Raw genomic sequence first — 144,179 nt, forward strand, 5'->3', positions numbered from 1 at the left:
CACAAAGAAAAAAGGGGGGAAAAAAAACCCTCTAGTATCAGGGAAACTTAAAATTACATAATTTATTTTTAATCACAAAAGTCTTACTTGTTAGATATAATATTTTTGAACTACACATAGTATGCAACACAATCTATATATGTGTAAGATATAGTCCCCCCCCCCCAAAAAAGAAAAGAAAATGAAAAGGTTTACTTACAAATACTGTTTGTAAAAATAAAACTTCATATTTAACTATAGATAAGAAAATGATCAAAATTTAAGTTACATGTAGTCGAGTTACGACCACTTGTTCAGCAATTGTTCAAAATTACGACAGCACTGAACAAGGGGGACTTATGACCAGTCTGCGAAGTTGCAGCTGTTGCAGCATTCCTATGGTCACATGATTGCAATCCAGGCGCTTGGGTGTTCAGCTCAAGATTACGACATAGCAGCAAGCCACAGTCAAGTGATCGTCATTTGCAACAAGCAAAGTCAATGGGGAAGCCAGCAGGGAAGGTCGCAAGGTTCTCCCATAAGTTGCTCCCATCACTTTTTCTACTAAAGAGCCCCACTAAGTAGTACAAGATCCCAAGGATCTCATACTCTCAAGCATCCCCCTGCCCACCCACAGTCCAGCTCCTACCAGCTTACCCATGCTCTGTGGCACCTGCCCGTGGCCCCAGCTGGCTTGCTCACACTCCATAGTGCCTGTCTGTGGCAGTTCCCCACAGCACTTGCACACTGCCCCATGCTCCTTGCCTGGGACTCCCATCTCTTCCCGCTTAATGACCCGTGCAGTCCTGGGGTTACAACAGAAACCAGGACTGGTGGGATTGCTATCACTAAGTGATGTGGTCATGTGACATCACACTTTTGACTGTATCATTTAGCTACAAAAGTTCTGGTCCCAACTGTCATTGTAACCCAAGGACTACCTGTAACTCTCTAAGTAGAAAATATTGATAAGTAAAAGGTAACCCTCCCCTTGAATTATAATATTTCCAAAGCTTCATTATTAGACTACCAGCATAATTATGTTTTGGAAACTCTTCTACCTTAAAACTACTACCTGTCACAGCATAGAACAAATATTCGGGTTCAAGCTTCTTTTCTGATATCCATAGGTTCCATATTGTTCACTGCTGAAGAAGGAGGAACAACATAAATTACTCTGCCAAATACCATTTTGTTACACCATCTTTCCATACCAACTCATCCCATCTTTAAAGTATTCTCAATGCACATTTTTCTTTATTTTATCTCCACAAGTTCCTCGCTCAGAAAGCATGGTGTGTAGCCATACCTCTGCTTGGAGAATAAAAGATAGGAGAAACATGCAAGCATATTGTTGCACGTTGCTGCGAGGAGGACAGAGAGACAAGGAACGCGATTCTCTGAGCAGGCCAGAACCTGACGTTTTCTTCAATCTGTGATGCATTTGTGTTCCTTGACAGCCAGTGCCATACAAGTAGCACAGGTTTTTCCATGAAAAGATGCAAGAGTTTGCCTGCATCTGGTAGGACTCAGTGATACATTACAATATGGCTTATTTATGTTACTCCATCAGTTATGGCTTAACTTTATGAATGAACTAGGCTACTGTATTAGTCAACAAAGCATGGTTTAAAACTCCAGATTTAGTGTTCTATGTAAACTAAGGCAAGAATTAAGATGGCTGGGTTCAATTTGCCAGCAGAATTACCATTCAAATTAGCTACACAGTAGTATGTAATGTAGCATAATGTTTTCCTTTTGTATTCTTGAATAGTTTATCCATATGCTCTGAATATAAAGGACACTCTCCATCACACAGCATGGGACTCTATCTAGCATGACTTATCTTGTGGATATATCATACAGAGTGTTGTGTTCTGTTGGCAGGTCATTCCCTTTATCAGTACAAGAGATGGGATTCAGGAGATGGTTTACTACACTTTCATTTTTTAAATGTTGGCCCAGGGTACACTGTTATTATCTTAAGGCTTAACTTCTATTTATTAGGTTAACAGAAAACATTAGAAATATTTAGAAATTAATTTTCTATAGTATAAATCAACCTGCAAAATGAGCGCTTTTCCACTCTATGGCCAGCTAGAAAAGTGCACCCACTTTAAAGAGAGAAAAAAGTAAACACTCAAACTCCTGGTCAAATTCAACTCCTGGTGACTGCAAGGACACAGCCATTAATTTTCTTGGCAAAAGTAGATAAATTGTTTGCCAGTCTCTTCTTCTGGAATGTTTTTCAACTTTCCAATCTACCATTCAGCCTTTGTGTCCCATCCAAGTACTAACTAGGCCTGACTAGCTTAGTTTCCAGACCAAACATAAATGTTGAATTCTTTGCTAATATGTTGCATGTCATATATGCAAATTACATGGTTTGGGTTCTGCTTGCATACTTGAGGACACTGAAATGGAAAGCTACAAAACACAAAACCACATCTTGATATTAGGAATAGATGGCAAGCCTAAAGTCAAAAGAAAAAGAAATGTGAACAGCAAGGAAGTATTAAGCCTTGAGCAAAAAGGATTCAAGTATTGAAGAGCTGGGCTGGAGGCTCAGACTTGTGAAATCTACCTAAAACAGTAATCATAATTCTTGCTCTGTCAAGACTTATTGTCATTGGGCTCAGGAAGATTGCATGGGGACAATTTTTATTATTGCTGGATGAGTGGTTCCCTATGATATTACAGGGGAGCAGCAGTTGAATTTACACTCCTTTTGAAAAATTAATTTCACTATTGCAAAATGTGATCCTAAAACTGATGACAAATTGACAAAATTTGGCAGTTAGCTGCTAAGTGTGATAGGGGCAGGAGGGCCAGAAAGAAGACATAAGGACTCAACACAATCTATTGGACCAGCGCTTCCCAGTTCCAGCTGATTCAATTCATATCATCACTACCCTTATTTACTTGAGTTAGTTTGAAGAATATACCTCCATACTTGCCCCATTAATTTTACCTAACCCAACTTGGTCAAATAATATTTTAAGTATCTATATTCAAGTAGTAGCAGACAACTTCCACTGCAGGAATGAGGTCAAAAAAGTCAAGACAGGAGCTGCAATGGTGCAATCAAAGTTCTGCATGTTTTGTTTACGTCATGACGCACCAGTCCAGCCCCATCATGACTTTTTTTACCATGCTCTGTGGGCACCCCTGTATGTAGGGGAGTAGAAAAGAGTAGGAAAGATAGGTTGACAGTAAGGAGATGCAACCTGAGTAAGGGAAGAATGGTTATCACTTCTATTACAGCATCTTTGATATGGAATATACTGTAGTTCCTCAATATAGCTTTTTAAAATGATACTTCTACACTAAAATAATAAAATGCAGAATGTTAAACTGGAATTAAGGACACTCAAATCTTTGTTCGTCTTTATCAACTAACTATCACAGCCTAGCTTTCCTTGTAGAAAGATTACGAAGATAAAATGGTAAGAATGTATAAGGGAAGGTCAGGATACAAGCATCATAAATAAATAATATACAAAGCCACAATTAATCCCTTTCTATTTCTATTGGAAAGATTTAACCATGTGCTTAACAATTTCATGGAACTCAGTGTGTCTTAAAAGTGCTGGATCATGCCCACAATATTGAAGCCATTAAAGTATGAAAAAAAAATCTTACACAATATATGGACTTGTCTAATAGATTTCAATTGCCATTGAAACAAAGCAATAAATTATCCTGCATTTGCTCACACAAACAGAGTTCATCTGTCAACAATATTTCTAGAAATCAGCAAATCCATAGTTTTCAGTTTGAATACTGCTTTTTTTCCATTGCCTGTCTTGATTTTCCTGAAAGAAGAAAAAAAAAATCCTAAATATAAATAGAGCATTTGCTGTTGTCTTTTTACTAAAGCTTTTAAATTTAAGAAATAATAGATGCCTGTCTAGACAACCCTAAAATTGTTTTAGTTACTGATGTATGGATGACTGATAAATGTCATCTTTTTCTGCCTGCAGTGCATTTTGCATCCAGTCTACTGACATTCGTGTATAGCTGACCTGATTCTGCATTTTTTGTTTGCATGAAGCATTTAGAATTTTACTATGATGAAACTTCAAGATCCAGTGTGCAAAAGAAATGCTTTAAGTCTTCTTTGCTTTTCTCTTTTGTTTTGTTTTTTTCCTTGCTTTCTTTGACTATTACATGAAAAGACTCCAGTAAGAAAAAAAAAGGTTGCATAACATTCCAGGTGGAATAACAATTAATTCCTCAGATTTATGTTCTTCTGCCTATGCCCAGATAAAAGGAAATGGAAAAGCATGGAATTAATGAACTACTTTCATTGAAACAGGTTTGCTTTTGAATGCAGTCCAAATGTGCCTATTGTTTGCTACTTAGTACTATCTGTGCTAAAAAGCTGTAAAAGAAGTCATATTTCTATCATGAGCTTCACCGTGGTGTTCAGGAAGAAGATTATGACTGTGGTTCTGAATTCATAGCTAGAGTTGGAGCTCTTGTTGCCAGCATGTCTGACTCGGCAAACACATGGTAACCTATTCCTGATTCTACACTCTGCAAAAGAAAATCCCATTTGGGATATAGATTTACCAATCAACTGTAGCAAAAAGAGAAAACAAAAACCCATATCACTATGTAGGGTTTTTTTTCCCCTTTCTGGAGCCATGACATAAATAGTAATGAGATCGTATCAACACCAAAAGGGAAACAATATAATTTTAGAGCTGGAAGAAAGACACTATCTATTTTTGATCAGGTTAAAAAACTATTTCTATAGTGCTTATTATTAAAATAATCCCTAAGTGGCATAAATGACCCTAGGACAAATCAATAAAGCAACTGTATGTCAACCTTATATTTGGAATAAGTGTGTTATCACAAATATAAGGTTATATAAGCAATGCATTTACTCCGACATAGATTATGAACATATCTGAATGTGTGTCAATAAGCTGTATATACCTCTACATTCTTAGGTTGTGAACAATAATATGTAGATTTGAAAAAGGGGCAGATAATTATTTTGGAAGTATTAAAATCTGATCTTGGAAGAAAAAAATGGGCATGAAAGAAAGGAAAGAAATAAAGGAAACAAAGGTGAAAGAACAATTGAAGAGAAAGTGTAAGTACCTTATGAAAAGTATAAGACAGATTAATTTCTCAACGGAACAACTGGAAAGTGGATGCAGTGAAAGAGAATGTGAAAGCTGATTGGAACAAAGTGAAAAAATGTTACAAAGTATAGTAGAAGTATGTGTAGCTATCCTAATAGGAAGTAAGAAAAAGGATGCTTGGTAGAATGATGAAGTGAAAGGCGCCATGGATGCAACATATATAATTCAATGATATAAGAAAATTATTGCTGCCAAAAATGAGGAAGTATATGTATATACAGAAAAGGATAATTGCAAAGAGTCCAAATCAAAAGAGCAAGGAATGGTTAACATCAAAAGAGGAATGGAAAATGCAGATCAAATTTGATGGAGATTTTTTTTAAAAAACACAAGTGTTGAAAAGGTGTTGAAGAGAACTAAGGACCTCAAACAAATTGAATAAAACAAATTGAATAACCTCAAACAAATTGAATAAAATTAAAAATGAAAGTGATGAAAATATTTGGGATGAAACTAAGCTGAGGGAATGGTAAAATGAGTATTTTAGAGATTTGAATGGGAATGAGAGTAATGTTGTATGTTGAGGAATGAAATTAAAAATAATGTTATAAATGTTAATGTACAAAAATATTAAAAATAAGTCATAAATGCCATGAAAATGTTTAAAAATGGTAGAGCTGCAGGCATAGATAGTGTTACTAGAGACATGTTAAAATATGGAAGTGGCTTGCTTATGGTGTAGCTTGAAATTTGTTTAATGTGTATGTGAAGGCCACATCTGTGTCTGATGACTGGAAGAAGACTGTTTATTGTATGTTTACAATACGGTATAGCATATAATAACATGAATAGGCTTGAATCATATGCTGATAAGAGCTTTATATGACAGAAGTAAAACATGAGTGATAATAAAAAATTGTTCAACTTTGAGCAGGGAATAAGACAAAGATTATGATCTTTTATTAGTTTAATGTATTTGTGGATAAATGTATAAAGAATGCTTGTGTTGATTTTAGAGGTGTAAAACTCTGGTAAAATTGGTTCAGAACCTGAATGTAGGGGACATGCAGATGATGCCATATTGTCTGAGAATATAAATTATTTGCAGTGATTGTATAATGCAATAAGGATTGTGGATCTGAAAATGAACACAACAAAGACCAAGATAGTTGTGTCCGACAGGGAACATGGAGTGAATGATTGCAAGTTATATATAATTGGCAAAAAACCTAGAGCAAGTAGATAAATAAGTACCTTTCTGGGAAGTTTGCTAAAAATAGGTAAATGGGGAAACTTTAAAATGTGCAAATGGTTGTAGAAAGGTAGCAGGTAATATATGTTCTATTGTGAGGAGCACTTTAGCCCAGTTTGTGAGAGTTGGGTGTGACGGTCAAGTGAGCTGGATTCAGTAGGAATGAATGCCAAGCAAAAATGGCTGTATATAAAATAATGCTTTTGTCAACTTTGTTATATAGAAGAGTTGGGTGTGCCAGAGGAATGTAGACATTAAATTTAGCAGGAATGGAATATTTAAGTGTGTGTCCTCAACAAGAAAAGAGAGGGCCAAAGTGCTGTTTGAATGCAGATGGAATAAATAAAATGAGTGACCACGATGCAGATGATTTGGTCATACAGAGAAAGTGAAGGCAGTTGAAATTGCAAAACATATTTTAAAGGGAAGAGTAAATGGGGTCAAGAGAAGGGGAAGATCAATAAAATCTTGGTTGGATGGAGTTGATGAGAAGTTTATAGAACAAAAGACAATTTATAGAGCAGTGTATTGTTGAGATGGAAGTCAAGATGATTTGCACAGATAGAAAAGTATGAAAATGTTTAGTGAATGGTGTTGGTAGTTTTAATTACATTTCCTTTTGCCTTCTTTTGTCTTTTGTTTTTTTCTCTTTGGCTTACTAATTTTCACTCCTTTTTGTACTCTGCATAACACTGCCAGCTATGAAAGAGAAGAGCATGATAGCTATGTATGTACTGTATGTCACGTTTGAACAACAGGCTGCAAATTACACTTTTCTTAAGGTTCTCTTGACATGACCTAATGCATATCCATAATGCAACTTTTTCATTTGGGTATCTGCCTGCAAAGCTCGAGAAATGAACAAGGCAACATAGTTTCTGCATTTGGCTAGCTGCTTGAAAAGGAAAAGACAATGCACATAAAACACACAAGGATAATAGTGTTGCATTGCAGTCTTAAACTTTAATGTAGGGATGATGGACAGGCATTGGGGAAGGGGGGCTTTAGAGGTTCTAATCCACTCTTAGCCCTAAAAGCTCACTGGATTCTTAAAATTGGAATAGATTGCAGATTACAAGAATTTTGTGATGGATTAACATATATCAAAATTATGGGGAAAGAAGGATATGACTAGAGTGTTAGTTAACAAGCTACAGAAGAATTCCAAATAAGCTGTTCTGGCATTGCAGTACAGACACACAACAGACTTCTTGAGGATATTTTCTGGTATAACTAATAAAAGCAATATTAAATACATTGTACATTTACATTTTCCAAAGAGACTTGAAAAAGATTTGTTTTGAAAATAAAGACCTATGCGATATACTGGAATGAAAAAGTGAATTAAAATGAGGAAAAATGAAAGTGGGGGGAAGGGGTAATAAATATGATACATATCTTTAATGATGGAGTTATTCTCTTGAGAAACCCACAAAAGCATTAAAGATAACTCTGCTGCACCAATCTAGCGCGTCAGTGTCTTCGAAATACAATATTACAAAAACATTCTCATTCAGAATAAAAATGTTTAGTTAGAATGCAAAATATTCTGCTTTATGGATTTTTTGAATTAAACCTCCTTCTTTAGGCTGGAGAGAAAGAAGACTGAGTAGATATACATCTGAATAACTCTACATTGACATCAGATCTGAAATTATGTTCTGCTTTTTAATGCCATCTGGGATATTTTTGTACAAAATGGTCCAGATATGTGCTTTCATTGGGTAACAGTGACCTATTGATAAAAGTGACTTTTTCCTGTAGCAATAAGGATCAGTGATGGAGCAGAAGATAATATTAATTGATTTGTGAGTGGCCTGTTCCTCATTCTTCAATACATAATAACCCTCTGAAATGTCCTAACTTTAAAACTGTATTGTTTCTGTTTGTTTGTTTGTTTGTTTGTGTTTTTATGCCTGCTCTGTGTAGTCTGCCTGGGTGCAGGGAAAAGACATTTTAGTAAACATTTAGTAATAAAAGGTGATCCAAAAGCTTTTAAACAATCTCTTTCTTGAAATAAAAATCCTTACAAATACATGAGAGGCCAGAAAATGTAGCTCCAGAGAAACTACGCTGATAAAGTAGATTGAGAATGGTCCCTAGAAATGACACTCAATGAATATGTTAATTTTGTGTCCATGAGATGTATAACAAAGAAGAAAATATGGCTTCCCCTATGGGCCATCCTTCTTTTCTTCATGCTGTTCCTCCTCACGTTGCTCCATTTATAGCAACCATTCCAGACACATTTTGAAAGTATGCAGTGGGAGCAGCACTTACAAGCTTCTCAGAAAGGCTTTTACTTTTAAAGAGATGAAAGAAAATAAAAAAGAACATGGTGCAAAAGCTCTCAGACTACCTTGTATTATTGGTTAAGTTTAAATTCATAATTGCTCTGAGATATATCACAGAGCACTTTAATACACATTTAAAGTGTTAGATTTATAGCTTGGTAACTCATGACGACTTTGCCCATCATTAAGGAGAATATAAAAACTGCTGCATTAATTTATCTAGGAAAAGGAGCTGTCCGGATCTGTCCATTTCAGCAAGAGGAAATAAATTGTAAATAGATTTTAGGCCTTTGGGCAAGATCTGCAGCGGAAGCATGCCAGTGATCTCAGGGCTCAAAAGGAATCACTGCTCTCATTTGATTCCACCCTGCCTCCTTCCCCAGATCTGTTCCTTGCTGATGCCATCTGCAGACTCTCAGCGTTAGCAAGCCTGTTTGGCTCCACGGTAAAAGCTTGATCTTAATATCTCAGACACATTGGGCTACACCTACATGTAGTGAACCAAATATGTATTCTGTGCCCAGTGAGGAGGTGGCTGTGGCATCACCACATAAGACAGAATACAGAATACTTTAATGGCCAAGTATAAAATATATACAAGGAATTTGTCTTCAGTGATGAACGGCAAAATCAACAGTGCGTTTGGATAGCAGCAGAAAAGGAATGATAATAAACAATAACACTACACAGTAAAATAACTTTTTCAAAGGGAGAAGCCACTGTCCAGCACATATTAAGTAGTGTTTAACAGAGCAATGGCACAAGGGAAAAAACTATTCCGGTTTCTAGATGTTTTAACATATGGTGCTCTAACATAAGTTTCTAGATCAACATCATCTGCATACCATGAGCGCAGGATCGTCATTAGTGGACTAATGGGTGCATTTATGGTCACCATAGATCTACCTTGCAATTTTAGCTATAAGTTTTTCATAAGAAGGGATTTCATTTAGTGAAAATGCTATAGTAAAGGTAGCTTCCAAAAACACGATCAAACAAAATAATGTGTATGGGAACAGAATATGGTCACTGTCCAGATATTGTGATTAGACTGTCTCTCCAATCTACATTCCCAAGCAAGTAAGTAGATTTATTGCAGAAAATATTTTTTTTAAAAGATATACATTTTCTAACAGACAACACCCAGATATCTTATGCTTTATATATATTAGTCCCAAGGTTTGATCCTGGGTGTCAAGTCTCTAACAGCATAGTGCAACCCAGGAAAAGAAATTCACTGTGAGTCAATAACTAGGGTTATTGTCAAGGCTGTAAAAAGTTAATATGCAGAATTTTGGAAGCTGAATAAGCCAAAACTCTACCACACATTTATTAGTGAATTCATTGAGGCAAGGTCTCTGAAAGCTATTTGAACTTTTTTTCTCAGAATGCAAGATTAAAGGGCTAAACATACTTTTTCCAGATAATCCTGAAATTTGATCCTGAAATATTCGATCCTGAAATATCCATCTTCTTGTCATGAATGTTTTGAGAGATTCCTATTTCTTACCTAGCTTCAGATTTAGCTGAAGATCGCTAGTACGCTGGGTCTCTTCCTCCCACATTTTCATACCAGCAGTTGTGTGGCTACCCATTTCCTGTATACTAGTTTCTGCCCTGGGGTGTCCACAGGGAGCAGGTGAAAAAAGTCAAGAAGGTGGCCACAATCACCCAGTAAACCATGGCCTTGCCCATGTAAATCATGGCTTACTGTAAACACTGACATATTTCCAAGTCCAAAGCTACTTTATTGAAGATTTTTAGTAGTGTAGTTCTATAGCTTAAAAGAGAATTCTTGGTATAACATTACACTGGAGACTTTTGATTTCTAATTCCCTCTGGTCAGCTGTTTAAGAATTAGGTAGGTTGGAAGCTGCAATTTGGGTATGTGCTAGATCCAGGTTCAAAAAGGATCATATACCTATGTTATGTGAATGCTGCTCAGCCAGGTTTTTTTTTTTTTTTTCCCTACCCTAAGTTGCCATAGGACTCTTATTTTCCATACATTTGGCAGGAGCAAAAATGACTATAAAACATTTCATAAGAAGCCAGGGAAAATATTAAATGGAGAAAGAAAATTTGACTCCAACTCTAATAGAAATCTATGTGTACTGAATCTACTTAGCCTTCTCTATAGAAACTTTATGTCACTTTTGATACAGGGGTAATTTTCAGGTGCTATATTTATGCACTTGCTTGACATCAGTGTTATTTTTAAATTCCCAGAGATTTTGAATCTGTTTTTCTCTTTCTTGAATATGTAAATGTATTCCTCAAACTTAAAAGTTGAAGCTGCAACCACTAGCTATGAAAAATCAGTTCCTTCCTTCCTTCTTTCCTTCCTTCCCAGTTATCTAGAGTTCTCTGTGGTCACCATATTAATGTTCCTCCTTATCTTATTTCTATTCAGGTGCGTAAGCAAAGTGTAACATCCTTAGATAGCCACAGATAATGTGACTAATTAAACTATAAAAGCCAAATAAATATTAGGAGATGTCTTCTCATTTTAATATATACTTTTCATAATAAAAAAGATTGTCCATTGGTATCAAGCCCTGAAATAAAGTTTATTGGAAGGTAAGGTTACCCAACTTATAACTTAGATCAGTTTACTCCCAATGTTGTGTCCTCCTACCATGTTGTACTAGAACTCCCACAGTATTAACAAGCATATTAGGCTAAAGATGGAGTTGAAACTTGTATACCTGGAAGGCACCAAGAAAGATTGGCTTAGAATAATTTATAATATTTAAAGTACTAAAAAAGAACATGCAGTAGTTGTAACAATGTTCTCTCGCTTTCCTTACTACAGTTCTGTAAAGCTATTCAGGAAATCCTGAGATTTATTTTTTTTTTCCAGTCTTCCAGCTGAAAAAGCTTCACATAATTAATAGCAAAACAAAAATATATCAGTCAAACATCCAAGTCCCAAAATAAGCCCAATAGCAGCAAACCTGATTTACAGGGAAGTATCAAAAGACCATCATGTGACATGAAGCAACTCTTTTCCTGTTAAATATAATAATAAAGTGCACCAGCTATTATTTTAAGTAAACCTACCCCAATCAAGTTCCCCCCAGATGTTTTAGATCACAATTAGGTTTTTTTTTTTCCTTCATACAGTTAGAAACCTTTCACAACCCTAAGGAATTGGGGGGAAAGTGTTTCCCAAATCCTATTGTGCTCCCTCATAATATCATTACAGCAACGCGCCTCCCTTAATTGGTATTTCTCAATTAAGGACACCAACTTTCCATAGAATGAAAACCATCACCCAGAGTGGTGTCTTTAGAGCAGTGGAAGCAAGGTCCACTAATGTCCCTCTTGCATCTCCAATGTTCTAATTGCTAACAGGGAAGGGAGAACATGTAGCATGTTGCTAGTGAAATTCTTTCCATACGTTCTAACTGCAGTGGCAATTTTTTTTCTGTGTGATGTGTTGCATCTATGTGTGTTTGCATTTCTGCTCTCTCCCTGTATTACATCTCTGTGTCCTTGTGTGTACTGGGTCATGTGACTCAGATGTACAATAGAGGGTTGCTCGGAAAAGAGCCCACAATATTGCCCAACTGTCTCTCTGAAAGGGATGAATTGGAGGGATTTTTTCTGGAATGTGTTTTTCCACAGTCCCCAGCTGAATCTGATCAATTTTCAAACTTCCTTCAGCCAAGTTTCTCTCCCCACATCAAATGTGGTCCTGTTCAGAGCATTATCATGCTGATGAACAAAATCCTGAATTCCTTTACTTAATCTCTTCCCCACATTCTGTTGTGATGAAAAGAATTCCCACCTGAGCTGCACTGAGGGAGCAGTATTTAGCACTGAATATTCCATGAAATCTCCTCCCTAATTTCAGCTCATTTGGATTACTCTGTCAATCACAAATTCTTTTCTGATCTGAAAATAACAGCTATCCTTCTCAAAGACCACTTTTGCTTCTTAGAAATTTCAGAGATGGGGGTGCAATGAACAGAGTACAGAATAGGGAAGAATCTTGTCTAATTAAAAGCTCTTCTGATTTCTTTACAATCATTACATGGTTTTTCATCTGATTTCAATACGTTTTAACTTTTCCTGCTTACAGCTATGACAGCCAACTTAAAAAAATCATTGTTTACATTATGCAAAGGAGAAAAAGTTACTTCAAGGCCCATTTCACATTCATATGTTTTCAATATCTGTTTATTGAGCATTGATGAAAAACAGTCAGTCTAGAAACATTTGCGGTAACCATTTCATGGCTACTCAAGTCTATATTTTTACACTACATCATAGTTCAAACAACTTAACACAATGCCATTTAAAACAAAGCTAGTCATTTTGATGTTATACAATTAGGCATACAAAAATAATTCTACGTTTAGAAAATAAATCATTTCTCAATAAATTACAATTTACTTTTTTTAAAAAAAAGTTCACGTAAAATAGAAAACAATACGAAAAAGTTCTAAAACAGCAAGGTTTTCATTCCTGAATTATGGAAAACCTTTTGGCATCCTAGGAAATTATTCGGTTTCAGATAGACCAATATTTTTATAATGGTCATTGACCAGGATTCCACAAAGCATAAAAGAATTGGCAATCGTATGTATGTATGTATATAAAATGATCAATACGTGGCTGATGTTGGCTGGGCTTGGAAGCTAAATTGGATGAGTTCAGATTAGTACATGGAATGAAACCACCAGGGAAATGCAGCACTTGGACTTCCCAGAAGAACACAAGGCAAACAGTTACTAAGGCTTGTTTCCAAACAGCTTGCAAGCCTCTGCACATTTGCTTAGGAATGAGTGCTCCCTGGATCCACTGGTTGGCAAGTAGCAACAGTCACAGCCTTTTCTGTAGTAATACCTCACACCTGAGTTATCATATTCAAAGCATCACTACATACGTCACACCAATCCTTGGAGGAACCATTTTGGCAGTCAAACTCTGTTCTGCATTCAAGAAAATTGAATAACTGTTTTGATTAACTGTTAAAGCTTCTTGCTTTGCTTTTTCATTATTTCTATATTTCAGCTAGTAATTTTATTGAAATCAGTTTTGCATTCTGCTACACATTTTTAACAGTTAAGACGACACATCATATGAAGGAGTGATATATTAATACTCTTCAATGATTATTCAAAGGCATTGCAGACAAGGCACAGCTTTCAACTATTAACATCCACAAATTACATCTGAATTCAGGCATTTAATATTGTGAGCAAAAATTATAACAAAAACAACAAAACCAAAGCCCTTTTCATGGATTCTTTACTACTGGATTGAAGTTCTCTGCCCTGAGTTTTCCAGTGTCATCATTGTTACTGCAGTGCTTATAGTATAAAAGAACCATTGATCAATATCACAACATTTTTTGTTTTGGAAGAGATTGCTGTGAAATAACTGTAACTTGGTTTGGAGATATCTTGTATTCCTGGCCAGAGCCTTGTGGAGGTGAAGGTAGTGGAGTTTCTGGAGTTGCTGGAAAAGAATTTGAAAAGAAATTATCAATAATCAAATCAAGGCTGTGCTAGCAGTGTGAAGTGGGAGTGGAAGCAATAACCAGCATTGACTGAACTGAATTACAAATGGCCACAACTTTTATTTGTTACACTCACACGGTTTAGCGTAGCATAGAACTAGGATCCAATAATTAAGTGACCTAACTGTTCCACCAGGCCAGCTGCAATAACATTGCAAGAATCTTAGTTCCACCCTAGGGCAAATTGCTAAGCAAAAGGCTATCCCGCAATCTGGATGTTTGCAAATGGCACAGTCACAGCAGGAGCCCAGAACGTAAAGCACAGATGGAAAAGAGGTGATTCTGGGACCAACAGGGGATTCCTATGCAATAAACTTGTTCACATTTCTTCTGTATGCACGAGAGAGAGGGAGAGAATTTTAGAAACAGAAGGGCCATGGGGAAGGGGCAAGACAGAAGGGCTGTTTCTGCCCGTTTTTGGCTCAGGCCCTATCATGCGTTAGCTTCTCATGGCCCTTAACAGATTAGCCCTGAGGAAATACACTCTCAGCCTAAAAAAGATTGCCCATCCTGACATTAAGTAGCACTCCAAGATATCTTAGTGGGATCCTCAACTCATAATCACCCAGCGTTTCAGCATCTGTTGTAATACTGTGTGGATATGATGATGAGCCAGATGAAACGATCCAAATGAATATCACTGTCTAACTGACTAGATGTTGATTCTAATGACTCTAATGATTCAGGACCTAGCCAAGGACCTAAGAGTAACAGAAGTATCACTGTAAAATGTATGCTGTTCCAAGTAGGATTGTCTTTTGCAAAATTAGTGGTATCAAATCCAGTAATCTTAAAATTTCTAAATATTTTGTGAATTCTATGGTATTGCACCAAGAGCTCCAATTACACTTGGCACGACAGCTGATGGTTATATTTCATCCATCTGTTTTTCATCAATTCAACCATCACTGAATATGGCCACAAGAACGAACCACATTTTCTTTTCTTTAACAGGAATGCCTAATCTATTATGTTCTGTGTTTGTATCAATTTGAATATTGAAATCCAACAACATTTTGAATTTGAAATCACACAAAATAATAAGATGAAGATGATGACCTGATGAATCCTGGAACACTATGCAAAAACAATAGTCTTTTATAAAAATGGAAAAAAATAAAACCCTATTAAAATCGGACAATAAAACAATGGGAGTACAATTTAAATCAGAATTTGGTAGACTAAAATACTGCCATATTGCTATTGTTGAAAGCAATTATTAATCAAATAAAAATTCTCTATTCATACAAGATAATGAACTTGGAAGGTAGCTGGAGATGATAACATTACAATGACATCTATTTGGCATTTTTCCCCCTGATTAAGAAATAGAGATCTGTTTCTAAATAATTTCTGGACCAACTGGCATAAAAAGATTCCTTCCTCCTACATGACATGACACAAGTACATGTAGAATTATGGAATACGAATTCCTTGAGATTACTGACAAAAATAAGAGCGTTAATTAATTAAATGAAGTTATTTAGTTAATTATTTAATAATTAATTAACTAACTACATTGATAGCCAAATGATCCATTGTTAATCAACTTACCTATCTGTTCTGTATGAACTGGAGCAGTTACTGAACTTATAAGCAGGGTTTGCCCAGTAACTGGATCCTGAGCTAGATGAGGATGGATTGGGTGGAGATTAGTAGCATCATTAAATGTACCTGCAACAGGGTCACCAAACAAGTATCAGTTCAAGTGAATGGGTTGATACAATCCAAAATATGCTTCTCTAATCGAAAAGAAATTCAGCATCCCATTTTTTGGCACACAGGTAAAGATAAAAATCAATGTATGTTAGCTGTAGCATTAGCTAAACATGAAAGCACGGTTACTCAGATGATCAGTGTTGTTCATGAAAAGCAGTTTTCAGCAGGCAAGTTGTTGTCAAAAGTCTGATTGGTCTCACTTTTCAATGTTTGGCTGGGAAAATATTCCTGTGATTTTACACTAATCATGTTGTAGTTTGCAAAAAGAATACAATTAATAAAATAGCCTGTAAAATTCCTTGATATGGAAGTTCATAAACTTATCAGCTTGGAGGAGTTTTAACCCTATGTACTGACATCAAAATGAAGTTGTGTCCCATGTTTAAACACAACTTGGATCCAAATATTAGAACCCATCATATTATACACATGAACTATGTTGCATCATATTATACGTATGAACTATGTTGCACTGATTCCAACCATTGGCCCATCTAGAACAATACTATTTACTACAGAATCAGTCACTCCATTATGATTTCTGTCCAATCATAATAAATGTGAGCATAATTAAATCAATATACCCACCTCCAAGCAACATTTCCTGAAGTAAACTGTCAATTTTAACCATACCAAACAATTTTACAAATTGTATTTGCTCAATCATTTGCCAGGTGATACTCTGGACTGTAGGCAGAAGCAACAGGAGTTCTCCAAAGCGACCCCTGGAGTCATACTGGCGGTCATTGATGTAATCTTCCAAACTGATTTGAACTTGAAATCTCATGTTCCTGATCATCATTGGATTACTCAGTCCTTTTGCATCTTCAGATAACACAGAAAAGTTACATAAATATGCAACACATAACTGGGGAAATTAGTTGAATCATAATTATCCTACTGACTCTCCTGTAATTAATCTATTGGCTCAAAGAAGTTAAGAGTAAGGAAGTGTTATAGACAGAACACAGCAATCCTTTCACCATAATAAATGGGAATTTATTATTTACCATAATAAATCATCCCAACTAGATGGGAGTTAGCATGCCATGCAAACCTGCTAAGATAGTTAACTAACCTTCACAATTAATCAGATGGGGATAGTTTTAGCCCTGAACAACCCTGGGGCAGTTTGGAGCTAAACTAGTTCCTTCCAGTGATCCATGTCATACAAGCTATTTATTAATATATTTAACGTGTATTGCACAATATATTTAATGTGTTCTGAATAAAAAAAAAATGAAGTCTCAAAGAGACCTGGAAAAAACTAGGATCTAGGACTCTGTTACCTGCTTTTGTTTTTAATTTTTTGGCCCTCTCATTCTGGGGGTGCTAAAAAAGAGACAGAAAGGGGTAGGGGGAAAAGACCTCCCGATCCTGACTTCATGATGGTACCAGCCCTGATGGTTTCACCATGGATTTTTCATTAATTTGTTTCTATTTTTTAAAGAAGACAGAAAATGACAGTTTCCCAACCCCCTTTATAGTAAGTAGGGAGGACTGAAAAAAATAGTCAACACATAAAGGATCCAGTTATCCTAGTCTATGTGATGACATCACATAGAGTCTGTTAATTAAAGAAACTAGATCAGCTATGTTGTACAAACTCAGCAATGTTTGTGTCTGGAAAGAAATCCTTTCATCTTGACAGCATAATGTGATTATGCATGGCAAAGAAAATGAACCTTGCACATGCTTAGAAGCACTTTCCTAATTTAAGATTTTCAGTATTATTTCTATCACAGAAAATATTCCAAGTTTAAACCATGTTGTTGTTGCAAATTAAGCCCTGACTCTTTCTGGAATAAAATAGCAGAAAGTAGGAGACAATTGAGATCATCTGCACTTGCCTAGGATACCAGTAGGATGAACACTGAATCTGGAGAATTGGTCTTGAACAACCCAGGGCTAGAGGCAATAACTATGTTACTCAGATAAAATCTGTAGAGAGGCAACAGATCAGCTCCCAAATCCAGCCAAGAGAGGGAACCTTAAGGTCTTACCCACAGGCATATAAGGGCAAATTATGTTGCTTGCTCTCCGCCAATTTCAAGAGGTGCCTTGTATTTTGGTTAGACTTTTCTTTAGGACTTGGTGACACACCTAAAGCAGGGTTGTCACAAAAGCTTTTCATTTCTCAGCTGGCACAAGGATTAAAGTTTCATTGAAAAGCCAAAATATCCATTCTAAATCTGGTGTTGTCCTGGTATGTTGAATTCATAATTCCCAGTCAGTATGTGATGTTTCAAAATAAGTTAAAATAAAATCCTTTGAGACCCAACCATACAAATACCTAGAAGACAAACCCTGGTCGCACAAAGTCCTGTAACATCTCTGCTATCTTTAGAAAGAACCATTTTTATTACATTTGGAAAGGAAATTCTGAAATATACCTGGATCAAAAAAAACAATTGCTTTTAGACATGCGTATTCATTATCATCGATCTGAATTTCCTGAAATGGTCGTATTAGCTCATCCAGGATCCGGTTTGCTACTTTGCTAATCTCAGTTTCAGAACTGTTGCGATGGATAACAAAATCATTACCTTCAGAAATAAAATCAGGTCAAAATTATTAATGATATCTGTAGCCTAAAACTACAAAGCTGGGTTCTATTTTTTTTTCCTGCAGTGCATTTCTGCAGATGAATAATCATTTTTCAATACACATCACTGTTTTTTCCACATGTTATATGCCAGCAATAATCTGCTTCACTATATAAACATGCAATTGTACATATATTATTTCACTTCATAATTGTGTACTTATCTAAATATTTATATTTGTGAAAGCAAATCTGGGTAAAGTAGATTTCCTATATATAGAACAACTGAAAGGCCAAACACTGTGCAAACTCACGTCCTGTTGCAGACTTCCCAAAAGCATCTGGCTAGCCACTCTGAAGAACAAACTCCTACATGTTGCATTTGCCTGTGGTCAGTTGCTGAAGGTTGTGATTATAAGTTTAGGGCTGGGCATAAGATGTTACCTACTGATGGTAGAAACCCTTTCACCTTTCAGTTAAGTACAGGGGGCGGGGAGGGGAGGGGAGGGGAGCAGAGCTCTTGTCTGAACCAGTTCCAGAAGGGCCATTTGAACATTTTATCCCCAAGGAGTATCTCCAAAAGCAGAGAAAAGGAATAAGGCAGAGGTTATGCAAACCATATGCAATGGATTGGGAAATGAGCCAAAATGTTTTCTTCTGCCAATCATGAGGAGAAATAAATCCCTCATTTCAAGGGTCATGCTTGTGGGAAAAGCGAACAGGTCCAGAAGCAACAATATTTTGGGTGGTTTTCTCTAAGTAAAATCTCCCTTCAAGTAATCACAAGAAGAAGAGTGAATCAACCACCTCATCTGCAAAATAAAATTTATAAGGTATGGTAACAATAGGAGATTCTGCTTTACTTTTAAAAGTAAGGACAATTCTTCTTTAATGCAAGAGAACAGTCCTGCCTCAGGAAGATTTAGTGAAAAACCCTCTTGTGTTATGTACACCTAATTCTGGATCCAAATTAATGCACTGAAAGCTGAAGTCCTATGTATACTTCTCAGTAAATATAGTTAGGGTTGTGTTAATAAAAAACCAAAATAAATATAACCTAACCTAAAAGAATGGTGTCTTTGTAAGCCATAGACCTTTTTGCTGCTCCAAGTAAAAGATGTTCTCCAGCATGTGCTCTTAACAGGGCAACCTTGGATATAAAAATGCACATAAAACTTCAGCACAAAATGTACATAAAATGTTAAAACAGAATATTAAAGGAAATCAAAACTGAATTAAAATAATCTGAATTATAGCTGTTCCTACTATGTTTAAGGCCTTCTCCTTTCCCTGACCTCCAGAAAAAGCAGTGAAGACATGAGGCTTCTGCTTCAGAATTATATTGAAAATTTACCTTTTCTTTTAAAAAATCCACTTTCCTGATAATTTGTTTCCCACTCCTGAACATGTTTGATACCTAAAGATCTCATGAAAAGCAGGCAATGACACTGGGTTCATATCACCTTAAGTGACAGCTTGCTTAATCATGGATGAAATAATGATAGCTAGATTCATACAACTTGCTAAGCTTCATGAAGCCCATAAAACCTTGGATGTGGCCCTCAGAGACTTCCCAAACTCACCACCAAATAGCCATTTTCTTCCTCTGTAATGAGTGAGGAAACAGTGGAGGGCATCCATACTGTATATATGCCTATTGAGATGTAAGCCCTATTCAATTCAACATGGTTTATTCATGGCTAAGTGAACACCAAATAACAGCCTGAATAGTCTTGGACCAGAAGAGGAAAATTATTAAAAATATTGAATACAGTCAGATTAACTTATCTTTTAGAAACAGGATACAGTCAATTAATTAATTAATGTTAAATTGAAATTAATTTAAATTTGGTCTTCTTTAATCTGCCCCACCATCAGTCAGTGCATCCCTGCCTTCATTTATGGTTTACAAATTGCAATGGCTGTGAACAATAGTTTGTTCACACCAACAAACAACCCACATTATGACATAGTGCACTATCTGAATTCAACTATTTTCCCCCTTGCTCTCCTGAGATTTAATGTAGTCAGTCCTCCTGTACACACTAGGTTCATGCTCCCAATTCTTCTTTGCAAAGGAAGTAATCTGGGGTTTTCTCCATAGAGTGAAAACTAGATGCCAGTTTGACACATAGCTTACAACTATGTGTATTTCCCCATAATTCTTTTTTCTCTGCATGGCAGAAAGAGGGCACGGGGGTCAAAGGGTCAAAAGGAACATCAGAAAAAGATGTTTCTAATTCTTAACATGCTTAAGAATTTCTTTTAACTTTTTCTTCAGGATATTTTGAAAGTACTTTTTTGTTGGGGGTTTGGACTGTTGGTCATACAGCTGTATTGTTTTTTCCAGCACTTTGAAGCCTTCCCAGTTGTCACATACCAATTTGAAAATAATAGGAATTCCATATGATTCCTTTCTTTGTGGTTTCACTGAAGCGTGGGAAGCCAGAAGGCTGCAGTCTATTAGATAATTATAGAATGAAAGATAGAACTTTCATAAACACTCTTTGGCCATCTTGTAATTGAGAATTTTACCTAAATTATATTCTCTTTTGAAAACAAGTTCAAAATCCAATTTCCTTTCATCAAATTCTTATCATAAAGTAAAATATTTTTTTTTCTGCAATGAAGCAGTAGACTTTCCAAAATCATGCTTTTTTCAGGAATCATACTTTGCCTTGAGTTCCTACTTGCTGACAATGTTTTTGCAAATATATTGGCTCCATCCTATGTAGCAGGGAATTCTGGAAACTGATCCTGCTTGACATTCCCCCAGGCTGAATGCTACCATACTTCTTTCTCAGATTATATAACCAGTTATCCATTCATCTAAGCTTAAGGATCCTAGGTTTGGTTTAAAAACATAGAATGATATTCTCTCCAAACTGAGAGGCTTACACCTTGCAACTATTAACAAGTGCTTTAATTATTTCGTACCTGATCATCCAGCTGTAGTTCACAGAAAGCTGGAATATATTTTGCCCATTCTACAAGAACCAAGAGCTGTTGCTTCATAGATTCACAGATATCACTAATGCCCGCAACTTTCTTAACACTGATGTCAGTAGTGCCAATGTTTAGACTTGAAAGAGGAATCTGGGTGACAGAAAGACTCAAACTGATTATAGATTCAAATAGCTATACCAGTCTTGATGATAGTTTATAATTTTAGATATGTTTTTCAAATGTTAATATCTTTGTTACTCAAGAATTCAACAGAAATAGAAAGAAAAATAAGCCATACATATACCCTAGAGAGAGTAATCATAGCTCATATATTTATTATTTATTTAATGTGCTTCCATACCATTCCCTATATATTGCACTTAAAGTACTTTATTGTTATTAAACACAATCATAAAAACAATAAATTAGAACAATATAAATAATTCATTAAAAAGATAAGGGGAAATAATATAAAAGAAAATAGAATGATTCCTCCAATACTTGTACTGATAAAGCTTGAGTGAAGTGATATCTATTTATTGATGAATTTATAAAGTGCTCCAGTCAACCAATTCTAAAGACGTACAAAAGCAATATCTGTGGCCAGTGTAACAATAAAACAGAAAAATACAGAAAAATAAAATAAGACAAATACAATAAATAATTCCAGTTAACAATTACTATTAATCATAGGAAAAACAATGACAATTTCTTGGCACTGGGAGCTCCACAACACTCAATGTGTATTCCAAGGCGCTGGTAATGACCTATAAAGCACCACATGGCATGGGACCAGGGTATTTGAGGGACTGCCTCTCCCCAGTTGCTGTATATCTACCTGTCCCATCAGATCTAGCAGGAAAGGCATGTTACAGATCCCATCTATTAAGGAATGCCATCTGACAGGATACAGGAAAAGAGGTGTATACTGTTGTGTTTATTTTTTACTGTTTCTGTTATTTTAACTGTTGTGAGCCACCCAGAATCACACTTGTAAGATGGGCAGCTATACAAATTCAATCAATCAATCAATCAATCAATCAATCAATCAGAAGTTGTCATAAGGATTTCCAGAATGGGAAAATATTCTAGAGTACAGACTCAATCACAGAGCAAGCCCACTCTATCAGTCTGGACACATACAGCAGCCAGTGCAGTTGCTCCAACAGAGGTACTAGGTTGCATGGCTAAGAGCATGTTCAGTTACTTGGCCACGGCATTCTTCACCAGCTGCAATTTTCAGGCCAGGTATAAAGCCAACCATCACAGGAGGAATTACAGTAATCTAAATGTGAGGTTAACAGCACATGAAAAATGTTAAGTATCCCTAATCAGGGGGATTAGGGGACGCAGTGGCGGAGCAGCTTCATGACGCTGAAAGTTGCCGGCCAGAAATGGTCAACACTTCAGCGGTTCGAGCCCAGCTCCGTGCAGCAGAGTGAGCTCCTACTTCCTCCCCAGCTCCTGCCAACCCAGCAGCTCGAAAACTTACGTGAGTAGATAAATGGGTACTCTCACCCCGGTGGGAGGAAAAATGCTGGTGGCGCTTGCATGGGAGATGGGACCAAGTTGCTGGTAACGCGGAAGCCGTGCACGCCCGAAAAAGGCGCGAAGCAACGGAAACCCCACCTCCTGCGCTCGCCAGCTGGGCTCTGCTCTAGGAAGGAGGCAATGGCAAACCACTTCCAAAACACCTTGCCTTGAAAACTGCAGGGACTCGTCCAGGCAGTCACCACAGAATCGGTAATGATTGAGTGCAGATAAAAAAAAGAAAAAAAATCAGGGAAGGCTGTAGTCACTGTACCAGCCAAAGTTGACAACAGACACTCCTGACTACAGAGGTCACTGAAGCCTCCCATGACAGTGATAACACTAGGAGAACACCCTAAAATTACAAACTTATTCTAAGGCAAGGTTAGCCCACAGATTCCCCAACTGCTGTATCCAGAACCCCATCACCCACAATACCAGCCCTTCAAAGTGCTGGACTTTTAGATCCAGATGCTAAATGGGACTTCTGCATGTGCATGGTACATATTCACAGAGCCCTTCCACCAGTTCAAAGCAGCCGTCCGAACCAAGTTGGCTTACTTCAACACTTTGATCCAGTGTATTGAGGCAACATGTATCAATTTTCAATCTCCCTCCCGTGGACTGAGATACTGCCTGCACAGGCCTACATATTAACTCTGTTTCCACAGTGGGTCATCCATTAGGGTGTTTTTTGAAGACAGAGGGCCTCCAAGAACATCTTCAGCTGCACAGGAGATACCTATCCCTGCAGTGTTTGTATGCAGTGCAATAGAGGCTTAGAACCAGCTAAAAAAAAGCTGTGGAAGATAAAAGACCTGATGACATTGGGAGTCAAAGCTAAAGCAATTTCAAAGGAAAAAAATTAGAAGAAAGACGTGATAAATGTCTGTTGGTTCAGACACAGAGAAAAAGAGCAAGGAAAAGAAACATACATAAAAGTATTTTGTCTCCTGAAATATATGAAGATTTTTTGTATATATATGGTATGGTTTTGTATATCATATCATACAACTTTCACGGTAATATAGTTTTCAACAATAGAGCAAAAGTAGGTCCTGCAGTCCTTGACATTCTTCTGACATCTCCAGGCATCCTCTGAGTGGTTGGAGAAACATTTAATAAGAACTCCTTACAGATTATACCTGATGGTGATAATGCTATCCTCCTTACCTGAATCATGCAGTTAACTATTTTGAATGTGAAAAGTGCATTGAGTATTATTACAAAATAAGCCAAATAAAATTAAAATTCTCTTCAGAGAGCCTTCCTGTCTTATTTTATTATTACAAATGCAAAAAGAATAGATATGGTTATAAATGATGGACTCAGAGAGTATTCAAGAGGTCGAGGTGACTCTTTAGGCACTGATAGTGGATTATTATACCTGACGAGAAAGTACTTCAGCCCGGGACAGTGTGCTAATAGAAGGAAGAGCACTGCCGTCAGAGATGCTTCGTCTGGTACTTATTCGGTCCCGTTCGTTTTGAACAGCTGGAGGACGAGAAGAAGCGGAAAAAGAAGAAAACACAAGCTATTCATATTTGGTTGCATGCACACAATTGCACTGAATTATGTTTCAAGTGGTATTGAGAAGTTATGTGAACTAAGGTGGTCTTATCCATATTTGGCCATTTTAACCTTTTATCATGGCAATTGTGATCTATATGTTGTTCCTAAACTACTAATTTCTGCTTAGAGCAACACTATCTTGACAAGAAACTGTGTTTTGTGTGTGTGTGCTTTGAAAAAATTGGGTGTGCATCTGTGTGTGTGTGTGCACGCCAAGAAAACTGCAGGGATTTGCCCATATAGTTGCCAGAAGCTAAGACTGACTCAGAGGCATATACATACACACACACACGCACACAAATGAAAGCTAGTTTGTCTTAGTGGCCGATGGATTCATACGACAGGATAAGCATGCTGACTCAGAAAACACTAAAGTAAACTGACAAATATGTTGATGAAGAAATGAAAGGCAGTGATTGTGCATTGCATTAGTGATAGAATTAGCAATTATGCTTTTTAATTAATCTATTGGTTATGGATTTGGGGGGAGTGATTTTTTAAAAAATATTTTTAAGGTAACTATGTCATACCAAAGGAGAGATTCAGAGGAATATTAGCACATAAGGAAACATTTTTCTACTAGTATTTGTTGGGAAGCAGTTAACAATGTCATGGCCTATGGGGAGAGACTTTAACTTCCCGTATTTGGGCACCAAAGTTGATCTTTTTCTCCTACAATAGGTTAAAATCTGCCCTATCCATACATTTCAAATTGGAGGACAATTTTTCCCCTCCACCCAATGCTCTTTCTGCCTTTTGTCTGTGCCCTTTGCATTCTTGGGGACAACCAAAGAAACCATCCTGCACTTAGAATGCAATTTTTTTAACACACACACACACACACACGCACACACACATTACCAACGCCAGGAGGCCCCAGGGAAACTAAGACACTGCCCAGGATTTTCTTTCATCTGTTTTCATGTTTCTAAGGGGTACCTTACTACCTGCCTGCAAACAGAAATATACTTGTTGGGACATGAGAGAATTTAGTTGTGGCACCTAATTATATTCCAATATTCCAATAAAAATTCACCTAGCTCTTTTTTTCAACATATAAGAGTATTTGATTCTGATGGATATTTCTTAAAGTTTTTAGTGACACATTTTTAAGCTGCTTTGGTATGGCTATCATAATGTGGATACTTTCACTCTGGTTCTTATTTATAACTATTATTTGAGTTTAATGTTGAAAATATACAAAAAAGTCTAATGGCTCATGTAAATATTTTTTTATTGTAGAACTCCAAAGATGTTTGCATTGTAATCATAGAACACTGAAACACAGACTGAAATATTAAGAAGCCAGTAAACAAGCTGCCATAGCATTTAAAAGCCTAGCCTGGGTTAACCAAACATGTTGAGCAAAAAATGTGGTTTTGTAGGTCATCAAATTGATACTGATTCTATGAATCCTGACCCTTGCATAATCAGTATAGAACTATCTGGTACAAGGCAAAAGAGGGCCGTTGCACCTTTAATAATGGCATAGAAGACAAAATTTCATGCAATGACAAATTGTGCTTGCTGAAACACATCTTCTACACGACAATCAGAGATGCAAGAACACTGTATCTGTATTTCTAGGCACACACACAAAAGAAAGGTATCAGCAGACATTCCAAAATTCTTCAGAGAAAAGAAATAGTAAAGAGCAAGAAAACTAAAATGCACCCCTTCTCCCTGCAAAAAACCCTGAGTATATCAAAAGAAAGCTGGCTACCTTTTTTGAAGCAGGGAGGGGGGAATGGATAACTGGAATAAATTATTGTGGAATCCTACATGATAATGGGTAGAACATGGTGTGTGGAAAAATGGAAGCATGCTGTCACCCAAGAGTTGAAAAAAGTCTGAGATACAGATTGTACACAGGGTAATCATTCCAATTTCACCATTTATAACAGGCAGATTTTTGTACCATTGCACAATCTAGCTTAACTAAACATGTGTATCCAAAGAAATGCATGGTGACACTACAGGAAATTACATTTTTCTCAAACTATTTTTAAAGCATTTGTTTAAATTGAGAGTCTACAACATAATGGAGGCTTCTCCCTAGGAGAAAGCTGGTAAGGTGGCAATTTCTTCCTCCCTTTACATTCCTCAAGGCCATCAGACTCCTTTCCCCAAAGAGATCCTAGACTCTTTACAGCAAAGAGGAGAAAGACTTGGCATAAGTTTCATTCACTCTTTTGCTACGGGATCATTTCATTTTGTGGACTTCAACTCTATGCACTTCATGAACTCCATGGACTTCACTTCTGTATTCCACTATAGCATTTCAGGAGACACAATCATATAAAAGTATACAGAAAGAGAATGGCACAGTAAAACAACCAATAGCAAGGGGTGTCCATTAAAAAGAATAAATAAGGCTAGCACTCAAGAAGTTTATGCATAAGGTCATATCAAGGACAGAAAAGCATAGTTCCAATCAACATATCTTTTTAGTGCACGCAGAACCTCATCACTTTCTGGACAAGCAGCGGTTGTATTTCCAGTTATCCATTTGTGATTTTTAGTGAAGCAATCTGCATCCATGAAGTTGCAAACAGCACCAATGCTTCAATAAAAAATGTGTTCAGCTTACTATATAGAGCTCGCAGTTTATATGAAGAATGAACACACTTTATGGTGAAGACACACTAGATTCTTAGCCAAGGACATTCTCTGATGGGCCTTTTATTAAGGTCATAATAAGAAATGTCATGCAGTGATAAACACTAAGTGATAAATGATCATGTAGACATGAATCAAGAATGATGTCCCAGCTTTTTTAAACTGGAGAAATGCTATCTTTTCCATTCCTTAACTCAGCACCTGAACAACAACATGCAGTTAAAAGCTTTAAATATAAAATTATACCAGAGAGATCATCACCTAACTGTTTTGATTTGCCAAGCTAACTATGGGGAGGAAAAAGTAATTTTAAAAAAGCTGAAAAGTTTCTCAGAAATACTTAGCTTGCACATAATTCATCTTGAAGGTGTTGCTCTGTGTGTGTGTGCATGTATGACAAAATTGTATTTGTAGCACAAAGTACTGATAAAATATGAAAACCTGGGAGGGATATAAAAGACAAACATAGACGTTCACTGGTGTAATTCTTCATGGCCAGGTAGGTTTTTCTTCCCTAAATTACTTCAGTTTTCTATGCTTCTTCATATCACAGCATGAGCAAGGTTCCAAATTAGCTTTCAGTCAGGAAGGATAGGTAAGACCATGATGGGCAAAGAGGGAAAAGATGAGGAACAGTACAGTCACAGGCAAGTCAAGAAACCACTAAGAGGATCCCACGCCTGAAGTTTTAGGAAGATTAGATCTGATACAGGCATAGTACAGCTGCCAGGAGAATCAGACCCTGATGATCAATAAATAAAGACTGCAAAGATGTGGTCAAGAGACAGTTTGGAAGACTGTCTTGATTATCTTCCATTATACAAACCTGCGAGTCCTCTTTAAGAAAACAATAATGTTGCAATCCTATACCTCAGCCTTTCCACCACGTGGTACTCCTCAGATGTCTAAGCAATGTATATTCTGGCTGGGGATGATGGAAGTGATGATCCGACACAACTGGATGGGATAGATTAGGCAAGGTGACTCTGCATATTTACTGGCAGAGTGGTAGTATGAGTCTTTTTGCTCAACAGAACTTATTTGCAAAGGATTCACTACACAAAATTAAACCATAAAGTATTGCTACCTTCGTTGGCTCTCATGAGCCATCTCAGAGGAAACTAAACTAGTCAACTAAACAGTTTTCTGTGAATCATCTGAAACTGAGCTGACAACATTTCTATTTTGAATATGTCAGCGACAATTGAAAAAGAAACTTAAATGTTATTCCTCTTATTCTACTAATGGTTTGGCATTGCTATGTCATTTGGATTTGAAAACAAACCACTATGTAACTTTTCCAAACAGAATTCAGAACAGATGGGATTTTTTTTTTGTTTGTTTATGATGTAAATGTATAAGCTTCCTCCTTATCCAAAATGTTCCTCAACTCAATTACTAATGGGGTTAAATTTTAGACTTGTATACAAAGAGCAGCTGGCATGTATAGTCATCCCTTTCCTCCCTCCCGCAAATTTTGTTTGTTTGTTTACTTAATGAAAAACAGGCTCTGTGGCTACAACTGCTGAACCAGTTTCCTCTAGCTTCTTTTGCTATTAAGAAAAAAAAAAAAAAGACAGAAGAGCCTCATAGCGTCGCTTTATGAGTTGGGTGGCCTTATGCGTTGAATGACTGAGTGAACTCTTTTCCCCATTGGCTGTAAAGCAGCGGAATTAACAATATGCTTCAGCCCGGTGGGAATGGGGGTGTCAGATGACGTTAAGTAGCCTTTCTGCCTGCCAGTCTTCCCAGTTGCAACTTCAGAGGCTCTTTTTAATTACTTTAAGGCAAGTCTATTGGAGAAAAGAGACATTCAGGATGCAGTTCACTGTCAAGCCTAGATTGTCCTTCAGTATCAAAAGTGACTATCAGTACAATAATACCTCAAGTGATTTTTCCGAGAATTAAAAAAAAAAAAATCCACAGAAATATTTAGCAAACTGGGTGAAAATAGAGAAGGAGTCATGGTTACTTTTCAAAACTTACAAGATGATCAAGGGATCATTTATAGATGTGCTTAATCTTTAAGGATCCTGGCACACTAACAGCAGCATCAGATTCTTGACAAAGAGATTTCTGCCATCCCCCAGTATTTTCTGGAATGACCGGGTGATGCTGTAATGTTGCATGGTCAGAAGGTGAGCCCCAGGGAGGAAAACTGTGATCTGTGAGCAGCCGTCTGAGGCTGCTATAAGAACACCAGTCTATGTAATATCTTGTTGTGTTCCTTTCCTCAACAGAATAAATTCAGCCATTCTTTTTTTTGAGAAAACGTTTAAGTAAATATTCAGAAATATTATTAGCCTGAGGACTAAGCCTCTGAGGCTCCAGTGATCCACTCTATGGCCATAGAGTGGATCTTGAACCTCATAGGCCTACTTTGAATTTACTTTCTTGTATGTACTAAAATAAAAAGAGAATCCAGTAAAACATATGTTTTACGTGTCTAAATAAAATATTTACTACTAGTAGTACTACTAAACTACATAGTTCTCTTCCATCTATAAGATTCTCAATCCACCATACAATATATTAGTTTTATTATTCACATCTTATTAATAATAAAATATCATAATTCATAACCATCACTGACAAATTATTATCATAACTGTTCGCAATTTACATGTGAAAAGCTGAGGCTAGAAGAACATGCCACACTAACATTCACCTGAAAAAGAGATTTGCTGAGCCTCTATTAATTCAAATCTTCTATCTGAATCCAGCATTTCATCTACAAAGCCACATTAGATGCCATCAGTATTACTTATTTTTACAAAGCTTGGGGAGATGCATTTTCTGCCTTATGGTACCACAGAAACATGTATGTTTAGATATGTTTGAAATTACACCACACCAATTTTTAGCATTTTTAGCAAAAATTGTATCAAAAGGCAATGTTTAAAAGATGTATTTCTATTTCTATTTTAAAAAGTCCTCTCAAGGTAGAATATATCTTACTTGCTTACATATTTTATTTTCTGCTAAATTATATAAATATTTTTCATTTTTTTAAAAATTACCTTCTTTTTTCATCCCAGCATGAAAGCATTTTTTTAAGCGACAGTATCTGCATTGATTTCTCTTGTCCTTATCAACAATACATTGCCGGCTAAATCTGTTGGACAGAATCAAGGGTAAATATATTAGAGCACAAGTACAGGAGGATCCCGATTAGCACAAGTGAAACAATTAATGGGCACTGTCAAAACAATGTCTTTGACTCTCAACCTTCACCAGTATTTTTTCTTTAATCAGACTTGAAACATTTCTCTTTGCCATTCTTCTAAGAGGAATAATTCCTTCTGATGGGCAAGTAAAATCCCATTAGGTTATTCATCATCTACTGAAAGCAAGGCATATAAATTCTGCTCTCGGTTTCACAAATGCTTAGGATAACTCTTTTGGCCTCCCTTTGATCCTCTCCTGCTGTTGAATAAGATCAGGAGCAAAAAAACAAAAGAAAGGAGTCCTGTTAGATCAGAATAAAGGCTTATCTACTTTAGCTGTTAGTTTCCAAGTGGTCAAAACAATGCTTCTATAAAGTAGTCACTCAAAACATTAAAGCATTGTCTCTCCATATTATGTGTCCCTCCATCTGGATCCAAGAGATATACTGCCTTTGTTCAGAAAGGATCCATTTATCTTTATTAATCGTGATTGATAAATATATCTTTTAAGCAAATTAATGAACTAACCCAGCAGTGAGACTCTTTCATCAGAATTAAGAAATATTTCCAGCCTGAGGTGCACCGAATGCTTCCTGTCCCTACATCATTATTTCATACCAGGACACTGTTCTAAAATTGGTCTAAAAACAACAGGGGAAAAGCAATGCAGTTTATTTAAACAGTAAAAGAGACAGGAAGATATCCTGATTAGAGAAAGAGCGGGATGATTCTTGTCTACATAATAGTATTAGAACATCATTTGAACAAGGAGTGGTGCAAAGAGATGAGCTAATGTCTTTTAAATGAGCCAGTAGGAATAGGCACATACATTGCTCTTGATTCACCATAACTGAAATCCAAGAACATGTGTGCAGAAAGCTCACCAATTTCAGCAGGAACACATACAGATTGTGATTAATTTGAGCCAGAATCTCAAGATAACATAATATCTTGAAAAGAAGACCTAAGTCTACAATAGTAATAGTGGGGGGAAAAGTACTTTTTAACCTCGGCAGCAATCCTAGGCAACCTTCTCAAAAAATGAGAAGGAGATAAAACAAAATGCCAGAGGGCACCTTGTAGCACAGATCTAGTCATACTTGAGGAAAAAGAAAAATAACAGAGATAGGAGAACTACAAAATAAAACAAGGGACTCACAGTAAGGCAACAAGAAGCAGTGAAAGCTGCTAGAGGAGCAATTTCTGAAGATCAAAATCTACATTTGGTGCTATTTAGAAATGAAATGGACTGGGTTTAGCATTGTAAATTGCTGCTAGGGAAGGCAATTCAAATTTCCTCTGCTAACCTCTACTCAGGTTGAATCTCTCCTGCATTAAAAAGAACAGAGTGTGGCAAAGATTAAAAGTCAGAAGTTAATGCTCCTTGAATGTGTCAGTGACTTTTTCAACGCTAACTAGTACACAGTCAAACACACAAAGTGTTTAAGGAAGCTTTCTCCATTGCAGGCCACTCCCACCCACTACCCCACTCCAATTTCTGGAATTCACTTCTCAGAATTCACTAGCTCAGAATAGCTATCATTGAGAATTGAGGATCACACATCTTTATGCCCCCAAACTGGGGAAAGCTGGTTTAAGGCATGTGTCTTGTAAGAATCTAGGATCTTTGTCTCCCTTCCTCCTGTTCTTAAATTTGGGGTGCCTGGCAGCCAAAAAAGTTCACATAACAAGTACCTTACTCAGAAGAGAGAAAAACCAGCATTTGCTAAGCATATTTCTGGTAGCCTGGCAGCCTTTCCCAATCTGTTTTTATCCATATGTGTTGACACTACAACTCTCCATTTCCAGCTAATATGGGTCCCAATATAGCTATAATGTGCCAAGTTAAAGACGGATGTTCTATGTCTCAGCTATGGGTACAAATCCATGGAAATCTTTAAAAATCTTTTTTTTTTTTTTTTTAGTTTAAGCACATTTTAAAGCCTTCAGTAAGCATCAAACAAAATCCATACAATGTATCTTGGACAGTGTTGTGGTTCCTCTAAATGAACTTGGAAGTGATCTTCAAGTCTGTACTTCTTTTGAATGTGTATGTGTTAGCAATGCCTTTTACCAGTTTTGACTACTGTTTCACTTATGGCTTTTTTGTCAAAATTAGACTTTGACATTTATGGCTTAGTTACCATGAGATAATTACTGAAACATGCTTTATGTGGGCTGCCCTTGAGCACTCTCTGCATTGGAAAAGGAGGAAATATATTTAATAAATTAATATTTATTATACCTATAGGTCAGACTTATTTGACAACCAGCACATTTCCAGGCTTAGTTCAAAGTGTTAGTTTGACTTTCAAAGACTCAACACTTTGGATCATATCATTGCCTTATTCATCTTTGCATGTTCTATGCAACGCTTGACTCTTGGCTCCAGATATTATCATCAAATGTCTCATGGCATATAGCAACTAGCTACAGGATTGTTTTTGTAGTGGCACCCACTTTGTAGAATTCTGCCAAGAGATGTCTGGAGAAGGCCAGAGCTGCTCCAGAAAGCTTCCTGAAGGGCTTTGAAGGGCTTCTCTTGGCTTTGCAATTTTAGTGGCAGAGGTTTAATTTAAGAATTTATGTTAGAATTTTATGTCCTTTTTATGTGTGTTCTTAACTCAAATCCTTTTAATTGTAGATGTCAAGGACTGAGACTAGCAGCTTTTATACAGAAAGCAAATGCTGCACAACTGTGTTATTGTCCCCTGACTTAAATATTATTTCTGTTTTCACCATATGCTCAATTCTAGGTTTGGGAGAAGGATAGGATAGAAATATGTCAAGTGTTCCTAACAGTAATATTGTTCCTACCTGCAGCTGTAAACATGGTTCTTTCGTATGCTGCGTCGGAAGAAACCTTTGCATCCATCACAACTAGAGGCACCATAATGCTTACCAGTTGCTCGGTCCCCACATATTGCACATATACCACCAACTGCACTGTCAGTACCGTTCATGTTGAATAGTTCTGCTGAACAACTGTCTGGGGAGGGGGAAGAACAAAGTGCATAATTAGAAGCTGAGCATTGCGTAGGGAAGAAACACAACACGAGGGCTAAATGTTACCATCCTGAAAATTTTAGAGGCCTTCTCTTTAATTAGCACTTGCCATTTAACGAACACAAAAAACAGAGCATGCCTAATTACTTCTTATTGTTATTCTAATGCTTGCTTTCAAATCTATCATGCCCACTTGTCAGAATTTATGATGTTCCTAACAATCAATGCTTTGGGGAGGGACCTCACTCCAAAACATACAATGGAAGCTATAGTGCTAACACAATTGTCCAACTCTGCCCATGCATCTAACTGAATAAATATCTTAATAATTGAAAGTTCTTGCCTTAAGGCAACATGTTTTAAGAGGCTGGTAAAAGCCACTGTGCATTAATTTTTGAATTACTTAAAAGTGGATGCCTAACAGTGCCGATTCTTGGAGAATAACTTAAAATAACAAGGTATTATCAATATAGAAAAGGAAACCCATTATTCCCAGTGGACATCATCAAGATGTGTCCAGGCTTCAATTCCTGAATTCTTCAAGCTGCAATTCCAAGACAACAGGGCATCTGACTGGGGAATGCTGGCTTGGACAATGTCAAGTATTAACCATTGGGATTTATGTCTGGATTCAAAGCCAGGTCTTATTCAAGTTGTGTTTGATTCCCAGTGATTTCATGGACACACCCATATTGTTCTCTTGACAGTAATAGAGAAATTTTGTTGTTGCTTATTTATTAAGATACAACAGAAAGGATGAAAAGTATATTATTATTATCATTAGTAGTAGTAGTAGTAGTTATGTACAATTAAAATCACAGTCTAAGACTAACCAAGAACCTAAGAATTATTAAGGTAGTGTCTAAGAATTTAGGCAGTTCCTATTATAGATGATGATGATGATGATGATGATGATGATGATGATGATGATGAACATGATTGTTGGTGGCACAGTCAGCCAGATGTTTAGACTGGATTTGGCATTACTATCCAGCTATAGACTCCTTCCCAAGGACCTGGGATAGACAGATGTTGTCATTTGATGGTGTTAAAGATATCATCGCGGGATATAAGCTGTTCAAGTAAACCTGCCTTTCACAATTGACTGATGGTGATTTTGTCAGTGCCAATGGTGTTCAAGTGGTGCTCCAGATGTTTTGGGATTGCACCTAAGGTGCCTATAACTACTGGTACTATCTTTGCTTTCTTTTGCCGTAGTTGTTCTACTTCTATTTGCAGGTCTCTATATTTTGTGATTTTCTCCAGTTCTTTCTCCTCTATTCTGCTGTCTCCAGGTATTGCACTGTCCACTATGCAGACTTTTTTGTCTTTCTTTTCAACAATTCTTAAGTCTGGGGTGTTGTGTGGCAGGTGCTTGTCTGTTTGAATTCTAAAGTCCCAGAGCACTTTAGCTTCTTCATTTTCAATTATGATTATGATTTTTGCAGGACCATCTTCTCTGCCCATCTACCTACTCTGATATGGAGATCACACTCTGGGTTCCTTCCTTGAAACAATGTCTGCCTTCTCAGGGCAGCTTCTGCTCTTAAAAATGAGCTTCCCCTCAATACATGGCTGGTCCTGACCCTGCAGGCCTTTAGGAAGGCAGTTAAGAACTGGCTCTTTTCCAGACCTGTGGGCCACAATGAGTAGAGTCCACATTAGTTATAACGAGTTATAATAGATTCAGTTGTGTTGGCCATTTACTGTTTATTTGTTTTAATGATATGTTTGCTTTGTATTGTTGGTTTGATTTTCCTTTTTCCTTTTGTACATCACAGAACCACATTGTTTGAATTGGGCAGTCATATAAATAAATATATGCCTTAAAGGAAGGAAGGAAGGAAGGAAGGAAGGAAGGAAGGAAGGAAGGAAGGAAGGAAGGAAGGAAGGAAGGAAGGAAGGAAGGAAGGAAGGAAGGAAGGAAGGGTTCAACATAATTTCACCATCCCACGAAGGGAAACTTAACTTCTGAAGTTTTCTCTACAAGAAAATAAGTCTTACAAGGAGACACTGAGGGAATTTGGAATTTTTAGTCTTTAAGAAGCAACTAATAAGAATAAACTTTGAGTACCTGAAAGGATGTTAAATAGAAACCCAAGTCCTGTTCTGTATCACCCCAAAGGACAAAGAATGATAGATTTAAATCAGAAGAGGGGAGATTCTATTTCAGTGTTGGGGAACAAATCCTAACAGAGAAGTTCAATAGCAGAATCAGTTATCCAGAGTGATAGTGGCCTCTCTATAGCTGAATGTCTTAGCTAGATAACTCTCTTCCAGAAAAGCTTTAATTTGGATTTTTGGATTAAGCAGGGCTCCAGAAAAGTGGAGGAAGCCTATGCTGAATGACAGGCTTCTAAGTGTCCTATGGGGGAATAAGAACATGGAAACAAAGAGGCTATGCCTGCCCTGGGTTGCTCCACATCTGAGAAGGTATCTTGTGCTTACCTTAGGTCAATGAGTTTTGAGAGCAGGCAGGGCTACCAGAGGCTAACACAGCTCTACTTTAACCAAGAGGTACATGAGGCTGACAGGATTCAGAGCAACATAAGCTAATGCAACAGGAAGATAGGACCAATGGGATTCTCAGGTGGAATTCTGTTAAAGGCTAGCACATGTTTACATTAACTGTAAATAGATTAGGCTGCGTGGATTTTTAGGGGGCCAGGTCCACTGTAGACAAAGTTCTGTATTGGCCAACAGGATTTACTGTCTGGTGAGTTTTATATCTCATAGATTTCTTCTAAATGCATCTTTAAGTTGTAGTTCAAGTGTGGGTTCCCATGTTGAATACATAATTTTAATATCTAATTTTGCAGGAAACCATCTGTAATATTAATATAAAGCTACGAGTGGCCTCCAAACTTTAAGGCACTTTCAATGGTCCCTTCCAATTCCATTTTTCTATGATTCTAAATCTTTTCTACGATTCACTGCTTTTTAGTAGTTTATACTTGTTTGTATGATTAAACCTCATTTCATGCCTCAGCATAGGGTCATCTGTGTGGGAGGAGGGGGTTGTAAAAAATAATAATAAAAAAGTTGGCCATGATCACATGATCAAGGTTTTGTCCCCTTTTTACATAAAAAAGCGCAGGCCTTCAATCATACAGTTGTCACCACCATCTTGACTTTTTTGACCTCCCCCCAATGGATGTTCCTGCCTAAGCAACCAAAAACTGTAGCAGTCATCAGAAATGACTGGTGGGTGAGCAGAGATGATGATGTTCATGTATGAGGTGGCATACTGCCAATGATCTCATCATCCATGACGGATGATGAGGTCATGTGGAGTGCACTGTGCACAGCACCAATATATCTCCTCCAATATAATACTAGGAAGGACATTAATAGCCAAGATTTGTTTTTCAACTAAAATTTGAACATATTGTCTGGATGTCTCTCGGCTATGAAATTTAATTTTTAATGGCCCAAAGGCCCATCAGCATAGAATTAATACTTACACTGGAATTATGTTGATCTTATACGAAATTTATTTTATAAATGATCAAGCTCTAATAATATAAGTAAATTGCTTGGGTTGCTTTTCTCCAAATCTCTGCCTAAATCTTAAAGCCTTCAGGACATCGAGTTGCTGATGTTGCCATATAGGAAAAGAAAATCCAAAGCTGCAAAGATAGAATTACAGTAGGAATATGGAATGTAAGAAACATGAATGCAGGAAAGCTCAACACAGTGAAAGATGAAATGAAACAACTACAAATTGATATCTTAGCCATCAGCAAACTGAGATGGACTGGGATCGGACACTTTCAGTCAGAAAATCACACCATTTATTACTCAGGACATGAAAATCAAAGAAGAAATGTTGTTGCTTTTATAGTTAGGAAAGGTATAGCAAGAATAGTACTTGGCTACAATGCAATCAATGACTGAATAATATTGATTAGACTTGTGGACACCCTTTAATATGACTATCATTCAAGTTTATGCTCCAAATGCTCCAACCACTGATGCAGAAAAAGAGGAGGTTAATGATCAAGTTCAGTTTTAAACTGACAGAACATCCAAACAAGTTGTGTTGCTTGTGATTGGAGACTGGAATGCCAAAGTTGGAAACATGAAAGAGGAAAATGTACTTGGATTGTATGGCTTAGGAAACCAAATGAACCAGGAGACCAACTTATAAATTTCCGCCACTCCAATGATTTCTTCATAGCTAACACTGTGTTCAAACAACCAAAATGATGCCTCTATACATGGATATCACCAGATGGAGTATACAGAAATCAAACTGACTATATTATTGCTAAAAGGAGGTGGAGGGGCTCAATTATAGTATCAAAGACATGGACATGGTGCTAACTGTAGAACAGATCATGAATTGCTCATGTGCAAGTTCCATGTTAAGCTAAAGAAGAAGAAAGCCAGTCAGTTTCCACAATATGACCTGAACATATATTTTCAAGGAGAACATGAAGAATTGCTTTGAAGTCCTGAACTTCATTAATAGAGAAACACAGAAATTATGGAATGAACTTAAAGAAATCATTAAGGATGAACATGAAAAGAGATTGCCAAAAATAAAGAAAGAGAAGAAACAAACTGGATATCAGAACAAACCATGAAGTTGCCAAGGGAAGAAGAGAAGCCATAGCCAAGAAAGACCAAAATCTCAGAAAGGAACAAAGAGTTTCAGAGAGCTGTTAGAAGAGACAAGATGCAGTATTTCAAAAACATGTTTAAAGACATTGAAGGTGGATAGACATGGAAAAACAAGGAAACTTTTTCAAAAGATCTCTGAAGTCAGAAGGAGGTTCCAACCACAAATTGGTATTCTAAAGGATGCCAATGGATAGATAGTAACCAATTCAAAGGAGATCAAAGGAAGATGGAAGGAGTATACTGAAACACTATACAGTAGAGATGTCAATATTCAAGATACCTTAGAAGATATTCCTCACTTACAAGAACCTCTAGTACTAGAAGATGAAGTTATATCAGCACTTTGGTCATTACCAGGTCAGAAGGCTACAGGAACTAATGGTATGGCAAGCCACAAAAGAAGAAACAGTCAAGGTTCTAACAAATCTATACCAGCAAAATCTGGAGAATGACATAGTGGCTATCTGATTGGCTAACACACCAATACCAAAAAAAGATGATTTAACAGATTATGCAAACTATCGTACAATATCCTTAATTTCACATGGTAGCAAAATAATGCTTAGTATCATCCAATGCAGATTAGAGTCCTACATGGAAAAAGAGATGCCAGATGTTGAAGCTCATTTTAGAAAAGGCTGAGGAACATGAGACATTATTGCTGATGTAGGCTGGATAATTGAGAAAGTCAAAGAATATAAAAAAGAAGTCACTATGTGCTTCATTGATTATAGAAAGGCCTTCAAGTGTGTCGATCATGTCAAGCTGTGGGATGTGCTCAGAAAAATGGGAATACCAGAACACCCCATTGTCTTCATGAGAAACTTATATACAGGTCAGAAAACCACAGTAAGGATAGAACTTGGTGAAAAAGATTTGCTCTAGGTTGCCAAAGGAATATGACAAGGCTGTCTACTCTCCCCTTAGTTGTTCAAACTATATGCTGAATATATATTAAGGGAAGCTAGATTGGAAGAAAATGAGCATTGTTTTAAAACTGGAGGAAGAAACATCAATAACCTGCACTATGCTAATAACACTATACTGATAGCTGAAAATGCAAAGTATCTACAAGCTCTACTAATAAAAGTTAAGGAGCAAAGTGAAAAAATGGGACTAAAATTAAATATAAAGAAGACCAAATTAATGACAACAGCCAGCCTTAGAACTGGCAATGAAGATATCAAAGCGGTGGATAGCTTCTGCCTTTTAGGATCAACCATCAACAGTAAAGGAACAAGCAGTCAACAAATCAGCCATAGATCAGCACTCAGTAAAGCAGCCATGAAGGCCCTGGAAAAGATATTCAAATGCCATGTTGTGTCTGCACCTACAAAGACCAGAATTGTGCAAGCCATGGCATTCCCTGTGACACTCTACAGAAGCAGAAGTTGGACTTTGAAGAAGCAGGAGAGTATTGATGCATTTGAATTTTGATGTTGGAGAAGAGTCTTGAGAATACCATGGACAGCCAAGAAAACAAATTGATGGATCATTGAACAAATCACCCCAAAGTTCTCACTCAAGGCACAAATGACCAGACTCAGATTATCCTACTTTAAACACTTTATGCAAAGACCTAAATCTCTGGAAAACGCTCTGATGCTGGGAAAGTTGGAAGGAAAGATAAGGATGACCAGCAGCAAGGTGGATGGACTCAGTTACAGTAGTGATAAGGGCACCATTGGAAGACCTGAAAGACCAGGTTAGGGACAGATCATCATGGAGACAATCTATCTATGTGATCCCTAGGAGTCGAAAACAATTTGATGTCACATAATCAATCAAAAGCCACTCATTTCCTCCCACTCGATATTTTTTATCTTAACTGTTGTAATTAGCACATAAAAAACAAAACCCAAACCTTTACATTTCTCTTATAATGGTAAAAATGAAGAAAAAAAATGCTTGCTTCTTTTGATTATTTGACTGATGACACTCTTGTACAGTTATTAAATTACTTGTACAGTATTTAAAATTGGCATTTTAATTTCTGCACAATAAAAATGTTAATGTTATTTTTAAACTGTTATTAACATTATATAGGGAAGTGTGTTCATGCAACCCAATGCAATCTCCAAAGACTATACCAATTAAAATACAATATTAATTAATATTACAATTAGTTAGATCAACCTATCCGTATTCCTCATACAGTGATTCAGACTTACCATTGCCATTGTACAACACCTGTATGGTTTCAAACTCTAAATTAGCATAACTTGGATCTAAGACTTCAGAGTAGTTTGCCATATCCGTGTCCAGAATTGAGTCTGAGATTCTCATTACTGTACGTGAATCTGGAAATGGTCTGTTTCTCCAGTACAGAAGATGCAATCCACACTTGTTTTCCCCTGGCCTCAGTGACTGATAATCAAAGTATTAAGTGTCATTGCATCACATAGCACAATGGGTGGAGCTAAGATAGCAATTCAGCATGTCTTAGTTTACTTCTATCTTTCCCCTTTTTTATGATATACTCTTACCAGTTCTTTGTGATAACTATAGAATATTTCACAGAAACTTTTACACACACACACATATGTGAAAGTTTGTAGGTTGGAAAAAACATGACAAATCATGGGCGTAAACCTTTGAGCAGTTTTCTTTCACAGCATGTAGAACTTATGCTATGCAGCAGCAACTTCACAACCGTGTTGTGAATGGCTTAAAGACAGGTGAATGGTTTAAATATTTGGGTCCAGGTTGCATGGAGATGTACTGTATATGCTTCCGTATTCATGGTTATTCTAAGTTTTACTCATAGCAAGGAAAGGAGTGTGAGCAGAAGTCTTGAGCAACAATTAATTTGCTCAAGCAGACTTAAGAGACAGAAGGTTCTTTTAGTATTTTCTTAAAAAGTAATGCATATGCTTCATTGTTGCTAGAGCATCCATTCTACAAATATGCACTTACAATGAATTATTTGCTAGATCCTGAAATCAGAATTCCAGTTTCATGTTCTGTGAGCCTTTACCAACAGGCTGCAACACCCAGAAAAGAATAAAGTAATTTATTACTTGGTAATGTTCTTTCAATATAATACATTCCCCTTAAAGAGCTGTAAAACAGTGACTTGTTGCATCTCATTAATAGTTAACATGGTATTCTGAACCTTGTTCAAAGGAGAAAAGAGTCTCAGATATCTGAAGTTGTTAGTCAAACACACATTAGCTATCCAATAGGCATAGAAATATTATTCAGTCTTTCATTTTTCCATGTATTCCCTCCATTGTAATGTTGAATGAGTTACCTGTTGAATAGGACAAGTGGAGTCTTCTTAACTTATGGATTAAAAAACTGTGAATATGAGCAAAAATCCCTGCCCAATTTTGAACTGGAATGTTTCTGTCCTGAACCAACCAACTCACCACGATGTTGCTCCATACAGGATAGGCAGATGGGATGCTTCTTAGCATAATCCTTAGCTGAGTAATGCTAGCATAATCCTCAATTTAACTTGGAGTTACTTGACCGTAAACTGGTCATAAACTGTCAAGTAAGGAAGCTTTCCAGATCCCTTTCCTACAGGAAAAGTTGCTGGGTGCTCTGTTCTTCTCAGATCAGCAAATTCCCTGTCTTCCTTCACTTTGGAAACGAAAAAAAGAGGGTTTTGGCAGCATTCATAAGAGATGGAAGAAGCTATACATTAACACCAGGAAATGATCACCAGAAATCTACTTGCAGGAATAGAATATGCTCCTCTAAGAATATTTTGAAACATGCCACCTAATATTCATTCATTCAATCAATCAATCAATCAATCAATCAATTTATGTGGCGGCCCATCACAAATACATGACTCTGGACAGGTAACAATACTTAAAGCAAGACAAAAACAGTATAACAAAATTATAAATAATATATATAGCACGGAGAAAAACCAACTAACAATAATTAACACAGACATGACATGAGCTCAGCTACACATGCAGACCTTAGGCTTGATGACAAAACCAGGTCTTCAAAGCCTTACAAAAGGCCAGCAGGGTCAGAACAAGTCTGATCTTCAAGGGAATTATGTTCCAGAGGGTGGGCACCATGATAGAAAACTGTTTCCTCCTGGGTCCCACCAGATGATGCTTCCTAACGGACAAAACCCAGAGAATGCCTCTCGTGCTGGATCTCACAGGATGGGTAGATACCACTGGGGAAAGATGGTCTCACAAATAATCCATCCCCAAGCCATTGGGGTAAAGGTAACCAGCATCTTGAACTGAACCCAGAAGCATACTGCATACCAATGCAGAAGGATACCATGATTGATGGTATCAAAAGCAGGTGAGAGGGCAAGAAGAGCAAGGATAGATGCATCACCCCCATTCTGCTTCCTCCAGAGGTCATCCAAGAGTGTGATCAATGCCATCTCAGTTCCATACCCAGGCCTGAATCCTGACTGAAACTGGTCCAAATAATCCAGTTCTTCCACAGTTCTCTGAAGCTGCTGTGGAACCAACTTCTACATAATTTGAGGGGAAGGTTAGAAACTGGATGAAAATTTTCCAGTGCAGTCAGGTCCCGTGATGGCCTCTTGAAGAAGGGGCAAACCTACCACCTGCTTAAAGGACAGCAGAACCATCACCTCTCTCTCAGAGGAATTCAGTACTGCCAAGACCCAACCACATGTCACCCCCCAAGAATCCTTAGCCAACTGGGAGGGGCATAGATCTAAAACAGAGGTGGCTGGGCTAGCAGCTGCAAGAACACTGTTCATTTCATCAGGCCAAAAAGGATCAAACTCCCTCCAGTTTAACTGAGCCAGACCAAGTCCCAGTCACCTCCACAGGACTGCTCCAAGGCTAGAGTCCAACATAGCATGATTCTGATCGACTATATCCATCAGATGCCTAGCATATTCCTTACAGTGACCTTGTAGGTAAACCTCTGAACCACTCCCTCCAGGGAGGGCTCATCACCTGAAAAAAGGCCACTGGACAGCTATCCAAGGACACAATAAGGGTGGGGGGAAAATGTCCTTACAGCCACAAGGTAGTCCCTACTAGTGGCTTGTGTTTGGTTGGATTCACTCCTTGTAGCTCTCCAGCAGTGCTCCAAGCATCTCTTCACCCACTTCATCTCCCTCCATAAGCCAAGGGGAATTCCAGGTTCCTGGGAGAGGAGAGCTGCAATCCCATCCAGAGCCCCAGCTTCAGTTGGACCATGCAGCAGACCCTCAGGAACAACCCTCAGTTCCCTCTGAAACCCAGTTGGGTCAATTACTTGCCTGGGGTGGACCGATAGAATAAGCCCAGCCTCTCTGCAGTGGAGAGCAGTGCCAGAGGACTGCAGGGCCACCAAAGAGGGATCTGACCATAATAGGGGAGAAATAGAGATCTCCCCCAATTTCACATCACACTGCACTGCTCTGACACGAAAACCAGATTAGGTGTGTGATCACTGTTATGCATTGGGTCCTGGACTGGCAATTTTAAGTCTATCATTTCAATAGCTAATGACATTTTTTGTAATTTTATGACTAATCACTTGAAACTTAGACACATTCCCTAACCCCATTCTTACGTTCAGTTTTTTTCTTTTAGTGTGTTTGTCTAAGAGTGTTTCTGTAAGAGAGATGTAAGAGAGAAAAATGGAATATGGAGATATAAATAAGCTTTAGCTCTTGTCCCAGGCAAAATAGTTATCACCAGGACTGTACACTATTTCAGGCTTGCAAGCAAAAACATAGAACAGCCATACCTGTGCCTCTGCAGATGCCACATGATCCTGGGAAAAGATGCTAACAGTTTAAGAATTTGCGGAGAAGTGCTACATTAGTGCTCTCACACTGAAGATAGATCCTTTCAAGTACTAACCCAAAACATCTGTAGAACAATGGTATTTTTCATAGAACATCAGCTTTTGTCTTCATAGAGAATTCATATTTATTTGTAAATAAAGCACCTGCTCCTAATATATGCTGTAAAACTAAATAAAAATAGGAAAGAATATGCTTTTCCTGGACAAGAGTCAGTCATATATCCTTGACAAACCAGGAATCAGGAAAGAGAAAAGTCTTAATGATCCCAGGACTCTTTAAGGCTTTAAGACCCTTCTCAAGTCTGGCAATTTCCCTATAAGTTGAGCATAACATCTCCCAGAATTATTAGTCAATATGGCTGAGGATTTGTTGTTGTTCAGTCGTTAAGTCGTGTCCGACTCTTCGTGACCCCATGAACCATATCGCGCCAGGCCTTCCTGTCCTTCACTGCCTCCCTGAGTTTGCTCAGTTTCATGCTCATTGCTTCCGTGATGCTATCTAACCATCTCATCCTCTGCTGTCCTCTTCTCCTTTTGCCTTCAATCTTTCCCAGCATCAGGGTCTTTTCCAAAGAGTCCTCTCTTCGCAGGCCGAGGATTATGGACTCAAAATATCTGGAGGACAGCAGACTGAAGGTTCTTGTAACATCTCAACTTGCTTGCTTGCTTGCTCGCTTGCTTTTTATTTATTTATTTATTTATTTATTTATTTATTTATTTAATCAACAGGAAAGCAATTCTTCACCTCAGAGCTGGTTGCCAAAGGGGCAAGTGTCCCTTAGACTTTCAATATGAAAGCAACATTCAACAAGAAGCCCATAAGAGAAGCAGAAGAGAAGCAATAAAATGAGCTTTCCAAATATTTATTTGTTGTTTGTTACAACTAACTGTTCTACTGTTCTGATTAAATTTTAAATTTAAAAAATGGTTTCATCTTCCATATCTAAAAGCCATGTCCAAACTAAGTATTCTACAATTATTAGAACATGAGAATACTGTATGCATGTGTGATAGTTGTCTCTAAAATCAATAAAGCTTGTGAAGAATTTTATTCATTATTTGGTTCTCAGTACCTCTCAGTTCTGGCACAATCAAAACCAGCTTAATCAATACCAGCCTTCACCAATCTGGCAACCTTGAAATATACTGGGTTGGCAATTCTCGGAAGTAGGACTTTTAGAAGTTTCAATTCCAAAACCTCTACACAGTATCAAATTAGAGAAGGCCAATTTACTCATTTTTCTAACACAATAGAAAATGGTATGGCTGTGTGGGTGTGTGGGTGTATGTACAAGTAATCCCCAGGTTAAGAGCACCCAGATTAAGGACGATCCATAGTTAAGAATGGAGCCTATTGTAGCAAATTCATTGCGTATTTAACTCAAATTCAATGATTTGAGTTAAATACACAATGGCTTGAGTTAATTACACAATACTACTTATACTACTTATTGTATAATACTGTTCTGGCTTTCCTACAAATTCGACTTAAGGACAGGCCTTGGAACAGAACGCGTACTTGGGGACTACCTGTACATATGTATGTACGTATGTACGTATGTACGTGTGTATATGTATATTTATATATACATATACACATACACACACATCAGTAGTAGTGTGTGTATGTGTATGTGTCATGAACTAATCACATTATGTGGTAACACTGCTTCATAGCCACCAAGGAAGGAATTGGGACCAGCTGAGAATAAACATGTACAGCATAACAATAACACAATATATGAAATTCTAATTACCACAGAGCAGAAACTGCAAGAGATGCTGCCATTTCTAGGAAAATTCCTGTATTATTCTTCCTTTAAAATGAAGAATGATTGTGCAGGTCACTGTCTTGTACTGAAAAAAGATTCCAAACAACTAGTTAGCTGATAAGAATGCTATCAGAAAGCATTACAACATTATCAGTCAAACTTCTTTGTGTGCTAATTGTCCTGTTTTCTTATTACATTTAATCAGGTACGCTAATCAAGATATAAAATTGAAAACAAGCTAATAAAAATCAAGGTTATTTCTCTATAAACTTTCTGAGAAAATCAAATTAAGCAGCAACAGAGAGTTCTTAGATTGGCATGTTACAACCTGGTCGTGAATCTCTCTTCAGAAAAGACATTTGCCACATTCTCACCAAAGAAGCACCTTCAAGTCAAATACCCCTACCATTTCTGATGCCTCTTGTATTCCATATGACTGAATGGGTCACAAGTCAGCTGCACTTTCAGTCACCATGTGAAGATGTCATTGTACAACTGGCTCCATGAGGTGATCTTGGCCAACACATGAGTGAACCTAAAGCTATGTATTTCCAGAAACAATTATGTAGGTCACGGCTGAACAATGGGTGGCCTCCAGCTATTGTTGATCTCCAGTTTCCATTGGGCAATAATGAGGGATGGGAGTTCCTGATGACATCTGGAGGGTAGGATGTTGTCCACCCTTCATGTAGGATCTGCCATCTGGGGAAGTGACTGAATATGTCAGGAACATGAGCTTCTTCATATGAATATGTGCTACCAGGTCAATTAAAAGAAATGCAAATATTAGATCATAAGTTCATCTGTTGGGTTATAAACTGGGCTAAGACTATTAACACCAGTTTCTTACAACCTGCCCTATATTTCCAAGGAATCATCTGAAAAGCAGCATGAATTGCTATGGTCTGAGAAAAAATGGGGGAAATTCAAGGAATTGTTCAGTAACACCATCCACAGCCTTTGGTTCTCAACCACTATTTTCCAGAGTAAATCAAAAGGAATGGCTAATTTCCACACTGTTCAATATTCCAGGATTTTCACAGCATTTATCAATCATAGGCTGAAACTGAACTGCTTATCTTTAAGAAACAAAACAAACTTGAAAAGGGCAGTTATCAATTATGCCTATACATTTATGTCCTCTAGAGGTATGTTGTGTTATATTCTAAATATAAAATCTCTTGTGGTCAAAAAATCCAGAGGGAAAAAAAAGAGGAAGTAAAGCTAATGAGAACTTAGGGTGTAAACTTAACCATCCTATCCTTTATCTTATTTTATTTATTTTGGTTGAGTGGGCAGATTTTTTTACAAAAAAATGTAAAAAGTCAGGTAGGGCAGGTTACCTGGCAAATAGAGAGTGAGGTATCTGCAGGCACTTGAGGTCATGTGCACACGTAAAAGTGTTAGAAGATGTATCAACACCAGAGAAGAACTCTTGCTGAACTTAATGTGTTATACTCTGAGTAGATATTATGTTCCTAGCACACATACAGCAGCAAACAATAACAGTTATTTATTTGTTTAAGGGAAAATATACAGCAATTTTCCCTTCAAAAAAAAAAAAAATCCACCGAAATCTGGTATATGGAACGTAAGATAAGTGTAATAAAAATATGTTAGCAAACTAAATAACCAAAATATATTAAGTTAAATTCAATACAAATGAAATTAAGCTGATTTTTTCACATGCCAGCAGGTCCCATAAAGTAGATGTGGGAAGTCTACATATGGGTGGTGCCACCAAGAAACAAGAACAGTTGGAGAGATGTATGCAGTTCTAAATGTAAATTAGTTTGATATGAAATTATTCAATTCCTTACTTCCAAGCTAGTATACAAACCTGAACACAGGCGCTCTTCAAAAAAACCCACTTTTCCAAATTTTATGACATACTTCTTAAAAACAACAAAAAATATAAAAATATGCATATTGGAAGAAAATGTTCATATTCATTAAAATAATTAGCACATATGCAGGACAGTAAATTGCTTGCAAAATGCTTATATAGGGAAAAGTGTAGTCAAAAAACGCATCTATGAGAATGCCCATAACACTACATTAAAACATCATGTAATGTTCTTCTAAGAGCAATTTTATTTTTTTTATTTTAAATATTTTTTTTATTTTATTTTTTAAAAAAAACTAAGATGATCCCATCTTAAAACTGAGAAGAATGAAAAAGTGAAATAGACAGTTTAATTTATGTCTTTAATTCCCATGAAGAGCAGTAGATAGAATGAACGTATTGGAAGGAACCTGAGAAGACATCTAGGTCAACCTAGGCTTAGTACAGGATTTATTACAGCATCTCTGACAGAGGACCCTTCAGCCTTGCTATGCAGAAGAAGAGGTTTATGATTAAATTAAATCTGAAATCAAAATATGTAAGTAAGATGTGCTGCTTGTGGTTGGAGATTGGAATACCAAAGTTTGAAATAGTACAAAGGAAAAATCAATTGGCTATATGGCTTAGGAAACTGAAATGAAACAGGGAAACAATTTATTAATTTCTGTCAATCCAACTTCTTCTCTGCGAACACAATCTTTATATATTGATATCACCAGATGACATCACAGAAATCAAATTATCTATATTATTGGTACAAGGAGGTGGAAGAGCTATAACAGCAGACATGGCCAGTTGCTGACTGGAACAAATCAAGAAGTGCTCATATGCAAATTCCAAATCAAGCTAAGGTGGAAGAAGAAAGCCAACTAATTTCCACAATAAGATTTTGAGCTTATATCCACCATTTTCAAGGAGAAACTCTTTGAAGGTATGAACTTGTCTAACAGGGAACCAGAGGAACTCTGCAATGAAATCAAAATCATTAAGGATTAATGTGAAAAGAGACTGTCAAAGACCAATAAACAAAAGAAAGTAAACTGGATGTCAGAACAGATGGTGGAAATTGCCAATAAGAGAAGAGAAACCAAAGCCAAGAAAAACCAAGATCCCAGGGAGGTATTTAACAAAGAATTTCAAAGAGCTGCTAGAACAGACAAGAAGCAGTATTAGAACAACATCTCTAAAGACACCAAAGATGGTGATAGACTCAGAAAAACAAAGACTTTCAAAAGTTCTGAAAACTCAGGAGATCCCAACCTCAAATTGGTACACTAAACAATGGCAATGGTCCAATAGTAACTGATTCAAAGATTAAAGAAAGTTGGAAGGTGTATACTGAAATTCTTTTATAGTAGAGATGACAATATTCTTACAGGATATTCCCTATTTATAAGAACCTTTAGTACTAGAAGATGAAGTGAGATCAGCACTCCAGTCATTACCAGTTCAAAAGGCTACAAGAATTGATGCAATATACAGTATACAGAAATATTGCAACCATCAGAAGAAGAATCTGTAAAGGTTCTGCCCAGACTATCCCAGCAAATCTGGAGAACAACATGGTGGCCAACAAGTTGAAAGAGGTCGGTCTACACACCAATACCAAAGAAAGGAGAGTGTGCAAATTATTTTACAATATCCTTTATTTCATATGCTAGCCAAATAATGCTTAGGATCATCCAATGCAGATTAGAGCCCTACATGGAAAGGAAGATGCTAGATGTTCAAGCTGACTTTTAAAAAGCCCAAGGAATATGGGACAATATTGCTAATGCAGGCTGGATAATTTAAAAAAAAAATACCAAAAGGAAATTAATATGTGCTTCATTGATTACAGAAAGGCCTTTGATTGTGTCAGCCATATCAAGCTTTGGAATGTATTTAGGAGAATGGGAATCCCAGAACATCTCCTTGTCCTCATGCAAAACTTATATACAGGTCAGGAAGCCACAGTCCAGACAGAACATGGCAAAACAGATTGACCCCAGATCAGCAAAGGAGTGATACAAGGCTATATATTCTTTCCTTATGTATTCAGCCTATAATGGGAATATATATTGAGGGAAGTAAGATTGGAAGAAAATGAGTATAGTTTTAAAATTGGAGGAACAAACTTAATAACATGTGTTATGCTGATAGTACTACTCTGATAACTGAAAATGCAAATGATCTGAAAGTTCTAGTAATAAAAGTCAAGTAGCACAGTGAAAAAAATGGGACTAAGATTAAATATAAAGAAGGCCAAAGGAATGAAAACAAGTAAGCAACCAGCTTTAGAACTGAAAATGATTATATTCATGTGGTGGATAGCTTCTGCCTTTTAGGACCAAGTAACAAAGACTAGTGCTTAGTAGAATAGTATTTAAGGCCTGGGGAAATATATATACAGATGCCCTGATGTGTCTACCACTACAAAGACCAGAATTGTAAAAGCAATGGTTTTCCCTGTGACATTCAACGGAAGCAAAATATGATTTTGAAGAAGCAGGATATACAGAGTATTGATGCTTTTGAACTTTGACGGTGAAGAACACTGCTGAGAATATCATGAATAGGCAAGGAAACAAACAAATAGTTCATAGAACAAAGCCAATCCAGAATTCCCACTTCCCAAGTGATCATATTCTGGACCCATTATGCAAAGATATAGCTCTTCGGAGAAGTCTATGGAAGAGGGTGAAAGATGGAAGAAGGGAAAAACAAGATGACCAGCAGCAAGGTGGATGGACTCAATTACAGCAGCAACAAATGCACCACTGGAAGATCTGCATACTAGGAGAAAAATAGATCACTTTTTCTTTTCTAAGAAACTGAGTAGTTGTGGATGTTAGGCCATCTAAGTCGGGGATATTCTATATTTAACCTTGGGTGGGGTAGCCCCTCCCCATTCAAAGGTGGCACACAACTTGGCAGACTTCCTGGACACACAGTCTCCCACTCAATAAGCAGGTGGCAACTGTGGGCCACAAAGGCCTTTGGCACAATTTTATCTGGAGTGCCGTTGCTCCCTTTCCTAGGTTGGGAGGCCCTTCCAGACTGTCATTCATGCCCTACTCACCTCATGGCTCAATTACTGCAACGTGCTCCACATGGATATGTTCCTGAAGACCACTCAGGTACAGAATTCAACAGCACCCGCAGTAATGGTCATATCTCAGCATCCCCATGTGACACTCTGCTTCACAAGCTGCACTGGTTGCCAATTTCTGGGTGTGATTCATGGTGCTGGTTACGACCTATAAAGCCCTATATATCATAGGGTCTGGTTAGTGAGGAACTGCCTATCTCCTATGGTGTTTGCTCAGCCAGTTCAATTTGACAGAGGCCACCTGGATCTCTGATGGCTTGCCAGAAGACCTTGAACACCTGGCTCTTCTTCTAAGTATTGGGCTAGGGTGGTTGGAGCCCCTTGTGAGTATATGACATGTTTATCTTGAAGACTAGTTCTGCCATCTTATTATTATCTTTATATGCTTTTTGTATATTTGTTGTTTGTTTGTATGCTGTGAGTCACCCAGAGATGATTGAAGGTGGGTTGTACCTAAGTGGAATTAGATAATTAAATAAACAATTGGCAATTTGCTGAGTTAAAGTTAAATGGTAGGTGATCAGAATTGATAGTTAAATATCATTTAAACAAAGCTACTTATTCTTTTCCAATTTGTTAAGAAAATACTTTAAGATGGGCAGAGAAGGAGAAACAGTTCAAATGCAAGTTATGTTTGACTTTCATGATTTAAAAAAAAAAACTGATTGAAGAATAGCTATGTAACTAGTTGTTCATTAATAATCAGTCATTCAAAACTCATGCTTGATTATAAACATTTTATGTAGATGATTAGATAAGTTTTACAAACATCTTATCCATGAGAAACATACCATTTCATAATAAAGTTTCACTAAGATAGATATGACACTTGTTACTATGGTGATTAGTTACGTGCGCTCCTAAATGGAGCACAATGCTAAAAATCCAGATTAGAATTGGAGTTATTAAAAACTGATTGAAATGATTCTGATGATTTTCTTAATCAAAGGTCAGTTCTTATATCACAAATAGTCTAAATTCATTGGCAGATCACTTGTACATATGTTCAGACTGAGTATTTTCCACTGCTAATTCTGAAACTTCTTTTCAACTTCAGTGTTTCAATTCCAGAAAGCCTCACTGAAAACAATAATTTATTTCTGAGTAGTCCTGTATCGTTCAACCTAGTAATTTCTAGATTACAGCTCCCAGAATTCCCAACATTTCTAAAGAATAGCAAGTTGGGGAGACTTGACATGCAGAATTACATTAGAAAGAAGTGATAACAGAAAATATATAGTTTGTCTGGATTATTCTTCTGTTCATTGAGTTGGGACTTGGAAAACCTGTTTGTAGTAGCTCTGGTCCTTCTTTGAGGGATAATTTCAGAAAGTAGTGGTGGGAGACTACAAGACCATGGCCTCTGTGTCCCCAGGATTCCAGCTAGTCCTTCAAAGTATTCAACACATGTTGGTACGGCTGAATTTGCTAGGTTTTTGAACCAAAGTCACATCTGATGTCAGTAGACAAATAGACAAAAGTGTAAGGGCCACTGGTTAATTCAAAGTCAGATGTAAGAATAGAAATTCAGCCTGTGTTGGATGGGGTCACACTCTCCTTGAACACAGAACCTTGAACGTCAAGGCTAAGGTTAGGTTGATGGCGAGATTGATTGATTGATTGATTGATTGATTGATTGATTGATTGATTGCAATCAAGTCAGTGTTGACTCCTGTCGACTGCCTGGACAAGTCTCTGCAGTTTTCTTGGCAAGATTTCAGGTTTGTCACTGCCTCCTTCCTAGGGCTGAGAGAGAGTGACTGGCCTAAGGTCATCCAGCTGGCTTCGCGCCCAAGATGGGACTAGAACTCTTGGTCTCCCAGTTTCTAGCCTGGTGCCTTAACTACTATACCAAGCTGGCTCTCTTGGACAGAAGTACATTTGCACAATAAAATTATTGTGCCTTCTGTGCACCTGTTCTGTTGTATTTGACCATAATGACACACTGGACTCCTGTGAAATGCTCAATAACAGAACAGACCTTGAAAAGAATTCTCAGATTCAGAATGTGAGACTGATAGCTGGATAGATTACTCTCCTGCAATTCCTTGTTAAAACAATTTGATTGCATGTTGTTTTATATATGAACACAATGCACAATGCTGATTATAATCTATAAATCTCTGTAGAACTGGGGACCAATATACCTGAGCTATCACATTTTCCCTTATGAACCTGCCTTTGAAGGTCTGTGGGAGATGCCCTTCTCTGAGTTTCTGCCAAATGTGGCAGAACTGAAAGAGATGGCATTCAGAAATCATGTAGCAAGGGGAAATGAGATAGAAAGCAAAGCCATTGTCATCAGCCCTGCTAAAAAATCAGGTTTATCAAGTTCCTTTTTCTCTGAATTATATCACAACTGGTCCTTATGAGCGCTACAATTTAACATTAAGAACTAGGGATCAAGCCTGCTTATTTGGTCTGTCTCCATCCTTTCCCCTTTGGTATTGTACATTTTTGTTTTACAACCTGTGGGTGGGATCTCTATTTCATTAATTTGATTAAAATTGCTCTGGGAGAATTTTTAGATGAAGGGTGGAATGAAAATGCCTTAAAGAAATAAACAATCAGATGGTATTAAATATTAGTAGCTGGTTTCCCCTCCCCTTCCAACATATACCTTCTCTTAATACTTTTTGACAGTCTGTCAATTTCTCTTTCTCTCAGTTTTTCAAATCCTTAGTGTGTATTCTTCTCGTTTTTGCATCCGTTTCTCATGTTATTTAACAGATGTCACAGAAATATTTGAATATTTGTTCATAAGCATTTCTCTTCATACCCATATATTTTGGTCTTTAACTTAATGGAAGCCTCTTATTTTTTTCACCAGTTCCTTTTTTTTAAAAAAAGTGGCTTTTAATACTCAGATTTTCTACCTGCTTGTCACTAATAGCCTATTTTGGATGCATTTGTCATTTGGAGAACTTCATCACAAGATATTGAAATATGTGAAGAACAAAAAGTGGCTGTACTCTACTGTAATCAATGTATGTATTCAGTAAATGTGGTTTTTACATCTAAATATGTACAGAATAAAATTCTTTTTCCCCCATTTTATCATTTTGCCAAGTCAATACTCACTCACTCCTTCTCTTTCTCTAAGAGTTTTATACTATTAAGTATAAAACTCACATGGTAAGCCCTTCATATCTATTCTCCACTGTTTCAGTCCCCAAAATTAAATGTTAAGGAATGGAAAATTCTACTCAGTAGTTATTCTATGACCAGTTGCTCTCAGTGATGGTGGAGCCCTGATATCCTGAGGTTCTTCAAATTCAGGATGGGAAGGTATCCCTTACAAGTGGATTTTGCTATACATTTTTAAGTATCAATCACTGGAAGAAGTAACACTTTGATTTCCTTCCAACCTGAGCCTCCTATGAGTCCACCATCACTTAGGTAGGTCCCCGCCCCCCTTAACAAAGAAGCTGATGCTTACCTTTGGAAATGTAACTGCCTCCACCAAATAGGCAATACAAGATTCAAAAGTTAGCAATTCCTTGGTTTAAAAACTGTCAGTCCTTCCCAATGAAATGTAAACTCTCTACATATACACATAAAGCATGTGCATAGTTTATTGTGAGATTACACTTTTACTGGCAGCTTGACTCATTATTGAGAGAAGGCACTTGTAATAACTGATGTCTTATTTTACATTCCTGTGGTTTAAAGAATCAATTTTGTTTCATAAGCAGAAGAAAACTACTGTGGTTGAAAAATATATTCCATATTAAAATATTCATTGATAAAACTTACCCCCAAATTTAAAAATACAAAAACAAAAACTGTTCAGTTTAATTCTAACATGAGCTCATTTTAAACTGTCCTGCAGCTTGCTGTAATTCTGTGTACCCCTCTCTTGGTCCAACAAGTACACAAAATATGGTGTTCCCCAAATATGATTGTTTCACAGTGATTAGGCAAATGTTCCTATTTTTACTTTGGTCACCCATCCATCTCTTTTGCACCTCTCCTAGGGTCTGTGATTCCTAACAGCTGAACACCAAAGAAAAAAAAAAGAAATGTAAAAATTCATATTATCTATCTTCCTGTTAGTAAAGGAGGGGTGGAAGTGGGGGTGGGACAGGAGTTTTACACCCTCCCCCCAACATTTAAAGGGAAGAAGAGACAAGAATCTGTTTTGGACTTCAACAACATGGATGACCAAGGAGAAATCCCATATTTTAAAATATTGTAATATGTATTAAATCCCAAAAACTATGATATAAGGCAGTATTTCTCAACCTCAGCAACTTTAAGATGGGTGGACTTCAACTCCCAAAATTCCCCAGCCAGCATAGGGAATATTTGAAATCCCCAGATGGATCAATAGTGTACATGAAAGGCAATAAAACTAATCTATGAAAATACAATCCCAACAGTTATAATACTATATTTTAATATATATAGTATTTTCGTTTGATTTCTGATTTCAGGGCTATTGATTTCAGAGAACAAAAAAATGGAGGGGGGGGAGTTCTCTGGGATGAAGTAAAAAGAAAGCAGGGGAGGCTCCAAAAGGTATGCTACCCCTGGGCCTCTCAAGGCCTGCTTCAGTGCGATGGGCTTTCTCCTATGAGCCCTCAGCCAAACTGGGCAACAAGACCAGAAGTTTCAAGATGTCTGCAGCTGAAGGACAATAGAAATCATAATGCACTGTATCCCAGATACTGTGGATGGACTCTCATCCTAGCCTCAAGTTGGAAATGCTTGGCTTACAGTAGTCCCCTGGCTTTCTGAAATGATGATCATCAGCAAAAGATTTTTCCATTCAGAAGTTTATTTAGGGCCTTGATGGCATTAGCTATAAATTTGTACTTTTAAATAGACAGCACATAACACTACAGTCAGGAGTGGACAGATGGAGAGGAGACAACAGCATGTTCCAGAGCAATGAAGGACTTGACCTCTTCTCTTCTGATCACTTATGCAGCCTTTTTAACCATCATAACATAGAAGAGATTTCTCACTTTGACCTTCTTGCAAATTTTCTCATTTTTACAATCCTGGAGCTTTCCCATAGACATCAGTTGTCAGGAAATGTGTACCACTAGCCTTCTTTGGATAATGTTGATTTTACTATATATCGTCCAGATTTTGCAGAATATCCTCCAAATCTAGGGTTGGAGTGATCAAACAATACCAAGAATGCAAACTGTAAATACCACAATGACTGTGATTTTCTCTACCTAACCTCTATGGGAATTGATTGGGATTACACAAGATTAACAGAAGAATTATGCAGCTGTGCAATATTGTTATAATTATGCAAGTATTATGTACAATTTCACACACGTTTTAGGGCTGTTGAATTGCTATGGCTGTAATTAGTTGATATAAGCCTGGTGTGAACCAGAGATTCAGAAAGTTCTTGATTCCATGAACCAGTTTTCCTTTTATCTGCAGCAATTTTAGGGAGTTGGTGCCTGAGTATTAATGTGTTCACAACTTTCTGATTCATCAAGTAATCATTTATTTCTTTATTAAAATATGAATACTGCTCTCCAAAAAAGAGTTCATTTATGGAGTTGTAATACATTAAAATCACAACAAAAATGTTTTTGAATGATTAAAATCTGTCACAAAATAAACAAAATTATTTAAATATTCAAATAAACAATAAAAGAAGTAACCAGAATAGCTTAAAAAGCCTTCGTATAACATATAAATTTTAAATTTACACATTAATATGTTTAACACTCTGAAGGGATTAAAAAGATCTTTGTTTGGCATCAAAAAGACAATAAAAAGATGGTGCCAGGAATACTTCAATTAAAATATTTCAAAGTCATGAGGCTACCACAGAACGTCCTGGTAGAGATCCACCAGATCTCAGTACTGAAGAGATCTGGAACAGGACCTCTGAAGATGATCTATGGATATAGATAGCCCACAAGGAAATAAGATTCCTTCATTACTTCTTCTTCTATGCAATCATGGGCATCATATATCTGAGGCAACTGTACAAGGAAATGTACCAGAATTGTTATAGCCTTTTAAAAATGTTATGTGGTCTGGAAGTAAAATGTTAATTTGACACACGTGCATACTGGCTACTTTATTTAACTTTCATCATATGACAAGCTAATCTTTTTTCTCCTTACATTTTTTGGGGGGTTTTTTGTTTTGTGTTGGTCCATTTGATCCAAAACCTTGTACATCTTAGTTATGTGGAAACCCAAAAGCAATTAAATAAGTCTAGAAACTATAATTTCGCTTATTTGTTTTACTGCTCTGAATGAAAAGTATTGACTCATCTAATTGTTCAAAGCATTAGTTCTTGGAGGGGTGCTGCATTTTTGTCTGCAGACCTCAAGCACTTGCCTTATTGTTCCCTGCCAAAAGCCCCAAATGTGTTAATATAAATAATGCTACTTTACATTTCATCCTGCTGTCAAACATTATGCTGTCATCTGAGAATCAAGTATATTACATCTGAGAATCAAGAATATTGCATGGTACTCTTGGCCACCTATTACCCTCATTCCCCCAGATTTGGAATCCCAAATATTGTTGAACAACTTCCAATCCTAGCAAGCATGACTGGAAGCTTTGGTGCCACATCTGGGGACCCTAAAGACAGGGATTATTCCCTTAGAAAAAAGTAACAATATGAAGAAAAAATATCAAAAAATAAATTGTCTTATGTAAACTTCTTCTCCATTAGACTGACACTTCTTGTATATGATCCTAGCTCTCCAGAATTTTAATGTTAGGACTGCAATTCACTGAACTGGGATCTATTAAACCAAAGTAATTCAACTAATTCAAATCAATCTGTTTCATATGACATTCCATCCTTCCGTACTCTAGTGGAAATTATTTCAGTGCCACATCTGCCCTAGACTAGATTGTATCCAAGGGATTTAGGATCAGAAGGGACATTGGCAGCTATAAATAATATATATTCTAATCTATATCATAATTATTATGTTAATAATCTGTGTTACATTTTTCAAACTCTGTTACATTTGCTGTCATAGTGTCCTAGACAGATCACTATTATTCCTATTTTACTTTTTATAATAACTTTATTATATTTTTTAAAAAGAACAGTAAAAACAAATGAAAGCTAATATTAAGAAAAAGAATAAGAAAAAGAAAAATGGAAAAAAGAAAATAGTAAAGATCGAAACTGCAGAAAAGAAAAAAAAGAAAAAGAGAGAGAGAGAGAAAAAATTACTTCTGACCCTCCTTGCAACAGATGTAAGTAACAATATACATCAAACTCTTGCTCTAAATTTACAACATAACTTCCATTATTTCTATTAACCCATATTATTTCTAATCATCAAATCCATACAACATAATTTCATTTTTTTCTGTTTCCCACAAAAAATCCAAAAAAGGGTTCCAGTTAGCATTAAAATTACACAATGTCTTATCTTGAATCAAAGCCGTCAATTTTGCCATCTCAGCCAACTCCATCAAATTCCATTCTTCCACTGTAGGTAATGTCTTATCTTTCCACTCTGTGCATATAAAAGCCTTACTGTTATCATACATAAAAACAAAGTTCCATGAGTTTTTCCCAACTGTTTATCCATCAAGCCCAAAAGGAAAGTCTCTGGTTTTGATTGAAAATTGATCTTTAAAATCTTTTGTATACTAATATGTATCTCATTCCAGATTTTTTTTTTTTTTTGCTTTTTTACAAGTCCACCAGAAATGATAAAATGTCCCTTCTTGTTTTCACATTTCCAGTATACATTCGAAGTACCTTTATACAGTGGTACCTCGGTTCACGAACTTAATTTGTTCCGCGACTCTGGTCGCGACCCAAATTGGTCGCGACCTGAATCAAATTTCCCCATAAGGTTCAATGTAATTACGGTTAATCCGTTCTGAACTATATGCTGTTTTTTTTTTAAAACCACAAAAATATGACACAAAGTACAGTATGAAGAGAGAGAACGCTAACCTTGCTCGACGCGACTTCTGGCGTGGAGGACAGGAAGGCTGGTGGGGAAGCGGTTATTGCTTGGAGGGAGAGTCCCCCTCCCTACAGGAAGCCGCGACCACGTGTCACGGGAGGGAAAATGGCCGGGGATCCTGTTCGTCACCCGATCCGGCGTTCGCGAACAGAGGCAAAATTTTGCGAACAAAGCTGTTCATGATCCGAATTGGTCGTGAACAGAAGCGTTCGTGACCTGAGGTACCACTGTACATTTTAGATAATTTTTCTGGCGACAAATACCAATGATACATCATTTTATAAAAATTCTCTTTAAGGTTATAATGCAATGTAAATTTCAATCCTTTCTGCCACATATTTTCTCATTGTTCCATCTGTATGTTATAGCCAAAATTTTTAGCCCATTTTATCATACGGTCCTTAACTTGTTCATCTTCTGTCTCTAGTTTTACTAATAGTTTATACATCTTTGCAATAACATGTAGTATTATTCCTGTTTTATGCATATGGAACATAGGCCAAAAAATAACACTTAAGTTGAAAGTCAGACACTGAATTCATGGCAGAACTTGAATCAAGGTCCCACATCAGTTCTGAACTCTATCAAATAAACAAGAACAGGAGAAGTGTAATTCTCAAGAGGCGTTAAATTCTTGGTCAGTCACTGGATTTATAAACTGCAATGTAATCACTTATTTGAACTTCAAATAAATATGCATATCAAAGGCACAGATCCTTTTATTTATTCAATTACAGACAGCTTGTGTGAGGAAGACTGTTTTAATTATTATGATGTATTTGTAATTGCAATGATCTTAAAATGGATTCTCCTTTTTAAAATATATATTCATCTACGTCCTAAAACAAGCTTTTGAACCTCAGTGAAGAAATGCACTGTTAAAATATATTGTACTCTTGTGCTAAATGTCACCATGACTGTACTTATGAATAAAATCCAATTTATTCCTTGAAATATTTAATCTTGTGAACATCAGGGTTTGGTATGAGCTTGTTTTAGTTCTCTCAGTCTTTATATTGGTAGTCTTGGTGCTGTTTTTGAATTCCATCTTTGTATTTTTATGGTTTTATTATGGGCTGCACATTACTTGGTGAATAGCAGTTATTAGGCATCTATTACATTAAATAAAGAAAGAAAATGTGGTAAATCAGGTCCAACAAAATTCTAATGATCTAAGCAAAGCTTCCATTGACCGGGCGGGGTTTTTTTGTTTTGCTTTTATTGCCCTGGAGAACTGCACTGAATGCAAAATAGAAAGGTGAAAAATTACTAAGCTATCATTGGTCTTTTTGAAAGCACTGCTGTTAATCCTAGCTTTGAAATTTATTTGGGAAATACCAGATATATTTATTTAAAAATTAAAGTCAAAAGTAATTCAACACTAAACCTTTTCATAGCACTTGGATTAAAAATGTTGTTACCTTGTCTTTTTAAAAAAGAAAAAGAAAAACACTTGATTATAACAACAGCTAGTCTCCCAGTGGGGCCCCTTCACTGCAATAAAAATCATAGCTGCATAGAGCATAATAAAAACTAGGAATGAACCTGTTTTTAAACCCATCACCCATAATATGGCTTATCAATGCAAGGTAAATTAGTCTCTCCATCATCTGTAGTAAAGAAAAGCGAGATTCTCTGTGGGAACCATTTACTTTCTTGTATATTTCAATGTGTACATTTCCAGAGGTCTTACACACCTAATCTAATAGCCATTAGAAGGGCAATAAAATGGCATAAAGCCAGGAAAATGCAATGAAGTAATCATATCCCAAGTTGTTTATTTAGCTGTGTTTTTTAATGGCAGTCCTTGGAATCAGGCAATGCTTGTAGCTAAAGAATACCCCATAACTAATTTTCCCATATCCATCTCAGCCCTCAAAAAAACAGTGCAGTGATGCAGTTCAGTTATTAGACTGAGGAGACCCAGATTCAAGTCCCCACCAATTGCAGAGCTTACTGAGTGACTTTTGTCCACACCGCTCTGTCTTAGCTCTACCTACTTGATAGGACAGCTGTTGTGGGGAGACCTTCTGTATGTTACCTTGGGCTCTCAGAGGAAAGGCAGAATGTAAAGGCAAAGAAACAAATACATTTCAAGATTGTCTTCTAATGTAAAGGTTTCTGACTCTCACATATGAACTTAACCTTGTAATGGAGCTCTTCCCAAGCAACCTGGTGTATTATTTGCCTATCTTGGGAATGAGCAATTTTCAGTGGCCAGGCTTGAATGTCACAGATGCTTGGTGCTAAAATGCTAAAAATAACCATTCTGCTCTCTCATACACAACTGGAACAACAAGGTATAAGTGAAATATGTTATTACCTGAACAATCATCGTAAGGCCTGGTCATTACTAAAATGCTGACTTTGACAGAACCTAATTTTCCTGTATATTGCCTCTTAGTAATTAGCATCAAGTATCAATATAAGAAAATTAATTACGATTACGTATTGAAGACATATCAAACAAAACAAGACTTCAATTCTTGCAAGTGAACTTTTCCTACTTATTTAATTTTATTTAAATAATTTATGTGGCCATTCATCCCACAGCAAACCCCAACAGTTAAAAACAACAGCCCATGACCCCTGAGGAAAATGATACATTCCAATCATAAAATCACATCAACAACAGAGTTTGCCTAAACATCTGGACCAAATGCCTGGGAGAAAAGCCAGGTCTTCAGAGCCTTACAAAAGGCTAACAGGGTCAGGGTCAGGGTCAGGGCCACCCCCCACCCCCCTTATAATGCATATCCTTCCAAGTCTACTCCAGAGGGATCCCTAATTCTAGAAAGTTTTGGAGGTTATCCTGGGGTAGAGGAGATCCATAGAGGGACACCATTCCCTTGGCTGGAGAAATTACTTGGGATCTTCAGAAAGACCATAGAATTAACACCACACAATGGGATCACATTCCTCATTGGATTTTAAGATAACACATTAATAATGCCAGTTATTACTTTTCTCTATGCCACAGGATTACTTATACATACATTTACACACAAACACATACATGGAGAAAAAAATCAGGGCCACCATTCTATTAATGAAAGGTTATAAAGATAGAATCTGCCAACAGATTCAGTCAGCATATACATTTTAAAAAGTCATTCTGATTCAAAAAGGACACTTTAATTTAAGAGGTTGAAGACGTGTTAGCACCATTTTAACCACAGGAGGAAGTTCCTTTTTTAAAGAAAGCTTTTCTATTTGCAGCTTTTAAGAAATATGTTTATTATTTTAAAAAAATCTATCTATTGGCTGACTGACAATTCAGTCTGACTAATGAAACTGAGGTTTTATATCACTTAATCAAAGGTGAAAAATGAGTTAAAAGTTGTAGTTCAAGGTTTTTGGGGGTTAGCGCCATGCTATTTACTAGCAAAGAAATTACTATACTACTTGCCTCAGAATCAAATGCTGCCATTATCTAATCGCGTGTTATGCAGACTGCTTACAAGATATATACATATGACTTAGAGATTAATTAACTAAAGCATATTCTTTTAATTAAAATGTGCCTTTAATATATCAGCTCATTAAAGTTTTTTTTTAATTGCATTCTATTTATGTTTCTGAATAGATGTCCTTTCAAGATGTTGAAGAAAGTATGATACAATTTACCATTTAATTAAAAAAAAGAAAAACTAGTATTGATTATTAGGTCTCTGTGAAGAAACACTCCCTTGGATTCACTCTTCCAAGCCATGAAGCAGTTGCATGCAGACAGCTCAGCACAGCTGCTTTAAGTCCTTTCCAAGATCTGGTTATTCGCAGATTATCACCAAGCAAAAAGCCCCTTTGCTTCTGCTCCTTGAAGCCTCAACACAGATAATACTTCGCTGTTTATCTCTGTGGAAGTATCTTCTGGGCATCCATAAGATGACTCAAAATCACGGGACAGCCTAGAAGCAGTCTTCCAGTTACCTTTATTTCTTTATGGTTTCAAACAGCAGAATCAGAGGGATGCCTCACTTATCAAATTCAATCATTCATGAATAATTGGAAAACTGCTTTTTTTTTTTCATTTACCTCATACCTAACAGAGAAAGTGCATAAAAAGTGTATCCTTACTCTAGGCTTAAAAGAGTAAACAGTGGCTTATATTATACAATTACGGCAGGGAAAGGAAATTTATGACTCTCAGATGTTGTTGAATGACAGCTTCCAGCAACCGTCACCACTGGCCATGTTGGCTAGAGCTGTTTTGGTGCTATAGATCAGCAACATCATGATGGCTACAAATTCCTAATTTCACTTTAGGTTATAAACAAATCCAGGCAGAATTTCAAACTGACAGTTGGAAATGAATTTGGAGTTGAATTACTCTAAAAGGTTTGTTGTTGTTGTTTCACCTTCCTCAGTACTGTACTGCTGTCTTTTCCAAGTGAAATAAAAACTGAACATAGATGAAATGTAGGTGACAGAAGATAGCAAGAGCAGCAGTCTTTTTGTGAATACTTTTGACTGTCAAAGTAGCATACTGTATATATCCCAAGATGCCTCATTGCATTACTGGGGCTTAAGCAAGCAGGAATATTTTCCTTCAGGTCCCTCTTTAAATCCAGAATAAGGAGATATGCCATTTTGGAAAACAACCTAAACCCATAATCTTAAAGGACATTTCATTCAGCTAGGCCTGTTTGAGGAGAACAAGCATCTTATATCCTAATAAATAGCAGTTTTTAAAACTTGTAATAATAGCCACCATAATTATCATCATCATCATAAGTGCTTTAATATTGAAAATAATCACTGAAAGAATTTCCTATCTGGCTTTATTGAAGAAGTTACATTAAGCTTGTTTGGAAAAAAAAATTGATCCATAGGTTTATGGCCACTGTAAGCTATATAGCTATTTTTATGGCAGAAAAGCAATAAATTCTAAGCAAACACTGATAAAGTCTCTATTCTGAGAAATCCCCACCTCTCTTGACACTGGAAAGTCCCACTAACTGATAAGAGACAATAGTTGAACCCTTCAAAAGAAAGATAAAGAAAGGGGATTATTAGGAGAGAAAGGAGCATTCATGGGATGAAATAAATTACTCAAGTCAAAAATGGTCACACAAATGCATGTCTGTCTTAACAGACAAAATGTCAGAATAGTTCCCAGCATTTAAAATTACTGTTTAACTGAACTGCAAACCATCTAATATAAGCAGTACTTTCACCTATGGTGATTTTCAGATATTAACTCATACCATAGCAGAGGAGTATCCTTGTATTCAGAAAGTTTAAGAAGTAATAAGAGATAAGTAATAATCATTCTGAAGAACTCAAGGAATATATGAGACTGATGATGAATTGGGCCAGGACACACACCAGATACACGTTCTCACATAAAGAATCACTGAGAGGAATTAGCCTGCAGGTGCCCACCCCCAAATGATCCTGTTAAAGACCAATGTTTTTCTAGAGGAATTCACTAGGGGATATGTGCAATGTTAAATTCTTTCTCTTCCCCAGACCCCAGCAGTTGTGATCAGGCCAGCTGGCTGGGAGATGAATTGTATCCACATGACCCCAGTAATCCTGATAACGATTACAATTCCCTACTGATAATAATAGCAGGAACCAGCAATTTGATCTCTATTATCCAGCAGAGAACTGTTCAAGAAAGCAGGCAGCAAAATATAGATTCAGAACTTTATTAAGGGTAAAATTATCAAGCACATAGGAAAAAAGCACCTTGCAGAGGTAGATTCAACTTAGCTTCTGAAGAGAGAGGCCAGTCTCTCAAACACTTTTAAGGTTGTCAGCAAGCATGAGGATAGGAGTGGTCTAGTAAATAATGTATTCTTGGACTTTCAAAAATCCTTTGGAAATCCTTCACCCAAAACAACAAAATTCACTAGGACTGCACAACTTCTATGAGGTGATGAAATAATAATAGAGTGGAAACTAACCTGACATCCCTTAAAAGAGAAACAATCACCAAAATAATTCATTCTTACATTTGCACCAGATGCATCTACCAAGAGAAGAACCTCTCCCAGCATTGCACACCAAGATTACAGCTGTAACTGAAAGGAAATCAGAACTTTTGCTATCCAGGGAGTATTTCTCTTCCTCTCTTTCTCTTTCTTCTTCTTTTTTTTTTAGGAGCAGCCCATCAGATCCTTCCACTAAATATTATGAACTAGAAAGAACAAAGATCTGTAAGAAGGTAACTGTCCCACCAAGAAGCCTGTCCAGCCCAATGTGATTATAGATAATGTGGTTTATTAAATCCACTACAGTAAACAACCAAGGGCTCTTTAACATTTCTTTCATATTCTACATCATCAATACAACTGCTCAAACAAGGCATTCCTGGAACAGAATACATGTATTCCAATTTCTAAACAACTTCTTCAATTTTGTATGGTTAACCACCCAAAGTTATTTGCTTAAGATGGGGAGCCATATACATTTTCTAAATGAATAACATAAATATGATTAATTAATTAATTAATCAATTAAATATTGCTAATGCTTTATATATATTTATATGCTGGTGCTCTTTTGTGACCAGTTGCTTTATAAATGCATGTTTCTGAAGATTTAAAATATACTGGATGGATATATAACTTCATACCAGTCAACTCGCCCCCTCAACTTTGTCTCTATAGGGGAGGGACGCTGCAACAATGTCTGAGTCTCTTCAAAGCAAGAGAGTCCATCAGATCTCCAAATCATTTCTGAATTCTCCAAAGTAATTCAGAGGCACCTGATTTCATTTGATACCTTGAATTGTTTCAAAGGTTTGTTTGAAAGAATGACTTGGTCAAATCTCCTTTAAATCAAATCACCCATTTGAAGCTTCCCATATCCCTAACAGCAAATGTGAAAATGATGAGGAAAAAGAATCTGCCTACACTACTGCTGAAATTTATATCAATACACCCTACATAAGTACAGATTCATGCACTGGATCAGTTCTGAGGTCTATGAAATAGGTGGAAAGTGAAAAAAATTGAGAGTTCACAGATACAGCAACTTTGCTTTCCCAGTGAAAGCTGGGAATAATAGAGTTTATTCATTCATATAAACCTTTTATATTCATGGAGCAGATGATCTATGCAGGAAAAGCCATTTCCGAGTACAAATTCCCTATCACTGAAGTAAGAAACACAGTGATATGATGTAGAAATTATACAGAATAATACAAACGCTGACAAATAGCATATTTATCAACATTTTAACCACCTTTCTCCAACTGTTTGCCCCATTACATCAGACAATGGAATAGCTACAACAGTTATGTGGGGGGAAACAGATTTCTTTTATTTATATATGTTTATAATATATAAGCATATTAACAAAAACTGTGACTCAAGCTGAATCAGTTTAGAAGATTCATACACACCTACACATACAACCCTTCTCATTTCCCTGAAAACCTAGTTATTTTATGTACCTCAACAACCAAGCTACTCTACCTTGTCATTTCAATTTTCACATATTTTCTGTTCGTACATGATTCAACGAAATCTCATCTCTGCAGCCCACTGCCAAAAGCTATGCCTGGAACAAAGCTCTTTCTAAAATTCAATCTCCAACAAAATGAAAGGGGGGGGGTGAGAAAAGAGAAAGAAAAGAAAAAAATCATATATGAGAATGTCAACCACAACCAATCTTATAAGTCCCATTCTCGCAAGTTCTGCAAATTCTTTTTGATTCATCAACAAACCTGAGCTTCAGGGAGTATGTAGCTGTTTGTACTATTGCAGAGTGAATGACAACAAAAGGATTAAATAAAATGAGATCTCCTACAAAATGTAGTAGATTGTTAATACCAATTGCTAGCTCAGCACCCAGGTAGATATGATGTGGGAAGAACTGAAATACACAAACTATGAGCTGGATCCACACAGAGGCTCAATCCTAAAGGAGACTGAAGCAACCTTAAACGGACTGAAGTTCTGTTGCATCCTAATCTTTTTCATTTCATGATGGATATGGCTTGTATTTGGTATGGGGAGTTAAGACATTGGTTCTCTTTGAATCAATTATGTTGAAGTTAATCAGCACAATCTACAGATGGACTAACACCGTGCCAACATTGCAGGCAGGTTTGGTTATGGCATAACTCAGCCCTTCGTTGCAATAACCCACTTACACTCTCTGTTCAGCCCTTTTGCAGGCACAGCTTGGCCATCAGGACAATTGTTCCAGCAGATCTTCCCACAGGCAAATATTTACAATCAGCCAACAAAAAGCATTTCCTTCTGCCAGGAGAAATTTCTATGCTCCATCCTAAAAAATTCTAGGAGAGAAGTTATGCTTAGACTGAAACTACTGAGTCAATAACACAAGTTAGTTAAGTTTAACTTACGTCCCACTAATTTCAGCGAATATATTTGACACAGGGCTAAGTCTGGAGTCAACCTCATAACCTTTGGCTTACAACAACTTCTTTCCCAGAATATGTAAACATCTATCTCCATCCAGGACAAACTCATCTCTTTATCTAGTAGGTCTAGTGTCATACCTGCATTTTCATCACGCTCATCACTTGATCTACTATTCTGCCACTTTAAACAGAGCTAGGCACAAAGCACAGGGCCTACTCACATACCTCTGTGTCTCATTAAAGTAATTTTTAAAAATAATAAAACACAATCAATCAACATGCAGCTACAATTACATGAGACATTGGCATACCACTGTTGCTTTCTCTAACATGACATCAGCCTCCCACCATTGCAGAATGGCATGTTCTCATAAAACTAAAGTCTGCAAAGCACTTTCCACACAGATAGGGGAAACATTTTTGTCAATGGATAACAAAAAATGCCCTTTCTAAACTGTTCTTAGAGTTTCCTGAAGTATTCCCAAATAGTAGTACAGACTTGCTGTATATAACAAAATCCTTTGATTAGCTTTAAAACACAATTATAAACCTTTCCCCAATCTGTTGCTCTCTAGAAGCCCTAAACTCATCATGGACTGCAATCATACCAATGCTGATGGGGCATCATAGTCAAAGGGATCTAGCAGATGGCAGTTGGAATGAGGACTATTTCCTAAGACCACATCACATAAATATGGCTGAGAAATTAGGTTGAGCATCTACAGAATCCACCATGAGATAATGAACCAGCTAGTTATGCAAAGGAGTTTGGAGCACTCTACCAAAGGAGCTATAATCAAAAGAACTTAGTGTAGAATGCTGCTTCCCTGGCCTTTTTGGGTGCAGATTTGTTCCTCTCCTTTCAGGGCTGGAATGGTGAAAATCTGCAAAAAAAATGCACATATGATTCAAATGCAAGCTGCTTTCCATCCACAAGCCGGTTTTCCAAACCTGGTGTACTACATTGGCTTACATCACTCTTAATTCTGCACTTCTGTGTGCTTTGACTGCAGAGTTTGGGAATTGTATGCAGCTTTGCCTGAAGTGCACCACTGGAGAAGGCTGCAATACTCACAATAGTCCATCTGGATACTTTCAGACACATTATAAAAAGCCTTCTGGAGAAGGCTCTAATACTAGGAAAGATAGAAGGAAAAAGAAGAGGACAACCAGCAGCAAGGTGGATGGACTCAGTTATAGTGGTGATGGGTGCTCCATTGGAAGACCTCAAGGACCAATTTAGGGACAGATCAACACAGAAAAAATGTATCTATGTGGTCGCTAAGAATCGATACTATCTTGATAGCACATAATCAATCCATAGGAACAATTGTACAACCTCTTAATGAATACTAGCTCACCAATCACGTCAGGTTATTATTATTATTATTATTATCATTATCATTATCATTATCATTATCATTATCATTATCATTATCATTATCATTATCATTATTCCTGGGTTCAAGAAGGGATGTGAGAGTATTTAAAAAATGTAAAACATATTGTCATTTCAAATATCAGATTTCTGTCCTTTGATTGATTGATTAATTAGCATAAGGACTGTAAGTTTGTCATATCCTAAATATACAAGAATGGCATTTATCACACTGTAAGATAATATTGCATTTTTAATCTACCTTTTCTCTTGGTAACTCAAGGCAACATATGTCCTCATAACAACCCTGTGTAGTATATTAGATTGAGAGAAGATAAGTGGCCTAAAGTCATCCAATGAGCATTGTGGTCAAGGGGGGGGGGGTTAAACTTGAATTTCCCTGGTCCATGTCCAACACCCTAACTAGACAACACTGAAGTTTATGATTTCATTAAGTCTTCTAATAGAGTTGCCAGCGCAGATATGAGGATGGAGTTGGTATCTCTAGAGTTTGGAAAATCAAGCAGCACATAAATCTTTGCAATAAATGAACAAACAAACAAACAAACAAATGGCTGAAATTATTTTTTTACCCAACTTAATTATATGATGTCATTAATTTGGGAGAAAGAGGAAAAAGATTCACATAAAATGCTAATCATCACTTGATGATTCTTGATAGGATGGACGTTCTTAAAATTTCAATAAACTCACTAGAAGTGTGTAAAGACGTTCTTGTATTATATTGTATTATGAATTATTTTGTAGTAGACAGGCATTCCTGCATAAGCTCACTTCTCATGCTCAAAAGTGCATATGATTGTTTTCAAATTACTGCAATTACTCATATGGATAATATGAGAAGGGAAAAATTTAAATGGGTTTTTAGTTTCTACTAATACAATTTACTCATTGTAAATAAGGAAGAAGATATACCATCAAGTCATCCATCAGTTGTTTGCAAACCAGCAGGAAAAGCTTTCTGGACCACAATGCAAAAACCTCTGATCTATTTATTCTGTAAATGTAAGTGTCTAGAGACCACTGGGCACGTACAGAGTTATCAAGACGCTGTGTGACGGGAAAAATAAAAATAAACATACTAATGACACTATATAACAGTATGTGGGTAAGGCATTTTAGCTTTAAATTACATTACTAATGAGGTATATAAAGTGGCTCTAAATGGATTTAGGTCAAGCTGTAAGGCTGACCTTTAGCAGCTTATTGATTTTCAACAGTGATCTAGAATGTCATATACCAATAACAGAATTAAATGCTTCTCGTCAGTGGGGGGAGATCGTCAATGGCCTATCTCATCTCACACATCAGACATCCATCCAGGTACTGATAAACTTAGATTCTTTAAAGATATAACACACATAATTCCTTAGCCACATTAGAAAAAAATGCTTCAGGGCTAGTCATGAATAAAAGGCGAGATTCCTGGACGAAATCAATGTTGTGCAACTTCATTTAGAAGGTGCAAAAATGAAGAATTTTAACAAGTCAGTACTAAAGAATTCGACGTGTGTTGGAAGCTACTGGATAGTTTTGTATTACAAATGGTTTCTTGAAGAACATGAATTGTGCTGGATTTCAATCTGTAATGCCAACCTCTTCCTTTGGGGACATCAACACCAACACATCCAATCACCGATATATCATTTAAAGTGGTAGGAGGGTTGCAGGTCATTTAGTGTAACCTCTACTCCTTGCCCTGGGTAGGGTACCCAGAGCTAACTGTGCAAAAGACATTAGCCATGGACAAGGGTGTCTGCAGGATGTCGTTAAAAAAGTCAAGGTGGCGGCCACAACAGTGTGATTGAAGCTCTACCAAAAGCCACTTTGACTTTTTTTACCACAGCCTGCAGATACCCCCGGTCATGGATTTCTTTTACCTCAATGTGCTACGATTCCCCAAAATGTATTCAGCCACACCATGGGAGCAGTAGTCAACAGCCTTCTGGTATCCATTATTGTTGTGAGGAAAAGTCTGCGCAAAGGGGCATTTATGTGAAAAGGTTGTGCAGAAAAAATATGTATAATGTGTGCTTATATAAGAAAAAGTAGACTGCGGGTACTTAGGTAATTTGCATAGAAAAAAACATGTGCAAAGTTATGTTCAAAACCCCTGTGTCAAAACCTGCAAACTCCTGATGTTGTGACTGATTCACTGAAAAACTTAATGAAATAATATGAAGCTACATACAGCACTCACACAGTCTAGACATACATTTATTTCTACACCCCTATCCAAAGTAGAACTTCCCCAATAAGTCACTGCCTAGCTGGCTGGGGAATTCTGGGAGTCGAAGTCCAGACATCTTAAAGTTGCCAAGTTTGAGAAACACAGGTCTAGGTGATACATAAAGCTCTTCAGCAAAAATGAATCTACCTTCATCTTCCAAGATAACTAATTTGACTGCTGAATTGGTGTAACTGTTTCCTAATGTTTAGCTAAAATCTACTTTTCTATTACCTAAGTCCTTTAGATCTAGACTAAATCTATCAAGTTTCTTCAACATTTCTTCATTGGAGTCGTCTACCATATTACTAGCCAACTACGCTGCTACTCTCTGAGCATCTTTCCTGTTTGTCTTCATCCTCCTTGAACTGCAACATCCAGAAACAGATCTGTAGATGAGGCAAGATGACTGAAGAAAGAAAGTAGAATGATCAGTGCCCATAGTTACTGGCAACTCTATTTTGCTAACGCAGCCTGCTTTCGGTGCACCTCATACGTTTAGAAAAGAAAATCCAGGCATGCCCAGCACTTTGACTGTCCTAATGTGAAGTCAGTTCGGGCCACATTGGCCATTAAATCCAACCTTCTGCTCAATGCAGGAATCCAAATTTAAGCATCCCTTGTAAATGTCTATTTAGATTTTGCCAGAATATATTCCACTAATGAGGTGGGGGTGTCCGCTGTCAAGCTGCTCTTACTATTAGAAAGTTTTCCTTAATTTAGTATCATGATTCCATGTCCTGTACTCTGGGATGATGGGTTTTGTTAATTGAAGAGTAGCCACATATACTCCCTCACTTGTCTTTTATCAAGGAAATGAATGAAACACTACAAATCAAACATCATGGGAAGAATTGCTATAATGTTTCATACACAATGATTCCCAGTTGGCTCCCACAATCAAAATGAACACCTTGTAAAGTGCACACATCTTATGATATCCCACCTGAAATCTGAACAGTATTTATTCAAAATGTTAATCATCTTACTGACATACAATCATTTATCTGGGACAGTCTAATCAGTTTCACTTTTAGTGCTCTTAGGACATCTGTTTGTGTGCAGGCCTGCATGCTCCTATTTTAAAGCAGAGGGTAGTTGGTTTAACTTCTTTGATTATACAGTACTAAGCCCTACACTGAAGCTCAAACAAGAATACAGTAACTGCATTCCTGTTTGCTTAGCATATGATCAGCTAGAACAACAGCAAATGTTAGCATAAACAAGAAGTCTATTTTCTCAGCCAATCTTCCAAGATATTCAATAAATACATGTTGCAAAATTCAGTCTTAGTAACTTTACTTGCTTTAAAGTCTCAATTAAAGAAAAAAGACAGTTAACCCCAAGATCAGGGAAAGAAAGATCATAATTTCAAGAGGGTTTCTGTGTCCTTCTTAAGGCAAAATCATGACAAACAAGCTTTTCCATCCACAACGGATGGATAATTTCAGCAAGCTTTCTAATTTTTTTCCCAGTTATTAGAATGGCCCATTGAAAGAAAGACAATAGTTTCCACCCACCAAAGTGCTATTAATACAATTCTTCTATGATGTCTATTTATCCAGTGTTGTCTCCAATGAATATATTTTTTCAGAGCTTTGGGGTGCTTCAACCCTGCAAATTCTATTTGACCAAAAGTAATGCAAATGGAATTAGAAAGAATGTGTCTGTATTTCAAGGGCAACAATGCCATCATCTTACCACTGTCAGATTTTTTAAAAAAATATATTGCCTGAATGCAGCATAATTGCTATATATTTTGTTCTTCCTTGACAGTCAGTTATCTATTCTGACCTTTAAGGTAGAGGCAATTTTTCCACAGATCAGGGATATGCAATAGTTTTGGAGCCAATGTTGCTCTTGAAGTGACATGCCAGTGGTCCTCTCCCAAATGTAGCTTAATTTACATTTAATTAAACATTATTCTACAAGAATATAATGATTTTTCACTCCATTAAAAATGATAACCTGGAAACAACTTTTAGAGAGACCTTGAAACTTTGTCTACAGTTTCTGAACTACTGCAATCACACTTTGAGCCATACTGCCCTAACAACCCAATTTCTATAGCTGGTTAATTAGGACCACCCAACACTTAGGATTCAAAGACAAAAGGGTGCTTTGGGGCACAAAGGTGCACTCACACAGCACCTATCTGCAACTCCTTCAAGCAGTAACCTCTTTTCTTTGGATCATGCAGCACCCAAGTGGCTTTGCAGATTGTGTGAGATTTGCCCCGTTCGACAGAGAAACTCTCGTGACACGTGAGTATCTCTGTCGAACGGGGCAAATCTCACATAAAGCCAGGACTCACCGTCAGCGCTACCCGGTACCACCGAGGAGCGTTTTCTTTCTCAATACAGGCATGACCAGCGACGAGGAATCCGTGGGTCAGCTGGAGCGCGAGGGATCCAGGCTCGCGGAAGGGCGGTCGGAGCCGCCCGGGAGCGACGGGGCAGCGGCCAGGGCCGGGCGCACTCCATCCGAGCGGTGGTCGATGGGCGTGAACCAAGGACCAGACGATTCAGGCGTTACGATGACCCGGGGTTCGGGGTTCCGGAACCGTGAGTGGAGCGAGGAATTCGCCCGACTAGAGGAGAGAGTCGAGCGACGCCTAGACGCCGTGGAGGCGATGCTCCAGACCCTACTACAGAGAGTGGGGCCACCGGCGGTGAACGAGGAGGCGAGCGACAGGGGGGACGGTCCGACACCCCCACCGGCACCACCCACGGCGCCCCGGTCGGAGGACCAACGGGCGGCAGACGCCCTGAGACTTCGAGGTATCACTGGGAAGTTCTCAGGGGACCCCGAACAGCTGCCGCACTTTCTGACGCACGTCAGGGGGTTCATGCAGAGGGGTGGTCACCTATTCGCTAGAGACGAGGACAGGGTATCCTACGTGGCCGAGCTGCTAGATGGCCAAGCAGCCAGCTGGGTGATCGGGCTGTACGATGCCAACGCGGCGGAACTACGGAGTTTCCCGGACTTCATGCAGGCGCTCCGGGACAGATTCGAGGACACATTGAGCGCCAAGCGGGCGGAGGACGACATCCTACAGTTCAGACAGCGGGGCAAATCGGTATCGGAATATGCCCTGGAGTTCCGGAGGTTGGCCGAGAAGCTCGCGGACTGGCCGGAGTCCCTGAAGGTGAAGTATTTTAAGAGGGGACTAAACCCAGAGATCCTGGAACGGGCACTGGGGCGGGACGACCCGTCCACAGTGAAGGATTGGATCTGGCTGGCCGGAACGGCGGAATCGGCGTGGCGGCAGATCCAACAGAGCACAAGACGACGGGACCAGACAAGGGACCGGCCGAGGGAGAGGACCCCCGAGGAGAGACGGAGCGGTCGACGGCAGTCCACCGGGAGGCGAGAGGCGACCAGAGCCCCGAATCTGTGCTTCCGATGCGGAGGCAGAGGCCACCGAGCGGCGCAGTGCCCGACGGAGCGGGAAGGCGCCCCACCACGGCCCGGAGTCAAAACCCCGCGTGCGAACGGGAAAAGGACCGGTGACCGACCGCGGAAGGGGGCAGTGGCGGCGGTGACCGAGAAAGGACGCGGGGGGTGGTCGACCCCGGAGACAGCATCCTCCGGAGAGGACTCGGAGCCGGCGGGAAACGAGGCGCGCTCGCACTGAACGGCGTCCCAGTGCGAGCAGGGGAGTCGAGGCGCGCGGACCCAATAGGAGACGAGGACTGCCCACCGTTCCGGGTGAGGATACACGTCCGGGGGGTGAGATCCGGAGGGGAGGCGCAGCTACGGGCGCTACTGGACTCGGGCTGCACCCACTGCTTGATGCACCCAGCGGTGGTCTCGGGGCTCGGGCTACAGCTGAGGCGCCTCTGGGAGCCCATTTCATTCAGCCAGTTAGATGGCACGCTGGCAGGGGGGGGGCCAGCTCAGTATTACACCGAGCCGGTCCAGATGACGATCGGGAGTCACCGGGAAGAACTGAGGTTCGTGGTGGTCCCGGTGGCCGACTACGCGGTGGTACTCGGCTTGGCGTGGCTGCGGCGGCGGAACCCACGAGTCGACTGGACGGCGGAGGCAGTGCGGTTCGGGGTCGACAGACCGGCGAGGGGCGAGAGCAGAGGGGACCGAGCCGTGGAGACGGAGGCAGCCGCAACCACCGGCGGACAAGCGGAGGGTCCGGGACACCGGGAGACGGGGCGAGAGCAGATGGGGCCCGAGACCCGGGCGGCAACAGCAGCAGCAGCAGCGCCGGGACCCCGGAGACCCGCCACGATCCCGAGGCGAGGGAGGCAGCGGCGACTGGCGAGGCGACCGCAAAGCGAGGGGCCGGACCCGGGGAACCCCCGACGGGCGGCGGAATCCCGAGGCAGTATCGAGACCTGGCGGCAGCGTTCGGGGAGAAGGAGTCCGACCAGCTCCCACCACACCGGCCCAGTGATTGCGCCATCGAGCTAGAGCCAGGAGCGACCCTGCCTAAGCCGAAAATGTACTCCCTGTCGAGGAGGGAGATGGGGGCCCTGCGCGAGTTCATAGACAAGAACCTAGCGCGGGGATTCATCCAACCCGCGAAGTCACCATTAGCGGCCCCGGTGTTATTCCGGGAGAAGAAGGACGGCTCGCTCCGTATGTGCGTAGACTACCGGGGGCTGAACGCAATCAGCACGGAGTACAAATACCCCCTCCCCCTGATGAAGGACTTGATGTCGCATCTGTCGAAGGGGAGGGTGTTCACAAAACTGGACTTGCGCGAAGCCTACTTCAGAGTTAGGATCCGCGCAAAAGATGAGTGGAAGACGGCGTTCAACACCCCGCTCGGAAGCTACCAGTTTTCCGTGATGCCGTTCGGATTAAAAGGGGCCCCGGGGGTATTTATGCAGCTAATAAATGAGGTGCTGCACGACCTACTCTACCGGGGCGTCCTGGTCTACCTGGACGACATCCTCATCTACACCGAGACCCTGGCGGAGCACGTGAGCCTGGTGCGCACGGTGCTCCAGAGACTGCTGAAGGCACAGCTGTACGCAAAGCTCTCGAAATGCGAGTTCCATCGAGAGCAACTAGACTACCTCGGCTACCGAATATCCAGCCGGGGAATTGAGATGGACCCGGCGAAAGTAAGGGATGTCCTGGGCTGGGAAGCGCCGCGAACCCGGAGGCAACTCCAAAGCTTCCTAGGGTTTGCGAACTTCTATCGTCAGTTCATCCCGAACTTCGCCCAAATCGCCCTTCCCCTAACCGACCTGCTAAAAACCAAGGGCACTGGGAAACCCCCAAGCCCAGCATGGCACTCGCGTGGACTGCAGAATGCCAGGGGGCGTTTGAGGAACTAAAACAGCGGTTCACCGCGGAGCCGATCCTGCGCCATCCCGACCCAGACCGGCGGTTTATAATCCAAGTGGATGCATCAGACGTGGCAACGGGAGCAGTCCTGCTCCAACCCAGCCCGGAGGGGGCCATCCACCCATGCGCCTACGCCTCCCGCAAATTCACCGAGACGGAGAGGAGGTGGATGGTGTGGGAGAAAGAGGCGTACGCGGTCAAGTGGGCGCTGGCCACGTGGAGGCATCTACTGGAGGGGGCAACTGAACCGTTCGAGGTGTGGACGGACCATAAGAACCTCGAGGCCCTGAAGACCCCGTGTAAGCTATCCCCCAAACAGGCACGGTGGTCCCAATACTTCGGGAGGTTCAGGTTCACACTGAAACACATCCCCGGGAAGCGCAACTTCTTAGCGGATGGACTGTCTCGCATGCCCCAACACGCCAGCCTACGGGAGGAGATCGTGGACTCCGTCATCCCCGCCAGCAGGCTGGCTGCAAAGGCGGTGACCCGAAGCCAGACCAAGGGGGAGCGACGGGACGCGGCGTCTGAAGTAAGGCAAGGGTTCGCGGAGGCGGCGGAGCGGGACGATTGGCTCAAGCAGAACCGAGAGGCGCTAACCGGCCAAGAGGGGTTGTGGTGGCACGAAGGAAAGCTGTACGTGCCCGAGGGTTGCCGACGGGAGGTCATGGAGAGAGCCCACGACAGCCGGAGCGTGGGGCATTACGGCTTCGTAAAGACACTCCACTTAATCCGGCGGCAGTTTTGGTGGCCCACGCTCCGGAAGGACGTGGAGGCGTACTCGGGGGGTTGCCCGGTGTGCGCAACAGCGAAAGGAGCCAAAGGCAAACCTAGAGGCCTACTCCAGCCGGTAGCGGAACCCGACGGCCCTTGGCAAGAGGTCACCATGGACTTCATAGTGGAGCTCCCGGAGAGTAAGGGGAAGACCGCCATTTGGGTGGTCACGGACTTATTCTCCAAACAAGCGCACTTTGTAGCGTGCCGGCGAGTCCCCACGGCCGAGGGGCTGGCGAGACTGTTCGTGCAACATGTCTACCGACTCCACGGCGCACCTCGACGTATCGTCAGCGATCGGGGCGGCAACTTCATCGCGCGGTTCTGGCGGGAGTTCCTGAAGCGGGTGGGGACGAAACAAGCCCTATCCTCCGCGGCGCACCCGCAGACGGACGGAGCCACGGAACGCCTGAACGGGGGCTCGAACAGTACCTGCGCTGCTACGTGGGGCACCAACAGGACGATTGGGCGGAGCTACTACCATTCGCGGAGGTGGCATACAACAACGCCGTCCACAAGAGCACCGGGTTCTCTCCGTTCAAAGTAGCCACCGGGAGAGATTTCGTCCCCATGCCGGAGCTGCCTCAGCCGGAATCCCAGATCAACTCCCTGGACGCCTGGTTCGCCCAAATCGACGAGACCCGGCGAGCGGCGCACGCGGCATTGCAAAGAGCCAAAGCCGACTACAAGAAGCACGCGGACCGCAAGAGGCTCCCCGAGGAAAAGTGGAAAGTGGGGGACCAGGTGTATCTGTCAACCAAAAACCTAAAGACGCACCAGGCATCGAAAAAACTCAGCCCGAGGTTTGTGGGGCCGTTCCCCATTTCGGAGGTCATCAATCCGGTGACCGTCAGGCTGACGCTCCCGAAAAGCCTCGGGAAGATCCACCCGGTGTTCCATTGCAGCCTGCTAAAGTTGCACCAGCCGGGGAACGCCTGGCACAAGGCGGAGGGAGTACCACCACCCATCATGGTCAGGGGGGAGCAGCATTTCGAAATCAACCGGATACTGGACGCCCGGAGGCACAAGGGGCAGACCCAGCTCCTAGTGCAATGGAAACATTTCCCCAAGTCCCACAGCGAATGGGTGAGTAAAACCCACATAAGGGCGCCGGACCTAGTGCGGGACTTTTACAGCAAATACCCCGGGAAGCCGAAATAGGACCGAGGGGGGGGAGTTGTCGTCAGGGGGGCGGCATGTCAGGTTCGGTCAGCACGAGGCTTCAGGGAAGCACGGGGTTGCAGGGAAGCTCGCAACCAGACCACGCGGAATCCACCGGCGGTAGCTAGCGGGGAAAAGAGGAACCGAAAGCGCCGCTAATTAACGAGCCACCTGCGGCCAGCTAAACAGGAAAACCGCAGCGGAAGCTTTTAACTATGAACTGATAACGGCGCGAGCAAGCAAGGAACGGGGCCGCAGGGCAGCGAAACAAGATCGCAACGCAGCACAGAACCCGCGGGTCTGCACGTAGCAGGGAGGGACCAACCCAGCCGGAGGGGGACTGGCAATCAAGGACAATGGACTCTGACCGACCCTGCCATCATGAACGATCAGGGGGGACATTGGGGGGCCTAATAGCCCACAGCCGCAACGCGATCACGAGGCGGGAAAAAGCGCGGGAAGGGGGGAATATAACAAGTGATGCAATTGTACCAAGCCAGTCCTGGCTTTGCTTGTGACTACTACGTTACGCATGAGTAAACCTTCTTTGTGAACCACACGTGTCACGAGAGTATCTCTGTCGAACGGGGCAAATCTCACAGATTGGTCCTATATATTGTTCTCACTGGCTCAGAAGAACCTTCTGGCTTTCCAAAGTGCAATACAGCCCTATTATTAATACATTTTCTAGGATGCAGACTTCAGTCTTCAGGGTCCTGATTCCAGTAGCTTGGAAATTAGTAGCTACATTCTGAAGACAACAATGATTAAGGGCATGCCCCATAACATGGGTGTATACAACATAACAGCTCCCCTCCAGGCAGCAGAACAGGACCTCAACAGTATCTCCATTTCAGTCTAAGATGGAGATGTATAACCAGCAAGTATGCAAGCTGATGGATGATGATCTCTCCTACTGGCTTCGTATTGATATTTAGCAGGAGAGGGGACTACACTGAAAGAGCTCAAGGATTCCAAAGACAGCAACTGCTAGGCAGCTACCATGGGTACTATCCATGCTTAATTAGTTTTGGTGCTCCAAGGATAATATTGGGAACTTTCTTTAAATTAGGAGATGGACTGTGGAGCTACAGCAGAATTAATGTATTAGATAAAAAGAAACATTAAAACTATATGTTAAAAATCTCCCATTTTTTTGAGGTCTTGGGTACATTTGGAATGTTGAGATGATATTGTGGGTGTTTTCTCAGAAAGTCTGCTGGGGCCTTGCTTATTCATAGAATGGCTGTCATGGAGAACATAATCACTTAAGCCCCAATTTACTACCTCCCACTGTTTCTAGCCCCTCTTCCAGCCAAAAACTTTTTTTTACCTCCTACTCATCTTGGTCCTTTTTCTTCACAGGTAGCCACACATCTACACAAAGAACTTCATTTCAGCCTTTCATCATTTTATTTCTCAACTAAAAATAATATGAAAGTGGAGGGGGGGTTGCAACATATTCATTTCCCACTTTTAATAGGTGTGTCTGTGAGAGAGACAGAGAGATGGAAGAGGAAGTGTGGTGGCCAGCTTGTGGGCCTGGCACCCTAAGAGTCACCAAATTTTAGAGTGTCCGAAAGGTAGAATGTAAACCTAACAATAAAGAAAATTCAGAAGAGCAAACCTACAGCCATGAAAGTGAAGGCTTAAATCCTTAAATTTCTGTAGAATTGGTACACTACGAAGTAGAAAACTGGCCTATAATGCAATGTAAATGGATCCAAAACCTACTCATAAACTTCATCTCTTTTGTTCCATTACATTTAGCATCAATATTAATGGTAGCATGGCATCCAGATGTATTTTCAAGAAAAAACTATGTATTAATTGTTTATATTTACAGGAAAATGTCAACAGTCTAAAGAAATTACCCACACACACACGCACACACACATACATACATACATACTCATGTCTGGCAGGAGAAATTTGGAGATACTCAACCAAATCACAGCCCATTTTTCACAATTAGCATGCATGTGGAATATTTGGGAAGAGTGGGAACTAGCCATTTGGTTACTGTCATGGAAATAAAGCAGGACAAGGAGGCCAACTTGTCTCTCAAAACCTTTTGGTTGTTAGTGCTACAGGCCCTGAAATGATGGCAAGCATGATGCCCTAGAAACACTTTTGTGTCCCTCCCAGGATCCTGAGACACAGAGGACCAGCCTAAAGTTCCTTTTACTCTTGCTCCTGAGAAGTTACAAAGGCCAGGCAGCTGGCTCCCAGTATTTTAAAATCTCAAGGGCTGCCATGTCATGTTGTGAAGTAAATCTCATACAATTCATCACCCAAGTTGGAGGAAAATAGTTTGAAGCTCAAAAATAATGAATTCTGTCATTTCCAATAGAAGTGTGAAGGGAGAATTATGAATGAACCTTTTAAAAATACGTGTGTGAAGGGAGATTGCCCTTCTACGAAATGAAAGCAGCACGCTTGTGTTTAAATGGCCCAATCCTGAATCCGAGACCTTTCGCTTTCAATTAACTTAAATTGACAATTGGAAAAGGGTTGAAAATGTAGCCTGGCTCTTTCAGTTTGATAGATTTCAGCTTTGACATTATACGTGTTATTCCAACCTGAATTTAACTTTAAAAAAAAAAAGGAAGAAAGAAAATGCAAAGTGAAAACCTGATTCAATCACAGTGATTGAATTATATTTTAAAATATCTCCAAAGTACCTAAAAATTTAACACACTTTTTTTTTTGTTTTGCTTTTGATGTATCCACCTGTCAATTATGGCAGTTACGTTATCACATCAGAACTTTACAATAATAATACATTCATGACCCAACCTTGAGAATATTTACTTAGATTTATGTACTGCAAAGTTCAGTATGGGCAATATTCACATCTAGTGTTCATCAAATTGAACTTTTAGTTTTAATATAACACCCAACACAAATAAATGCTTAAAGTTATGGCATTTTATGTTACAATGATAATGTTCTAGGAGAATTTCACCTATCAGCAAAACAATAGCATTCCTTTCACCCTGCTGGGTTCTGCATAAGCACTGGAATAAAGCAGCTATCAAGAACAATAAATCAGGTAGCAACAAGAATTGGTTTCGTATAACAGATACTGGATATGCAACCCCGCTTTTATTTCATGCTCAACATCACTGTAATAGGGAATCTCTTTTACCTGTTTTTTCAGCTTAGTTGCGATGCAAGGAGAGGTTCTCATACAGTGTTCACTTAAACAAGATGTCAGAAAGAAATTAATCATCATTTAAAACTGCATGCCTACCTATAAAATTACCATTAATATTACTAAAAAATAAAGCTAGAAGATCAATGAGCCAGCGCATTCTGAGGCAAGCCTCTTGGCATCCCTTTCAGTTGCCATTATGTGATCGGACAAATCACATTCTTTGCTGCTCTCAGGTCTAAAGCTGTAATCTTAGACTGACCTAAATTTCATGTTAGAGAGTGGGGTTTAAATTAGGAGTAATATATCTGTATATTTATCGAGAGAGAGAGAGAGATGTCTAACTGGGTGATCCAATAGATACTGTATACATGGATTTTCAAAAAATTCCTGACAAAACCCTCACTAAAGATTCTGAGCAAATTTAGCTGCCATGGCGTAAGAGGGCAGGAGCTCTTCTGCACCTACAACTGCTGTCATGCTTCTTCCTGGCAGAACAAGCTGAAATCACACAAAAATCTAAGATTTTCTGGTAAGTAGTTTTATAGGTAGTCCTGGTTTACCAATGGTAATTGGGACTAGGAACTCTGTCACTCAGTGACATAGTTGTAAGGTGTGATGTCACATGACCGCACCAATTTATGACGGCAGTTCCAGCAGTCCCAGTTGCTCGTTAGGCGAATCCTGTGAGTCATAGCATCCTGCGGTCACATGATCACTGTTTGCAACCTCTTGCTGGCTTCCCCATTGACTTTGCTTTTCGGAAGCTGGCAGTGAAGGTTGCAAACAGTGATCATGTGACTGTGGTATGCTGTGACGTCATAATAGCGAGCTGATTGCCAAGCACCAGAATCGTGACTGCAGGGACACTGTGACCACCGCAACTACAAGGACCCATCATAAGTCCCCCTTGTTCAGTGCCATCATAACTTTGAATGGTTGCTGAATGAGTAGATGTTAGGCAAGGACTATCTGTACTGTAGAAAAACCAAGAACTATGAATGAATTCCAGCAGTTGCTGTTTGTCAAGTACAAGTTCTATTTATAGTGAAATCCAAGTTCCAATTTTTGCACTTCTTTTTTTGCCCAAGCTATGCAATGGGCTAAACTGCCCTCCTTTTTGATAGGAAGTCCAGTTTCCATCCGTCTTTAGTTTTGGTATTAGCCAATTCTGATATCAGGTCATTTTCCTCTGACTATGTGAAAATTAACTGCTACACCAGTTAAAAAAAAAAAGGAATGGAAATAAATGGATAATTCTCACATTGGTGAAATGTGCAACATGGAGGGCTGGGGCTGAGTCTTTTTAACTTGCATATAAGCAATCTGGAATTAAAGCTGAGCCCTGAAGTGGCCATGTCTCCGGATTGTACGAAACTATTCAAAATGGAAAAATAAAAGCATAATTGTGCAGAGGCCCAAAAAGATCTCTTCCGGTGAGGTGAGTGGACTTTTAAATGGCAAATGTAATCTCTGCTGGCAAAAAAAAATCCACACTTCATTAATGGGATGTCAGTTGACAGTGAAGGAACAGGAAAGAGATCTTTGAATCCTGGTGGACAGCTCACTGAAAAATGTCAACCCAGCATGCAGCGCTTGTAAAAAAGGCAAATTGCATGCTTAGAATCATTAGAAAAGGAACTGAAAACAGGGCCACTGATGCAATAATGCCCTTGTACAACTCTTTAGTGAGTACACACTTATACTCTGTACAAATCCAGTCACTACACTGTACAAAGAATATTGAGCTAGAACAGGAGCAAAAACAGGCAACCAAAATGATTGTGGGGGGTAGAGTGGCTCCTTCATAAGAAAAATCTACAGCAGCAACTGGAGCTGTTCTGTTTGGAACAAAGGAGGGCAAAGGGAAACAGGACAGAAGTATATAAAATCATGCATGGCTGAAATGATACTGAGAGGAAGAATTTTCTCGCCCTCTATTACAATGTTAGACTTCCAAGCCATTCTCAACGCTGTCATTCTTTTTTCACCGAGCATGTATTCGTTGCTAGAGCTATGTTAACAGCAGCCAGTTTGGATGGTTTTAAAGGGGGACTGGATAAGTTCATGGAGGATCAAGCTATCAGTGGCCACTAATATTAATGGTGGCTTACTGCTTTTTGAATCATAGGCAGCAGACCTTAAATACTGGTAGCTGAGGACAGCAACAGCGGAAGAGGCTATTACTTCCACCCCATATTTGTGGAGCTTCCCAAATGCAATCACTTGGCCACAGTGTGACAAGAATGTTGCACGTCATGGTACAGTGGGGATTTTAATATGTTTAGCTTGAAAAAAATACTTTCAATGTCAACCATAATGCTGGCAAGCAAAAGGAAGAAAACATCATTCTAATTCATGCTATAAAAGTGACATTTGCATAAAACATACACATCTTCACACACATACATACATGTACAAACTTTCTTATCCTGCACACCCAATATCAATCAATCAGGCAACCATTTAAATAAATGTCATGCAGAGTAAATAAGTACAATTAAAAATATCAGCATAAAACTATCAGCAGTCTTGCATTAAAGACATTTACAAACTTAGTAATGCTATATGTTAGACTCACCAATATAGATAACACAGTATCCATAGTAGTATTTTTTCTATTATTTTTGTTAAAAAGAACTATATTATTACAAAATATTAACAGAGCACGTTCCATAGTTATCCGTACAGCCTTCGGCTTCTACCCTCAATGCCTGGCAACTGGATTCTTGGTGGCCCTGGACTTTAGCTGTTGCTTTTGAATGCCAGGTTGTTGTGTAACAAAGCTGCCCTCAACCATGATCTCATATTGTAGGAGGGCACCAACCTGGAATGTCTTACTGAGACCTGGTTCGGCCCAGGAGGGGGGCTCGCCTCTCGAAAATGTGCCCACCTGGGTTTCAGGTTCTTCACCATCCAAGAGCCCGGGGGGGGAGGGGTGACTGTTATCATCCATGAGTCACTACAGGGGCTCTGCTCCACAGATAACTGGATATGAGGCTCTCTGGCTGAAGTTGGGCTCAAGGGAACAGTTGGGATTGTTGCTGGTGTGCCATCCTCCCTGCTGCCCAGCAGCGTCCCTGCCTGAGCTGCTGGATTTCATTGCTGGGTTGGCAATACAGTCCCTAAGGCTGTTGGCCCTTGGGAATTGGGATGATGTTGTTGAGTCCAGGGCATCTCAAGAGTTCATGGCCTCCATGGCAACCAAGGACCTGTCCCAGGAGTTGATGGCCCAATGTACACCGACTCATACCGACACATACTGGAAGCCACACATTAGATCTGTTTTTGTCTTGGGGTGGTTGAGATGTGATCTAGCAGTGGAAGATATTAATATCAATCTGTTGCTGTGGACAGATTACTCCATGGTTGCCTTTTGGCTCACTAGTGTCACCCCTCCCTGTGGGGAGTCAGGGCCTGTTTGATTGGCTTGCCCCAATCAATTGATTGACCCAGTGGAGGTCCAGAGAGAGCTTAAGGTTTTCCCTGAGAATCTGGTATGCAGCTCAGCCAAGGCCCTAGTTGCTGCCTTGGGTGATGGCTGAGGCCTTGGATCATAAGGATTCTATGCAGCCTTTCCCCATGCACCAGTCCTGTGATGCACCTTAGTTTACCAAGGGCCTCTGGTAACCAGAAGAGCCACCTGGAGTGCTGCTGGAGGAAGACTCAGAGTCTGATCAGACAGAGGTAAGAGCCCATATCAGGATTATCTCATGGGGCTAAGAGTGGTGAAATGTCAATATTTTTCCACCCTTACTACATCTGCTGATAGCCATCCAACGGCGCTGTTTAGGGTGTCCCAATCCCTATTGGGTAGGAAGGGCCTCTTGGAATATCTATTGGGTCGCTGTGATGATTACTCAGGCTATCTGATGGATAAAGTCTCTCAAATTCACTCCAACTTGGACTCTGACTGGCCAGGCAGAGGTGCCTGGGGCGTGGTCTGGGGGTACAATCTAGCATGAGTTTGATCCAATGACTGCCGAGGAAGTGGACAGGGTTCTCTGTGCTATCAGCTCAGCCACCTGTTTACTGGATCTGGGCCCCTCCCTCCTGGGTTGTAAAAGCAAACAGGGAGGTGACTCTCAGCTGGGTCCAGGCTGTGGTGTCAGCTTCTCTGAAGGAGGGGGCAGTACCTCCCACTTTGAAAGAGGCAGTGGTGCATCCCCTCCTCAAGAGGCCATCCTTGGACCCAACAGTTTTCAACAACTACCAACCAGTCTCCAGTTGTTGAGAAGGTGGTCAGTCTGCAGCTGACGAGAACCCTAGAAGAAACCAATTGTCTAGACCCATTTCAGGCCAGGATTGAGCACTGAGACAACCTTGGTCACATTTGTTGTGGAGCCCAGATGGAGGTGTTGCATCCATCCTTGTGCTCCTTGATCTCTCAGCAGCTTTCAATACCGTTTACTATGGTATCCTTCTTTTTATAACAAATACAGTTATTAAAATATTTAAAAAGCAAATATGTGCTTTTTTATTAATCCATTACATCAATAACAAGACAATACTCTTTTTAGAGCATAATAATTATAGATAGTGAAATGTATTGAAATGAAGAAACATTTTCAGAATCTAGAGGCCACAAATTACTTTGTTGTCTACATACATTATTAAATGAGAAGCTAAGTATCATTTAGAGATTAGTGGGAAAAAAGTTGTAATTTTTTCCCTCCAAGTTCACGGACTCCTTGAAATCTATTCACAGACCCCCAGGAGTCCATGAACCCCAGGTTAAGAACCCTGATCTAAATCAATTCATTCCTCCTTCATGATTTGGTTTTGTAACTGAATCCTCATTCAATATGACCATATCCTTCAATGTTTTTTTTTTTTCACATTGGTCATTCACTTTTGTGTTCAACCCATATGCATTCAGCATTCATTCATTCTTGACTATCTCTCTTATTCTTTTACTGCACATACTTCTTAAGTACTCTTATGTATCCCATTTCTACAGTATTCAGCTTACTTTCTGCTTCTCTTTACCCAAACGCTTAACTACATATAACAAAGGAGGCAAAAGAGCACTCTTATACACAGCCACTTTCACTTTCAATAAACATTCACACCTTACGAAAAATCACATGCTACCCACTATCTTTTACTTTGCAAATTTTTTCCATCCATTTCCCCATCTTTAATAAACATTGTACTAAGGTATACATGTTTATCTACTAGCTGTAGTTTTTTGTCATTTATATCTAACCTACAATCCTTCATTCCATTTTCCTTGCCAGCACAACTACCTTGGCCTTTCACACATTAATTTTCAGATCCTTACTCCTTATTGCACTATCTGATCTAACATTCACTGCAAATCACTTGGGTTCTTAACCAACAACACAGAATTGTCTACATAGAAAAGTAAACATATGTTTACATTTCCAACTGACACATTCTTTATATTTCTTCCATAAATACATTAAACAACCAAGTGACATCACACATTCTTGCCTTTTTACCTCATCAGTGCTGATTCACTAAGTATTCCATTTATTCTCACATGTTTTACTTCCATCATATACTGTATTGTTCCTATTGCATTCAGCAACCAATTTGTAACCCCCTATTATTTTTGCATTTACTTTGGCTACCTTTATAAAATAACAGTATTCTTCTAATCATCTGGCACATATTCATCTTTTACAAACATATATAGCATTTGCTTCAGTTCACTCAACATCTCCTATCACCCCCTTACAAAGCTCTAATATACTTCTTCCAGCTTTCACTTCAGTTTCATCTCAAATAATTTTATTATTTTTATTTTTAATTCCATTCAACATACTGGGGGCTCTTTGTATAGTCCTTTTCATCCACATCCAAAGTAATTATTTATTTCCATACAAATCACTCTATATGTTCTCTTCCTCTTTTGATTTTAAACTTTCCTTGTTTTCTTTGACTATATTATATGCAACAATCTTTGTTTCTCTATATGCACACTATACAATATCTTTCATCCTTATTTTTGCAGCAATCATTCTCATATGCATTTTTTCATCCACAGCCTCTTTTACTTCATCGTGCCAAGCATCCTTTTTCATACTTCCAGTAATACAACCCCACACATTTCTGAGACAAATGGTTACATACTTCTTTTCCCTCTGTTCCAAGTAGCTTCATATCTTCTTTTCTTGAATCTACTTTTCAGTAATGTTGTCTGAATGTAATTCAGTTAAAAATGGGAACAGAGAGAATATCTACCTACATACTCTATGCAAGTAATCCATATATTAAGATTTGTAATGAAACTATGCAACAATACAATACATTTTTAGAAATACTACAATTGTTACAAAATTCCTCCCATGCAAAGTAACCTTATGAATATTACTTGGATGCAAGACCTAATGAATTGACTAGGATTTTTTTCTAAATATATATATAGGATTAGATACTCTGGTTGTATTTGGATACACATTTATCTGGAAGTAAATGCACTGGGACTGAAGATGTGTAGCAAGTGCTCTGCAGGCATGGGCTACAATGCCATGCAACGTTAAGAGAGGCAACATTCCCCTGGAAGTCTGGAAAAAATGTTTGGTGCAAACATGCTAAGGCTTGCCTGCATTCCTCTTCTTAAAAAGGAACACAAAATCCCCAACCCCAGTTTGCAAACCCCAAAGCCCTCTGAGATCCTGAGACAAAAATTCAATAGCAATGTGGCCAATTTGGAGCCAGTTTGGTCTAGTGGTTAAGGCTCCAGGCCAGAAACCAGGAGACCGTCAGTCCACCTTAGGCATGAAAGCCGGCTGGGTGACTTTGGGTCGGTCACTCCCTCTCAGCCCAACTCTTCTCACAGAGTTGTTGTTGGGGGGAAAATAAGAGGAATATTAGGTATGTTCACCACCTTGAGTTACTTATAAAAAAATAATAAAGGTGGGATTTAAAAAAATCTAAAAAAATATTTGGATAGAACAATTTTTAGTGGAAAAAACACCAAAATAAAGGTGGAAAGGAAGGCACAAAATCTCTATAGCACATCTCCTTGAAACCTCCTGGCTGAGGGAAGCAGAAAAATTATTGCATTCTCTGCATTAATCCACTGGCTTTTCTTTCAACTGTTTCCTATACTTCACAGCCTAGTTTGCACAACATGCTAAGCTATAGTTTGTATAACCAGGTTTTACTGATTAAAGCATAATTTGCAGGGTTCAGATTTCAGATTTCAAACTATGGTTTACAAACAGTGCTGGGTTTATGCATCACACTTAGCCAGGACCAAAGATGTCACCTGTATATATTTAATTATGTGGTCTAGTATAAATGATTCTTAAAATGCAACTCCAGTCTTTAAAATTTCCACTCCCTAAGACTACCAGACCTGGGTTGGGCAAAAGAAAAACACACCAGATGACCACCAGATGGCAGCAATGAGTCAGAGGGTTCTTTTTTTTAAGTATTTCTCTGCTGCCATCTAGTGTTTGTCCAGATTTTCTAGCCCAGACAGATGGCTCTACCTCCCAGCATTACTACTAAAATAGATAATAAGAAAGGCCTTCCTGGGTATGGAAATAAACTTGAATACTTCTTAAATGTTATGAAATTATACTGAATAGCTAGACAGAAGGAAAAAGGGAGCGCTCTTAAAAAACTGAAAGTCCCAATTAAAGTTATGTATACACCACTGTATCATCATCTATGGGTTACTCTGATAATCAACAGGAACTTGCTTTTATTTTAGGCTTTCCGTTTCAGGAATCCCCAAGTAAACAATTAAAGTTAAAAAAAAAAAAACCTTTGTGGGTTTTTTTAGAGAAGCTTTCTGAGTGAGTTCCTTGAACAGCAGCTATGATATTAAGTAGTATGAGATGTTGTTACTGCCCTTTCAAGAGTTCAGCACACTTCTAAGTGTAATCCAACCCTGTGAAGTAAATCGTGATCATCTTCCATACTAAAGAAAGGAGGACTGAGGCTTCAAGAGAGTGGCTTGCCAAAGTCCACTGGGGAGCTCTGTGTAGAAACAAAATGTGAACTGCTTCTAAATTCATAGTTAAAAATGTCATCCTATGCACCAATGTAAAGACATCTGACCATCTTTTTTTGTGACCCTAAAGCCCTCTTCCTAACAGTTTCTCACTATATTGAAGGAGGAAACTCCAAAACCGTAGCATAATTTTTTTAACATTTATGTTAAAAACAAAGACTCCCCCCCCCCCCGCAAAATCCAATTGCTGCCCAAATTCAAAAATCATAAACTGGCACGTTCTGCCCATACTTCTGTTCCCTTCCATCCTGGCCCATCCCGCTATACACACTTGGTGGTAAGTCTCACTGAATGCTCTGCGGCTTGCTTGACAGTCTGCTTTCCCAGCAGAGTGCTGTAAGACTTTTCAATCCAATGCCAACTTACTACGTGGAAATAAATCCCTCTCAGTGCAACTGAGCTTATTTCTGAATAGGAGATACGCTGAAGGTAATGCACAGAACAAAACAAAAACAGGATAATGGTTTAAATACATTTGAAGAATCCAGAAATAATTCAGTACAACTGTCCAGGGAGCTACTCCTACCAATGCTAGCTTTTAATAATAAAAAAGCAGAGTAGAAAGGTTATAAATAAAACATGTTTGTTTATAAAAAAAAATGATAGTCCTATAACTCAATTAGAAATATATATGTACTTGAATAATATTTGTATTAGATAAGCGTATACAGAATTGGAACTGTTTATTGTTATAATGATATATTAACACTTTTTCTCTTTTTGTTGTATTTTTTCACTTTTATGTTAAAGCACTTTTACATATTTTTTTTCTTCTTTTTGTAATCAAAAATTTTTTAAAATAAATTTAAAAAATAAAGAAATAAAACATTCCAAAATTTGAGAGGGGATGAGCATGATTTCACAATAGCTGTGTTTTCTATGCCACGCAATAACTTCTGTGGAACTAAACCATAGTTTACTGAATTAGTTCAATGGCTTCAAACTGTACACCTTATGGAGCCACAAACACTTTGGCCAACTGCCAGGATGGGCTTGCTATTGCCTCCAAGCTTTTGCTGGGGCCCTCAGAGTCCGTGGCCCTCTGACCATGCTGCTAAAAAGCAAAGGCACGGTTTCTGCTGGTTTGAGGTTTGATACTAATGAAAAGTATTAACGCTTTCACCAAACTGGCATCACCCAGACACATGGGACTAAAACTTCCATCACTCGCTGCAGCCTGAGAATATAGGAGTTATAGTCCAGCACAGTTTTTCTCAACTTCAGCAATTTTGAGATGTGTGGACTTCAACTCCCAGAATTTGGCTGGGGAATTTTGGGAGTTGAAGTCCACACACCTTAAAGTTGCTGAGGTTGAGAAACTCTGGTCCAACACATCTTGAAGGACAGCATGACAGCTAACACTGGCCAACAGTTTCTTTCCTCTTACATATCGTTTGAGATTTCATCCCACAGTGGAAAGTGCAACCCTTCCTTCTGCTAATTTAAAAGCAGACCAGCTCTTCTGCATTTATTCAGTGTTAAATGGGGAAAGAGAATTTCTTCTTGGGTATCCCTAATCAAGTGTGATGAATATTGGGGGAAAGAGAGAAATGGTTCTGCGTTCCAATTGCCCAAGCCACAAAAATGAAAGACAGTGTTCTGAAAAAAGTAGCTGCATTGGGATCTTGTCCTACACTTGATTTTTTTTAATGTGTATGAGGTGTGCCTCAGGCAGAGCTGTTGTGCATCTGTGAGACAGGAAGAAAGAGACGGGGAAGCAAGTAGCAAGCAATGAAAACAGCATCTAAACTGGGGTTTTTTTCCCCTTTCTCAAAGCTGCAGAGTGACAGAGGAATTATGGGAAGCATGGAGTAGGTTACAAAAGAACATTTTAAGTGTTTTCCACCTTAACTCCCTTTAAACACGTTTTCAAAAAGCAACAAGAGGAAGAAGAGAAAAAGGGAATGGGATGATCAATAAAACATTCTAAACAGGCTCCCTACAACTGAATATTTTACCTGAATATTTCATGGTGTATAGTCTGCTTTTTGTGTCTATTGATATTACATGAAATGCAAAATCATCTTCTTGAGGAACAAACCACACTAAACCCAGTAGGACTTACTTCTGAGCAATCATGTACAAGATTGGGTTTTATCTACAAGGAGCTTAGAGCTCTAAATTCCTCAGAAATAGATGAATACACAAATAAAAGACATCTGATACTGGTGAACATGGAATTATTTTTTCATGTGATCAGTTCTAAATTCTAAACACATTTGATTCATAGTAAATCCCATTGATCCAGTAATAACTATCTATTCCTCCAGATGTTTACTTAGAGCCCTCTATTTTCAACTGAATTACTCTTTCAACCTTCAGGAATTTACCAGATATTACTTATTGCATTGAACTCTGTGAATCTATAGAGAGCAACCAACATGCCACATGAGATCCAGAGTCTTCCTTGGGGAAAATTGCTTTACCAGTTTTATAAAAGACAAGATCCCTTTTCTCATTGCAGGATTGAATAACAGTACTGTGGAAACTCCAGGCCCTACAGTAGGTCTGCACAACTCATAGAGGGAAAAGGACCAGATTAACATCTTAAAAATAATGGCAGGCCACAAAAGAATAGCTGGCATGCCAATCAGCTGTTTAGTGGCTAGTGGGTCAGTGGCAGCAATGGAGCTGGCAGTGTCCATGAGGTCTGGAGGCACTGGGGGCGCTTGGCAGTGTTTCTTTCAGGGTAGATGTGGCTGTGAAGACCTATGCAGCGAATCCTTCCTGGCAGTGTTGACGTTTGATGGCAAGTAGATTATTTTTTTAAAAAGACCAGAGGCACAAGGCAGCTTGACAGGCAAAAAATGGCCCATGGGCCTTATATTGTGCAGGCCTACCCTAGAGACAGAAATAGTTCTGCAAGCAGGCTGACCACTGGTGTTTCTCCAGAGAGTTGGACAAGTTAATTGTCACTCAGTCCAGAAAGATAATACCACCTGACTGAAAAAAAAAGGGTGCCAAAACAGAACATTATAGTGGCCAATGATGATTTAGACCAGGTCAGCAATCTTCAGGTGGACAATAACCACATTAATAGGTGGGGGGCACATAATACATAAGGGCTGTGCTAGGATTGAAGAGTTTGGGAGTCATTTTTTTTTTCAGTTGCTTTATGCATATTTAATGGATTACACCACAGTTCCCATCTATTTCCTTTCTTAAAACTGTGCTTTGAGTTCGCAGCCATTATGGTAAAAAAGGGCTCAGATGGCTTAGGAGTCATAGGATGTGAACTGCAACTCCCATCAGATGCCTCTATTGTCCATGGGGACTAGGATGAGGGAACTCAGTTCAACAATATCAAAGAGTCAGGGCCGCCCATTGCCTCATCTAGGCCTGGAAGGCTCACCTGTAAAGCTCACCTACTATAAGGCTATTGTGAGAAGAAATGAGCAGAAAAAGAACCATCTAAGAAAGTGTTTCTCAACCTCATCAACTTTAAGGTGAGTGAACTTCAACTCCCAGAATTCCACTAACAAGCACCAATATACTGTAACATATTGTTGCAGGGCCCACTTGCTACCTCTCAGGTGGAGGCAAACACTCCTGTATATTCTTTCCTAATCGCAGGGGAACTTATATTGGCCTGACAAATGGGGAATTCTGGGAGTTGAAGTCCACTCACCTTAAAGTTGCCAAGGTTAAGAAACATTGATCTAAAATCTTGAGTGCCTTAGATGAAGGGTGGAATCAAACTAAATAGGAAATAAAAGGCTAAAAAAAAGAGGAATATTAGTGAAGGATAATTGATGGGGAGTGGCATCCGCGGGACCTTGCTATTATCTGCTCTTCTATTCACTTCAATTAAATACTCTACAGCAACATTCCCCATTGGTGCCCCTCAGGTATGCTGGGACAATCTCTCTAGAAAGCTACTATCCCTTTAAGAGTTACACGGAAGATGATGTTTACCGGACATGTCAAAGTAGGCCTCCTAAAAAGGCAGCTGATAAGACTTGGAGCCAGTTAACGTTTTTGTAGCTTATAGAGTTGTTGAGAAGACAAAATGGGGGAGAGAGAAATAATTAATGCTGCTTTTACTATTTTTGGAAATAAATGTAACCAAGAAGTTTGTGAGTGGGAGGAAGTGAAATACACTGATTTGAACAATCAGCCACTTTGAGCTATAGGCAGTAACTATGTGTGGTAACAGACAATATCTTTAGAGTTATTGTTTTAAATATAAGACTGTTTAACATAGTTGCCTTTTAAAACCATACTAAGAATACAATTTCATGCAAATTTACTATTATGTGTATGACATAACTTGGTGAAATTAATCAAACTCTGAAATACTTGCATAACAAAATAATCCATTTTTTTTTTTTAAAGAGTTGGGGTGTTTTGTTTTACTTTGGATAGTTTTAGAAAGGTTGGCATTCCACCAAGGGTAGTGACCTCTCACTCTTTCTCCCTTGATTCCCAGTGTCTTCATTTTATCTAGATCTCTCAGCCCTAAATGTGAGGCTCCAGAACTGAATTCTAAAATGAGGGCAGGGAGTGTGCAGAGTTATACCACGGCCTGCTATAATATCCCAGTCAGGGTCAATTAAGGCAGAAAAATGGAAACGGAAATGCAACAGGGGAGCCGAACTCTGGAGAAAGACAAGGCCTGAACAGAACAGATAACAGAACTCTAAGAAGCACCAATATAATGTAACATATTGTTGCAGGACCCACTTGCTACCTCTCAGGTGGAGGCAAACACTCCTGTATATTCTTTCCTAATCGCAGGGGAACTTATTTTGGCCTGACGAATGCCCTGGGACTGCCAGGACTCCTCAGGAAGCTCCCCGAGTTCCTCTTCCTGAGACTTCGGTTTGGATGAACCAGGACCGCGGGGCAACCTCTCGTTAACAACCTACTCTGAAACCCATCCCACCGGAAGTGGGATGAAAGAAAGGGCTCCGGTCGTTGGGGAGAGTGGCTGCCGCTCTTCCAAACTTGTTTTAAATCCAAGTCCGAAGGGAGTTAAAACTTCTTTCGGTATAAAAGGACAGGTAAACAGGGCTAGAAGAGCCGCCCTGCAAGTAGCATTTTCGGAGAGGGAAGCGGATCCAGCCCATTCTAGCCAGAAAGGGAAGCAAGGGCGGGCCGCGGGAAACTCCTGCGCTCCCTGGCGGGAGGGTGCGGTCCCGCCGCGTAAGGGGCGGGAGGCCCTCGGGTAGGCGAAGCGGGAGCGTGACCCCTCGATTGCGAAGCCGTCGCTCTTTTCTCTTTCGCCTTGTCATCGTAGCCGCTCGGCGGCCAGCGGTGCGGGAGCTCCGCTGGCTCCCAGCCGGACCTGAAAGGCCTCGCTGCGGGCAGGCAAGGCGCCGGCGCGAGGGTGGCAAAGCTCCGCTCTGTCTTTCTAGAGGCGCCGGCGGGAATAAAACTTACCTGGCGGGTAAAGCAGCTGCGAGCAGCTTAGGGGCGCCTGCCGAACATCTCCACGCGTCCTCCCCGGACTCCCTCCCCTCCGTTTCTCCGGGCCTTGGTTTTCGCTCGCCCAGCGCCTGAGAACAATATGCCCCGCAGGAAAAAATAGGAACCTTGCTTAATGGCGACGGGGGCAGCGCCAGAGCCCGGCAGCCGCTTCAGATCGATTTACTAAACAAACTGAAACGTGGGTGGGGATGTTAAACAGTAACCAGGAGCACACGGAAAACTGAAAGTTTCTGTCGCCCCACGCTTTTGCTTCCCCGCATTTCGCCTGGGCCTCAGTCTCCTCGACCCGGGCGCCTTTTCCCCTCGGGACGCGCTCCTGCCTCTTTGCGCTCGGCGCTGAGCCTCGCCTGGGCCGGAAAAAGAAGTGCCTCTGAGCTTAGACAGAATGCAACTCTGAATAGCTGCCATGCGCCGCGGGTGGAAGAATAGGGATTTCCAATTCTAGGCTGCCCTTTAAACAAGAATGAGTGTTAAGTCAAGGTTAGCCCCTTTGCGTTCACTGGACTTTTACTCCAAGTTGGTTGGCGGAGGGTGGCGCCGATCTCCCAAGGAGCCTCTAGTGAGGGCGACGAGTGACAGAGCGGCCTCCCTGCCTGGGGCTGTGGGCGTGGCCACGGAGGTAGGCGGCTGCCTGGATTCTATTTAGGTTTTTTCTACCTGTCCTGAAAGTAGTTTTCCGTTAAATGCACTAAAAGCGCGGGGCGAGGAACATCTTTGCTTCGGGTTATTGGGACGCTGAAATCAACGTTACTGAACTCCAAGAACATGTGCGTGTAGCAGGATGAACGCTGATGGCGGTCTAAGTGCATGCATGTATTGGTCTAAAAGCATACACGTACACAGGCGTGCATACTCAACGGGGTTTCTGCGTAATCAAACGTGAGATTCGACGGGTTTCGTCGATCGCTTGCAAGGCTGGACTGAACACGTTCTGCCCTCCGTCTCCTCCATTCAGAGCTAGCGGGTAGAGCCCAAATTCTGCGAGTCTTCCGCCAACTAGAGTAGTGCTCTGCCAGGGGTGGGATAAGAACAATTCGTTAAAAACTACAAGCCTAGGTTCTACATCGTGGATTAATAGGCTTTATATCTGCGCACACCTAGAGAGGTTGGACAACCAAATTCCAGCGAGCCCATTAAAAATGTAAATTCTAACCTATTTGTTTTAATCATCAGATCCTTAGTGAAGTATACATTAAAAAGGGGCCAGGGTACAGCCAAAGTAACCTTTAATTCTATGGCTGATTTCAGTGGGAATTAAACACAGGTTTGAATTTCGTCTTCAGATTAGTACTTGGCATCAGGATTTGGCTGGATGGGTGAGCCCTCGAAAACGTTTGGCATTGAAAGCTAGTTTAGGGTTGCCCTGTCTGGGCTGCAGATATCCAGACGCCCACTAAATGACAATAGGAGCTAGAGGTTTCTGCCATCTCGTCCGATTTTTGCACCTCAGATGTTGTAGCCCTAATTTAGCCTGATTCCAAAGTTCGCTCACTTGATTACCAACTCGATACAATATACATAAACCAAGTGGGATTGCCTGCGTTAGGAAATAACTGGAGCACAAGCCTAGGTGAGAGTTACAAAATGCAGACACCAGTAAGCGAAGCGTTTCGCTTCCTACCACCATTCCTCCGACGTGATTTATGGCATCATCCAACCATCGCTGTGCCGTCATATCTGCCATGAATACATGCTTTATATCGCTACAGGGATACAAATGTGTTACCCCACTTTTCCACCTTCGAGCATATCGGACTGGCCTCACCAGACAAAATTACACCTCTCGTTTGCTTCAACCGTAGCAGCAGCTTCCACCCTCTGTCGAGAAGGGCTTACATTGCCCTTATTTATCTACCTACCAGTGGAGGCTCGCATTTCCAGCTGATTCGCTTCACACACAGAACACAGACTAAGCCAGCTACATTTAGAGTCTCCTGTGAACCCAGATTTGCAGCTGACAATCTCAAGGTTTGGCCCTTGGTGCTCAAAAGGCACCTGCCAAGGACACTGCGGCAGCTCTTGAGGGGCTACAGAAGACCCTTTGGTGCTTCTCTGGGCAGGCCATGCCACGCCCGGTGTGGTATCATTCCCATCCTGTGACCGTCCTAATGGCCAGGCAATCGCATTCAATCCACCAGGAGAAACGCCCTGCAATTTGTGGAGGGAGAAATGCTGAAGACCAGTTGGTGGACATAGCCGAGAACCAGGCAAATGGGATAAAACGAAGAAAGTGAAGAGTCTGGCAGTTTCAGAGAGATTTCCGAGAGTTAGGCGGGCATCTTCAGCCTTGAATCCCCTTGAGTGTTTTGCCCACAATCCTAAATATTAGATAGGTGACCAAGAAAAGTATGTGGACGACCTGTATATGCGTAAGTGTTTGATGCTTGAACAGAAAATAAAGGCAAAGTGTGTATTAAATACCTGTGGGGGTTTTTCCTGAGTTCTAAGAAAGCAGGCTTTCCAGTCTCACAGCACTCCTCATCTTCAACTACTGCTGCATAGAGAAAACTTGCCTTGTCCGTTTTACGGTGAATAATTTCCACCCCACCCCCACCCCCACCCCAAAGTCTCCTCGACTGGGCGGCAGCAGGAATTACTAACCGGAGCGGCCGCGGTAAACAGCTATTTGATCTCCCCTGGCTGGATCTCGGTGAATGCCAGCGACGATTACCTGTGGTTTTGTTCGAAAATTAAACCCCGAACAGGCTCTTCTACTTTCGGAGGCGATTTAAGCAGGCTGGCCACCTCGAAGTTTCATCGCTAATTCACCGGGGGTGGGAAACGAGAAGGCGAAGAATGGGGCAGGTTTTCATACCAGGACGAGCTGATTTTTCTCCCCAAACCGATCCTTGACTTACGCCGTTGCGTGGATTTCCCGATTTCAGTGCGGTAGAGGCTAGCTGGCAATACTTGGGCTCCCGTAGTTGGCTGAGCTTTACTTTCGAGTAAACACGCTTAGGAGGAGGCACGAAGGGAAGCCTGGTTTAGAAACGGGACGCGGTTTTCGCTGTCAGCGGGGCCATCGGGCAATGAAGAAAAATGTGAACTTCAGATCCCCTGAGCTGTTACTCCGTTGAAAAACATGAGGCTTCTAAAGTGCATTCCTTTGAAAAGGACTCCATTATTAAAACTCTTGTGGAGATACAGAACAACCTAATTTGTTCAGGCCCTAGAATGGAGATGCACTCAGGTAAATGCACTCTACAAATGCTCAGAAACACTGCCTATTGCCAATCACCCTCTGATCACTGCAACTGGCGCTCATAGAAAGAAATAACGTTTCGTACCAAGCGTTGAGTTCACATATCGCATAGAAATGTGTTCTGTTTATAGCTAGGGATTTTTGCAGCCAACTATGGCTTGTAAACTGTGAATTATTCCTTAGCCCAATGGTGAATTATTGCTTATTTAACAAACCATTGTTAACTGGACTGTGGTTTAGCATAATGTATCGACCCAGCTAGTATCTGTGATAGCGAGATGATATGCTCCTGCAGACATAATTCTAGAATAGACTTCACCAGCTACAAGTAGGATGAAATCTTATAATTTCCAGTGGATTATAGGAATAGTAGCCCAACACGCCTGGAGGTCTCCAGGTTGGGAAATGCTGTTGATAGATAGATAGATAGATAGATAGATAGATAGATAGATAGATAGATAGATAGATAGATAGATAGATAGATATCACCTATATAGATATATATGTCACATTTTAAAATGCAGACAAACATTACAGCTGTGAGTTGCATCTCTCTCTTCCAGTGAAGGGAAATGGAAGAGCTGTGGGGGCCATTTGGAAATACAAATTCAACTGGTGAAGCAGTTCCACCGGGTGCCTTTTCAACGGCTACCTTTTTCTCTGTTCAGTTTCTGCCTAGTGTGCCACTTTTAAGGTAGACTCGGAGAATATCCTATGGGCTTCTGGGTAGCATTGGATTCCTTTCCCTTCTGCCCCAGCCAACCTGGCCAATTCTCAGGATAATAGGAGATGGAATTTCCCAACCTTGGGGGACCTAAATCCCTTACTCGAGTTTAATAGTGCTGCTTAGGCCTGACCAGCTTTAGCAAGGCAGAACGACATCACGATCCTAAATGTGGAGAGATAAACCTCCCTGATTTCAAGGAAAATCTCTCTTTTTTACGATATTGGAAAGTCTTGGAGTGGAGTGGCTTGTAGAGCGCCTTATGCTGCGCACTTGAGCACCTGGGTGGCTGAACTCTAAGTGGCGGAAAGCAGCCATACAGGTCACTCTTACCTGCAATAAAACTCCACCTCCCAAAGCTGAACGGGAGGGGAGGGGGGTTGACCAGTTCCGAATAGATGCGAATAGGGTTGGATTGCAATAGCTCCATTGGAATGGTTAAGTTGTGCCTTTAGAAGCCTGGAAAGATCAAGCTCTAGGGCCATGACAGATGCAAAGTCAGAATCTTTACTGTCCCCAGTGATCAGGCCTTGAAAAGGGCTGGGTTTTTCAGCACCAAAAAAGTAATTTAAAAAATGAATGCCTGGTTAAGTCAGTCAAGAAATTCCAAATCATGCTCGTTCTCCTTCACGGAGACCCAATTGTTTAATGGATTCGTAGAAAAGGAAAGGAAATCAACACATTATCATTTTTTGTTTTCCTTCAAATGGATCATGAAATGAAATTAAATAAAGGAATCAGGCAACGGAATATTGTGCACAACCTACACATCTTTGAATCAGCCTCATCCTAAGATTAGCTAAAATACCATGAACACTGGAGGGGGCTGTGGGCTCTCCCCAGACCCGTTTATTTGGAAGAAAGTCTCATGGGTTCCCAAAGAGTTGACTTCCAAATTCCGAGAGATTGAGATGGGTTTCCTAATACATGATTCCACCACCATTCTCTTAATAACAGTTCTGTAAAAGGGCAGTTTAAAAAGATTACCAATTTCACCCAGATTAATCACCCTAATCATCAATGCAATTCAGGGGAAATCGGTGGGATCATCATCATCATTTTGGTTAACAGCTGGTGATGATGAAGATGATGTCTAGGTCCAGCTGTTAACCGAGTATGTTCACATCACCCTGCCACCATTCCGGGTACTCACGTGGCAGGAGTTTGTAAGCCCATCACCCAGGATCGGCAAGAGACTGACATAAATCTGGGGATATCCACTCTCTTTAATTGGTGAAGGCACCGAGGGGAGCAAAGAAACGTCTATAACCGTGAACGAAGGAAGGAGAGCACAAATGGTTAGCCCTGCGAAGGCAAAGTCTTCAAAGAATCCCCCTCATCAGATACAGGCACTGGGGGGTTGGGTCTTCTTTCGGTCACACGAGCGAAAGTGGCTTTGGAGTATCGCTCCTGTTATTTAATTTATAGGGCCTTCTGAGACTGAATTCATCGACGCTTCGTGGGGCGGGTCACTTCCTGTGATCGTCCCTTCCCGATGGGAAACGAGGTCCCATTATTGAAGGAGAAAAATTAGCTAGCAGCCCCTCACGGAATGGGAGGGGGAGAGAGGCTGCCTGCAAAACCCGCACACATGCGCGCCTGTTTCTTGCGCCTTGGCGCGGCCGTCCTGCGTAGCTCGTCTCGGGCGCAACGCTCTCTTGAGCTGCCTTGGACTACTCTTGCGCGCAGCGCGGGTGTAAAGAATACCTTTGCTCTGGGTGGGACTTGGCTTCCAAGTCAGGTGGGCCAAGATGCGGTGGCATTGCTCGACCTGCAGAATTGCTGCCGGAGAGTCATGGGACACAGTCATCCAGAGAGCTGGGCGTAAACACTCCGCCTCTGGCCATATTCTCTGGCAGAAAAGGTTGGGAGGTTCCTCTAAAAATAGACAATTGCTAGAGGCTGGTTACACCTGTCGAAGGGTTCCCCCAAACAAACGGAAAGCCTTGTGGCATCTCTAATGAACAGCTGGTGCCATGACTTCTGTGAACTTTAGCCCACTCGCTGGGAGGCAGCGGGTGAAGTGGACTTTTCGAGAGACTTCAGGACTTTTCTTCCTTGTTTTCTCGAAAGGAACCTTTCTTTCCCCTCCCCTCCCTTCCCCTCCCCTCCCCTCGCCCTTTCCCCGACTGAAGCGTTGGGAACAGTCGCCAAGCCACGTACAGAAGGCACAAATTGCCAGGCGGCAGAGTCCACCCCCCCCCCTTTTATGAGCCATTATGCCAGGGGTAATAAAGCCAAGGCAGAACACCCGAGAAGGTGCCTTAGCAACTATCTGTGGGAAAGTTGAAAGCGGCGGTGCGCCTGGAGCCTGCGTGCGAGCAACGCGCCCTTCCCGGCCCAGCCTTTTCCTTGGAAGCGCGCGGGGGGTGGGAGCGGGGGGAGGGGGCTCTGGAAGCAGCCTGGGGGCTCGAAGAGCCTGGACCCTCCGTACCGGCAGGCGGGCCGGTGGCGTGGCTTCTCCCCGCACGGGGACCTGCTCCTCTGCGGCTCAAGATATTTAGCAACAAATAACGGGGAAATCAGGCATTCCCGCTGCAATCCGCGGTTTGCCCCAGAGAACAGAGCTTGTAACCCCAGTGAACACCTCGTTTTAAACAAAACTCTGATCGCGCAAATAGCGGGCTAGATCGGGAGTTTTCAGGCTCTGAAAACTAGAGTCCGTCGTGGACCACCACGAAGCACAGCTCTGTCCCTGAAGCGCTACTTTCCTACGTGCAGGGAGACAGTACGCTCTCTGACTTTATTTCAAGCTCGACGCCCTCCAGATTCCAGCTCCCACAGTTCCGTGCCGACAGCCTCCTTGGCTGAGGTTGATGGGCGAGAACGTCCATCTGAACATTAGGAGGACGCCAAATTGTACCCATCATCCTTTTTTTTGTTTTGTTCTTTCGAACGTCAAGGGGCATTTAATCCCATAATTTTCCCGTTCAATTTTCCAATGTGATATGAATTCAGCTGTTCCGTTTTATTTAGCGACTTGCTGCTCGCACTGCAAGGCAGGGCAAAACGGCATCTCCCCTTGAGATCAAGGCGCTTAGAGATCACAAGGGTTAGTGGAATGAGGACCTCCCCCCTCCGCCGCCCTTCCTCTTATCTTCCTGGGATTTGCTGGGGCCCACGGGGATAGCCGACAGTGCCAATGTCAGACACTCCGCTCGGGAAGACCAATTTCCAGGTGAAAATGCAACGCGCCTGTATTTGCATAAGTCTGAAGCCGCATATCTAACAAGGGACGAGAGATCTTCTCCATTGGAAGGAGCTCCTGTGCAGGTTTTCCTATCGCTGGAAGAGCGAGAGCGCTCCTCTCAATCTCTATAAATCGTGAACTGCGGAAGTGAAACCGTCCAGAGAGGCAGTTCATCAGCCTCAAAGCAGTAAGTTCAAGTGTGACCGGAGGGCAGGCGATGCGTCCCGCTCCCAGCGCAGTAAGACTCAGCCATCAAAGATATTCGGAGACCTAGCCCTGCCATCTAGTGGATACTCTTGCGAGTTACAGGCCAGCTTCCCTAAACTAACCGTGGCTAGTGAAGGCTACTCTATTCCTTCCCAAACATCCGTCACCGCACTGGCTCTGGAGAGGAACTAATATTTCAGGAAATGGGCAGAGCTTCAAAATCGGACCGTGAAAGAGTGAAACGGTGAAGCCTGATCCAATACATAACTTACTGGAAGAGACCATACCCTCCATATGCACAGGATTTTTGTGCCAAAGCTTATATTTGAGAAATCATAGTGAGGCTGTATTACAAAAACAAATCATACAGATTGCATGCAAAAGTTGTTCAACAAAGTAGTGCATTTTACACTGATCTGAACTTTCACCTTGTGTTGCCTCAGTCTCTGCATTATAAAATGTTAAACTGTTAAGCAAAAGTGCTATTGCTTTCAATCAGAGATTTAAAATTTAGCATATGCAAAATCCCCTGCCTAACCTTTTTGCCAAATACAATTTTAATTAGAAATAAATGGGCAAAGGGCATTATTAAAAGGGCAAAGCACCAGCCTCTTGCAGAATCTTTATTTTCAAATGGGCCTCTGGGCTCCATAGATATTATAAGGGGAAAAAGTGGGAATTGCACCCTAGTGCTATGTTGGAACTGTGTGTCACCCCCCACCTCTGAAAAAAAGAGAAACAATTCTTTACATATTCATTTATTTAAAAAAATACAGTCCAATCATGTGTGGTGTTATGTATTATATAAAGAAATGTCAAATAATTACAAAAATGAAATGCGGTAAAACTCAGTTTCTTTGGTAAATCAAACAGGGAGAATATTTGTTGTTGAGTGTTGGTGAATGCTGGCATGTCACCCAAAATGTTGTGGCGTGTCACCTTTGACATGCATGTCATAGGTTCGCCATCACTGCACTACACCAAACTAGTTCTCAATCATGAGTATGGATCTGAAAATTGATGTATAAGATCAAAGGAGTTATGTTTGAAAGGGAAAATGGAGTATAATTGCAAGTTATACATAAATGGTGAAAAACTACAGCAAGAACATGAATTTGTGTACCTTGATAGAATATTTATTCAAGATAGCAAAATGGATGGAGAAATTTAAGCTGTGCAGTGCTGATAGAAAGGTAGTAGGTAGTTGTTGCAAGGAATTAATGATTGTCTAAAAAAAGAGGAAACAATGGCTGTAACAGCATGCTTCTGCCCAGTTTGCTACCTGAGAGTGGGAGCTGGATAAGTTAGGAGAAATATAAAAATAAGCTGAATGTAGTGGGAATGGGTTATTTAAGAAGGGTGTGTGGTAAAATAAGAAGAGATAGTATCAAAAATGAATGAGTAATGAATGAATGTGGACTAAATACAAAAGTAAGAAGTCAGATGAAAGATGTATGTTGTGATTGTTTGGTCTTATAGAAAGAATGAATGAGGATTATATTTGCAAAACCAATATACGGAGAGAGTAAGGATGGGTGTAGAGGAAGCGGAAGACTGAGGAACTTGTAGCTGGAGGGAGTTGATGAGAACCTCAAAAGAGATACGAAAAGTTTTTTTAAAAAAAGTCAACTAGGGATACAGCTATGATGGCCCCAAATCTGCCTCTGCCTCTAGTGCTGTGTTCTCATTGTCAGGTTCAGTAATGTCTTCTACTGATGTCCATCTTACCTGAATCCATCGAATTCAATATCTGCTATTTACTGCCTCTGTGTAAGGCAGGACAAATACAGCTCTGTCTGCTTTCTCACCTGAAAGAAGTGAAGGGCATAATCACCACAGATTCAAATGGCAGATAGCTTCTTGGATGGTTCTCTTGGATGTCATGAATCATATTCATGTAGTACCATGAAAAGAAGACCCAGTTAGTTCAGTGACATTTATAATGAAGTTCAGCTGAAATTATTAAGTGACTTTGGAATTCAAAATTCATGACTGGATATATTTTGGAAGGATTGCCAAAATTGGATTGGCTTTTAAGGTTCATAATTACAACTGGTAATCAGGTTACTAAAATCGTACTATGTTTTAATGGGATGTATATTCCAGTTTCTACCTATTTGGCACCCTTCAGTTATACTGCAGAAATCATTTTCAGTCAATCAGATAAGGCTGTCTCTAAAGCTAAATGCATACATAACTTTGGTTTTGGTTTTTGTTTTTAGTTCCTTCGAGTCAGTGTTCATTCCTGGCGACTGCCTGGACAGGTCCCTGCAATTTCCTTGGCAAGGTTTTTAGATGTGGTTTGCCATTGCCTCCTTCCTACGGCTGAGAGAGAGTGACTGGCCCAAGGCCACCCAGCTGGTTTTGTCCCCAAGGCAGAACTAGCACTCACGGTCTCCTGGTTTCTAGCCTGGTGCCTTAGCCACTACACCAAACTGGATCTCACTTTGTATTTAGTTATGTATTAATACCTCAACCTTTCTCTAGGGGCTTCTGGGTAATATACATATGCCTCATCCTTTTTATCACAATAATCTTGTGGGTTAGTTTATGCCATGAGTGAATTATTGATCCCAGATCAACAAGTGTTCTTCATAGATGAGCAGGTTTTAGTCTTACTCCAAGACTCTACTCAAGACAGCATACAGATTTTTAATTGCAGGTCAAGCTTCATATAAAAATCTATTGGTTCAGTCATACAATGAGTGAAAATGTACTGTTCTATTTGCTATGTTCAGCGGTAAATGCTATAGCTTAAGCAACCTAACAAAAACCCCTTACACTCACATCCACGTAGTGTGTGAGTAAACATTCCTGGGCTTTGTAGAAGTATATTTTTTCAAAATATCTAACTATATTCCTGGGATGCCAAAAATACCTAATGAGAACTGGACAGGCTTAGTGTCTATGGAGTGCTGCTTGATGAGGGATGGGTAACCAGAGATAAGACAAAAGGAAGTGGGAAACGGGCAAGGCTGGCTGGCCCTGTGGACAAGGATGATACTTTTCTCCTTCAAACAGCAGCCAGGAAATATTATTTCTTGAAAGCTCTGCAGAATGAAGAAAAAAAAAAAGTAGAAAAGTACCACACCATTGGAACCTTTCTTCTTACGTGCTCACTCACCCTTTCCCAAATGAGGTCTTTCCTACATGCAGGGTCTACAACTCCAGAATTCCCAGCCAGCATGCCTAATGATTATGCTGTCTGGCAATTCAGGGAATGGCTGTCCCAGTAAATCTGAGGATGCCAAATGGGGGAAAGCTGTGCTTACTCTATGAAACACAGTTTGGTCTGTTGGCTTCTTTTGATTTTTTTCAAAAGGGGAGCTGGGGAAGAGGTAAGCACTGAAATCAGCATTAACCTCCAGTCCAGAGTGGTACAATGCACCATTCAAAATTCTGTTATCTCAGTCTGTTGCGCATCCATGCTATGAGCTCCATGACAATTATCCTTTGAAAAGGGGAGACAGATAATCAACAATGAAATGTTTTAAGAGCCACAATAGCTGTCTTCAACCTGGTGTCTCCTAGATTGATGGGACTGCAACTCCCATCATTCCCAGTTAAGGGTTGGATATGAGGTTTTTTTGCCCAGTGCATCTGGAGAGCATGAGGTGTCCTTAGTGTTATTGCATAGCCAGTGTTCATAAAGGTAAGAGTAGGTGATGGTTATTTCTTTCAACTAACACAAGATGGCAATATAAGCTTTCAGTTCTTGCACCAGTGGGGCAAAAGAGAGGGAAAAAAAATCTGTGTTCTGGATGATGCTGATAACATCACTGTAATCTGAGTATAAAACTATGATTTGAATGAATAGCAGCACATTAGAAAATGTCACTGATATTAGATAAAAGAATAGCAGAATTATTTTCTAGAATATATTCTGAGGGAGGACTACTTCCCCCATCCACATTAATGCACCAATTAATATGCTTTTCAGAAATCTTTCTCCATGTACTACCAGTTTTAGAGGTTAGGTGGGTAGTAACTATAAAAACATCTTTTCAGTGTTGTATCTAATGATGGACCATCCCCCTTAATTACTCCACTGAGGTTCCAGGTTGTAGGAAACAAGGAAAGCAAAGCAGGGTCAGTCCTGGTTAGCATGTGAATGGGATACTACCAGGAAATCCCAGGATTGTAAACTAGATTAAAGAACTGAAAAAACTTCCTGGAAGAAGGCAATGGCAAATAGCTTCCACATTGTTGCCCAAAACCAAGAGGAGTCTGGTAGCACCTTTTCTAACTAACATGTTTTTTGAAAAGGCACAAGCCTTTGTGAGGTGCGGCTCATTTCATCAGATACATGGAGTGGTTAGACAGGTGTGGGGTTTGAAAAGGGGATGAGGTAAGGGTGGGTGGAGGAAAAAGGGTAGTTATGCAGATACAGGTAATGTGGGACAAAAGTAGAAGTACCTCATTAGTTAGCAATTGTAGTGTTTGAAAAAAAACAACATGGTTGTTGAGACCTTTTGAGATAGGCCAAAACTTTTTGATTACAGGTGGTCCTTGCTTAATGACCACTCATTCAGTGACCATTCAAAGTTATAGCACTGCAGAATGAGTGGCATTTATGACTTGTCCTCGAAGTTCTGGCCATTGCAGTGTCCCCATGGTCATGAGATTGCAATCCTAGCGCTTGACAACCAGTCTGCTATTACAACATCGCAGCGTCCCACGGTCACATGATCCCACTTCTGTGAAGCTGTTGTGATCCCACACTTTCTCAGGTACTGGGTGGCAGAAGCAGATTCTTATAAGCAACAACAGAACAATGATGCAAAATGGGAACCAGATCCTGTAGCAAACCCAAATGTCTACTTGGCCCCATATTTATACCAGCAGCAGCATCATGAGCCCCCAACAATTTTACACAGGAACTGAAATGGGTATTTACATGTTCTTTCCCCAACGTGATAATGCCATCATCTGCCAGTAATGCCTCTTTGGGTTCTATATAGGACAAACAGGCTAGGCTTTATGCAAAAGAATTAATGGACAAAGTTTCACATCAAGACTCAAAACAAGGACAAAGTATTACCAGAGTATTTTAACTTCCAGTTGACATTCCATTACACACTTCAAAGTCGCTGTTTTGGAACAAAGGAATTTTACCAGCACAATTAAATGAGAGACTTATATACATCAAAAGGTTTCAAGCCATCTTTAGAAGATCTCAGCAAACACAAAGGGATTTTAATACATTACAGTTGCAAGTGATGAGGTACTTGTAATCTGTCTCATATGAAACATTCATTTGCAGAACCACCTTTTCTTCCTGCACCCCCTTATCTCATCTTTTTAAAAATCCTACATCAGTTTAACCATTCCATGCATCTAATGAAGTAAACAACAGCTCATGAAAGTTTATACCTTTTAATAAAATTTGTTAGCTGGAAAAGCACTACTGGATTCCCAGGAATTAAGCATGAGTTGGTGGACTCATTACCTTTTAATTTTTATATTATACTTAAATGTAATATTAAGTACTCTGCCAGAGACTGAATGCAGGAATATTCACATCTCTGTCTAATTTGCCTGCTTACAGTCAAGTTTTGCTATTTAGAACCCATCTGCCTGTTATGTGCTGCTAGAAGTAAGAGAGTATAGTTATTTTTTATTACTTCCTTTCTACTGGGCTAGTAAAGAAAAATGTTTCAGTCTAGCAAGTAAGATTTCAGTTTAAAGCTTCATCAGCAAATTCTTCACTATCATCTGAGAAGAGTAGGTTGGAAAGGAGTTAAAACTTTGCAGTATTGTTTGTTTGTTTTACAGTTCTTATAGCTCACCCAACTCAAGACTCTGAATGGATTACGCCATGTTAAAATTATAAAAACAACAGGAATATATCAAAATTATATATACAAGAACAACGTAAAAAAAATATATCAATCCTTCCCCCAGGATGGATCGAATAGGGACAGAACCTTTTATCTTGGGCTGTTAGGAATACCTCAACTTTCTTCCAAGGAATCCAGTCACTCAGAATGAATGGCCTTCTTTTCTACCCATTGTATCCTTACAGTAATGCAACCAGAGAGTCAATCAAATAACGTAATGGCTTAGTGTGGGATTTAAAACTGAGCCTCCCCAATCTTAATCCAATAATCTAAACCTGCCTTGCCCAATATGATGCATTGGCCTTCCACCATCATATTCCTCCAATCAGTATTGTCAGAGGCCGCTGTAGGATTATGGGAATGGAAAGCCAATACATCCAAAGATCACCATGTTGGAAAAGAAAGTTTGCTGCATTACACCCAGCTAGGCTTTCAGTCTGTGCTTACCTTTCAGCTGCACACATTGTCTTTATTTGTGTCTGCTTCTTTTATACTACTCTTCCAACGTTGTTAATTAAAAACAATATTTTAAATTATGTGTAAGGATTGTCATGTCTTGAGACAGTTAGGATGAAAACTTCTTTCAGAAATAAATTCAAAACATAAAGAACATCAAACAAAGCTATGCTTATTCATTGCCCTTATAAATAATGTTCTGTGTAATAACCAGGCTGAGCAACCCACAGTGCAAGGGCCACATGAGACTCCTAACAGCCTTGAAGTGGTCTCTGGAGCACCCAAGATCATGCACCAATATTCCTATTTTTAAAAAGTAAACCAGTAAAGAACCCCCAAACACCCAGCACTCCAAAAAAGAGGCCCAATTGAAGTTCAACCCAATCTGGTAAAGAAATTCAGAGGCTGAAAAAATAGATGATAGATAGACAGACAGACAGACAGACAGACAGACAGACAGACCTCCAGTTGCAAAAAACTCTGATGACACTTGTACAGTATAGAGAAGCAAAGTTGATCAAATCTCACACCAATCCAGTCACCTGTTGTATGTAGTGCTGATGAGGGTTAACCCTGAGATTATGATTCACTTGGCACATGGTCCTCCAGTGAGTCCTAGAATGACCAGCACATCTCTTTGAGGAAAGAATAAAGATGATATTTGACCTGTCAAGCACATTGAACTAAAATCAAATATAGACATATTCCAAATGGAAAAAAGGGAGTTAAAGATAAGGGCAGCTGTCTCTGAGGAGCCTGAAGTAATGAAACATATATTATTAAAATGCAATGCTGTGAGAGTAAATATGGGTAGAAACCCCTGCAAATCCAAAGTTCATTATGAGGCAGGCCAAAGTTCAAAACCAGCCTGTTTTCCAGTACCACCATCATCCATGGAACATGTGCATGATAGATGAAAAAGATCCCTTTGAGCATGTAGAAATTCCTGTTTTTTTGGCTCCTGTGTAGTTGTGACTTCCCCAGATAACCTGGATCTGGGTTCAGGACTTTCAGAGTGGATGGTGTTACCTTTGATAACTTTAACAGCTTCAGCACCTATAATTTGGGAGTTTAGTTCTGGTGGGAGTTAGTATTATAGGTTTTTACTAAGTTTGAACGAGTGTTCTAAGAAAGAATACAACATCCCAATTGACACATCAAAATATGTTTACTGACTGAGTACACAGAGGGCAACAGGGGAGCAGGACCACACTTTCCAGCCCTACCCTCAAGTGGAAAATGAAGTGAGTATTCTAAACACACACAACAGATCTGTGCAGCCTTCTAAGCTAGTAGGAAGAACCCTGTGGGCTCTCTCTTTGCATGAATGTACCCAGAGAACTTCTGCACATTGTCTTTTGTGCTGGTGAAGCTTTTCTTATCCCTTCCAGCAAAAGTGGGATGGGATCAGCATTCAGTGCACTAGTTTTGAAGGAATGAATGCCCAAACCTCACAAGACTGCAATATCTCACGAGATGTCAGTGTTCTTGTATTGATTTCAAGTGAGAACACTCCATTTCATTTGTGTGAACTAACATAAGGTTTTGGTGATTTTTTTTAATTTTTTTTTTTTTTAGATTTTGGTCATGATGCCTTAAAGGCTTCCTGATCCTTGTTGGTGTTTCAAGCATGCATGCATCAAGGTACCAGAATGAAACACAAAAGAGGATGAACAGCACAGCGGTGAAACAGGACATGTTTTTAAAACTGTACCTGAAGCTAATGGTTGAAAGAACCAGTGATTCCTAACTTGTACCCTTATGACACCATCCTTCACATCCGATCTCCCAGAAGAATCAACAGGAAGCATGCAAGGCAGGGCATCATCAAAAGAAATTACCTCCTTCTGATCAGGGTTGGGTCTTTAAGGACTTAAACATTTCAGGCAAGGAAGTAAAGCCTGGAAGAGGCAGATGGAATAGAGGAACTCATAAGCCCATAATTCATCACCAACCTTTATTGGAAGAAATTATTCAGAGTTTTTTTCCACAGTGATAGAACTACCAACCACCAAGTTAGTCAGTTCTTGCTAATGATAGATCAGAACTTTATAAGTGGTAACTGTTATCCAGATTTTTTACTAAACAAAATCTTAAAGTAGAAGCAGGGTTATAGAGCATATTAAATGATATGGACTGTTGTGTCTTTATCCCAGGAAGCACAACTGCTATTTCATAAGGTAGGGGATAAATTGGGTTTCAATATATCAGCTTGGATAAATGTTATGCAACTTATCCTCATATAGGATGAGGATTGAGACTATATATTCATGCACTATCTGATGCTGTTAGCTATTCATATGAGACTCAGATATCTGATTTGCATCTATGGACACATAGTCCAAGATGAACAGGTTCAAATGAAATGGTCAACTGCCAAGATAAAATCCAGAAACAAGATCCTGCAGTTTGAACCAATAAGCATTAAATTCAACTTAAAGACTATGTAAATCAGAACAATTTCTGGATTGTTTTTCTGGTTTGCTCTCTGGATGATGACCTTACATAGCTGAAATTAATAGAACAAAGTTAAGAAGAAGAAAATAAGTGTAATGGTTTCCTAAAATGGAACCTGTTGCTTTTAAAATGGAATCCAAGCTGGCCAAGGGTTAGCAATCGTATCCAAAATATTCAAAATCATTCCAACAATAAAAATGCAGGCGTCTTCTCCTAAACTCTTGAAGTGTGTCTATGGAAGAAATAGCTAACAGTTCATTTGGGAAATGCTATGAAGGCAGTTATAAAAAGATCTGCAAATGTTCCACTGTGTGGATGGAGTTTTCTCCCTCAGGGCAATTTGTCTCTTTCTTTCTAAGTTAGGGGAACTCTGTTCCTGTGGAACAGATAGAGAAGCAATCCAGCGAATGTAAAAGTTTGTTTCACCTTACCTTGCATGTGCATCTCCTTTAAATTACAAATAAATCTCATCAAGAGAAAGGTAATAAGCTGGAATCCTGGTGAGCGTTTTACAATCTGGCTACTGGTACCTTGGTATAAAGGCTAGAGGTTGCTGTTGCAAGCATTTTAATATCCACACATCTTTATATACTATTGTATTTCATGGGCTATATTGAACATTAAACTTCTGATGTCTTATTATCATGACAAGAACAGAAAATAGTACCAAACCGAGGCAATCTATTTTCATGACAGGTTTGCAGCATGCATGAGGAATAGCAAACATAAGCCATTCTCATTACAGTTTGAAGACTGTAATCTCGTTGTCCTCCAAGGATGTCATTCCTGGGGCAATCATCACAGAGGGATTTTTAAGGATCATATTTCATATTTCTAGAAGTTCTTGAGCAATCCAGTTATCAGTTCCAGCTACTTCCTAAAATGAATGTAAATTATTCTTGCCAAGTCAGTTCAAGAAATACTTATCAACCATGAGTAATAGCTTTGAATATTTATGAAACACATAAATACTTCAGAAATATTAACATCTTTTATCTGTAAAAGTCAGATTCTTCCAATCACATTGTTTGATATGAATACAGATTTCAATATAAAGCACTACATTTTTTATACAGAATTGCAGATTATGTATCTATGTATAAATAGTCCATGATCCATTAGGTTTGATTTACATATGGAAAGCTGATCAGTATGCTTAGAAGCCACAGGGAGAATGCCAAAAGTCCTAAAGTCTTGAGAAATGTTTCATTATGCCTCTGTGCCATGTGGAATCCAAAGCGGAAGGAGATATTTACAAGCACGATTATTAGCTATAATTAAGACTCTTGATGGGAGGGTATTTTAAGTCAGTTTTGAGAAATGTTTCCAGATGGATGAATAAAATATTGAAAAAGAAGCTGGAATAATTTACCGACTATTTATTTATTTATTCTGCACTTTTCCACCCTCACATTTCATGGGGACAATTAGAAGGGGGAAAATAATCATACTTCAGCCATCTCTTCTATGAAATTGCTTGAAAATGAATTGTAGAAGAATTTAAAGTGAGCAAAAAGATCACTCAATGGTTCCACAGAAAGGGAAATAAAGCAGACTGTTGAGGAAGAAATACCGGTATCCAGCAAATCTTCCTAGAAATCAACACATGCCCTTCTCTCAAAATCTTGAAATGTAACTATGGAATATGGGCAATATTGTCGGCCGATGATAGAGGTCACAAGGAAAAGTATTTCAGATCCATGGCTGTGAAATCCAGATTTCATCTTTGCTAGAGCAGAGGCCCATTGAAATTGATAGGAGTTGGGTTAATCATGTTGATCAGAGGATACTACAAGGAGGTACAGGATACTCAGACATTGACTGTGATCATCTGGTAAATAAACAAACGCAAAAATATTATATTCTACCAGTGACCAATTTAGTTAAATTCTTTTTTTGATAATCTCTTTCTACTTTGAAAGAAATTTTGGAAGCAAAATTTTTAATCAAATTGAATGAGAACTTTCAAGGAAGAAAAGCTTGTTTTTTCAGCACAGCAGTAATATGAAGCATTAGTAAATGTCAAGAATACTGATAAATTGGGGAAAATGTATACTGTATTTTCATCAGCTTAGAAAAGTTCTCCCAATCAAGTCCGCTATATGCACTTCAAATAATAATTCACCACTGCTAGGTGATCCCTCATTTCTTATACAGAACTTAGAAATGAAAAATATACAAATAAAGGTTCTACAAAGGCAGGCATATGACACAAGATGAGAAATCCATGGGATTAGCACAAGACATGGTAGGAGCCAAATGATGTAGCCACCAGCTGTATTTACACGGAGAAAGTGTAGACAGAAATGGAATGAAAATGCATTACCATTTCTCATTTTGTTGGATTTTTACCAGTTTCCTTATACTGGTTTTTTTTTTTTTTTATTTTGATGACTATAGCCAACAAGTATTCATGCACATATTGTAGAGGGTTGCCTTTGAAATCTGGAAAGTCTACAAATTTATTCTTTCTTCTAAAAGGCAGTCAAGGTTTGGGGTATCACAAAGACTTAGACGGATGCATTCCTCTTTTATGCCACACGTACTCAGAGTGGAAAAATAAAGTAGGTATCAGCCCAGACTAGTTCAAAAACAGTTGGGTTATTTTACACTATTTAATATAGACAACTAAACAAAATCTACATTTGTATTACCAACATCAAACTACTAGTTCAAATGTGGGTGTATGAAAAGTATGGATCAGGATCTATCCATTACTGTGACAGATAAGGGACATCTATATGGGGGAATCAAAAAAGTCAAAATGGTGGCTGTGACTGAAGCCCCGCTCCTTTTTTTATATATATACATTGCATGTGTGATACACATGAAACGGGATGGGGTTGTATTTGTGTAGTCCCCCTAAAGACACCCCTGTGACAGGAACATCCAAAATGGTTTAAAAAAGGCTTAATCTACTGTGCGAGCTAAGGTGTCCACCAAGACACAAATGCTTTTCCATAATTGTAGTGCATTCAGGGCAGAGAAAAATTGTGGTATTGTCATTTTTCTGATTCCACATTTAATTCAATTTAACTCTGAACATCTCTGTATAACATGTGGACTGTATTATTTCTAGCCCAGGGAGAGAGGGAATGCAAGATGAAGAGAGGGGATGTTTCACAAAACAAAAATGCAGAGAAAGTCACATGTTTACATAACATTTGCAGATGCTAATATGTAATAATAGATGCAAATACAAATGCAATATTTTATACCATTTAAATAGAAAAGCATGCATAATAGTGGGGAAAGGAATGACCAGGTGATCTGTTCTTCTCCCCATGTATTATCCTGATGTTGTTGATAGTCAACTTCAAAGCAGCAGTTCTCCATTCTAAGGATTTGTTTATTCAAACCAAATTTGGACTTCAAACAGCTTTTCAGATGAAAGACCCAGTCAAGAAGTCTGACAAAAATGAGGTTTTCCACTTATATCCCACTTCTTCTCTTAGCACTTAATGTAATTTATCTGGTGACCTCCCCTAATTTTACCTTCAAAACAATAACCCCATAAAAGGGTGGATTAGGAGAGATTGACTAGCCAAAGTTATTCAGCGTACTCTGGTCCAGTGGAGACTTTAACCTGGGTCTTCAGGGTTCAAATCAAGTACTTTAACCACTGTGCTACACTGGCTCTAGAAGACTGCCCTTTCTATAGCAGAACACCTTACCACCTAGGCATTATTTCCTGTTTCCTTTTTTCTACCGCAACTTTACAGGGCCAGGCTTTTGGATTCAGTTTGTCCTATCACCCTGCAGGTATTGCAGAATTTTCAGTAGCACAGACCTGATTAATCAGGTGGTCGTGCCAATCTCTAGCAATGGATAAATATTTCACGACTGAACATGTCCTGTAATACTTAGAACAACATTTCTCAGCCTGGTGTCTGCTGCCAAGTGGGCTGGGAATTTCAGATTTCAAAGTGCCTGTTCCCAAAACCTTAAGCAAACTTACCTTGTACACTGATAATTACTCTCTAGAGCCAGAAAAAAATAGGTGGAACAAGAGGAGAAAGAGAGGAGAAAGAGAACTGAAATAATGATGGGGCATAAATTAATCTTTAATACATGACATTTATTAATGAATGAAATATGCACATCTGATTGTTTACGACATAGACCTGTCATGTGAGACTGTCATGCAGATTAGGACACATGAAAGACCTACCTTATGAGAGGGGAATTGGGGCATTTCACCTCTTTGGTTATACAACTTCCACTGCTCACAGGGAGAGAATTAAAAAATATATCCTATCAAAATGCAGTTTTAGAACATGCCCCAGAAATAACGACTACAGACATTAATTAGAGTGCCAAAACATTAAAAAGCAATGCTCCTGGAAACTGGAAGCTGGAAGCTTTTTGGAAGACAAATTTGTACACGCATGGAACACCCTGCATTGTGTGGTCATGGAAGGACAAACCTCAGCATTTCCATTAAGCAGAAGAAATAAACCATGAATCCTAAGCAAAGGCAATCCCATCAAATAATGGATGACACACCCAGATATTCAAAGTTATATAAACTATTAATATAATAGTTATATAAGCTATATTAATTATACTGGATTGTATAATTATTCTTCACATCTTTCTAGATAATAAACTCTTGGAGGGAATATTGGTGAGCCAATAGAAGGGTGTGCATTCTGTTTCAACTACCAAGCTCATGAAGTTTGCTTGGTGATTCTGTTGCCATAGTCACCTTCGCATGGCAAACTAAAAGCCTGCTTTGTCTGCTGAACTGACTTGCCATTCGGTGTCTGAATGACTATTGCTCCACAGAGTTTGTTTAATAGGATTTCTACATATGGCGCACATCTGAACCTTGTATTTACAGAGGTTTTACAGTTTAACCCACTTTAATTCTAGAGACACAGAGATGCATTGTGTGACAAGACACTATCAACCAAATATGGAAATGAAATGGAAGTCATTTGGTGTCTGCCCTGTATAGAGCATCATTTATTTTGAAAGATGGCACTAAAGATTTGGATCGTGGCTGGGATGTTTTAAAATATACAGTTGAAAATATAATAAACCAGCAGCCCCATATAAGAAGTGAGTGAAGAAACAAAAATATATGTATGGAAACTTTAAAGGTGAGATACCCAGAGTGCCTAATTTTGCTGCCGTTGAATTTTTCTAATCCTTACATTCTGATCCAAAGCTCCACAGAGGCCTGAAAGAACATTCTGTCATTACCTCTCTGTTCCTTGGCTTGTTGGTGGGCAACATTTAGAGCTGGGTTATAAAAGGTCTTTCAAGATTCTCCAACAAATGTATGGGCAGCAAAGTGATTTTTCCAAATGTCTCCAGGGAAAGGAAACATTCTCCAGTGGCTTCTCAAAAGCAGGATTCCCCCTTAGCTGTGACCACAGCATTACTATTTAAAAAGATCCAGGGGGAGGAGATATCTTTCTTCAGGTTGCAACTGAAATGTAGAAAGGCAGGAAGGCTGCAAGCTTTACTCTGGACAGAAGCCCATACAATGGAAGATCAGACATTCACAGTTTCTTCCTCTTTTCTTACTGTAAATCAGTACCAGAATGCTGTATTCCTCCATGACAATTTCTCTGAACTTCTTTTCTCCTGAAACTGGCTGAAATTCCTTTCCTCAGAAACTGGCTTTCCTCAGAAGGATAGCAACTGATGGAAACAAATGCTGAAGAACTTCTCCATCCAGTGCTAGGCAGAGGAACAAAGTCTATGGAGGAAGATCTAAGGAAGGATCATCTGTGCAGAACAGAGAGTGCTGTGAAAAACAGGGGCAGAGCAGGATTTCAAAGTCTACTCTGCTGCAAAGAGAATGTATTTCTTATATTCTAGACCGGATGGACCACATAGGGCCTTCTTTGGCAGGAACAGATAAGGGCAGAGAAACACTGGTAACTTCTAACCACAAAGAGGGAAGGGGAAAATCCCTGGAGAGGGAAGAGATAAGCCTCCATTCCACAATTGGGGTGGCCTATAACAATACCTGTGCACTCCACTATTCTCTTTTGAGTTAAGCAATCTTATGCAAAGTGCAGAAAGGGAGGATGAAATAATAACCCAAAGAAATTATATGCACTAGATAAGAGAAGGAAATGCAGCTAAATCTAGTTTATTCTGACACCATTCAGTATTACCTTTCATACACCATTTCATACACTGGCTTTATTAAACTTCCTATCCTCTCATCAACTCCATACAGCTACAACTTTCTTGATCTTCCCCTTCCTCTCAACATATTCATTCTTCCTTCACATATTTGTTTGTGAATGAAATCAGTCCTCATTCATTCTCTCCAAATGATTAAATCACCACAATGTATTTTTTGCATAGTAGTCACTTTTGTATTCGGTCCACCTTTATTCAGCACCCTTTCTGACCATATCTCTTCTTGTTTCATGCATATCGTTCTTACCTACTTCATTCCCATTGCATTCAACTTACTTTTATGCTTCTCCAGACATATCCAACTTTCACTTCCACATAACAAATAGATAGAATGTTTTTACACTCAGCCACTTTCATTTCTTTCAACAAAAGCTTATTCCTTGCAACAAACCACAAATTACAAACAAACTTTATATCAGCATTTGCATGTTTTAAACATTTCTCCATTCATTTCCTTATCTTTAGTAAACATTCTGCCAGAGTGCACAAATTCATCTACTTGCCATAGGTCTTTGCATTTATGTATAACTGTATTGTACTCCATTTTGTGTGTCAAATATAACTATCTTGAAAGTTGATATATTAATTTTCAGACCGATACTTCTCATGCATCATATAATTTATATATATGATTCTTGCTGCAAATCATTTGTGTCCTCAACCAACAACGAGGTATCACTTGCATGCAAAAATACACATATGTTTAGGTTGCCAACCAATACACCTCTATCAACACCATAAGTTATCCTTTATCCATAAATACATTAAGCAACAAAGGGGGCATCACACATTCTAGTCTTATTCCCTTTTCCATGTTGAACCATTTGCTAAGCACTCATTCATTCTCACTGATGTTTTGCTCCCATTGTATGCAGCTTTTACTGCATTCAGCAACCAACCTTCAACTCCATGTTCATGTAAATATGTCCATAGTTCAAGTCTATTCACTTTATCGTACCTGTTATCTAAATCAGCAAATGTAATACAGACTTTCTCACATTCCTATATTTCTCAATGACTTGCTGAAAAGTAAAAATCTGCTCTGCAAATCCCAAATTTTGTTCATTGCAACCTTTGATACTCTTTTGATCTGAATTCTGCCAAGCTTCTTTCCACTTTACAAACTGATCCTTCTGTATTCCTTGCACTTAATCTTGTTACCTTCTTCTTTGTAAAGGGAAACAGAGCAATCTTCCAATTGCCAGGCACAGATGCACAGTCTTCAGAACCTCTTCTCTGTTATAGATCTTCAAGTATTGAAAGATTGCTATCATGTCTCCACTTAACCTTCTCTTATTAACAAACCAGTTCCTTTAATTTTTCTTCCTATAATTTAGCCTCCAAGCCCTTTACCATCTTTATTGTGCTTGTCTGCATTATTTCCAGTTTCTCAACAACCTTCTTGTATTGTGACAACCAGAACTGGACCCAGTATTCCAGGAGTGATCTGACTAATGTAGCATAGAATGGAATCATCACTTCCTGTGATCTTGACCCTATAAGTCTGTTGATGCAGCCCAAGATTATATTGGCTCTTGTGATTGCTGCTCTCACTAAATACAAAACCTTATATTTCTCATCACTGAACTACATATTGTTGGATAGGGCCCAATATTCAAGCCTATCAAGTTCCTTTAGACCTTGAGCCTGTCTTCTGAGGTGTTAGCAATCCCCTCAGCTATGTGATGTCTGCAAATTTGATGAGTATATCCCTTTGTCTAAGTTATTTATGAACATGTTGAAGAGTACTGGGCTCAGGCTAGAACCTTGTGGTATCCCACTGCCTCCCACCCTCCATGTAGATACAGATCCATTAAGGACCATGCTTTGAGCATGGTTGTTCAGCCAACTGTGAATCCATTTGGTAGTGAGACCATTCATCCCACACTGTTCCATTTTATCACGAAGGAGGCTATGGCTAATTTTATCAAATGCCTTACTGAAATTACATCCACAGCATTCCTTGGTCCACTAACTCACTATCATAAAAAGCAATAAGATTTGTCTGGTATGACTTATATTTAACAAACATATGCTTGTTCCTTTTTAAGTGCTTGCAAACCCACTGCTTGATGACCTTTCTAGGATTTTCCCAGGTACTGATGTCAAGCTTATTGCTCAATAATTTCCTGGTCATTGAAACGATGTTACCTCTAATCCAATCTTCTGGCACTTCCCCAATTCTCTAGGAGTTCTCAGAGACTACAGTCAGTGGTTCTGAGACCACAATCACCAGTTACTCTGGCAACCTGGGATATAATCCATCCAGTCCCATATAAATTCAATTCATTCAAAGCAACTAAGTATTCTCTCACCAATTACTTATCTATTTGATCTGAAGTTTTCTTCTAACCCCATAGTGTGGCTTCTGGCAAGATGGACTATTTTTTTTTTTCCTTTTGCAAAAAGGCAGATGCAAAATAGGAATTAAGCAGTTCAGCCCTCTTCTGTTGTCCATCACTATCTTACCAACTTCTGTTAGTGGAGAACTGCTTCTTGGACTTTATTCTTGTTCTGCACAAACCCAAGAACCCTTTTCATTATTTTTGGCATTCATCGTCAGCCTCAGCTCATTCTGAGCACTAGGTTTCCTGACTCTCCTTACAGATGTGGACTATTTTCTGGTATTCTGCTTTTGATATATGACCCTCTTTCCAATTTTTAAATGTATCCTCTTCATTTCTCAGTTTATCAGAAAGGTCTTATGCAAGCTCAACAGTTTCATTAGGTATCTCCCACTTTTCTTTCTCTTTGGTATAGTTTGCATTTCATTCCCATTTCAGCTCCATCTGACATTATCATATAAATCTCTAAATGTTCCTTCCAGCATCCCTTCACTTTAATTTAACTCCAAATAGTTTCATCACTTTTATTTTTAATTCCGTTTCTCCTTCCCAGAGACTCCTTGTTTACCCCTCTTTATTCTCTTTTTTATTTCAATAAAAGGCTCTCCATTGTTTCTGCCTCTTCTAATTGTATCCTTTCCTTGATCTCTTGCAGCTAAGTTTTTCCATGCAAATCATTCAATATCCTTTTCCCTTCCTCAATTTTGCAGCAATCATTCTCTTAGATGCATTTTTTTCATCATTCCACCAAGCATCCTTTTTCATGCATCCATTATCAGACCTCCACACACTTCTGTGACATTCTGTAACGTAATTCTTTTCACTGTTCCAAGCAGCTCCCATGTCCTCTTTCTTGTATCCACCTTCTTTTCATTCTGTTGGAAGATAAATCTGTCTTCTAAATAGTTTTTCATACAAAACTCACACTTTCATTCTTGCAGCCATTCTACTTTCATTCTAGTTTCTTTCACTACTGACCTATTTTGCTTTTTCTGTTTTTGGTTGTACCGAAAAAAGTCTGCTCCAACATTCAGAACCCCTTGTATCTTTCACTAACTGGAAAATATACAATTATAAAATTATACAGGATGCTCATATATCTTTCACCAATTCTCTTAAACTTGCATCATAAAAATCAAATCAGTCATGCTTTGAGTGCTTCCTTTGCCATATACATATGAATATGCTTAAACTACCTCTTGGAAACAGGCTTTTTCTAAGTAGACACTCTCCAAACAGTCATCATTTTCATACTTTATTGGGTCTCTGAGTGGCCCAATTCCTTTCTTCATACTCTCCAATCTCATTTCCACCCATCCATCCATTCATGTCAGCTTACACAATCATTTTTTTCTGGATCTCATTCATTCAGAGTGTTGTACAATTTTCCAAGAACTCATCTTTGGTTTTTCCATTTTCACTCTTCACCCAAGCATAACATGCAACAATCACTAACCTATGAATTCTGACTTTCATATGCACCCACAACACAGTTGATACCAATTCATACTTTCTAAAATATTTTGCCCTTTCCTTCAAAAGTAAACCTATATTTTCACTTCCCTGCAAGTATTCTTCAACTCCAGTCCATGTCATTCAGAAAAACTGCCTCTTAGTTTTACTGACACAAAATATATATTTTTTTTCCTTTTGTTCCATTTGCTAATACATGAACCTTTCCATATACTTCTCTTCCAAAAACAGGTAGTCCTCAATTAACAACCACTTGTTAATTGCTTATGACAGATCCTCATAGTTGCAGCTATCGCACCATCCCCATAGTCACATGATCGCAATTTGGGTGCTTGGCAATTGGCTCGCAATTATGACAACCCAGTTTCCCACAGTCACATGATCACCATTTGCAACCTTCACTGCCAGCTTCCAACAACAAGGTCAACAGGGAAGCTGGCAGGAGGTCGCAAATGGCATGGGATTCACCTAACAATGGCAATTGGGATTCCCAGAACTGCTGTCATAAGTTGGCACGGTCCCATGACATCATGTTTTACAACTGCATTGCTTAGTGACAGAGTTCCCTGTCCCAATTACTGTCAGTAAGTGAGGACTACCTGTAACATGGCTGTCAGCAGATGGTACCACAGATATTAGCCTCCACCATCTGTCATAGCTTTCACTCAAGGCTTTCATATAACATTTTTTAGTAAGATAGAGATGGTGTAGACTAGGTTACCAGCCAAATTTATACCCTTGCCACATGCAGTGGTCCCTGGTAATGGTAAGGACAGTACCGATTAATTTTGTACACTTTGGCCAGTATGCTACAAATGCAACCCATGCCCATATTTACCCTAAGTGTGCTTATGCTGTACCATGCAAACTAGTATCTCCAATACAGAGACGGCTATGTAAGCTAATAGAGTGTGCAGTATTTGGATCAAAAGTGGACAAAAGTAATTTAGATTTGGCATGGTTGCACACTGTTGCTGCCTCTTTAGCATCTTCTTAACTCAATTTTTTTAAATATGTGTTTTAAAGCCCTTTTCTAAGCAAGTATTAGAAAGGGACTTTAAGGGACAGCCAATAGATACAAATAGTGTCCATGCTGTATTCAAAGTATCCTTGCCCAGTTTGAACCTAAATATTGTACCTGCACAAGTCAACATATTGTCGCCCATACCCACCAACTCAGAACATCATATGCTCAGGATGCATCTTTGATTCTCTGATTCAAAACTCACAGAGTTGTCAGGAAGTAAGAAAAATGATGTTATGGTATTGTAGCTATTGTTCTATGTGAAAACTGTATAAAGATTCTATCATACTCCAACTGAATGCTGACATATATGATATGGCTACAGAATTTAAATATCTAAACTCTGTCAAAAGAGAATTAATCAGGATTTTGTCTTGGTTTTTTTTTTTAACCTGAGATTAATAAGTAGCATCCAAAAACTAATGAGGGTGTCCATATTCTTCTGTCCTTGTTCTCCTAATAAAAAATCTTGTACAGTACTCTTCCTTTATTTTAAGCTTTATTTCAAAATATTTTTGAAGCAAAAAAGAACCTTATTTAAAAAGAGGAAAAAAATCAGAAAATTGGTGAACTACTCATGCAAAAAGAGATCTTTCACAGGATGGACACTGTATGTACATATGTACAGGTGGTCCTCAGATTAAGAATGCCTGGTTTAAGGATGACCCATAGTTAAGAATGGAGCCTATTGTAGCAAAATTCGAGTTAAATACACAATGATTCAAGTTAAATACACACTGGTTTGAGTTGATTACAGAATACTACATATACAGTATTATACAATCATGCTGTTCCAGATTAGATACAAATTTGACAAACACAGACCTTGGGAACGGAACTCGATCTTAAACTGGGACTACCTGTATTTATGCATATATGCGTTCTGTAACTATGTGCTTGTTTGGTTAGTGATTAGAGGCTTTCCTTGCTATCCAGTCCAAATTGATTGCCATTTTGTCAGCTGTTACAGTGTGACATTGGCTTCACGCTAGTTCTCTGGTAAGGTAGCCAGAGAATGAACTCAGAAACAGGTATCAGCAAAGAGAAACTGTGAGCCAGGCTAGACAAACTCAAAAGTAATACAAGAAGAAATAAGGAGGGAGGGAGGGAGGGAGGGAGGGAGGGAGGGAGGGAGGAAGGAAGGAGGCATCACCAATGGACCACCAGTGTGATTATTAAGTTAAGCTTCAGAATGCTAGTCAACACAACACACACACACTATTTTTATTTATTTATTTTGCTAATTTGCATGGCTGTCCATTTTAAGCAAATAACTCTGGGCAGCTAACAAAGCATAAAAGACAAACATACACATAAAAGCAGTAAAGAAAAAAAGCAATAAAAGATGCCCAGGAATAATAATTAACTCCACCCAAACTGTCAAATGACACAGAGCAAAACACAGAGACCAGACTCCACTAGCATCCTGGCCCTAAAGCTGGAGAAAAGACCCTGGTTTTAAGGCTTTCCAGAAGGCCAACAGAGTCTATCCTTCTCCTCCTTGCAGGTTAATATAGTGAATGTAGACTGTAAGGATTGTAAGGTCAAGGTAGAAGACAGTGAAGAGACATTATTTCAGAATGATAAAATAATAAAATTAATTTGTAAGGCAGGCAGAAATGACAGACTGTATGAATGAAGGAATAAAACCAACTAATTTTATATTGTGGCTGGCAGTTTTGAAGGATAAAAACAGAATTCTTTCAAAAGCTCAAAAGAAAGAGGAACGCCAAGTGTCAAGGAAATCAGATATTACTTTTTCCTGATCTCTCGCCAAAAACTGAGCTGAAGAGCCGGACTGTTCTTCCAGTAAAGGAACTTTTCCTGCCAGAACTGTGGAGGTGGCTACTCCAGTCTTGCCCAAAATAAGGATGAACTGTGAAAATAAAAGCTATGCTTTCAGTCCTCACAGTACTTCATTAATGCAAGCTTCATTCATCCCAATGAGGCACAGCCTGGTGCATGCCTTGAGGATGGATATTTTCTGGATTTCTGATGGTTTATTAGGAGTCTGCTGGAAATGAATTCATTCAGGGAGATCTGAATTTCAGCTTAAGTTTATAAAACTTTATGACTCTCCTTTATGTCACTTTCAACTTTATAGATCTTTGTTGCAGCAAAGAAATGTCTGATATTTTCAAGGACCGTGTCCAAGTGACCTTAACATAGTAGTGCATGTAAAGGGCAGTTGGGACATGAAATATGGATGTGGTGGCTAGCCATGCTTCCTCATACATAGGCAGCTGTATTAGTATAATTAAATAAGACACTTAAAGAAGGAGAGGAAGATTATAATATAGTGCCAAAAATTTCTTCTGGGTCTTTGGCCATTCTCGTTTGATTTGTTAGAAAATCAATTATTTCTGCCCCCCCCCCCCGGATGAATTGTGAAGTTCTTATACTTAACTTATTAGCATGGTGCCTTCTGCTGGCTTTCTTTGCACAATCATCTTATCCCTTAGCAGCCTCCTCACTTCAGTAAATTTCCATAGGAAGGCAACCTGAGGGAGCTCTTCCCTTGGGGCTTTTTTCAGATCAGAGAATCAGGGCAGGAAGGGGAGGGCAGAGAGATGAAGCACATCATGGGGGCAGCACTCTGCCACCTCCCAACAGGGAAGTAAACTCAAAAAGACTCCCCCCCCCCCCCGAAGAACTTCTGAAGCATCCTGGGAATGAATTAGAAAAATGGAAATGGCTTTCATAGGACAGGGGAAAAAAACTTGGGAGACAGTAAAAACCATATTTCAGCTTAGCATCAGAAGATTCTGTTCTCAGGAATAAGTGGAAGCATGTTTACGTACAACTGATTTAACAACTGTTAAATCAAAACAAGTATGTAAATGGCCCAGGTACAAAATGATGCTTCACTAGAACAAGCAGGGTTGTTTAGACTTTCCTGTTTTGAATGTTACCAGATTAGTTGTTTTCTGTTTTTCTTGCTAAAACAGATAATTCACTTTCTCTGTTTGAGATAAATTATATCCAGGCAAAATGCTCTAGTTGTTTTTATATTAACTTTTTAAACATTCATTCATTCATTCATTCATTCATTCATTCATTCATTCATTCATTCAAGTGGATTTAGATGGCTGCCCATCTCACAAATGTAACTCTGGGCAGATTGCATGGATTTAAAACAAAATATCAATACAGTATATTAAACAATGCATTTCTCAGCCAATTAAACACAAAGTGGTTCCCCAAAACACTGGCAGCATGGACCCAGTTATTCTCCTGGCCCCCATGTCTGTGAAAACAGGTCTTCAAAGCTTCCTGAAAGGTGAGCAGAGTCAGGGCCAGCCAAACCTCTGGCATTATGGTATTCCAGAGGGCAGGTGCAGCTATGGAAAAGGCACACATTATGAGTATGACTAGATAACTATCCTAACAGATGGGACTCAGAGCATGCCCCTCCTGCCCAACCTAATTTGCCAGATAGAAACAATGGAAGTAAGGCAGTCTGTCAAATACCCTGGTTCCATGCCATGCGGGGATTTATAGCTAATAACCAGCACCTTAAATTGTACCTGGAAGCAAATTAGGTGCCACTGCAGCTCACAGAGCAAAGTTGTAATGTGGGCATAGTGAGACATACCCATAATTGCCCACACTGCAGCATTCTTGACAAATTGAAGCTTCTGGATGTTTCTGAGTGCAATTGATGCACAGCACAATATTGTTCAAAGCCCCCCTGGCCACATCTTCCACCAGCTTTTCAAACAGGAGCTGGACATCCAGGAGAACCCACAAATTGTGTACCGGCTCTATCTGGGTGCAACCCCATCCATAACTAAGAATAGGAAATCACTAGATCCAGGAGGCCCTTACACCTAACACCTGCTTACATATGGTTGATTGACTGTGTCCTGCCAGAAAGCATTTGTATGGTTAAAGAGCAACCCTCAAGATTCATCACAGGAATACCACTTTCTGCTGAACCCAAGAAGCCATCCAGGAATATAAAGCTGTCTTTAAGTAAGTTCTGAGATGAGGAGCAACTCACCTTGGGTAGAAATCAGGGTTGGTGTATGGCAGCTTCCCTCATGAGCTGTCACCTAGATATGTTGAAAATGCAACTGGCAGAATCCCTCTCCCAACACATTGGAAGGGCAGAGTTGAGAAGGCTGCTTTATGAAGATGGTAAAACTTGGCTGTAAAGTTACTAAAAAGCAGTACCCATTAAATACTGTGATCTTATGTGAAACTTGTAATATTGGACTCTTCAAATGTAGTAATAGGTGTAATTATTACTATAGACAAACTATACCAGTGTTTCTCAGCCGTGGCAACTTTAAGATGTGTGGACTTCAACTCCCAGAATTCTGGGCTGGCTGGGGAATTCTGGGAGTTGAAGTCCACACACCTTAAAGTTGCCAAGGTTGAGAAACACTGGTATAGTTTGTCTATAGTAATAATTGCACCTATTACTGCCACTAGGGGTCATTATAAGGTTATAGTTAGCAATTGTTTTATAATGATATTGTAGGAACGTCTTCCCCTTGTCCGTTCCCCGCAAAAGCTCTTTGCTCTTTTAAAACATTTGTTATGGTTAAACATTGGCAAACCCTGCCGTACTTTTTTTTAATGCCAGGGATGATGTCAACCATAAAAACCAAATTACTAAGAATCAGATTTTCCTTCAGTGTCAGTTGTCTTTTCCATAAAGTTGCCTGTTCAAGTCACAGATGTAGAGCCAAGGAGACACAGAGAATCTCAATGAAATATAGTTCATGAAAAATTCATTAACATATTATCCTTTTTTTTAATTGGATGCAATAATCTGTTACCACTTATCACATGCCTTAAAATTATATTATGTATAGAAAAGAAGGATAGATGATTTGTTAAGGGCATTCCATTAATTTTAACACTACCTTGTGCCAAATCAGGTTCCATTAGAATACCTTTATATCTATTCAGTATTTTACATCTGGATCAGTTGATGTTATATAATTAGTTTATCTGCAGCCTTTTGAAAATTGAGCTGTTATGAAAACTGAGGCAAGAGGATGCTTAGTGTTACGGTCCTCAGAGGCTTCCATCAACTTCAAATTAACTAGTGACTGAAGCTGGTTCTAGCTGGCAGGCATCAGACACTGAGGTCAAGGAGCAAATAGAGCTAAGAGTATCATTTGGCCCCAAGCTAGTCTGTTTCCTTTAGATAAAGTGAAGCTCAAAGTTTCAGCACCACCACTGAAGTAAGATGTAGTTGTCAACCTGAACGACATTTGGACCTGGAATGTGAGGAAGCACTATTCTTTATCTTTGGAAGCAAAATACTTTTCAAGTGATTTACCTCATGATTATTGACATAGATGCCATAGATCCTTTGCATAGACCCATAATTGATCACAGTCCTTTCTTTGATTACATCAGACTGTAATCAGACTGTTGTAGCCGTACTTGGATAAGGATATTCTAGAGCTGCAAAAAATGCAGAAGGCAGCAACCCAAAAGGATCAGGGGACTTAGATACCTTCCCTATGAGAAAAGTTTAGAATTGTTGGGACACTACCTTGGAAAAAAGCTTACTAAAGGAGGACATGATTAAGGTCTATAAAATCATGCATGGCATGGAGAAAATGGACAGGGATTTTTTTTTTTTTCCTGTTCTCCAAATACTAGGCCTTGGAGCCATCCAATGAAGCTGGTTGGAAGTAAATTTCAACAGACCAAGAAGGATTTCTTCACACAGTGCATAATTAGCCTGTACATACAGTTCATTACTACCAGATGTATGAATGCAGAAATCAAGGACAGTTTTAAAAGGAGATTGGATACATTCACAGAGGACAGGTTTCTTAAGAGTTACTGGCTTTGAAAACTCAATGTTACATCCAAGTTGGGCAGCACCACCCCAAACACCATTTGTAGAAGAGATGAGTTGTCTCCTATAGTACTTGTGAACAACCCAGAAGCATCTAGTTGGCTACCATTTGACTAAAATGGCCATGACCCAAGCCATCTTGGCAGTTCTGATGTTCTTATATAGACATTTAAAATGTATTCCTATTTTTGTTAGACTTTTGTTAGAGTTTCTGGTATGATCAATTCCATTAACATACATTATAATCTATTAGTTAGTATAACAGTAAGAATATCTGTATAGTAATGTGATTCAAGCTATTGTCTACATCCAAATAGAGAATTCATATATACTCAAATGTCCGGGAGAAGAATTCAGGCAAACACAGTGTTTTCATGACCTACTGGCTTCAACGATATACTGATTTTCCTACTCCAAAGCCCAGAAAGCTCTCTTAGGGCAAGGAAACATTTCAGCATGCAACTTTAGTCCTTGTGGAGTGTTCTTCTCAATAGGAATTGATTGGGATTGCAATTTCTAGAATCCTATTCAGGAGGCCAAAGAAGACTCCAAAGGGTGCTGTTCTTGTAGAAAGAATGTATTACTCCTTAAGGTTCTTGGAAATAGAAAAAGATTTTTTGCCAAACCCTGGAAATGCCCACCATCAGGGTTTTGATATCTCCAGGTACATTTCTGGTAAAGGGAAAGAGAAAAGGAAACCACTGCTGATGAAACTTCAAGAAATCTGTTATCTAGTCCACTGTCACTAAACCCTGAAGCTTAACACTGCCCAACAGATACCATCTGTGAAAGCCTACACTAGTCCATTGGAATATTTGCAAAGGCTCAACTTCTTTTCAGATAATCACTAAAATGTTTCTGGTTTCTGAATGCTATTCAACCAAATCCATGTTTTCAGCACCTGCATGTTGTTTTACCATTGTATATCTGACATAGGAATACTGGTTTATGAGACTATTCTTTTTTCCATGAGAATATCTATGTTTTTCTTATTCTTTTTCTTCAAGTTCAATTTAAAAAACAACTTCAAAAAGCAATTAATCTTCCTACTCTGGTAGCAAATAAAATCAAACAAGGGAAATAATGGCAGGATAATCTCTAATCAGGACAAAGACTGACTAGAATTGATCATTCCCTGAAAGAAATCTGATTTGCTTATGAAAAAATGTAAGATAATGGTGGCTTTTAAATTTTTGTTTATTTTTATAGCAAAAATACTTCGCATACTCATTTTTCAGATGGTGGAAATGGCTTTTTTTGTGTATTATCTCCGAGGGTGCCACCTTGACTTTTTTTTTAACTTCCCTACTGTGGATACCTATGCCTGCAAGGTTCTACTAAGACACTCTTTCTGCTATGTATTATTTCTTGGAATCAGTGTGACAGCATGTGATTATTAATGGTAATCACATGGCCATTCCAGGATGTACTGCAAAGAGAAGTTCTGTTGTGATGAACAAAGCTTTTTTTTTTTTGCTTTAAAAAAAGGTCAGCTACCTTGTATATTTTCAGTGAAAAATAACCCCCCTCCCTTTTTACCCCTAAACGAGTCAGCACATATCCAGATTCTTCACTGAAAATTTGAACATAAATCTATCAGAGTGGAAATCTACCCTGCAAATTTGAAAATAAAATGGACTAGATTTACATCAGTCTTCATACCTCTATTAATAATGAGTGGTATTTTTATGTCATCCAACATCTTCTGCTTAAGATTGCCTCCTCGCTCTGCCTAATGGTGAGGCCAGTTCTGGAACAGTCAATTAAGGAACATTTTGTCTGTGCCAACTGGAATAAGCACTTGGACATCTTAGCTGTAATTCCCAGCTCTTGCTTTTCCAGTAAATGTGGGGTATACAGAGCACTATAAACCTAGCTGAAAGCTTGAATACCAAAGTTGTGGTTTTCTCCTGTGAAAAGAATGGAAACCATATTCTAAGTGGGCAAAATTGCCTTCATTCCTCTGTAAATTAAGCCCTCACAAAGCATGCAGTGCAGACCTCTGCCTTTAAGCTCCTGTGTCTTATGTAAGACAGAAGGAGTCAGCGTGAAAGAATGATTGACATCTCCACTCTGCTGGTGTATGGAAAAGGGCATTGCATGCTACTGCTGATACTTGAGAATCCCGTATGTTCTTAGTACGGCAAGCTCTTCTGGCAAAGACTGGAATACTTCCTGCCACAGAAGCTGTATTAAGCATCCTTCCCTGAATATACAGATCCTGTTTCTTGTCCTGAGAAAAACAACTTTTTTCTTCATCCCAGGTTTTGTCTTTGATAGGATTTTTGAAAGTTTTGGATCTTGATTCCAAATGTCAATATATTTGGAAAACTACTCTTAGTCAGCATTTGGGGGAAGAAAAGATAGGAGAAGGTCTTCACATAATAAATATGTAAAGTAGCTTAGACCAATTATTCTCATGTTTAGAGAAAAATTTATTTGCTTCAAACTTCTGCGCATTATTCCAGAATATTCAGGAGAGTGTCCTAGGATGCTGAGAATATAGAATATAGAATATACTCTCCAAAATGTTTCACTGACTGTGCATCTCAGGAGAAAATTAGTTATGGTGAGCACTTTTCCCATTGGGAAACTATATTTATCATTACTGCTCTGCTAATCATCTATTGATAAACTTGTAAGGAATCTTAGAGAGCTAGGCCTAATTTGGGGGGGGGGGCTGGGAGGGAGGTGGGTGTGCCTTCAAGTCATTCTTGACTCTTGGCAACTCCATGACAGCTTTCCTGCCAAGATTTTTGGAAGTTGTTTGCCATTGCCTTCTTCCTAGGAGTGAGAGAGAGACTGATCCAAAGTCACCCAGTTGGTGTCATGTCTAAGCCAGGACTAGAACTTATGGTCTCCTGGTTTCTAGCCTGCTGCCTTAAGGCACTACATCAGATTCATTCTCTAAAATAATATTAACAAATCTGAGGTATTTGAATGTACATTTTGTAACAGAGATATGCTACATTTTGCAAGTTGAGAGCCACACTTCAGGTGGTGTACTTTGACCTATGTTCCACTGATGTAGCCAAGAAACAATAACAACTAAATTGATTGTAATTTAAATGTTATTAAAAGTAAGTTAAAACTAAATGAATTGCGTAGATTGATGATTGATTGCATAGATTCTGGGTAATGCCATGTGAAACAATGAATATACTCTGATGAAACATACTGTTCAACCAGAAGAAATTTTAACCAATAAATAGCTACTAGAAACCTATACCATATGACTGAATTGCATACATTTCAATATGATTATACCCTATATCTTTAATAGTTTCCCTCTTTGATTATATTAAAACTTACACATGCTCAGCAGCAACATTTGGAAGAATATTCATCAAAGCATTCAAGGCTTTAGGATTAGATGTACCCCAAGGACCATAGTTGTACATCCCTGTTTTGTAAGAATGTGCAACCATTCCTTCATGTGAAAGAACTCTATATCCTCTTCTTGTGCTTTAGAGTTCATGTGATGGGAACCTTCACTAAACTAGCTGTTTATCTGAGTGGTATATACTGTACATTATGCCATCGGTAAGTCACTGTGGGATTCTTGAAACTCTTCTGTATACTCTGTTATTAATTGCTGTTTGGATTCTATAAAGATCCAGATGTAGTCAGTGAAGAGATTTCCAATGAAATGTATACTGTAAGAACTAAATTTAAAGCATGATTTAATATTCCAAATCAACAGTTTTTTTAACTTAAAAAAATACCTGAATTTTACTCCCAACCTCCAGTTAGAGTGACTGACTTACATTAACATTTTTGAAAATTTAAATTATTGCATTCCAGTTCATTACCAGTTAGCAACTGATAGATTTTTGACATCATTAGCCATATTATCCTACATCACTTATCTCATTTGGGCTTAAGCATTATGGTGATTCCAACCTTTCCTGGAAGAACAGCCCAGAAGATGATAATGGGAAATTTCTGCTTATTGGTCTATGAAGCATTGCAGTAACCCATCTTGCCTTCTATGCTTTTCAACATATACCTGGAAGAAGCCATCCACAAATCTGGGTTCAAGTATAATCAGTATATAAGTGATACTCATCTCTGCCTCTCATTTCCATCCATTCACTCCAGGCTGTAGAACTCTTGAATTAGTAATTGGAAGCTTCTGTAGAAGCTAGTGTGTGAAGAAGACAAAGACTTAATTCAGATGATACAGATATATTATGGTAAGGATACTTGAGTGCTTTGGATAGAGATTTACTATTGATTTTAAATGGGTTTTAGATGGGGATTGAAAGCCAATGAAACTTGGCAAATTCATTGGCCAATTGCCAATGAAACTTGGCAAATTAAGTTTGTTAGGTGATGGATTTGCTTTGGTTATCTATGCATGCATCTTTGAACGTAATGTGAAAACTTCAGCTTATGCAAAATATGGTCACTTGACTGTTGGTAAAAGTGACCAGTTAGATCATATAACACCTAAACTGCAAAAATTGTGCTGGTTATTTGTGCATTTCCAACCAAATTTAAGCTACTGATTTCAACCTTTAATACTGTACACAGTTTGGAACCAAGTCCATCCATATAAAAATATTTAAGAACAGTGATGAAGGTTCTTTTCATTCCTTCCCCCCATGCCACACTGCAAGGGCCCTTCTACACTAATTCCACACATCTGAAATGGTCTCAGATCTGTGGTTATCACGTCCCATCACAGCAAGCTTTTAAGAAGGTCTTTTCCTGATTGGATTTTATTGAATAGTTTTGCATGTTAGTTGTAACATTGTATTTTAGCAACCTCTGGCAGGTTAATTGCCAGGTTTTGTAAATATCTTAGGTTTGTGCTATTTTTTTTTCTTTTATGGGCTTTTATTGGATAGGATTTTATGATTGTAGACTACCTTGGGAGACCTAATTAATTTTTCAAATAAATAAACAAAAGACCACCGTTCTAGATAAGTATATGTCCCACTGATTTCAATCGAACTTCTCGCTGAATTATTATCCTAGGGATCATAGCATTTGATGGCAAATAATTAACCTGACTTGTTCCAGAGAGCAGACAGTCCAATAATGTTACCTAAACAACTGAGGTTGCTGATAAATAAATAGCTACATATCATGATGAATATTTCAGAATTGATGCCTAATTTCAACAGAAGTACCAAGTAAAATGAATAGATGCTACTTGATATAATTCAAACCTTTTTTTTTTTTTTTTGATAGACAGATAACAAGCTTCTGAATGTTTGCTTTTGGTAAATAGATTAGCTTAGTCATTACCTTTCATAGATTGTAACATCTAGCTGGGTGAAAGTTTTCAATAATATGGTACTGACAGTGCTGAACTATGTTCTTTGCCTTAGTCACTAGAATACCATCTCAAAAAATTATGATTCACAGAATAAAATAACTTCAAGGCATGATGAGAGTAGAATATTTTATGACAGAGCTGTAATTCTTAGCTTAGTTAGGAATAAATTTAAGCAGTTGTCTTTAGGTGTAGTTAAAAATGCTACCCTCAGCTAATACTGAAAAAAGTTTCAACTACCAATTCCAGTTAATGCCAAGAACACTATTTTGCTCACCCTGTTCTTCATTTCTGGCTTTGGAGTCCACAGATACTGTCCAAAATATCTCTTACTTTTGTGACTGGGTCTAATCCTATATGTATCCCTCCATATTTATACCATTTTATTGTAGAGCTCCCCAAGCTAAGTGGAATCCCCAGATTTCTATTGCTATACCCATGTATCTGTGGTGGATTGCAGTAGAGAGCAAAGCTATCAGGAAGGAGGGGGTGCATTCCAGGAAGGGCAAGGAGAAAAGACAACACAGTCTGGAGGTGGAGTGTGGGACACATAAGAGGTTCAGGATAGCCACTTCCTAGAATCTCCCAGGGTATATCCACTAGTTGCAGTAGTATAGATTTAGTCTGGCAAGATTTTGTCCATATGATATCAGTAAATAAAGGAACTGAACTCAACTGGACTGTTTCCCCATTGTTCTTGGGCTGGGCCTGACAGTATCTAAGACTATACCTGAATATTTAGAACTGGAAGCACTAGTACAAGATCTTTGATTTCTGGTTATTTATTGCCATTCCTTGCACCAAACTTTAAACCTCCAAGCAGATAGAGTTAATACAATTCCTGTGCAAGTCCTACTCATTTTAACAGGTGATACCCAGTCTAATAAAATACAAGAATAATATACATTGTCCCACATTCTACCAGTATATCACAAATTATAGTAATTTTGTTATATATTTACTGTTTCTTCATCTTCCTTTCAACTGTTCACAGTTATTCAATCTATTAATGATTCCCAGTCTCTAAGTAGTCAGACCATTATAGATGGCAATGATATATTCTTCTTTGGTGGGCATTTGCAATTTCTGCAACTGTTAGAAAAGAATAAATTCCAAATCATCCCATATTTCAATAGAGTAGAATATCTGTAGCTCAGGGTTGAACTGTGGAGTCCTTGGTGCTCTCTGAGCTTGGTGGTTTGCTTGCAGATGTTTCATTACCCAACTAGATAACATCATCAGTGCTTTGGGTATGCTGATTTCATACCATTCTTTCAAAGGAAAGAAAAACAGGGAGGGAAGGAGAAAGGGACAGAGAGAGGAGGAAGCAATTATATAGATTATATCTTCTTAGGTTTGAGATGGAGCTCCCATATCACATACAGTACAGTATTATACTGGTGACAGAGAGAATAGCTTCTCTTGTCAAATATTGGGCAGAAGAAATTTGTAATCTTAAATTACTTGGTGTTTTTCAGTTGCTTGTTTGTTCATAAGCACATAGGTCAGAGCTATATATATGCAGCTTCTAATTCCCTCTCCCTGTACCACAACAGCCCAAACTTGACCATAGAGTTTCCCACCATTTTGAGGCAGGAAATGCACAGAACAATAATATAAAGTCTGACATTTAAAAGAATAAACAGTTCTAAAACTCCCCCTGCCACCCACAACTAAGGGAAAAAACAGGGGAAAAATGATCTCCTGAGTCATGATATGACCTTTCCTTCTCATTATCATCTGGGTCATGGATACATACAAAGGTACAACAAGATGCAAGTTACATTGTTCCTTAAGGGAACAGATTAAAAACAATACAATCTATTCTTCACTTTTTTTCCTTTGACACAAGCTAAACTTGAATATGCTTATAAAAACACTGTTTTCTTTACAATTAAATCTTTCTACCATTAAACCAACCATGACATGTTCACTTGATCATACCTTGATATCATCATGACATGACCTAGAATACCATCCAGTGAGTCTAAGAACCAGGTTTATGACATTCTCAATTTATTCACTGTCCATCCTGTGTTTCAAGTACAAGCCATAATTCAACCAGTTACAGATACTGACTACAAAAGGAAGTTGTACTTTACACTGTACCTTCTAACTTTAATGTTAGTCATTGTTTTGTGAAAAGTGGACAGACTTGGGTGTTAAGGAACAGAATTACAGCCTAAATAGAAGGTGTCCAAACTTGTTATCAAATGTCCCTGAATAGATAGGGAGGCTGATAACATGCTTGTTGTCTCTGTCTTGTTTTCCTTCCCTTCATTTCAGTGTTGCTGAAGATCTCCAGCAGCTTCCCTGCTTGCAATTCTTATTTGACCTTTTTGTTACCAAGTTATTGAAGAAGCTTTAAATAGTTCTTTATGAGATCTCAGTAGGTATTTCAATCTTAAATTCAGGACAAGTTCTTATAATCCCACGAATCAGCATATACAAGATGACCTGCAGCTTAGTGTTCATTTCAGCTCCAAATATCTATTGTCTTTCACAGTAGGAAAAGGAGAACACAGTATAGAGAAGAAAAACAATTTATTAAAACTGCTGGGAAGCAAGCACAAAACTATGAATTCTTATATCTAGATGTCCTTGTGGATCTTCTTCAACTTTTTCAGTTAGTATTAATGCTACAAAGATAAGGTAGCTTCCTTTCAAGTCCTTTCACCCCTCGCAAATAAGAGGATGTATTTTAAATCTTCTTCACAATTGTTTCAAAAGCCCTGTTGATGCAGAATAGATACTAGTGGAGGACAATATTCTTTCTCATGTTGGATTCAAGTTTTTCTTTACTGAAATTACAGGCTGTGCAGCAAACATATGTAAAAATGATCTATGAACAAAATGCTTCTTAATACTTCACTGATGGATGATTCCTACAGCTCTCAGTAATCATGAGCATTAATTTTAGGATAAATACCCATTTATTTTTCTCCTAATAATTACTGAACAGCTACTTTACAACTCTTTATAGTTGCAAGAGTGAAAAAGATTATGTATGAATACTTGATTTTCACAACAATCATTCTGACTGAGCTGGGTCACTAACCCTTGCGTGCTTTTGTCATGCTTGCTCTGCCTTCAACATACCTAGCTGCACATGTGTCATAGCTTGACATACTCAATTTGTATTACCTTTCCCAATAAAAAAACCCTCAAAAATCAACTACACAGTTTATAGGCTTGATTCTTAAGCTCTTTACTATCACTTAACGTTATTACTTAAAATACATTTTTTATAGGCTCTTTTCAGGGTTTCTCTTTTATGCAAATTATAATTGGTAGTCACCGAATAGCCTAATATTTTGTAAAGGAAACTCCTGCTTTTATTTTGTAAAGGGAGACTTTTCATTCCAGTTCATAACATATTTCAATAATATTGGGAAAATATTGGTGGCTTCAAAGTAATATCTTAAACAATATAAAGTTCATGTAAAGTAAATAGTTCTACAACTTGCTTAACCAGGAGTAGGCACATCTGTGGCACTCCAGGTGTTATTAAGCCATAGCTGCCAGCTATCTCAATAACAAGGGATACTGGAGATTGTTATCCAGCAACATGTGGAATGCCACAGGTTGCTTTTAGTTGGTTTAGACAAAAAGTGAGATGGGAAAAAACATGATTACGTTTCTCTCACCAATGTGTCTCCTTTCTTAAAAAATAATATAGTACTGTAGCACCAGTTCAAATGCCTGTTCATTCAGATTCTGTATGCGACATAGGGGAGGGTCACCTTAGACAGAAAACTATCTTGGGTTATCCCTAATGATTTATATATATGATTGGAACAGAGCTCACTTTAAACAGGCAAGAGCTGCTAGGATATGTAGTTTGAATTGAACAATGCATAGTGGAGAGGTGTTCAGAAATACAGGAGGAGCATCAATTTCTAACTTCTGCCTTAGTTTTCATACCTCTGGAATGGCTCCAATATGGGTCTTGATATTCTTGGCAATATCAAGCATGAAATTAGACACATCCATAACTATCTGCTACAGATTTTGCATTTTTGCAAACTGAAATGAATCTTTTAGAAGGACTACATATGGCTTTTAAAAAAATTCTATCCTGTCTATAGTGTTGCTTCCCCCCAGCTCTTTGGAGATTTTGATGTGTATCACCAGCTACTTTCAGCTGTCTTAAAAAACCTTTATGCCTTCTGCTTCCATTACAAAGAACACTGGCAAACATTATTTGTACCACATAAATTAATATAAATTGCTATGCCAGAGATTCAATCATACTGGACAGGTCTCATCAGAGCTGAGAACTGAGCATCTAGAACAGCACAAAAAGTCCATCAATGGAGACAGTCCAGTTCTGGGCACAGCTATGGGACATCCCAAATAAATACAACAAGAATGCAGCTTGGATAAAGAAGGTGGATAAGAATAAAAAAGAAGCTGAAATGAAAGAACTTCTGCTGTTATTCTGTTATTACAAGAGTAGAAATGGTGGAAAAAAGTGCAAGGAAGTTCAAGAATTGGTCAGCACCAGGTGAAGATGAACTGCATGGTTTTTGTTTGAAACATCTGACTGGTCTGCACCCATTCATTGCCAAACAGTTTAACAACATACTGCAAGGAGGTGAAATTGAAGATTGGTTAACATCTGGTAAAACCTACCTGATAATGAAAGATCCAACAAAGAGCCAGCACCAGGCAACTACAGGCCAATTACCTGCCTACCAACAACTTTCAAATTGCTAACTGATGTAGTAGCTGATGCAGTCCAACAGCATCCAGCTGAAAACAAGCTCTGAGCAGAAAGGAAACTGCCCAAACAGCAGAGGAACAAAAGATCAGGGAAAAATAGTGAAAACTGAAGGAATCAAGATGCCCTATGAAAATAACATCAAGAGTCTGGATGAAGAAGATCACTACAAATACCTGGGCATCCTTCAACCTAACAACACCAAGCACACTGAAGTTAAAAAGAAGGTTAGTAGTGAATACATCATGAGAGTGAAGAAGATCTTAAAGTCCAAACTCAGTGGAGGAAATACCATCAAGGCAATTAACACTGGGCAATTCCAGTCATTAGATACACAGCTGGAATAGTGGGCAGGACTCAAGCAGAACTAGAAGCCCTGAATAGGAAGACCAGAAAAGTAATGACAATGAATCATGCTCTTCATCTATGCAGCCACGTTGACAGACTCTACTTACCAAGGATCATAGGTGGGCATGGAATGTTGCAAGTACACCAGACAGCTGAAGAAGAAGAAAGGGCATTGGAAGAATATCTGAAGGACAGCGAAGAAGATGCACAGAAGATAGTATACCATGAAGGCTTACCAGATTCCAAAGAGACCAAAATGACCTATAAGAAAGACCAAATGTAGAATAGAAAAGAGGCATGGCAAGGCAAAGTATTCTAGGGCCAGTACACACGCACATGCACCAGACAGTTGAAGACTGTTGACACACACACAAACCTAGCAGGCAAAGCAGATAACAAGAAGACCTGGTAATGGCTAAGAACAGGGAAGCTGAAGAAAGAGACAGAGGGCCTAATTCTGGCTGCACAAGACCAAGCCTTAAGAACAAATGCATACAAAGCCAGAATCAAGAAGACAGCAACAGACAACAAATGTTGCTTCTGCACAGAAGCTGAAGAAACAGTGCTCTGGGACTTTAGAATTCAAACAGACAAGCACCTGCCATACAACACCCCAGACTTAACAACTGTTGAAAAGAGAGACAAAAGAAATCTGGATAATGGACATTGCAATACCTGGAGACAGCAGAATAGAACTGAAAGAACTGGAGAAAATCACAAAATACAAAAACTTGCAAATAGAAGTAAAATGACTCTGGCAAAAGAAAGCAAAGATAGTACCAATAGTGATAGGCACCTTGTGTGCAATCCCAAAACATCTGGAGCACTACTTGAATACCCTCAGCATTGACAAAATCACCATCAGTCAATTGCAAAAAGCAGCTTTACTTGGAGCAGGTTATATCCTGCAACGATACCTTTAACACCATCAAACAACAACATCTGCCTATCCCAAGTCCTTGGGAAGGACTCAAGAGGTGGATAAAAATGCCAAATCCAGTCTAAACATCTGGCTGACATTGCGGCCAACAATCAAAGTGACCAATCACAATTACCTAAATCATAGGGGATGTGCTTATTGAAACAGAACCATGTCTTCTGCATTCTGAACTAAAGGATTTTTTTTTTCCAGTTAAGTCAATGCATTGGAAAAAGTCCAGAAGGACACTTTGTTACATGAAAGGCGTAAGACTGAAAATATATTCAGCTTCAGCCTTCATATTTGTTTTCATCTCTCATACCAGTGGGGATGTGAAAATCCCATTTTCCCAGATAGCACAAGGTGGCTGAGGGAAATCATTTTCTTCATTTTATTTAATTTCTTGAGCAAGGCAAGCTAAAGATATAGCCTAGAGGCACCCCGGGGTTCTTTATGCTAAGATGCCAAAGCTCTAAATTTCCTAAAGGGAAATCTTCAGTAAAAGGAAGTGCTCCCTCTTTTTTCAACCATAAAATGCACAAATGGAGATTGAGGGAAGTTGAGGTATGTTACCTGGTTCTTCCTGCATTGTACCAACATACACAATATAAAATTGCATGCTTATTGCTGTGCAGATTCAAGGGTCATCATTTAGAGCTATAGATCTAGATCACAACAAAGACAATCCAATAGAAGAGAATGTATGTAACTCAGGGTTGAACTATGGAATCCTTGGTGCTTTCTGAGCTTGGTTGTTTGCTTGCAGATGTTTCATTACCCATGTTACCTAGTTAGGTAATGAAACATCTGCAGGAAAACATCCAAGCTCAGAGAGTACCAAGGACTCCACAGAAAAGGCAATAGAAACATCTCCTAAGGAGAAATCCAGGAAGTACTTCTGGAGGCTTTAAAAACAGAAGCTACTGATGCAGACGTAGATATTTGTCTGACCTTTTGTGTATTGTGTCATAATATAGGCACCTATTATTCTTGTATAGTTACCTTGGTTTTAATATTGTTTTCTTGCTGTAAATCACTAGGACATATAGATTTTGGCTATATATAAATGACATGTAAATAAATGGATAAATACATATCAGAACATCTAATAGCTCTTTAGATTCTTAACCATGATTAAAGATTGGAACAAGTTTCAACCTCACATGTTTCCTCTCTTTCTTCTTCTCATTTGCTGGGGTCACAAATTGTGCTAAGCTATGTTATGTGTTGTTTGGCCATGGCTTAGAATGTTTGGTAAACTATACTTTATGGTCTTAAGATATTGTATTTCATCAACTATTTGGGGTTTATTCAATTAACCACAGTTAAGCATTCTATTATTTCGCTGTAATGTATGAACTTAGGCTTCCTGTCTTTCCCAGTCTGATTGTTTTCTGTGAATCTCTAATAAACATAAACCAGTTTCCTCTTAATGAATGCATTCAAACCAGCCTTCAAATTCATTATCATTGCAACCTCCATGCTGTTGTAGAATAAACTTGCCCAAACAGTTCCTTTTTGCGAGCTGGAAAAAAAAGATTGAAGTAAAATCCAATCAAAAGATTTTCATCACCTTTGTAAGCTTGTTTTACTACCAGTCTATCAGCATTTTGTTGATAAAAAAAAATGCCTTAGTCCCATTTCCAGGTAACATAAACATTTCAATAAACTGTGGATCTGAATGTCCTGCTTTGTTTCTAAGATCTAGGGGGAGAGGGGTTGGTTTCTTCATGTTTAATTATCCAGTTATAATTTATACCTTAGTCACATATGTCTGCCATGTCTATGAGAGGCCTGTGCATTTTCAATTCGAGCTCTGTAGTAGTAAGTAAAGAAAGAGTTAAAATGACTTTGATAATAACAACTTTTATGAAAAGAGGGAAATGACTGATTATACTGTAGGTAAGCAGTAGAAAGCCAAGCACAATGAAAGAAGTGTATTAGGTTTGCTGCTAAAAGGATTTTGAAATGAATTTTAAAACTGAGTCAGCTTGAAAGGCAGGCCTTTCTTTTATGGCAGAATTATGCAGTTATTAACCTTCAACAGAGTCTTCAAGTCTGAAAAATATTTAACTATTTATTTCAGCAGCATAGATGACAGATATTGTTTTCTTCTCCCCTTTTTTATTTTGTTCAAAAATGCTATGAGATGGGATAGGATAAAAGAGAAACTGGCTCAAGGTCAATCAGTGAACACTGTGTCTCAGTCTGGATTGAACCCAGGATCCTGCCACACCACAGCCTATTGGGTTTCAAGATGACTCCAAAGGAGAGTAAAGCCAGCTCACTTTTATTTTTTGTTGCTCTCATCTGCCTCAACCTGCAAGCAAAGAGTCTAGGACTGTGGCGTGGAATCAGCCTCTCCAATGAATTAAAAAGAAAAAATAAGTGAATTTCTCCTCATAAAGAAGAATATGCAGCAGAACAAGGTCTTGTTGCTAGTATTTGCTGACAGCACTGTTTCTTTAACTATTTTCAAGACATTATTGCTGGATTGTAAGAGACATTAGAGCACCATGAATTTCTAAAATTCGATGCAGAGTTTTCCAAGGCCCACCTTCAAAACTATAATAATCAAATGGATAGAGGATTTGACCCATAAAGGTGGGAGCAAGAAGCCAACTACATGAGACATTAGCAGATAGAATTGCAAGGAACATATCTGCAGTCAGGGGAGACTTGGTTTGATGTTAATATATACTGGACTTTAGAAATATATTGTACCTCTTGTTCATTCAATAGCTCAGTGTTCTTTAATGTTTCCATCATAACTCTGTGTCATACTATTTTGGCATCTGCCTGAGGTTTCTTAATTATATAAGTGAAAGCTATAAAAAAATTCACAATGAGAGGTGGGGTATGCTTTCTTTCTTCTTATTATAGATGGCTGGAAGAGAGGGCAATTGCTCTTTTCAGTTCCCCCTGTTGTGGACATTTTGGCAACTGGCTTGATGAGAATCACTTCTATAGGAGCTAAATGTTTCTGCTTGGGAAATCTCTGGAGGAATCAACTCTCAACCTCCAGACTGGTTCCCCTATTATCATAGGAGCCACAGGTAGATTCACCTACTAGAATGTCTGTATTTTAGAAGCACAGTATTAATTCTGAAAACAGAATCTCTACTCAGTCAGTGAATGGTAGCAGAAATGACAAATTCAGAGTTCTGAGGTGAGATGAATGGAATCAGAAAGGCAGAAACAAATAGGTGTTGCAATGCCTGTCAAGAAAAATGCTACTTTCTTCATGCTCACTCTACTTGGCTGGCTCTGTTCTCAGCATCTTCAAATCTCAGAGGTCTAATGAACCAAAGAAGGCAATGATATTTTTCTGCTCCGGTAAGGCCAGAGTTTGGAAAGATCTTTCAACAAGAACATAATTCAGCTGAGGCCCAACTCTTTGAACTAATGTTTCAGTTTCCCTTTAATGAAAATGTTTTCAGCCTTTCCTAAATTGCTCCAATTTATACTACCAGTCTCAGAAATATGAAGCCAATCTGCGTTTGTATAAATTCCTTGCAAACTAAAGCATTCAAAAGAAAAAGCAAGCTATATATTGTTGGAATATTGCAATGATTATAGTTTAAAACTGGTATTGCTTATATGGCTTTTTTATGTTTTGGTACTGTTTATGTTTTAATTGTAAGCTGCTGGAGTCATGACTATGAGATGGGTGGCTATATAAATTGAATGAATGAATATGAGATGTGAAACAAAGGCTCGTTTTTCTTGTAAATATCTCACTACATAGATGTTACTGAATTATGATTCCCTACTGTCCTTTTTTTATTTATTTGCAAAATCTGTACCCCATTTCAGTAAAAAAAAAACAAAAAAAAACCTCTAAGTGGTGTCCATGGGCAAAAGTATCAATTCTGCATAACCAATAATATTATACCATAAATACTGTATGAACAAACTATATCCATTTAAGTTTGGCATCATAATGTAGGAATTTCTAAGGGTCTTCTGTAACAGGTTCTTCATAAGCTTTTAGAAGGCCATGGAAGCGGAAGCAGCCTTGCTTGAAAGAATGCCCACTTCTGTGACTCCTGCTATTGTATCTTGTGATAGGTGGGGGCTTTTAGCAGGCATTTTCTATTTGCTCAGACTGGAAGGCAGAATCTATATGGGAAAGGCTGTCTCACAGATACCCAGAACGTCCTCGCCAGAATGGCCAATGGTGAAAAAGGCTGAAAATGATAGTTTAGCAGTATTGAAGACCACAGATTCCTCATTCATGTCCTAGTTAGGACATTTTTGCAGCATAGCCTTGTATGTTTTATTTATTTTGGGCTTAACTGGTGGTTGGACCCATCTATTACAGCTTTGTTTTATAGGCAAACTAGACCAACAGGGCCATTCAGCAAACTATGATTTAAGCATATCTTGCCTTAAACTTTATGCATGAATATAGGTGTCCACAGGGGACAAATGACAGAGTATGCATCACAATGTTGTGATGCAAAGGACACAAATTACAAATTTGTATGATGGAATTATTGCTTCTACTGGACAACTCTGTGCATTAACTAGGCCTAAATCTTTATAAAGAATTCATTCTTATTATTCAGCTTCAATAAATAATCTGCCTGATACCATATATGGCTGAAGTTCCTCGAGTGCCACTTTCCCTCAGAATGTCCTCTTTCTGTATTCTAAATTTCTTGTGTGGGTAATTTCGCCCAATTAGGAAATGCAGTGGTTGATGTCATTCTGTATAGTAGTAAACTTTTGATTAGCATAGCTGACTGTGGAATGCCATGAAGTACTCAAGGAACAGAAAGCTATTTTCACACTCCAGATTAACCTCCCCCAATCTGACATTTTCTCCTTTTGTTGCAATTAGAATTCCTAGCCAAGATGACTTCTAAACACATTTAGATATTTATACTCTGTTTGGCAAGCTTCCTTAGAGTCCATGTTGATATGTTAGCCACAGTTACAGTTTTTATTTTCTATGAGGCTTTAAAAGTATTTAATATGTAAAATCCAACATTATGGTTCTAGCTATATGGTTATACTTAATGGTGATTTTATTGTTAGGATTTGTATTCTTTTACGCTATGTCAGCATGTCTATTTTTTTATACTGTATATTTTCTTCTCATTGGGATTTATTGTATTATGTTTCATGTTAAATTATACCTATAAAATAGTTTATGATGCATTCAATAAATAAAAGCATAACAAATGATGCTTGCATTTTCGACCTACAGTTCTGCATCATTTAACAGAAATCCTGCAAATTCAATAATAAAATTTGGAAGATTTAGTGCTGCATTCATTATGGCTTTAGCAAAGACATGGATGACTTGTGATCTTCCACTTGTTGGCCAATGAGGAAATGAAAGTAAGTGAAATTAAAAACATTGTGATGTCCAAAGTTTACTTATCTCCTGGCAACAATTTAAAGATGCCTTACACTAGTACTATAAATTTGCTGGAGGTCAACAAAGAACAAACTCAAGTGAACATGGGTTAGAGCCGTTATTAAGGCCTACCTTGTGGTGGTAAGGATGGCAAAGCATCAGTACTTCTCTGTCCTAATTGCATCCATGGATAGCTGCCCAGCAGCCCTGTTTCGGGTAACATGAGCCGTCTTGGGTTGAGGGGACTCAGAGGTGCACCGATAGGGCTACATGGAGGATTTTGCAAAGCAACTGCTGGACAAAATCACTTGGATTTGCTCCCAGTTAAATGCTGGCCTTGGTACAGGTCCTGTGGAGGTGCCTGGGTGCTAGTTATCTGGGAGGAGTTTGAACCTGTTGGACCTCAGGAAGTGGACAGGGTCCTCATGATCGTAAGCTTGGCCACCTACTTATTAAACCCATGCCCCTCCTGGCTGGCAAAGTCTTCCCCTGGAGGTGATGTGTGGTTGGGATTTAATGGTGGTAAATTCTTCTTTGAGAGAGGGGGTGGT

The 144,179-nt window shown here is 39.2% G+C and overlaps 1 protein-coding gene across 4 annotated transcripts; it reads right to left on the bottom strand.

Annotated features, from left to right (window-relative positions):
• Window positions 1–12,788: 12,788 nt before the first annotated feature.
• On the bottom strand, window positions 12,789–99,685 carry HNF4G (hepatocyte nuclear factor 4 gamma). 4 transcript variants are annotated; one of them, XM_088149219.1, is made up of 10 exons: window positions 99,156–99,685; window positions 33,067–33,238; window positions 30,103–30,197; window positions 24,279–24,385; window positions 21,353–21,511; window positions 19,478–19,565; window positions 18,264–18,416; window positions 16,459–16,695; window positions 15,706–15,825; window positions 12,789–14,090 (listed from the first exon to the last, which is right to left on the bottom strand). In XM_088149219.1, the coding sequence occupies exons 2-10, from the start codon at window positions 33,210–33,212 to the stop codon at window positions 13,972–13,974; spliced, it is 1,224 nt and encodes a 407-aa protein (XP_088005345.1). In that variant the 5' UTR covers window positions 33,213–33,238; window positions 99,156–99,685; the 3' UTR covers window positions 12,789–13,971. The 4 variants fall into 4 exon arrangements, with proteins under 4 accessions (XP_088005345.1, XP_088005344.1, XP_025021320.1 ...); XM_088149218.1 differs by lacking the exon at window positions 99,156–99,685 and adding an exon at window positions 94,029–94,268; XM_025165552.2 differs by lacking the exon at window positions 99,156–99,685 and adding an exon at window positions 45,396–45,495.
• Between the last annotated feature and the right edge of the window lie 44,494 nt (window positions 99,686–144,179).

Source organism: Python bivittatus, unplaced genomic scaffold (assembly GCF_059951505.1).
Source record: "Python bivittatus isolate LINGU-HERP-01145 unplaced genomic scaffold, Pbiv_v1 ctg000590_np1212, whole genome shotgun sequence".
Lineage (NCBI taxonomy): Eukaryota > Metazoa > Chordata > Lepidosauria > Squamata > Pythonidae > Python > Python bivittatus.

Bases quoted from the DNA above. Each gene is read 5' to 3' on its own strand.
- HNF4G (XM_007426419.4), bottom strand. From the start codon at position 40,167: ATGAGAATCTCAGACTCAATTCTGGACACGGATATGGCAAACTACTCT. The intron at 30,198-33,066 runs GTAGGAACAATA...TCTGTCCAACAG, and splicing joins AACCATGTTTACAGCTGCAG to ATTTAGCCGGCAATGTATTG. The intron at 19,566-21,352 runs GTACGAAATAAT...TTTATATCCAAG, and splicing joins AACTACAGCTGGATGATCAG to GTTGCCCTGTTAAGAGCACA.